General features: G+C 41.3%; 2 protein-coding genes and 1 long non-coding RNA gene across 5 annotated transcripts; all 3 read left to right on the plus strand.

Moving 5' to 3' along the window:
* Positions 1–14,805: 14,805 nt before the first annotated feature.
* On the plus strand, positions 14,806–18,653 carry LOC124145437. The gene is made up of 4 exons (XR_006862553.2): positions 14,806–15,059; positions 17,223–17,331; positions 17,917–18,097; positions 18,476–18,653. It is a non-coding gene; the product is annotated as an uncharacterized LOC124145437 (long non-coding RNA).
* A 14,600-nt stretch (positions 18,654–33,253) lies between these two features.
* LOC124145464 lies at positions 33,254–65,818 on the plus strand. Of its 3 annotated transcripts, none has more exons than XM_046515231.2 (23): positions 33,254–33,289; positions 38,257–38,466; positions 39,238–39,319; positions 40,059–40,218; positions 41,405–41,462; positions 42,527–42,632; positions 44,772–44,869; positions 46,527–46,644; positions 47,717–47,845; positions 49,296–49,405; positions 50,256–50,359; positions 51,079–51,203; positions 52,217–52,349; positions 53,461–53,600; positions 55,140–55,283; positions 55,716–55,895; positions 57,196–57,382; positions 58,277–58,398; positions 60,552–60,686; positions 61,404–61,541; positions 62,783–62,959; positions 64,120–64,306; positions 65,137–65,818. In XM_046515231.2, the coding sequence occupies exons 1-23, from the start codon at positions 33,269–33,271 to the stop codon at positions 65,453–65,455; spliced, it is 3,183 nt and encodes a 1,060-aa protein (XP_046371187.2). In that variant the 5' UTR covers positions 33,254–33,268; the 3' UTR covers positions 65,456–65,818. The 3 variants fall into 3 exon arrangements, with proteins under 3 accessions (XP_046371187.2, XP_046371188.2, XP_046371189.2); XM_046515232.2 differs by lacking the exon at positions 33,254–33,289 and adding an exon at positions 34,174–34,323; XM_046515233.2 differs by lacking the exon at positions 33,254–33,289 and adding an exon at positions 34,179–34,323 and having other exon boundaries at positions 38,245–38,466.
* A 10,857-nt stretch (positions 65,819–76,675) lies between these two features.
* Positions 76,676–108,238, plus strand: LOC124145463 (polypeptide N-acetylgalactosaminyltransferase 5-like). The gene is made up of 11 exons (XM_046515229.2): positions 76,676–76,995; positions 84,411–84,564; positions 86,983–87,152; positions 89,395–89,559; positions 91,924–92,134; positions 94,880–94,997; positions 96,380–96,571; positions 97,984–98,112; positions 99,797–99,904; positions 102,648–102,767; positions 107,510–108,238. Exons 1-11 carry the CDS (start codon positions 76,710–76,712, stop codon positions 107,681–107,683), a joined length of 1,827 nt encoding a protein of 608 aa, XP_046371185.2. The 5' UTR covers positions 76,676–76,709; the 3' UTR covers positions 107,684–108,238.
* Positions 108,239–144,179: the final 35,941 nt, after the last annotated feature.

Raw genomic sequence — 144,179 nt, forward strand, 5'->3', positions numbered from 1 at the left:
GTGTAACATAATGGCTCATTTTGAGTGATTAAAAAAAGATCATTTGAAATGTCAATAAACAACAGTGAAGGGGTAACAGTCTTGAAAATAGTGGGGTGGTGTAGGTGGTGGTGTGTGTGTGTGTGTGAGAGAGAGAGAGAGAGAGAGAGAGAGAGTGTGTGTGTGTGTGTGTGTGTGTGTGTGTGTGTGTTGTTAGTGTGTGAGTCTCTCTCTCTCTCTGTGTGTGTGTGTGTGTGTGTGTGTGTGTGTGTGTGTGTGTGTGTGTGTGTGTGTGTGTGTGTGTGTGTGTGTGTGTGTGTGCTGCATGTGTGTGGGTGGTGTTAGTTTGTGAGTCTGTGGTGCTTGTGTGCATGTGGTGTGAGTGTGTGTGATTGCATGTCGCCTTCCGTCCACTAATTATAATGCCATTCACTCTACGTATAGCACGGCTCTAGACGAATTATCTGACTTATATAATGAGTTGTGTGTGCAGGATGACACAATTATCCTAGGTAATCTCAACTCGGATATATGTAAGCGTCTAATGTTACCACGCGACAAACTTCTGTCTCACTTTGTCAGCACTCGTTATTTAGTGAATACTATTCAAGCCATCAGCTCATATGCTTTCAGGAGCAAAGATGACATAAACAAGTCTCTGATTGATTATATCCTGATTCCTACCCATTTGCAGAGTAACGTTACTTCAAGTGAAGTGCTATTCACTAGTTATGACATATCCGATCACTTCCCATGTGTAGCTACCATACAAGTAGATGTAAATGATAATGTAAAGCAAAAGGTTAAAGAAGCATGTTTTGTTAAACGGGACAAAGCTTCCAATATTGAGATCTCTTCGTACAAGGTCTGTTTTGATACACTGCTAAACAATGCAGAGTCTTGTTCATCAATAGATACACGTGATGATATTGAATCATTTAATACGGGGATCAGTAAATGTATGATTGATGCCAGTAGACAGTCTATAGCAGTAGGTAGTTTCAAGGCTCATCTGAAGCCTTACTGGAAACAGGATGGGCTACACCTAGACCATTATAACATGCGAGTTGCAAGGCGGAGATGGTTATCCGTGGATAAACCAAGGGAGGATAATTTCCATTCTTATACATCATACAAGCAAGCTAAGCGAGAATTCCGACGTCGTCACAGACAGTCAAAGCAGGCCTATTCAAAGAAATTTTGTTTGGAATTAGAAAAAAACTTGTGATACTGATGTGAATACGTTTTATAAATCTGTGAGAAAACTACATAAGCAGAAGATCGGAGTTGAAAAACTTACATGATGACCGTAATGTAACAACCCCCACTGACATATGCCAGCTTTGGGGTAGGTACTATGCGGATTTAGCAAAACCATGACTCCGACCAGTTCGATCAAGACTTTAAAGATCATATTGACAATGAAATTGAGAAATAAGCCTCCAGTAATGAATCTAATTCATGTGTTGATAATGAATTATGTGCTGAAATATCGGTTCAGGAAGTGACTAGATATGTACAGACACTGAGGAGGAACAAATCACCTGGCCCTGACAATATTAATAATGAACATGTGATGTTTGGTGATGAGCTGTTAGTAGGGAAGTTAGCACTTTTATTTAATGCTATTCTTAAATTTCAGTACACACCTGCTGCCTATAGACACGGGGTAATTATACCAATTTATAAGGGTAAAAAAGATAAATCAAACCCTGTCAATTACAGAGGTATTACGCTAACATCTTGCCTTAGTAAGCTTTTTGAGAAAGTTCTCCTAGAAAGATTAGAAACGTGGACATCCCGAAATGCCTGTAATTTCCCCGATATGTTGCAGTTTGGCTTTAGGAAGGAGCACGGTGCTGTCTATCGCTATTTACCCTCATCGAATGTGTACAAAGTTATGGTAACAGGGGATCATGTATCTACACAGCATTTCTAGATAACGAGAAAGCTTTTGATCGAATATGACACTCGGGTCTCTTTGTAAAACTCTATCATCTTGCTATTAGAGGTAAAATGTGGTCTCTGTTACATCACTGTTATACTTCCATGTATGCGTGTGTTCAGTATAAGGGCGAACAATCTGATGTTTTTGCTGTTAGACAAGGTATAGGTCAGGGTAGAGTTATCTCAGCTTGGCTTTTTCTTATGTACATAAATGACCTCATAACTGAGCTTCGGCAGTTAGATACAGGAATATGTATATATAATGTTAGTTTACCATGCGTGTTACTTGCTGATGATACTACTCTTATCAGTTACAGCCCTAAAGGTCTGCAAACAGCCTCAGATACAGTTGTTGATTACGCATCCAAATGGCGATTAACTTATAATGCATCGAAAAGTCAAATTGTTGTGTTTCATAAAAAGAAACAATTATTGTATACGCATGCTTATCACTTTGGGGACTATGACATACCTATGTTTGATAATGTAAAATATGCGGGTGTTGTTCTACAAAGTAATCTTTCTTTCAAATTATATATTGAAGAGAGCTGCATTAAAGCAAGGCGTACTATTAATTCTCTCCTCTCTGTTGGTCTAAATAGTAGTGACTTACATCAGCGTGCAAGTATTGAGATATGGAAAAGAATGATTTTAACAACAAGTTTTTATGGATGTGAATTACTACCTCCTCTGCATGGTAAAGATCTTGAATTAGCTGAAAGCCCCCAGCGTTAATTTGCAAGGTTTTGACAAACGTTCCCCCACTGATGCCACTATTGCTAATCTAGGACTTTGGAGCATGGTTGGCTATATAGATAAATGTAGACTACAGCTGCTGGGGCGTCTCCGCAACAACTCATGTGTCTCAATTTATAAAACTGTTTTCTAGGCATCAACTTCACTCTATTTCTTTCATAACAATAATTTACACAGTTTATGTGGAGTGTTGCTTTCAACAGCCAAGAAATATAACATACTTCATCATGTATTTCACTACGTTCGCACAGGGGAATTCCCCGCGAAGACTAAGTGGAAGTGATTGTGTTAAATGAAATATCTACCCACGAGGAAGAAGTATTGAAATATAAACTATCATGTAGAGCTGACCTATCTCGATATTCTAATATTCACACAACACTTACTCCTCATGTGTAATACAGCATTGTAATGTTATATCCAGAATTGAGAGAAGAAATACAGTATGTAATAAGGATTGGTTCCAGAAGCAAAATAATTAAAAGAATGTACAAAATGTAATACTTTTGCACATTATTTTTATCACCATGTCATCTTAAGCTGTGAATGTCTACTTTCAGAGAGAGATTTATTCTTTTCAACTCTTGATGTTGAAATGTATGTTAAAATAGAGATGATGGAAGACCACGATATGTTAGCATTCTTTCTTGGCGCAGACAACAATGACATTGATGAAATAACGTGGCATTTCACAATTATTGAATTCTCAAAGCATTTATATCAAATTAAACATATCCTAAACAACGTGTGGTAACCTTACCAATATTTCTCACTGTATATAGCCTGTAAATATGCGGGACATTGATATGTATATATGTGAGTATATATGTTTGATTATTGTGTTATTTGATTATTTAATTACATAATCTTGATGTTTTGAGAATCTTCGGATTTATCTGGAGGAAATAAAGACATTCATTCATTCAAAGCTGCGCTGTGTGTGTGTGTGTGTGTGTGTGTGTGTGTGTGTGTGTGTGTGTGTGTGTGTGTGTGTGTGTGTTAATGCATTAAATTTAATCATTTCTGTCGAACGTCAATAATTACCTATGCAGTTTATTACCTAATGATCCGTCATTCAGTGAACCCATACCTGGCATCACGGGTCGTATACTCCTCGGGGAGCTGGGCATGAATATGAATGCGCACTTCTCTGTTAAACAGGGTAAACTATTGTATCACAGTAATTGGGAATTAGTGTGTTACTCGCATGTAATAATGGATTATCAACCCACAATATAACTTAACACGTCCCATTTTAATTCTGGAAACCCAAAAGTCCAGAAACTCTACGGTCTTTGCCCAGTCTCGGTTAAAGGTATTTACAAAATTAAACATGCCGTTTTCATGGGAACATACCAAGGAAGAAAAAATGAAAAAGAAATTGTTTAAAAACTCAATATTTAGACTATGTCGCCCATGGGCCTGCCCATGGGCGAAGTGTGGCCCATGGGCCTGCCCATGGGCGAAGTCTGGCCCATGGGTAGGCCCATGGGCAGGCCCATGGGCGAGAATATGTTCCTCTACTTAAAACTCATGATTTTGTTTCGCAAATACATTAAATGTATTCATTGAAGTATCATGAAACAAAATTAAACTCATTTTAACTTAATTCAACGATTTTATAGCGATATTGAAATATTTCGCCCATGGGCGAGAAAAAAGTTTGGCCCATGGGCGAGAATATGTTCCTTTACTTAAAACTCATGATTTTGTTTCGCAAATACATTAAATGTATTTATTGAAGTATCATGACACAAAATTTACCTCATTTTAACTTAATTCAACGATTTTATAGCGATATTGAAATATTTCGCCCATGGGCGAGAAAAAGGTTTGGCCCATGGGTAGGCCCATGGGTAGGCCCATGGGCGAGAATATGTTCCTTTACTTAAAACTCATGTTTTTGTTTCGCAAATACATTTAATGTATTCATTCAAGTATCATGACACAAAATTTAACTCATTTTAACTTAATTCAACGATTTTATAGCGATATTGAAATATTTCGCCCATGGGCGAGAAAAAGGTTTGGCCCATGGGTAGGCCCATGGGCAGGCCCATCGGCGAGTATATGTTCCTTTACTTAAAACTCATGTTTTTGTTTCGCAAATACATTTAATGTATTCATTCAAGTATCATGACACAAAATTTAACTCATTTTAACTTAATTCAACGATTTTATATGGATATTGTAATATTTCGCCCATGGGCGAGAAAAAGGTTTGGCCCATGGGCGAGTATATGTTCCTTTACTTAAAACTCATGATTTTGTTTCGCAAATACATTAAATGTATTCATTGAAGTATCATGAAACAAAATTTAACTCATTTTAACTTAATTCAACGATTTTATAGCGATATTGAAATATTTCGCCCATGGGCGAGAAAAAGGTTTGGCCCATGGGTAGGCCCATGGGCAGGCCCATGGGCGAGAATATGTTCCTTTACTTAAAACTCATGTTTTTGTATCGCAAATACATTTAATGTATTCATTCAAGTATCATGAAACAAAATTAAACTCATTTTAACTTAATTCAACGATTTTATAGCGATATTGAAATATTTCGCCCATGGGCGAGAAAAAGGTTTGGCCCATGGGCGCGTATATGTTCCTTTACTTAAAACTCATGATTTTGTTTCGCAAATACATTAAATGTATTCATTGAAGTATCATGAAACAAAATTAAACTCATTTTAACTTAATTCAACGATTTTATATGGATATTGAAATATTTCGCCCATGGGCGAGAAAAAGGTTTGGCCCATGGGTAGGCCCATGGGTAGGCCCATGGGCAGGCCCATGGGCGAGAATATGTTCCTTTACTTAAAACTCATGTTTTTGTTTCGCAAATACATTTAATGCATTCATTCAAGTATCATGACACAAAATTTAACTCATTTTAACTTAATTCAACGATTTTATAGCGATATTGAAATATCTCGCCCATGGGCGAGAAAAAGGTTTGGCCCATGGGCGAGTATATGTTCCTTTACTCAAAACTCATGTTTTGTTTCGCAAATACATTAAATGTATTTATTCAAGTATCATGACACAAAATTTAACTAATTTTTACTTAATTCAACTATTTTACGGCATTATTAAAATATTTCGCCCATGTTTTCGTCAGTCCCTTTCAAGCATCAACTAACTGTTTGCAAAGTATATTGTATCATGTGAAATATACTTTATATTATATCATTACATTACTATTTAAGAAGGGCATTTGTTGGATGTTTCCTTTAGTTCTACAAATTTCACCTGTTTTACATATTGTGGCGATCTTTAATGAACCCGGCCTTACCTCTCAAAACGTTTTGACAGTTTATCATACGAATTCATGTGCGTGTACTCCAATTCATTGGAGTTATTTTCCACAACATTAAATTTTAGTTAGTTTCTATTTCATTTCCCATTTAATGTCCCGTTGATACATCACACTGGGCAATTACGTGACACTAGGTATGCAATATACAGGTACGCGTGCGCGTATTTTAATGAAAAAAACTATTCGTCTTTTATTGCATAACGTTTGGCTGAATATCTTACATTCTAACGAAATCTCGAAATAATTATTTAATTACATGCGGTTTCGAACTGACCAGTGGGAATTATGTTTCAATGCGATTGAGGAAAATGTGAGTGAATATTGTGACACTAAAGCAACTTTTAACTGCATTGTCACTTTTGGTATGAAAATGGTAACAGTTCAGAAAAAACAACAGCCTTCTTATGATAATTCTCATTAGTACGTTGTATCTAATTACAGTGTCGGCCTTATTTACAGGTGATTCTACAATACCTGCTCTCGGTCAATTACGATCTACCACACCACGCGTGAATAAACAGTTATGCAGGTGTTGCTGTGGGCAAATACCTAGCCTGAAAATGTTTATTTTTTTTAGGATACATGTTTTACAAATGTTCGTTGATATGTGGATATATTAAGCACAAAGACAAAAAAATGTTTATGAAAGATGAATTAGTGCCTTGATATATTCATCGAGATGTGTATCATCGTTTAATGGGGTCATTCAATAAACGTATGTTTGGAGGAGATATCAAAGGAGCCTCCCAATATACACAGTGTCGTCCGGTGAACTACCACCCCACCCTGTCCATTAGAGTTATGTAATCGGTACACAAATATATTTGATGCGGTGTCAGTGCGGAAGGAGTTTGAATTACGTCCGCCAGTTGCCACAGAAATCCTCAAAGTATAGAAACAATAAACAAGGTCAATCCGTACTAATTACCTAGTGACGCACGTAACAACGACTGTCAATAGGGAAAATGGTGAAAACAAATTGAAATAGATTTTAATAAAACATTATTGTACTACATAACTCGCAAAAGCGGTGCCTAAAATTGTTTGACCGTGTTATGTGTGTTGTAAACTGACGAATAGCAAGTAATTGTCATGCTGTACGCATGGTTCCATATACAAATTCAGTTATACAACCGGTATGAAACTGAGAACTGAGATACCAAGTACAACCTGCATTCACACACGGAAGCAATATACTTGTGTGTATGCCCTCTCCTCTAAAAAATGTATCACTAAAGTATTTGCATTGTAATAAATATAGTAATGATAAAACTTGGTAATTTGGTAGGTCTCCGACAGATATGATTTTCATTTTTTTTACACCTTTGATTGATACGGATTACGTACCTGTAGTCTAGTCACTGTCTCTAATGTATCTGCTTGTTAGAAATTTCAAATGTCTTGTTATAGCACTGTTCCTAAAATACGGCTGTTTCTTTTATCGGGTATAAATAGTTGATTCGTCTTGTCACGCAGTCATTTTTTACTTGATCGAATGATTTCCACAAAAAATTACGGCAGAGAGTTTTGTATTGTATTATATTTTTAGAAGATTTTAGAAGATGCTTACATCACTGTATCTCAGAACGTAAAACTGATAACATTCAAACATGTAATTAGTACACAGTTAATTGTTACATATAATTTCCTGCATATTCCTTTTTGAACAAAAAGCCTTCATGTATACTGATATCGGTGTCCACTGTTAAAAGGGTATTAGTGCAGTCAGCCATGGTAAATGGAGAGACAATAATAAGGTGATTAATTATAGTCTGTAGCAGAATATGCGGTATAAGTGTAGTCATTGATACATATACACATTACACATATACAGATGAAATACACGATATGATGCAGTGCAAGAACAAATTAAGATACGGTTTCTATTTAAAATAATTATACGATTTTGGATTTAATTAGCATGTTTAAATTTTCAGGCCAACACGGCTGAGATACAGCATCGGCATACTCAACTGGAGTTGTTTTCTGCCGGTCGTAAGTTCATTGTTTGACTGAGCACACTCGTGTCGGGGTTGCGATATTTTCTTCTCTTTGTTGGCAGCCTGCCGCCGGTCTGAATTTTGAGAAAGGTCTCAGCATGGGACTGTTAATTACTTCTTAATGATGTCTACAAGCTTACAAACTTGTAGATGTTGGGTGCGGTTAGGACCAAACTTTTTCAGCTCAGAGTGTTAGTGGTCCTGGAACCCATAGTGTCAAACAGGTTCTGCACAATACGTCAGTCAGATTCTACTGTTCAACAGCATTGTCACTGAATTTCAGAACTCTGGCATGATATAATAATCATGGGCGAAATATTTCAATAAATCTGTAAAATAGCTGAATTGAGTAAAATTGAGTTACATTATGTGCCATGAAAATAGTAAGAACACCTGCATGTATTTGCGAAACAAAAACATAAGTTTTAAGTAAAGGAAAATATTCTCGCCCATGGGCCAAACCCTTTTCTCGCCCATGGGCGAAATATTTCAAAATCGCTATAAAATCGTTGAATTAAGTTAAAATGAGTTAAATTGTGTGTCATGATTCTTAAATAAACACATTTAATGTATTCGCGAAACAAAAACATGAGTTTTGAGTAAAGGAACATATTCTCGCCCATGGGCCTACCCATGGGCCTACCCATGGGCCAGACTTCGCCCATGGGCAGGCCCATGGGCCACACTTCACCCATCAATATCGCTATAAAATCGTTGAATTAAGTTAAAATGAGTTAAATTTTGTGTCATGATACTTCAATAAATACATTTAATGTATTTGCGAAACAATGAGTTTTAAGTAAAGGAACATATTCTCGCCCATGGGCCAAACCTTTTTCTCGCCCATGGGCGAAATATTTCAATATCGCTATAAAATCGTTGAATTAAGTTAAAATGAGTTAAATTTTGTGTCATGATACTTGAATGAATACATTTAATGTATTTGCGAAACAAAATCATGAGTTTTAAGTACAGGAACATATTCTCGCCCATGGGCCAAACCTTTTTCTCGCCCATGGGCGAAATATTTCAATATCGCTATAAAATCGTTGAATTAAGTTAAAATGAGGTAAATTTTGTGTCATGATACTTGAATGAATACATTTAATGTATTTGCGAAACAAAATCATGAGTTTTAAGTAAAGGAACATATTCTCGCCCATGGGCCTGCCCATGGGCCTACCCATGGGCCAGACTTCGCCCATGGGCAGGCCCATGGGCCACACTTCACCCATGGGCAGGCCCATGGGCGACATAGTCTAAATATTGAGTTTTTAAACAATTTTTTTTTCCATTTTTTCTTCCTTGGTATGTTCCCATGAAAACGGCATGTTTAATTTTGTAAATACCTTTAACAGAGACTGGGCAAAGACCGTAGAGTTTCTGGACTTTTGGGTTTCCAGAATTAAAATGGGACGTGTTACTTCGATAATGGGACCGTTGATCAGGATTAACGGTATATCGCTTGAAATACCCGAAAAACGTATTTAGTTTCAACCAAGTCAATGTTTACGTCAGATATTGAATGGCTTCGTTCGGGCAATGGTACGGATGCTAGGTTTCCGCTGCTAATGCGTATCATATGTTTACAATGTTTCATTGCTCTGGTCATGTTTCAGTCATTTTGTAAACAACAATCGACTGGAACGCCAACATTGGGAAGAATGTATACCCTCACTATAGAGGGTTTACATCCGAGCAAAGTAAATATATTATAAATCTTCCAAACACAAAACATTACCTACCTGTCAGTCCCACAGCCCACAAGAAGCCTTGACAACCTAGCTGAAAAGTACGTCACAAAACATATGGCACACCGAACCGGTCATCTTGAAACTTCGCAAACCCAAACAGTGAAAAAAAGGAAAACGCAAAGCCAGATTTGTGTGAAGTAGGAAAATACATTTATACGAGGAACCGCACAAGTTATTGAGCCAAAATGTTGTGGAGAGAACACTTGGTGATTGTAGTCATCTCAGTTATCGGTACATAGGAAAAGTCCAAGGTGAAGGTCAGCTACCATCAATAACGCGTATGTCCCCCCGTTGGAACGATAGCGGCCTGACATCTCCTGCCCATGGAAGAGACGAGCGTGGAATGGTAGCCTACTCGGCCTGCAACGCAAAAGCCAACTGCTGCAACGTCTGGGGTTGTGGTTGACGTCGGCGTAGCCGTCTATTCAATAAATTCCATAGGTGCTCTATCGGGTTCAAATCCGGGAATCTGGAGGGCCAGGGGATAACATCAACGTTGTTGTTGTGTAGACAGGCTCCTGTGATCCGTGCGGTCGAGCGTTGTCCCGATTGAAATAACTCTTTGCCGTTGGGAGGACGTGTGGTAGGAGAATTTCGTTGATGTATCGTTGAGCCGTAAGATTGCCCTGGATATGGACCAAACCTGTCCTGCCATGATGAGAGATAGTCGGCTACATCATAACGCTGCCCCCACATACCTGTCCAATTCCTGTACGCAGTTTCCACCGTAACGTTCTCCCCGACGTCTGGAGACCCGTGCTCTTCCATCCTCTCAACGGAGGAGAAATCCTGATTCGTCGCTGAACCAGACATCTCTCCATCGCTGTTGAGTCCATAGCCTGTGTTGACAACAACAATGCAGTCGTTGTTGACGATGTTGTCGACTCAATATCACGCGTCGAACAGGACCTCTTGCTCGAAGACCTGCTGCTCTTAAACAATTCCGTACGTCTGGTCAGAGATTCTGCGCAGTCCGGGTATTTGGGATGCGGTTGGGTTGGCTGTGGTCGTCCTTTCACGTAGGTGGCGCAGTCGGATGTAGCGATCTTGGGCGGGGGGTGGTTGCTCTTGGTTGTCCCGACCTTGGCCGATCACATGTTGACCCATGCTGTTGAAACCGATCTCATAGCCTTGTGATGGTGCTGGGCGCTACATTGGAAAACCCCACCACCATCTGATCGGGATTCCCCTGCCTGCAAGCGGCCTTTGACGTTGTTTCTTTGCACTTCTGTTAATCTTGGCATGTTGTTGAACTGTCACTGTTCGATTGACGCAGATGCAATCAAAAACCCTGGGGCGGTATTCATAAAAGAACTTAATTTAAAAAAAAAACTTAAGTCTTGAAAAAGACTAAGTTTTTTTCACCTTTTCTGACTTAAGTTTTAAGAATTGACTTTAGTCATACTCATGGAGCGACTTAGGCTTAAGTTTGACCAATTTCTGACTTAAATCTTAAGACTGGGTAGGGGTAGGCTTAACTACAAGACTTAAGTCAGTAAACAAAATGGCTGCCGTACAGCTAGGTCGTCGTTCGTTTCATCAAAGAAGACAAAGTCTTGTTGAATACAGCGATGAGGAGTTGATACGGCGATACCGTTTAGATGGAATGGTATTAGGTACGTAGCTAATTTAATAGCAGCTGTTATGGAGCCTGCAACCAACCGTAACCACGCACTTGACGAGATACAAAAGACGCTGATCACATTAAGGTACTTTGCAACCGTAACCACGCACTTGACGAGATACAAAAGACGCTGATCACATTAAGGTACTTTGCAACCGTAACCACGCACTTGACGAGATACAAAAGACGCTGATCACATTAAGGTACTTTGCAACCGTAACCACGCACTTGACGAGATACAAAAGACGCTGATCACATTAAGGTACTTTGCAACCGTAACCACGCACTTGACGAGATACAAAAGACGCTGATCACATTAAGGTACTTTGCAACCGTAACCACGCACTTGTCGAGATACAAAAGACGCTGATCACATTAAGGTACTTTGCAACGGGAAAGTTTCAGTTGTGTAATGCAGATGATCAAGGTGTCACCCAGCCCACCATTTCCAGAGTTGTAAATCAGTGCATCACAAGTTTGTCATCTGATTGAATTGTAAAACAGTTTGTCCGCTTCCCCCTGCAACTCGGGGACATTAGGCGTCACAAAACCAACTTTTATCACATTGCGAACTTTCCCGGATTTGTCGGGGTGATCGATGGAACCCACGTACAAATCCAGGCACCAACAGTAAACGAAAATGAATACGTAAACCGACATCATTATCACAATATAAATACGCAGATCGCTTTTGACAGCGATGACAGAGTCATTGACCTTGTTGCTCGGTGGCCAGGATCGACATACGATTCCCGCATGTTGACAAACAGCGGGCTCTACCACCTATTCGAGCGCAATGTTGTCCCCACCGGATGTCACCTTCTCGGTGACAGTGGTTATCCCTGCAAGAAGTGGCTACTGACCCCTTTCCTAAGACCATTGCCGGGATCACAAACAAACTACAACAGGTATGTAAAGCTTCGTGTTACTTTGCCGTCGTAATCAACAACTTAGAGTGATGTCCCTTGTATTTACCTCAGAACAGAACAGAACAGAACTTTATTACGCTCAGGCCGAGATCCTCGGCATATGAGGTACAAAATGACAGCAAAATACACATTATAATAGCGTATATGTGGTTAGCCGGAAGATTTTACAATTTGCATTACATATTTACAGAATTTACTAAGGTTTTTTAATACAGATATCTCTTTACAAGTGAAAAGTCTTTGAAATTTAATCATATTAGGTCTTTTAGAATATGTAGGTGGGATATACAAAATTCTTTCTTTAGTAAAATATGGACATTTAAAAATAAAGTGAAATTCATCTCCAATATCATCATTAAAACACAGATTAAATTTTCTTTCACAAATAGGTATCCCATTCCATCTTCCTTTTTCAATTGGTAAGTGGTGGCATGAAGTACGAAATAAAAGTAGAGGGATAGCTTTATTTAGGGGTAGGGACGCCAGATAATTTTCTAATTCAAATTGTGGTTTCAAGAGAGAATAGACTACACTTTTTTTTTAATTTTCCACCTCAGAGCTCAAAGGTTTGTTTTGTATGATCAGTTAAAATAGAGTGAGCTGTTGCTTTGAGCCAGGAAGAAGAAACAGGAGACTGTGACAACCATACATAACTTAAACCAATATTGTTTAGATCATTTTGAATACATGAAATCCAGTCATATTTGTAAACACCTGTATTATGGATGTTATATACAATGGAGTAAATGATTGAAAGTATTTTGCTGGATTTATCTGTAAGTAATTTCGACCAAAATCTTAATGTCCCCGAGTTGCAGGGGGAAGAGGACAAACTGTTTCACAATCCTGTCAGATGACAAACTGGTGATGCACTGATTTACAACTCTGGAAATGGTGGGCTGGGTGACACCTTGATCATCTGCATTACACAACTGAAACTTTCCCGTTGCAAAGTACCTTAATGTGATCAGCGTCTTTTGTATCTCGTCAAGTGCGTGGTTACGGTTGCAAAGTACCTTAATGTGATCAGCGTCTTTTGTATCTCGTCAAGTGCGTGGTTACGGTTGGTTGCAGGCTCCATAACAGCTGCTATTAAATTAGCTACGTACCTAATACCATTCCATCTAAACGGTATCGCCGTATCAACTCCTCATCGCTGTATTCAACAAGACTTTGTCTTCTTTGATGAAACGAACGACGACCTAGCTGTACGGCAGCCATTTTGTTTACTGACTTAAGTCTTGTAGTTAAGCCTACCCCTACCCAGTCTTAAGATTTAAGTCAGAAATTGGTCAAACTTAAGCCTAAGTCGCTCCATGAATATGACTTAAGTCAAACTTAAAACTTAAGTCAGAAAAGGTGAAAAAAACTTAGTTTTTTTCAAGACTTAAGGTTTTTTTCAGACTTAAGTTCTTTTATGAATACCGCCCCAGGGTTTTTGATTGCCTTGCATCTGCGTCAATCGAACAGTGACAGTTCAACAACATGCCAAGATTAACAGAAGTGCAAAGAAACAACGTCAAAGGCCGCTTGCAGGCAGGGGAATCCCGATCAGATGGTGGTGGGGTTTTCCAATGTAGCGCCCAGCACCATCACAAGGCTATGAGATCGGTTTCAACAGCATGGGTCAACATGTGATCGGCCAAGGTCGGGACAACCAAGAGCAACCACCCCCCGCCCAAGATCGCTACATCGGAATGCGCCACCTACGTGAAAGGACGACTACAGCCAACCCAACCGCATCCCAAATACCCGGATTGCGCAGATTCTCTGACCAGATCGTACGAAACTGTTTAAGAGCAGCAGGTCTACGAGCAAGACGTCCTGTTCGACGCGTCATATTGAGTCGACAACATCGTCAACAACGACTGCATTGGTGTCGTCAACACAGGCTATGGACTCAACAGCGATTGAGAGATGTCTGGTTCAGAAACGAATCAGGTTTTGTCCTCCGTTGAGAGGATGGAAAAGCACGGGTCTCCAGACGTCGGGGAGAACGTTACAGCGGAAACTGCGTACAGGAAGGTTTGATGGGGGCTTTCTCTCATCATGGCAGGACAGGTTTAGTCCATATTCAGGGCAATCTTACGGCTCAACCATACATCAACGAAATTCTCCTACCACACGTCCTCCCAATTGCAGCCAACGGCAAAGGGTTATTTCAATCCGGACAACGCTCGACAGCACGGATCACAAGAGCCTGTCTACACAACAACAACGTTGATGTTTTCCCCTGGCCCTCCAGATCTCCGGATTTGAACCCTGGGGAATGAATTGGATAGAAGGATACGCCGACGTCAACCACAACCCAGCAGTTAGCTTTTGCGTTGCAGGCCGAGTGGGCTACCATTCCACAGGATGTGATTCGCACGCTTGTCTCTTCCATGGGCAGGAGATGTCAGGCCGCTATCGATTCCAACGGGGGGGGGGGACATACGCGTTATTGATGGTAGCTGACCATCACCTTGGACTTGTCCTGTGTACCGATAAATGAGATGACTACAATCACCAAGTGTTCTCCCCACAACATTTTGACTCAATACCTTGTACGGTTCCTCGTATAAATGTATTTTCCTACTTCACACAAATCTGGCTTTGCGTTTCCCTTTTTGAAGGGTATATTTTAATTATGACTAACGGTTTGGGTTTGCGAAGTTTCAAGATGACCGGTTCGGTGTGCCATATGTTTTGTGACGGACTTTTCAGCTAGGTTGTCAAGGCTTCTTGTGGGCTGTGGGACTGACAGGTAGGTCATGTTTTGTGTTTGGAAGATTTATATATATATTTACTTTGCTCGGATGTAAACCCTCTATAGTGAGGGTATACATTCTTCCCAATGTTGGCGTTCCAGTCGATTGTTTGTTTACAAAATGACTGAAACCTGACCGTAGCGATAAAAAATGTTGTAAACATATGATACGCATTAGCATCGGAAACCTAGCATCTGTACCGTTGCCCGAACGAAGTCATTCAATAGTTGACGTAAACATTGGATTTAACTAAATACGTTTTTCGGGTATTTCAAGTGATATACCGTTAATCCTGATCAACGGTAACCTTATCGAAGTTATATTGACTGTTGATAATCCATCATTACACAGGAGTGCGCATTCATATTCATGCCCAGCTCCCCGGGGAGTATACAACCCATGATGTCAGGTGGTATCTTACCCATCACGTCGCCATGCATCCCATACTAACGGGTACCCAGTGTATGCAATTTAAACGAATTCATTCGTTCAAAGAGACTTTTATTTTGAACATGTGGGTGGCTAGATGACTCATCGACTATGGCGGTGGGGTAGCCTAGTGGTGAATGCTTTCGGTCTTCATGCCGAAGACCCGGGTTCTATTCCTCACATGAGTACAATGTGTGAAGCCCATTTCTGGTGTCTCCCGCCTTGATATCGCTGGACTATTGATAAAACCATATTCACTCACTCACCCACTCCATGATACCCAATATAAGTTAATACAATGTCGGGATCTTGGATGTCAGGAGTTTAGGGTGTTCGGGTGTTCATGAATTGGGGTGTTCCTAGAGACACCGAGTGTATTAGTCTCCTTGGTCTGTTCTCACCGATCCATGCGCTACTTTAAACCCATCTCATCCATTCACTGAATCACGGATCATCCGGTAATAAACTGCATACTTTTTAGGTAATTATTGACGTTCGACAGAAATGAATTAATGAAGAAGAATGTTAGGGTATTCATGTTTGTACAACTTCCTTGACTTCCCTAGTCAGAGGTTTGTCTGTCAGAATTGTACCTGGCTTTCTTCTCTGGTCTGTTGTGGGTAGGGGTGAGGGATGAGGGGGGCTCTCTGTCAGAGTGCAGGGCGGGGAAGTCCACATTAGGGTCTATGTCAGGGGTTGAGTCAGGGTAGATTCTCTTCCCATCAATGTACAGTCTATCTCTGATAAATGAAGTTTTGTGGCCATTACTCTTAGCTTGTTTATATCTGTGCCACAGCTGTTTTCTCCTTTGTTGTATTTCATAAGGGAAATGTTTATTTATCCCCACTGATGAGCCCTTAAGTTTGTGACCTTGACTTTTAACAATGTCCCTGTCCCTCTTGGATGTAAAGGCAACTAGAATAGGTCTAGGTTTAGTTTGATCACTCCTCTTCTTTCCAAACCTGTGTACTTTTTCCAATTCAATGGACTTTGCTATTATCAAATTGTTTTCTATCACATTTTGTGCTTTCACTTCTATATTCTCCTCCTCTGTCTCATCAATCCCAGTGAAAATAAGATTATGTTCCAGACTTTTACACTGAACTGTAAGTAACTGTTCCTTCAGCTCATAATTCTGGTCTCTGACCTGATGCAGTCTACTATATAGATAGTCTAGCTCATCATGACATTCATCTAGTTTACCCTCTAGTCTGTCTATTACACAGGCATTCTCTTCTCCTTGTTGTTATTCTGAGTGAAGTTGTTGCTGTAGCTGTCGGTGGTGTTGCTGTAGATATTGTAGATCAGGCTGATAGTCGCGATTACATATTTGCCCATCTTTCTTTCATAGAGCACAAACGCAATATTTGGTCTGGATAATCGAAGCAATTACAAAAACATTCTTAATAAAATACGGAATATTATTATTATCAGTTTTTTATTTTAACATCTATTATTAAGTCTATGTTAGTTGTTCTAAATGTACAAGTAATCATGTGCTGTTTTGGTAAACATGCTTAATATTTGTGGTAATTAGGAATATTGTTTTTAAACATTACCAGTATGAATTTCCTAAATAATCTAAAGTGTAAATTATTGTTTTCACATGATCAAAATTATTTCTTAAACAAGTGACATTTATCAATAAAAAGATAAATATATTATATTTCTTAAACCCTGTTGAAGATTAATGTTACAGATTACACTCTGACATGTTATGTTATTTTCAGGTCACACAAAAAAACCAGGAGCATAGTAGAAAGGGCCCTCGGTCAACTCAAACGCAGGTTTCCTGTTCTCCATGGGGAAATCAGGTTAAAACCTGAGAAGGCTTGTAAGGTAAAAATTATGATCAACAAATGTTAATTTGTGTGCACTTTTTATTTGCCACACAAATGAGTTCAACAGAACAAAAATGTAACCAAGCTAAATGACAATAAATATATAAAATAACAATTCCTAGAGAGGAAAGCAACGATAGAAAAAAGCAACAAGATTTTATTGAGTTACATAATTATTTCAAACATGGTTGTTTGAATTTATGTTAACAAATGCCATTGAGAATATGAAAAGAACAATGCAGTGGCTCATCATCTATTGAAGTTTCTACATGGACATGAACTTGTTCAGATTGACTTGTATCTAAATCAAGTGAATATAATGACTATTTATATACAGTTATATTTTTAAGGCAATAACAGGGCAGTTGTAGATTGGTAATGACTAGGAGCAGATAAGGGAAAATTCATAAATATTTGTAGTATAAAATTGTTAAGGTGCATGTGGAGATGGTCAGGAAAAGATGGGGTTGTATGAACTTATTCGTTATTTACAGTAATATTTGTATGTTCAATTGAAGCCGGGTAAAAGCCTAAATGTTAAGTGTAATGATGTTAATTAATCATTAATGATTTCATATTTTAGGTGATAATAGCATGTGCTGTCCTACACAATATTTGCAAGGACAGAAATATCCCAGTTCCACCCACTGATGGGCATGATGGACTTGGCAGGCTTGCTGGACAGAATGGACCTCAAGCAGTGACTGCTCCACCAGTAGCTGCACTCAGATACAGGGAGCACTTTGCCAATACCAACTTTCCATGTAAGATTATTTGATTTTAATTTTCAACATTTCCTCATAATAAATCCAATTTGTATCAGCAGTACATTCTTTGCTAAGTATCTTTTGTTTTTAATCATCTTAATTATCCCTCACCCTCTTAAATATGCAATATTCTAAATGCAATGTACTATTTCTCAAAAATGTTCCACAATAGTCTTTCTACCAGAATCTGTTGTATCATAACATTGGGCTTAGTATGTATTGTGACATTTAATTTTCAAATATATAAATAATTCTGTAATCCCCAAACAACATGTATGATACCTTTAGCTAATTCAGTTTCATGATTTTCAATTTAAGGTATTCCTTTTTCAAGGTGAGGCATTCAATTTCAAGCTTTAATTTTTGCTTCAACAGAGTTTCCACGGTTGGTGAAGTGAGGGACCCTGTGACATCTGGCTCCTTGGAATACATGTTGGCTCCTTCTGGTTGAGGATGTGGATCTGACATGGCGGTGTCATAAATCTCTCTGCAACAGAAAATATGAAAGTTTTAATTGTAATTTTCACATAAATGTTCTTTTCAATTTCAACAAGCCTGTTGTTTTGTGTTATTATGATGAGAACATTTACATTTATAATCATATCACAATTTTTTAAACAGCAATTGACTTAATTTGTGCACAATTGAGGTGTTGATATTATAAAAGAAATATACATGTATACTAAGTTTTCAAATAATAATTAGATCCACAGCAAGTGGTTTTATAACTTATTTATGATGTAACATTTATACAAAATTGCATATGATTATAGAACAGCAAGTTATACATATTAGGATCCAGGGAAAATGCAAATACAATATATTAGTAGTTTCAGTTATAGCTTTTTAGATAGATGCTAGCCTAGCTAAGGTCACATGAACCCATCTCCCAGACATACTATTCAACAAGACAAACGTTATGTATACATACTTTTATAGATTCAAATCTTTTAGATAAAAACTAGCCTAAGGTAACAAAATCCCATCTCCCAGACATAATATCCAATAAGACAAAAAATGTATCCACATAGTGTTATAGATTGCCTTGAACTATTTTATTTAAGCAAATCTGTCATCACCTATACTAGAATAACATTCAGAAAATACTTCAATTTAGACTTATTAAGGATTAGCCATATACAAGCTCGTCTATAGTGATACCATATTCTCTTTCCAAGCACCCAGGATTTATGTCAGAACAGAACCATGATAATTTTCTAACCCAAAAGGTATCTCATATCATTGATGTACCTGACAGTAGGTGGCATCAGATCCAGCACCTGCAGCATTGTCGTGTCAATTGAACCTGGCACGCCAGTTAGCGTCACGTTGTCCTGGCCTAAGATATCAATGACTGCATTGGTCACTGGGCTGATTGGTGCTGGTGCTGGTCCACCTCCTGTATAAACATTGAATTACAAACTGTAATTTTTAATATCGTTTACCTCCCCTGCACTTTAATACCGTTCAGTGCTGCTGCACGTACAGTGCGTGCAGCTCCATGGCCCTTTTGTTAATACACTTGGTGTGTTTCCCTACTAATGGTTTGCATGTCCTTGTTGTGATCATTTTGATCCGGTAAATTCTGTCACCGGCACTACAACACATTAAACCTCTTCATTTTGCAACTCTTGGTCCTCTAATTTTGCTTTTATGGCCAAAAATATCCGTATTGCGTTTCTTCTTTTGAAGAGTATATGATCAAATTAACCAAAACTTGCAAATATGTCCGTAATACTAAAATGTACGTGTACATCCTTGTGGGACCCCCATAACCCAATGAAGGTAATGTGAGAACCATTTGCGTCACTGGCACCACATGTCCCGCTATGGTTCCGGGTTAGAATTGGTCTTCAGCAACCTGTGTTTGTCGTAAGAGGCGACTAACGGGATCGGGTGGTCAGGCTCGCTGACTTTGTAGATGCATACAGACATTGCGTTGATCGATGTTCATGATGTCAATCACTGGATTGTCTGGTCCAGATTCGAGTACTTACAGACCGCCGTCATATAGCTTTGAAAATTGCCCAGTGCGGCGTTAAACAAACCAATTAACTAACATTGACACCACACAATGATCAATGGTTTAAAGACCAGTCGTGGTACCCTTTGCGCGTAGGATTAATCGTCATTTGAATTCCAAGAGGATAACGGCCGCAAATACACGTTTGTGGGTCAAAGGATTGTTGAGGAGTGGGAACATGCCTTTACCCGCTACCGCCTAAGTATTGAGAACCAGTCGTGGTATTTTGGCCGGATTGGTGTGCCATACTCGACGTAGCTGTAGATATGGACTAGATAACTCCAGTCAGAGTGTACCCTAGCGTTTATTTGATCAATTTATACCCACGACCAGTAAGGAGGTCGGGTAAGATGGATTACTCTGATACGAAGGACACAGATTGATAAACAACAATGACTTGTTTTAGTTCTGGATGTAGATCTTCATATAAACAGAATGGCGGATCCAGCATTTCTAAAATACTACCAACAACATAATGCATGTGGTTTTCCAAAGGGTGTGTTTTCGGGGGCGTGGACCCGCTGTACTACCATTTGCACGCTTGATTTATTCATGAATTTATTCAATATCTTTTGCTGCGATGTTGATAACAAATAGCCAATGACAGGGGTTAATTCACGACAGCTCACTGATATCAATGGGCACAAATCACATCCGCAATTCTGACTCGATGCATGTTATTCCACGTGTTAGTCAGTAATATCTCATCCGTAATACGGTGGCCGGTACATACTCGAGTTCGGACAAGGCAAACCAGTGGTTGATGACATGAGCACCGTTCTCTGACGTCGATGATGACACACAATCAGTGGTCTCTTACCACAAGAAAGGACCGGGGTATTGGGGGCAGATTCCCCTCCATAATTACAACTAATGGCTCTAATTGGATGAACATAACTATTCTCAGTGCTCTTTACGAATAATTAATTTTGCTGAATATACACCACGAATTTTCAAAAGTTTCTCGACACAGTACATATAAACGCAAATCAAGTGCTCTCGTTGAGTGAGTTGGATTTTATACCGCTTAAACTAATTTCCTTTCCTTATCACGACTGTGACACCACACAATATCTTCACTCATGTTGTAACGCATTCGTCCCCACTCGCCCCTTTCCGTAACCTGCAAGAAGACTCGTCCCCCTATCGATGAATGTTCTGTGCGAAATACGGCAAACCAATCAGAATGCGCGTATGACTTCAATTACTTCGGTCAAAGAATCCCTTAAGAACAATGTTTGATTTTACATATGTCTTGCATTTAAAAATATATCCATGATGCATTTAAAGGTGTTTAACCATACTGTATAATAATAACAATAACAATAACAATAATAAGTCCCAATGTGTTTACCCCGAATAGCATCTGGAATATATATGATATATGGGGGAAATATACATGAATCATTACGCAACGAGTTGACAATTCCTTTAGCTATGCCAGTTTGCGCTTAGACGGAACCCAGTCGCAAAGATGGCCACGAGAGAGGCACGAGTCGCTATTCTGCTTGTCCCGGAATAACACGGGTTGGTCACGAATGGTTGTCACGTGAGGAATAGAGGCCAAGGATTAAACACCAGACCACCCATGACTCTCAATGGCTATGGATGTTGTACTGTGGGGCGGTGGGTTAGCCAAGTGGTTAAAGTGTCAACTCATCAAGAGGAAGATAAAGGTTCGACTCTCTCAAAACGAACAATGGGTAAACGACCATGTGTTCTTTAGGGCATGATTGGAATAATGGTAAGGGTGGCCTAAAACATGTCTGCCTTTCAGGCGTCCATTACTCTCCGATTTATAAATAAACTAGTGTGACCTATGCGTCAGAAACACGTCTCTGAGTGTTCTACAGATTTCAGGGCGCTGTGCCCCGATATACACGGACGGTAAGCCATTGGGTAGATAACGGTGCTAAGCATCCCGGCAACGACCAGGGCCTTCCACACGTCTAATGGTCAAGGTTAAAAGGTTATCTTGAGGTATTCGGGTACATTTGTCAGGCAATAAATCAATCATGTTACATCTTTTTTAAGGGTTAGTAATAGGTATGAACAGAAATATATTTGTGTGACTATATCGCTTGATGTGGTTATTGACTGGCTATAAAACTGCCTAATCCACCAAGTGACACGACTGAAACACCGAAACATCAATACATGGTAATTGTCCATGGTCCGATGGCAAAAATACATCAGTCACGAAGAAAGACAAGTTCTATGGATGAACAACTTCTTTATTACAATCAGTGCGACGTTTCGGTGTAGATCCTAACACCTTTATCAAGCAAGTGATGGATAGTGCTTACTTACTTACTTTGGAGATTTAACGTGCGCTTTCCGACTGATGCGTATTTCGCACACGGGCCCGGCCAGGCCATTTAATGTGTTTCCGAAAGGGGCGAAAGTGGTGTGTGCAACCCAAGAGGGGGCTTTAGGGGTTGCTTATATAGAATTTGGGAATTTTGAGATTTGGAATAGATGCCAATGGGGTAGGGGAGGAGAACTAAGGGAGCTGGGTATGGTGGATTTTTGTGTGTTTATGTAATTTTGATTTGGTGGATTATATGGATAGTGCTGAACGACATAGGTATATATACTTATTAACATCAATGTTTCTACAGTAGATTGATTGATGGACACAGAGAGCTGATTAAGATAATTGGAAGCCAGTGAATGACTAATGGGACAGGGTAAACAACCACGGAAGCTGATTGGGATGATTGGAAGCCAGTGAATTAGAAGCCAGTGAATGTCAAATGGACACAGAGTCAGCAAGCAGTAATAAAGAAGTTGTTCATCCATAGAACTTGTCTTTATTCATCACACCAACTTCTAAATGCCACTGAAAGAAGTTATACATCAGTCACGCTAAAATAGACGCACACATTTTATTCTCTGTCTGGCTGTTTTTGAGTCAATCAATCAGTTTATTGGGTAATAAGGCCTCAGGCGTACAGATAATATACAATAATAAAATATTATTTAGTTTCACATCAAGTGCTACATGAAATAATATTTACAGGTAAGAAGAGCGAAGACAGATAGCATCATAATTGGCTAAGTTCTCAAGACAGTTTACATCAGAAGAATTTAACATTCTAACTAATATGTCTTTACGATTATTACCAGTAATACAGTCTAAATATGGGAAATATTTTGAGCGAATATCTTCATACATTGGGCATACAAGAATGAAATGATTTTCATTTTCAGCTGTCCTTAACTTGCACAATGGACACAACCGGAGTGTCTCATCGATGCCATCCCTCCTTCCTGTGTTATGCATAATTGCCTGTTCTTAAATACTTAATAGGATAGGGGGGCACGGGTGACCCAGTCGTCTAAGGCGCTGCGATTCGCTGTGCAGAGTTGCGTCCCTTGGGCACGCCAGAAACCTATGATTGTGGGTTCGAATGCCGGTTCGCCCCAATTATGTTTCTAGGTTTGTCAGCACCATGGGTGCTCGTGGGTTTCACCGAAGTGGTAAACGTCTGAGACCTGCATCACTTCGGGCTTTCCTCCCACATTAAGCTGACACGCCTTGATATAACTGGAATACTGTTAAAAGCGGCGTTAAACCCAACTCACTCACTCACTTAAAAGGGTGAGCACACGTCGCTTTTCTTTTGATAATACATTGAATAGATGCGGTTCAAGTGATAATGATATCTTAAATAATGAATACAGTTCTAATTTCGAGCATCCAGACTATTCAGAATACCATGTTTGTGCATGACAGTCCTTAACCCTCATTATAAACTCACTTATAAAATATTCAGGATCGCCAGCACCTTGAAATTCCCACACGTCCGAGGCCATGAGAATATAATATATTCTTAATAGCAGAAACACATGTATTTCTACCAACGACACCAAACCTTACTAACACGTGAAGACGGATAAACATGGAACCAATGTTTAAGAAACAAATTTTGCTCTATTTCCATTGTATCTAAGTATAGTCCTGCCCTGGACTATACTCTTCCAAAAAAGTAGGGGACCATGAAATGTCTCGTGTAATATTTTCAGATGTGTCCAAATTCACCCTGAACTTTCTGGATAGGTGGGGACGTGCCTGAAGGCCCCCTAACGAACGTCATGCGAAAGTCATCGTAAGGCAGCATGTCAGAGTTGAAGTCGGGTATGCCAGAACGCCACAACATACTGTCCGCCCCGTAAGGATCCGGGGTAGAAAAGGTCTTCACGACCAATTATTGCCGTGAAAGGCGACTATGCTTGTCGTAAGAGGCGACTAACGGGATCTGGTGGTCAGGCTCGCGGACGTGGTTGATGCATGTCATCGTATTTCAATTGCGGGGATCGATCCTCATGATATCAATCTCTGGATTGTCTGGTCCAGACTCGATTATTTACAGACTGCCGTCATATAGCTGGAATAGCGGGGACTTTTTTGTTTGCATGTCATCGAATTCCAATTGCCTGCGTTGGTGCTCATGATATCAATCACTCGATTGCTCAGTCCAGATAGATCATTTCAAACCGCCTTCATATACATGTAGCTGGAATACTGCTCAGTGTGGCGTAAAGGAAGATGAACAAAGAAATAACGAAATGAAAAGAAAGAGTCCCGACGTCTTATCACGAAAGAAGATCAGACACATCCTTCGAAGTACCTTTATTCATGCCACAGTTATAAACGTAGTATTTATGTTATTTTAATTGATGGTTAAAATCCGTATCATCGCCAGCAGTTAAAGCAATGGTGTAAATCCTGCTGGGGAACCGTGCAGGTAGCAGAAGTATCGTAAGTCCCCACGGTCCCTAGTATGGTGGCCTAACTTTGGTTGCTTGTGATTTATAGCCCATTTTTATATTGTATTGTTGAATGATATTGTATTCTTTTAACTATTGTAAACTAGTTTTAAAATCGAAACTGTGATACTCTTGTTATCTTACTGTCCATCGTTGACAGCTTTTTATTCAATCTCGATATAATTATTATAACTGTTTCGTCACGATATGGCTGAAATACTGCCGATGTGACGTTATTTTACTCACTCACTCACTCACTCTAGCTCAATGGGTGGATAACATCCCCTGAATAATTTTCATACAAACTGAAAGATACACAGTTCAAACTTCAAGTATTACGAAGGTGACGATAATATTGCGTCTTCAAGATCAACAACAAACTTTACCCCTGATAAAGCCCTGTCAGGCAACAATACCTTACAGTGCGACTTGCAAATATCTGACCTGTTAAACACCGGGTCATTTGAAAATCGTATTGTTTTCCTGGAAGCCGGAAATATAAATGAGACGTTTGGTTCATTTGCGATTCATGTCAACGTCTTCAGCCAAGCATCCTGTAACAGATATGTCAGGTATCTAAATACCGACAACAGACTGTCTTGTTGATGTCGAAACTGCTATATATTACTGGAAATTGGAATTAATTTGAAGTCAAAGTTTAATATAGCACGTTTTGAATGTATTGAATTTATTTCTGAGCGGATGCATGTGGCTTGTTTGTTTGTTGTTTAACGCCGCATTCAGCAATATTCCAGCTATATGACGGCGGTCTGTGATCGAGTCTGGACCAGACAATCCAGTAATTGATATCATAAGCATCGATCCATGCAATTGAGATACGATGGCATGCATCAACCAAGTCAAATGACATGTATCAGCCAAGACCCAAAATCAAAGGTTGTAAATTATAAATTGTTGTAAATTGTAAATACTCTACCCTGCTGACATGAAACTTAAATATACACTGGCCAAAAAAAGAAACGCATAACAAAATAATCAGTGTTTCATTACATGTTTAATGAAATAGGATTACACAATAAATAATGAAGATAGAACAACCAAATTTTACACAGGATGAGGCACATGTTTCTTACACTACAAACAGTCTTTTAATGTTCAAAGGGACGTCTGTTTCTGTGACGGCACTGTGCCAAAGTCAGTACCGGGTGTTACCACCACGAGCATCGATCACAGCTCTGCACCGCCTGGGCATGGACTGTATGAGTCGTCGAATCTGGCGTTGTGGAATCCTTCTCTACTCATCCTGCAATGCATGGTTCAGCTGTTGAAGCGTCTGTGGTTGAGGCTGTCGGCGTCACACACGTCTGTCTACCAGATCCCACAAAGATCAGGCGATTTGGAGGGCCATGGCAGCACAGTAACATTGTTGTGGGCAAGATAATCCATGGTAACACGTGCAGTATGCGGTCTTGCGTTGTCTTGCTGGAAAATCTCTCTTCTGACGTCAGTGGCGGGAATAAGGTGACGTTGAAGGATTTCATCACGGTAGCGTACAGCAGTTAAATGTCCCTGCACGTGCACCAGATCTGTCCTACCATTCACGGATATACCTGCCCACATCATAACACTTCCACCGCCGTATCGGTCGACTTTATGAATACAGTGTAAACACGCATCCTACCATCATGGCGATTAGCATGAACCGCGACTCATCACTGAACCATATCCTTCTCCAGTGCACTAGGGTCCATGGTCGAACATTTCTGCTCCATTGCAGACGTGCACGACGATGATGTTGCCGCAGAACGGGCGCTGTATATGGTCTCATTGGCTGTATCCCATGCTGTCTTAGACGATTTCTGATGGTTTGCGCCGAGACTCTACGAAGACCAGAACATTGTTAGCTGTGTTTGCTGCACTGATTGTCCGGTTGCGAAGATGCAACACCCGGATGAAGCGGTCCTGCGCCGCAGTTGTGACCCTGGGTCTTCCACTTCTCGGTCGATCTCTTGTAGAGTTGTGGTGTCTGTAGCCACAGACGAGAAATGGTACTCTGCCTCACGTTCAAGTGCCTGGCTACTGATGTCTGACTTTCCCCAGCTTCCAGACGTCCAATGGCTCTGTTTCTAAGTCTTCATTCAGTCTTGGCATCATGAGAGTCACGTATACAGAACATCGGAGAGTGATTCGCAGCAGGACTGTCAATTTTTTATACCCATCGGTATAAAGGTTAAGTAGCCGTATTTGCACGTGCAGCATGCTTACAGCTTTTTCTCCATGCAATTTCTCCCAGTTCGGTTTCAAGATGCTGTATTTCGGCAACAAGTCACCAAATCTTGTGTTCGGGTGCAATAAATTAGTGTAAGGTCAATATTCACAGTTAGCAATGACATTTATATTGAGTTCAAGCCTTCATCTTTAATAACACTCAAGTTTGAAAAATAGATTTCAGCTATGCTTTTCTTTTTTTGGCCAGTATATTTATGTATGATCTAACACGTCCCATTTTAATTCTGGAAACCCAAAAGTCCAGAAACTCTACGGTCTTTGCCCAGTCTCGGTTAAAGGTATTTACAAAATTAAACATGCCGTTTTCATGGGAACATACCAAGGAAGAAAAAATGAAAAAAAAAATGTTTAAAAACTCAATATTTAGACTATGTCGCCCATGGGCCTGCCCATGGGCGAAGTCTGGCCCATGGGCGAGAATATGTTCCTTTACTTATAACTCATGATTTTGTTTCGCAAATACATTTAATGTATTCATTCAAGTATCATGACACAAAATTTAACTCATTTTAACTTAATTCAACTATTTTATAGCGATATTGAAATATTTCGCCCATGGGCGAGAAAAAGGTTTGGCCCATGGGCGAGAACATGTTCCTTTACTTAAAACTCATGATTTTGTTTCGCAAATACATTAAATGTATTTATTGAAGTATCATGACACAAAATTTAACTCATTTTAACTTAATTCAACTATTTTATAGCGATATTGAAATATTTCGCCCATGGGCGAGAAAAAGGTTTGGCCCATGGGTAGGCCCATGGGCAGGCCCATGGGCGAGAATATGTTCCTTTACTTAAAACTCATGTTTTTGTTTCGCAAATACATTTAATGTATTCATTCAAGTATCATGACACAAAGTTTAAGTCATTTTAACTTAATTCAACGATTTTATAGCGATATTGAAATATTTCGCCCATGGGCGAGAAAAAGTGTTCCTTTACTCAAAACTCATGTTTTTGTTTCGCAAATACATCTTCATATGCCACTGTCTGTGGCCATGAAAGCAAATAAAGTTTTGACATTTAAATTCTCATACATTCCGAAGTGAAGACGAAATATTGTCATTTTCCTGTATTTGAGGCAGTCTTGGAGGCCATTTCTCAAGCTCAAACATGTAAGATACTGAAACGATTCATGTGTTCAAATAAAACAATTTGGTGTAAAAGAATGTTAGTGTTGTCATAGTAAAATTTTAATTATGTAATTATATATTTGTTATTTTTTTAACATGAGCATTCTAATATGCAAATTGACTTGACTCATTTAGTTGATTAACTTAAAATTAACACATAAATGTGCATTTTATCACCAAAATAAAATTTACATGTCTGCCACCAAAAGAAATCACCACAACTAGAATTTTTTAATGCATAAATGACATATTGTGATAGTCAAAGTCCATCTTCATACGCAGGGCATTAGGTATATATATATTTAATGTTGAAATGTTCTTTAACGTTTGTAGAAGAAACAAATTCTCCTGAAAAAAATATTAAGTATTAAGAAACCTGACACACAGTTATGATGTTCAATCCGTAACTTGTAGGTTTGTTGACTTAGCATCGATCGGTATTGCACTGCATCTCTAATCTGTTCCATTTTACCAAACTGCAGTAAGACATCCTACACATCAATGACCACATCTAAATTAATAATCCAACCGTTGATGAGAGAAGAGAATAAGCCAAATCTGAACCACTGATTGATTGGCAAGTTGTATATATTGGCTAATACACCGATGACGACAACCACGGGTGATAGGGTGTGGGATAATGATGACATAAAGTTGTTACATAAGTACTTGTTGCATAATATGTAATTTGGATCCATGAAACAAAAGCGTAATTTCTGTTTTGACCATATGAAGACTTATTTCTGTGTCAGGCTGTGTACATTGCTTTTGCGTCAACAGAACTTTAGACGAAGTCCCTACTAAGGATACCACTGTCATGTTCACTTAATAGCCGCGTACGTATGCATATATTCGTCAATTAATCAGTCTCTTTATATTCAATACGGGCCAGTTTGTAATGAAAATATTACAGACAACCCTTGCACCTCTCTGGTTACCGATAATTTCTGTGGTAACGTGTTACTTGTCCTAAAAAGGGGCTCTTGTCACCAAAGGCCCCGAGTGGCGGAGAGGCTAATCTAAAGTAACACCTGCTCGAGCGTCGGGTAGGCCATCACATACACACCCATCCACTGGTTATAGTCGGGGTAACGATTTTCTGTGCTGTAGGATAAAAGTACCTTTGTATATACAACACATACACGTGTGTCTAAACTATCTTCCTACTCTACTTACAGATCTGTTTTAAATGTCGAACTTTATCTTACACATATCAATTTACGGACTTACAGACAAGCACTATCAAGATTTAGATGCGGATGCCATAATTTAATGATTGAACTTGGACGAAGAATTGGATTGGATGAAGAAATCAGATTATGTTCATACTGTAGCCGTTATGGAATAGATGTAACTGAAAACGAATATCATTTTTTACTTGTCTGCAAAGCCTTCTCTCAACTCCGGGAATCTTATATTCAACCTATTTATTATAAACATCCTTCTGTTACAACATTTGTAAAGCTAATTAATTCCAAATGCCCTCAAACACTGTTAGATTTAAGTAAAAAAATATTTTTCGCTTTTAAACTGTATCCTACACTTCATCAATAATTGCTTATTGTTATGTACATATATTGTTTTACTCCTCTCGTGTATATTGTAACTAACTATTTTGTTTTAATATTGACAATGTATGTCCTGTGGGCCAGTGGCCTTTTTGACTTGAATAAAAACACACATACACGTGTTAAGCTGATGCGTCATTCCGTTATCAGTACGATGTTTACTATGATGACGATAGGGATAAATAAACGCAGGTCGGGTTGGTATTATGTCCTTGGTTACAGTTAATTGTTAATAATAAGTTGACATTTTCTAAACTGTGTTTTTATAAGATGAAAGAAATATTGGTGCAGAAACAGACTAGCAATTAACACTATAACCGTTATGCCATCGCGTTACTCAATACAACCCAAAAAGAACAGACCCGTGAAGATCCGGGGTAGAATAGGTCCTCATCAACCCATGTTTGCCATAAAAGGCGACTATGCTTGTCGTAAAAGGCGACTAACGGGATCGGGTGGTCAGGCTCGCTGACTTGGTTGATGCATGTCATCGTATCCCAATTACGTGGATCGATGCTCATGATATCAATCACTGGATTGTGTGGTCCAGACTCGATTATTTATAGACCGCCGTCATATAGCTGGAATATTGCTGAGTGCGGCGTTAACCAACCAACAAAAAAAACATGCTTTACATGAGACGTTTTATGTTTATATGTCACCATAGAATACAATTATTAAGTTTAACACAACTGACAAATTCTCTTAATGCAGGCGTCCAAGGGGAATGAACTTCAAGGCAGAAGTGTATGTCTGGACCTCAGTCTCCTTACAAGGTTTATTTAAGAGGAATGACGGTAAAAACCTTGACATTTGTAACTGGGACGCAAGTAGGAATTGCGTCATAGACATTCCAATTTATTGGACCGCGTCACTTTAACAAAATATTTGTCTTAACCTTTGTGACATCTTTCTGAAATTGTTTATCATTCTCATATTAAAATACGAGCCGGAGAGGAAGGATAGCGTGATGTCTCAAAGGAGACCGTTCTTCTTCTCTGACATGCTTGGGATACTAAGCCCTTGTTTATAACATTTACTTACACCGTGACCTCACGTCAACAGGGGTGTATCTCAATGAGAGTGATAATGTATGCATGTATTCCACGTGTCGTCGTTGCTATGACGCAGGAACATTATGTTTACTTCCAGGTACTAGACAGCAGAAAAAAAATGTGACATGGCTTGTTGATTTTAATGTCTCCTGACGTAGAAACATATACCGGACGAACGTCCACACATCACGTGTGCATTGTATATCTGCCACAAACAACACTGACATACTTCTTTATCCGGGGAGTATCTTCACTACACGGTGCTGACGCCATGTTATCAACCAGAACACGCTGACAGCGAGATTTTCTGGACCGCCTACGGGGTCTAGTGGATACCGCGTCTGCCCGGAGAGCGAAGGTCGGTGGTTCGATCCCTGGCCACGTCATACCAAGATTCGATAACACATGGTACTCGCTGTAACCCGTCTTGCGCTGGGAATTAAGGGGATAAAACAAAGTCTGTCGTCTCGGAGTAGGTATACTGTGTCTGAGTGTGCGAAAACTGTGTCTACCATTTCTCAGGATATTCATCTAATGTTTGAACTGGTGGTTCGTCACGCATTGTAGGCCGGTTCTCTCCGAGGGCGGTCGGGTAGCCTAGTGGTTAAAGCGTTCGCTCGTCACGCCGAAGACCCGGGTTCGATTCCCGACATGGGTACAATGTGTGAAGCCCATTTCTGGTGTCCCCCGCCGTGATATTGCTGGAATATTGCTGCAAGCGGCGTAAAACCATACTCACTCACTCACTTGATCGACGAACTACTTGTTAGATGCTACTCTGCGTTGAGTTATGTTAAATATTTTAACAGTTACATGATTAAAGTCACGCCACAAAATGTATTCCTATGCAAGGGCTGTCAATATACGCCATCACATTCAGTCGGTTCAATGATACAGCGGTGACACGAATGACCTTAAACTCAAGCATAATTTTAACAGGATCAAGTCTTTGAAAGGCATTTAGAAATGACACATGAGGAAGAGAATTTAAGGATGTCAACTTCTTTATTATGAGGAGTGAGTGAGTTGGGTTTAACGCCGCTTTTAACAGTATTCCAGTTATATCATGACGTGTCAGCTTAATGTGGGAGGAAAGCCGGAAGTGATGCAGGTCTCAGACGTTTACCACTTTGGTGAAACCCACGAGCACGGGTATGGTGCTGACAAACCTAGAAACATAATCGGGGCGAACAGGGACTCGAACCCACAATCATAGGTTTCTGGCGTGCCCAAGGGACGTAACTCTGCACAGCAAATCGCGGCGCCTTAGATGACTGGGCCACCCGTGCCCCCTTACCATGAGGAACACAATGTTTCGGAGTATATGCTTCGGTGAATGAATGGTAGGATGCAGAGAGCATATATATGTACCTGTAAGAACAACAAAAGTAATAAGATTACAAAGGTGGAAACTTAACAACGGAGCCAACAGATAATTGGCGCCGATTGGTGATTCGCAATAGACAATGGAACACGATTTTAACCACAATTTTTAAATCAAATAAAATATATACTGATGGAGAGAGATCTCAAAGGAGAAGGGGCGGTCGGGTAGCCCAGTGGTTAAAGCGTTCGCTCGTCACGCCGAACTTCATCAAATGCGTATTGGTAGCTGTTATACCTGTGTCGTGTGCAAAAATAAATCCCCTTGTGACGTATGTATGTCACGTGTTGTTTTATTACCTCCAGCCTTCGGATATAGCTTGATGACTGCCTTTAATTTGATCAAACTGTGTCCCCTTTAAAATTGTGAAACATCGAATGGAGAAATATCAAAACTCAAAAATTTCCAAACTATTAATGAAAGATACAAACGCATGCGGAGAATAAAGCCAAGGTCATGGTCAATGACATTCTGAATTATTTGAAATAACCGGCACTTTACCAAGGATTTACGGTACCCCAAACCAGCTGTCAAACCATTGTCTTTAATCTGATGTTTCCCTTATTTGTGTCTAATTGATTCACACTATGTCACCATTTAGAAACAATCATAGTTTATATAATTTCGATAATATATCCAATAATCAATTAATGATACTTATATGTCAGAGGTCAGAGGTTAATTCCATGATTGATGAGATGCATCAACCCCTACTCTCTAAACTCATATATTTTACTTTATTATTCACACAGTAACAATTAAAGCAGCGCCACCAACAATGACGTCAAATGAATGCATGTTAAGGGCCATCCAGACATGCAGAATGGCCCTTACTCTGGTTATGCATAATTTAAAGGAGAAACTGTATAATTGTCGTCAGGAGGGTGAGAGAGTACATGCACTTGATGATATATAACAGAGAGCCACAGTTACATCCGGGCGCTACTCTTGTCACATCCTTTAGCAAGTATGTGACTAAATGTGTCTACAAAAGTCCAAGGTCAGAAGGGGCTGGGGTTGTTAGAGGTCCGCATGATTTGATGCATTTTTTAATATAACCACCTTTTACATCTATGTGGGTCATGATTATGTCAACATTGTACATTTTTATAGGTGGTTCAAAATATCACTTACAATTGCAGTTTAATGACATAGTGATGTTATCTGTTCCAATAACAAACATAACAACTTCAGAGGTAATAGAATAATGGGGAATCCGGGGACATATTAGAAACCAAAACTCAAAATTATAAAACGTTTTATATCTATTTCAGTTTTAATATACATACGCAGACAGACACACACGTACACACACACACACAAGACACACACATCTTTATTTTACCTATTCCGTGGATTATATGGCTTTCAATGAAAATCTTGTTCACATATAATTTTAAATAAGAAGAGGATGTAACATATTGTTGAAACAGTCCACTAAGTGCTGGAGTTAGTTTAACATGGGAGTCTTTATAACATTGCTTAAAGACTCTCTCGTTTAACAGTTTTCAAAATCTCTAATCATCTAAAACCTCGTTAATCCAGTGAAGTTGTCCGGTTTAACAGGTTTCCCGGATAATTGAATCATGAGCTTAGTGACTGATTATTGTTTTATGCCGCATCAGTCATTTGAACATGTTAATTACGTTAATGACATGGACGGCCCCAACCGTAAGCGTCCGGAATACGGAGTTTTCGGTTTGACAAGGTTCCCGACTAACGGGGTTTTACTTCGTCTTGCCGTACGTCCACCCCCTACTCCCAGCGTATGCTACCCGCCATGCCGCTGCAGCTGTGGATGGAGGTATGTTTGTCCACGAGGCAAGGACGTGGAGAAATGGGGAATGTATGTTTCGATGTCCCGTTTCACTGCGTTATAGTTTAACTGTCCTCGATTTGGGCTCGTTAGATTTTCGTTTATGACCTAATTGAGGATGTGGTAAGTGCAACATCACCACTTTGCATGTCTCTTATTCTCTGAGCTGGCGTGGAGAGCATTGTGCAACAAATATCTGGGGTTTTCAAATTTCAAAGGTGAGTTGAAACGTCTTGCTTAAACGGACCTTGCTCATGAAACATGAAACACTATGGTTTGAAGTAATAATGATAATGATAATAAGTCAAAATCGGTGTGGTTGGGTAGCCTTGAGGTTAAATTCTTGGCTCGTCTTGCCAAAAGGGCCGGTTCTATTCTCCACATAGGTACAATGCCAACTGCGTAGATCGATGCTCATGATATCAATCACTGGATTGTCTGGCCCTGTAGAAGAAGAAGAAGTAGTAGTGGCAACAGCAGCAGCAGTAGTAGTAGTAGTAGTAGTAGTAGTAGCAATAGTAGTAGTAGTAGTAGTTGCAGCAGTAGTCGCAGCAGTAGTAATAGTAGTAGTTGAAATAGTAGTAGTAATAGTAGCAATCACAGATGCAGCAGCAGGAACAGTAGTAGTAGTAGTGGTGGTGATGGTAGTAGTAGAAGTAGTAGTAGTAGTAGTAGTAGTAGTAAAAGTAGAAGTAGTAGTAGTAGTAGAAGTAGTAGTAGTAGCATCAGTAGTAGCAGTAGTAGAAGTTGCATTAGTAGTAGTAGCATCAGCAGTAGTAGTAGTAGCAGTAGTTGTAGTAGAAGCATCAGTAGTAGCAGCAGCAGTAGTAGTAGTTGAAATAGTAGTAGTAATAGTAGCAGTCACAGATGCAGCAGCAGGAACAGTTGTAGTAGTAGTGGTGGTGATGTTAGTAGTAGTAGTAGTAGTAGTAGTAGTAATAAAAGTAGTAGTAGTAGTAGCATCAGTAATAGCAGTAGTAGTAGTTGCAGTAGTAGTAGTAGTAGTAGTAGTAGTAGTAGTAGTAGTAGTAGTTGAAATAATAGTAGTAATAGTAGCAGTCACAGATGCAGCAGCAGGAACAGTAGTAGTAGTGGTGGTGATGGTAGTAGTAGTAGTAGTAGTAGTAGTAGTTGTAGTAGTAGAAATGGCGGTAGTAGTACTAGTAGTGGTAGTAGTAGTAGCAGCAGTAGTAGTATTAGCTGCTGCAATTGTAGAATTAGTAGTAGCATCAGTAGTAGAAGTAGTAATAGTAGTAGTAGCATCAGTAGCATCAGTAGTAGCAGTAGTAGTAGTAGTAGTATCAGTAGTAGTAGTAGTAGAAGTAGTAGTAGTAGTAGTAGTAGTAGTAGTAGCAGTAGTCTGTCTTACAGACCCTGATACAAATATATATCAAATACAGCCCATGCAAGTCTATAATGTTTGGCAAGTCTAGATCACTGCAGTATCTGAAAATGAAGGGAGTCACTGGGCTCCTTTTTATTATATTTTTATTAAGATAACTAAACAACTGTTTTTTTATGTACGATATGTTCATTTCAGAGACTAGATTTTAGTCTATAGTAGCAGTAGTAGTAGTATAAGCTGCTGCAGTTGTAGAAGTAGTGGTAGCATCAGTAGTAGAAGCATCAGTAGAAGTAGTAGTAGTAGAAGCAGTAGTAGTAGTAGTAGTAGTAGTAGTAGTAGGAGCAGTAGTAGTAGTAGCAGTAGTAGTAGTAGAAGTAGTTGTAGCAACAGTAGTAGTAGTAGTAGTTATAGTTGTAGTAGCAGTAGTATTAGTAGCAGCAGTAGCAGTAGTAGTAGCAGTAGTAGTAGTAGTAGTAGCAGTAGTAGCAGTAGTAGTTGTAGTAGCAGTAGTAGTAGTAGTAGGTGTAGTAGCAGTAATATTAGTAGCAGCCGTTGCAGTAGCAGTAGCAGTAGTAGTAGTAGCAGTAGAAGTAGTAGTAGTAGTAGTTGTAGTAGCAGTAGTAGTAGCAGTAGTAGTAGTAGTAGTAGTAGTAGTAGTAGTAGCAGTAGTAGTAGTAGTAGTAGTAGTAGTAGAAGTAGTAGTAGTAGTAGTAGCAGTAGTAGTAGCAGTAGTAGTAGTAGTAGTAGTAGTAGTAGCAGCAGTAGTAGTAGTAGTAGTAGTAGTAGTAGAAGTAGTAGTAGTAGTAGTTGTAGTAGCAGTAGTAGTAGCAGTAGTAGTAGTAGTAGTAGTAGTAGTAGTAGAAGTAGAAGTAGTAGTAGTAGTAGTTGTAGTAGTAGTAGCAGTAGTAGTAGCAGTAGTAGTAGTAGTAGCAGTAGTAGTAGTAGTAGTAGTAGTAGTAGTAGTAGCAGTAGTAGTAGCAGTAGTAGTAGTAGTAGCAGTAGTAGTAGTAGTAGTAGTAGTAGTATTAATAGTAGTAGTAGTAGTAGTAGTAGTAGCAGTAGTAGTAGTTGTAGTAGTATTAATAGTAGTAGTAGTAGTAGTAGTAGTAGTATTAATAGTAGTAGTAGTAGCAGTAGTAGTAGTAGTAGTAGTAGTAGCAGTAGTAGTAGTAGTAGTATTAATAGTAGTAGTAGTAGTAGTAGTAGTAGCAGTAGTAGTAGTAGTAGTAGTAGTATTAATAGTAGTAGTAGTAGCAGTAGTAGTAGTAGTAGTAGTAGTAGTAGTAGTAGTAGTGGTAGTAGTAGTAGTAGTAGTAGTGGTAGTAGTAGTAGTATGTTGGTAGTATTGTTGTTGTTTGACGCTACGTGGAAGTTACTAGTCCCTGCGTGTATATCATGATCTCCATATCATGACTTTTGAACATATCTGAAGTTAGTGTCCAAACAGGACATCCTTTAATATAACAAATATGATTCAGTTAAGTGAATAATTTCCTTCTTCCGATTGGGAAGGACAATGAAGACACATCATGACATATTCATGCTGGGCAAAACAAAATGATGATAAAGATTTGGTTATTTCGGGTAGACTTGGCTACGTGTGTTTGGCAGCGGGATGTGGCTTAGCCTTGTGGTTAGGGTGTCCGCTCGTCACGTGGAACACCCAGGTTCGAACCACACGCGGGTTCAACGTGTGAAGCCCATTTCATGCGTACATGCAGTACTATACAGTCGAACCTCGCTAATCCGGCGGCTGTCCGGTATAACGGTATTTTGCACTGTTGGTAATTGTAATTCCGGCCCGTAAACGAAATGTCCGGATAAATGAGGCGTTTTGTGTAGTATATATCTTGTTTCACGTAAACATGGTCCGGTAGGCGAGATTTCGGGATACGCGGGGCCCCACTGTAGCTGAAATATTGCTTTTAAAATTGCGTAAAAGATCACTCGCTGTTTGGCAATTAATTGTTCCCAGTCTCAAGGAATTGTTTCCCGTCTGTCATGAATATGTTATGTGCAAACCACATAAAGCGTCGTAAAATATCCCTCCTTGTATCTGCCGTACCGTGGCCACATTCATATTTATGAAACACATGCCATTAAGTTATGACAAGGGAGGTAACTCTGTCACCCGTTGTAATTTACATTTCATTTCTAAATTTCATCCCTTGCACAGCAAAACCTTTAGAACGGTTTCGTGTAACGCGCATGAGGGAGTGAGTGAGTATGGTTTTATGCCGCTTTCAGCAACATACTAGCAATATTTCGGCGGGGGACACCAGAATTCACACATTGAACCCATGTCGGGAATCGAACCCGGGTCTTCGGCGTGACGAGCGAACGCTTCAACCACTAGTGTACCCGACCGTCCCATAACGTGCATTAGGTTAACGTGGCAAACAGAATTGTAAAAAAATGTATACTGAAGAGATTAACATAGTCTAATTAAATCTAATTTTATTTAAAAACATTTAAAAATTTAAAAATATTTTTGCATAACACACAATTGCTGACGGGTATCTTAGACATATTATCTTTGAAAATGAAAATTTTCGGCACCACATTTCAAACAGGGTAATGGTCATGTGGTTGCAAATTCATTTCTTACTGCAGTGTTAATTGAACCAGTATACACAGACTTACCCAGACACAAATTACTACAGGAAAGAGTGATGGTTTAACAGACATTATCAAATTTAACAAAAGTTATTTCAATTACATAAAAAATAAACTCGATCGGTATACTTTCTTTTGCCCCTCAGTTCTACAATATTTACTTTGAGGACAATTATAGTTATATTTTCAGAGGATGTCCCCATTATCACTGCTACTGTTAGCGGTGACGTTATCGTATTCTATCCTTGCCCGAAGTCCAGAAGAACGGGAATTCCTGCACATAAACACAGCTAGACGTGCTGCCGGCGACGCAAAACGCCCACAGGACACGCGATGGAAGCAGAACCGTGCAGATACAGAACTGTTTCATAGAGTCCTGGTGGTGAGCCAGGTCAATGAGGTAATCCCCGGCTTTACATATACTACTCAAAAGAAGTTAAGGATCATCCGATGTTTTCACATCACCATAGTTAATCTGTCTTACCAGTGTAGCCTGTCATACTATGACAGATTAACTGTAGTGATATGAAAGTATTGGGTGGTCTTTAACTTATTTCGATCAGTATATTAAAAGACGTTATTGGTCAGATCAAAGATTTAGAATCCCATGAATTTGCTTGTTTGTATCAGTGTTGTTTTACGCCGCGTCCTACAATATTCCAGATACACCGTGGCGATCGATTGTTGTAAGAGCCGACGGGGATTGGGTGGTTTTGCTTTTTTGTTTGTTTGTTTGTTTGTTGTTTAAAGCCGAAATCAGCTTTATTCCAGCTATATGACGGCGGTCTGTAAATACTCGAGTATGGACCAGACAATCCAGTGATTGACATCATGAGCATCGATCCACGCAATTGGGAACGATGACATGCATCAACCAAGTCAGCGAGCCTGACCACCCGATCCCGTTAGTCGCCCTTTACGACAAGCATAGTCGCCTTTTACGGCAAGCATGGGTTGCTGAAGACCTACAGTAATAGGGGAATATGTGAAAGTAGGAATGGTGGTTTGGACACTTTGTAATGTGAACGCGACGATGATAAAAACAACAAAAAACAACAACACCAACAGCCCCTGGCTGTATCGACTGAAAAGAGCTCGAGTTGATAAGACTTCGCTGTCAATGTCCCTTTGTAAGGTGTTAATCGCTTTGACGCTGCTGTTTGTATTTCAGAGGTCCAGGCACAGGCGGGCTGTCAAGAGAAACAGCCAGTGGGTTGACAAGGTTGTGCCTTACGTTTTCTCAGAAGAAGTCAGTAAGTCAACATGTGCTGTCAAGTATTTGTATCACCAGGAACGCCTCAGATATCAGAGTCTGTCAAAGTAACGCATGTGATATCATATTCATTTCTGGAACACAAGTGGACAAGAGGTCCAAGGCGGGCAGTTCCCTGTGCAGACTTGCGACCCCTAACCGTGCCAAGATCTGCTATTCAAATCACTTTTCGCAGTTGCTTCATTGGCGTGATCGGGGATTCGAATTCCAAATTCACCCGTGTTTGTCAGCACCGTATCTGTGCTCGTGGGTATTACCAAAGTTGTAATAGTCTAAAACCTACATCTCTTACTCCTCCACAACAAGCTGAAACTGAAATACTGTTCAAAGCGGCGTTAAACTACACTCACTCACTCACTACCCTACGACTTCCTCATGTCTTAGGTTCACTATTAGTGAGTGACTGAGTTGGGTTTAATGCCGCTTTTAACAGTATTCCAGTCATATCACGGCGTGTCAGCTTAATGTGGGAGGCAAGCCCGAAGTGATGCAGGTCTCAGACGTTTACCACTTCGGTGAAACCCACGAACATGGGTATGGTGCTGACAAGCCTAAAACCATAATCGGGGCGACCCGGATTCGAACCCATAATCATAGGTTTCTGGCGTGCCCAAGGGACGCAACTCTGTACAGCGAATCGCGGCGCTTTAGACGACTTGGCCACCCGTGCCCCCTGGTTCACTATTAATGGGGACAATGAAGACATAACTTATTTCCAGGTGATGTGCTGAGAAAGATGTTTCGGGAATTCATGGATTATGCGGAGAAGAATACCTGTATCAGATTTTGGGACAAGGGGAATGCTTCAACATCTCATGCCACAAGTCCCTATGGGCCACTGAATACCACGTCCTTCGTGACCATTGTTACCCGACCAGCGTACGTATCCTAGACCGTCTATACATACTAGACGGCATAAACCGAGCGGACTGCCTCCGTGGCCTAGTGGCTAAAGTGTCTGCTCGGACATCTGACCTGGTTCGATCCCCGGCCACGTCTTACTGAAAGACGTTAAAAGATGGTACTTGTTTTTACTGTCCTTGGAGTCCGGTGTTAAGGGGTCCGGTGGTCATCTTCCCGAGGCAGTGGAGTTAACTGACTGTGAACGTCCAGTTTCCACCCTTGCCGAACTATGCTGGAATTTCCTGACACGATCGTAGCGCCACCAGTGGCTGTCCCTTCTGTGTTCCTCCCTTTTGACCAATCAGATTCCACCTCTCTTATCACGTGTTTTTGCCCCAAACAAGAAGGCGACGACCAGTCAAGACGATGATCGATAATCAAGATCGATATTGTAACAAAACGGGTCTTACCCCTCGCAGTGCCTCAAATCACGTGAGAACCTTAATTAAAAACGTGAAAATATTTGCAAAATATCTGTCGACGCCCAGTTGACGGTACACATGCTTTGCAAATCCTGCATTCGACCGAAATCTGCCCGTTGAAATTCATGTTTGTTTACGAACCGGGTGTCTAGTTCTTTACGCGATTTTGATTGGACTATGCATAGACTCGTTAGTCCAGCCAAAATATAACTTTGTAATTGCAGCCCATTTCGGCAAGGGTAGAAACTCTACTTATATAGTCCGTTACCTCCCTCGCCTCGGGAAGATGGGGACTGGTCGGCTCGGAGTCAGTATGCGGTGTCTCAGTGGGGTATTCATGTTAAACTGCGGCATGGTATCTCAGTTGGTTAGTACAATAAAGTAGCATAGACCGGACTAGTACAAGCCACACAACCATGCACGTCGTTATGTTTGATTGATTGATTGATGGATTGATGGATGGATGGATGGATGGATGGATGGATGGATGGATGGATTGATGGATGGATGGATGGATGGATGGATGGATGGATGGATGGATGGATTGATTGATTGAGTTCTTCATTAGTGATATGAATTAAAGGGTTGTACTGTACACGTATTGTGTTCTGTTCTATAATATGATGCGGATTAAAGAGAATTCACAATATACAAAACACGTACTCTGTACTGCAGGTGTATTCTACAATAATGCGGGTTATGGAGGTTGTGCTATATACAGTGTTTGTTCTGTCCTACAGGTGTTATTCTATCGTGGGAGGTTCCGGCTCTGGCACCATGTCGCCATGTCCAAGAAGGGTGAGATACTATTGATACTTGTATGCTCCAATCACTAAATAGTATGTAGTGGATAGCTTAGTGGGTAAAGCTTTGGAAGCCGGGTTCAGTTCCCTCTACACTGGTGTCATCATGATCAAGGTAGGGTTTCTCTGGTACCCGTGTTGGGCCTCAGTAATCCATCCTTGTAAGAGGCGATATAATGGAGTGATGGATAATGGAGAACCATGAAAAAGTGATGAAGACACTAATCCAGCAATATCACGGCGGGGGACACCAGAAATGGGCTTCATACATTGTACCCATGTGGGGAATCGAACCCGGATCTTCGGCGTGACGAGCGAACGCTTTAACCACTAGACTACCCGACCGCCCCCGATATAATGGATAGAATGGTCAGTGACTTGGTTGATTGCTCGTCATCTTGCCTAAAGGGCGGGAGTGTTGTTCATCCCGAAAGTCACTGGATTGTCGGGTCCTGACTTGATTAAAAACAGGCTGCCGCTGGACTATTGTTGAGTTTGGCGTTAAACCACAAACAACCAAAAAACTGAAAATCATCATTGTGTTTTCTATTCATGTTCACCCGTCTGGCGTAGATTATAAAAGGATCCGCGAAGATCCGGGGTAGAATAGGTCTTCAGCAACCCATGCTTGCTGTAAAAGGCGATTCTGCTTGTCGTAAGAGGCGAGTAAGGGATCGGGTGGTCAGGCTCGCAGACTTAGTTGATGCATATCATCGTATCCCAATTGTGTGGATCGACGTGCACGACGTCAATCATTGGATTGTCTGGTCCAGACTCGCTTATTTACAGACCGTCGTCATACGGCTGGAATATTGCTGAGTGCGGCGTTAAACAACAAACAAAGATTATAAAAGGGCTCAGTGTAGCCTAATAGTTAAGACGTTCGCTCGGCATACCGAAGATCAGGGTTCGATTCCCCACATAGGTACAATTAGTGATGCCTATTCCTGCTGTCCCCACCGTCATACGGCTTGAATTGTAGTAATGGTCAAATGAAGCGTAAAACCACGCTTAGGATGGTTCCAGAGTAGGGTATTTACGGTATTCCTGCTATTCCAGCTGGACTATACCCACGAGTTCGGACATCTGTTGGGGAAGATTCATGATCTGGCTCTTCCTGAAAGGATCAACTTCATTGACCCGAACATAGAAAACGCTGGACCGTGTAAGTACCGACACTGCAGACACCGGCTACACAGCGATGTCGTACGTGATTGTGTAACCGTTTTGTCTTTGGTGCTACCAAAGGAAATTCTGAAAATGATTCAGGTAAACACAAATTGCATAGCATGGACCCGTGAAGATCCGGGGTAGAATAGGTCTTCAGCAACCCATGCTTGCCGTAAAAGGCGACTATGCTTGTCGTAAAAGGCGACTAACGGGATCGGGTGGTCAGGTTCGCTGACTTGGTTGATGCATGTCATCGATCCCAATTGCGTGGATCGATGCTGATGATTTCAATCACTGGATTGTCTGGTCCAGACTCGATTATTTACAGACCGCCGTCATACAGCTGGAATATTGCTGAGTGCGTCGTTAAACAGCAAACCAAAAAACAAACAAAGCATAGCATGATTTTCAATAAGTAGAAATAACATGTTCAAGGAATACAGAATATTGAAATTATATCGATCATTTTGGTAATGTGTCGGACACAGAGAAGAGTAAATAATAAATCTTTCTCTTCATTCCTCGCAAAGAGTGATGATCCGTGGTGATATTAGAAGTGAGATTCTTTTTCTTTACTAGGCAGTGGGGAAATATTAGTTTTGATACACTGATAGAAATATTGTGTTTATTTTTTATTTCTGCAAAATATTGGTAACTAGGTAACAAGGACAATGATTTTTACTGTTTCTCCGGTATATCTAAAATATTTCAAAATAATGTTTTTTTGTTTGGGCATAATTAACCCAACTATTTGTTACGTTTAGATGTTTCTTGTTAAATCACTAAAAGTTGGAATTTTCAAGTTTTGTTTTTGTTTATCCAACAGGACCAAAAGGGGTACAGTTTTGATAATGACCCATTAACTGACATCAACGATTTCGTTTAATAATGGTCACGATTCCAAACGTAATTTTGCTAAATATAGAAAACAAATAAACAAATTTAAAAAATAACAATGCGATACTTGTAACGTTTTTGCGAACAGTAAATTAAATTGTATGTCGCCTGAAACAGGATACGTGCCTTGCTGCATGAAGTAATGGACGTTCCCGTGATGCTTACTCCTTGATGATCAGTTAGACTGTCACAACTAGGAATGTGCTGAAACAGTATCCATCAAGTTTTTAGGTTTTGTTATGTTGAACACATGTAAAACATTAGCAGGATTTATGCCTGTGCTTATAACAACTGTTCTGACAATCTTGTCTTATTATTTTACCTCCAGTTAGGATAGCAAAAATGTCTTCTTTCTGACTGGTGTGTCACTGTCTCCCTTTGTTTACCACCCTCTGTCTTCTCTCCCCTTCTTTTGCCATGATGAGAACAGCCATTGGCATGCCTCCATGTCAGAATGACGAGATCTGATTGGTCCACGTGATTTTCGTGAACAAACGTGAATAAATTTCTGAGGGAGAATACATCCGTTATCCCCCGCCACGAAGAAAACAGGCTGCACGTGGATTTCTCAGCGGGAGAATAAACCCCTTACACCCAGCTTCGAAGTAAAAGCCACAGTCAATAAAACTTGCGTGACATAGCACAAGTTGACATCAGCTCAATCGAACAGCTGTTGAAAAATTAGTTTTAATCCTTTCACAATAGCAGTTTAAAAACTGTCGGTAAGATGAATTCTTTTGAGCATTATCACCCAGGCTACATGTTTGTTTGTTTTTTGCGTCCCTCATTAGGTTTTATACCACGAGCCCCCTCGCCTCCTGCTCCGTGGTATAAAATCTAACGCGGGGCCCATTAACCCCCATGTACCCCTTGTGATCCTGCCACAACCTATAGCATGGCTCCCTAACGTACCTAATTAGTTTGATGCATGTCATCGTATCCCAATTGCATGGATCGATGCTCATGATATCAATCACTGGATTGACTGGTCCAGACTGGATAATATACAGACCGCCTTCATATAGCTGAAATACTACTAAGTGCGGCGTTAAACAACAAACCAACCAACCAACGCTGTGTGTAGCAAAAATGTACCGTAATCTTGCTGCGAGTTAAACGTGCGCGGAATAATGCAAAAGACGAATCGTAGCAAAAGTTGGCATCGCTCGAACGAAACGAAGTCAAAAACATTTTGTTATAAAATTAACGTAACGGTTACTTTTTTCTGTTGTAACAGATTACTGGAACACCCAGGAACAGATGCCGCTAGGTGACATGGACAACATCATGTCATGTGGCTTCTCGAGCCAGTCAATCATGCTGTATAATCAATATGTAAGTATCGATCACTATCAGTAATCAGTACTCGATCGTTATCAGTAAATACACGGGTACGGTTGGTCAAGTGGTCAGTTCGCAGTTGCACAGCTGCCAGAGTTCGAATCCCAAATTCCACGCGATTATGATCCTTTGTCAGGAGGTGGTTTTGTGTGCTTGTGATTTACCGCCTCATTCAGCAATAGAACAGCTATATGGTTGCGGCCTGTAAATAATCAACGCTGACCAGACATTCCAGTGATCGATATTTTGAACAACGACCCACGCCGTAAGGGTACGATGACTTGCAATGACCACACGATCCGTTATGATCGCGTCTTACGACAAGCAGAGGTTGCTGGGGACCTATTCTAGCCCGTGGCCTATTCTAATGCTGGAGGGGACACGGGTGGCCCAGTCGTCTAAGGCGCTGCGATTCGCTGTGCAGAGTTGCGTCCCTTGGGCACGCCAGAAACCTATGATTGTGGGTTCGAATCCCGGTTCGCCCCGACTATGTTTCTAGATTTGTCAGCACCATACCCGTGCTCGTGGGTTTCACCGAAGTGGAAAACGTCTGAGACCTGCATCACTTCGGGCTTTCCTCCCACATTAAGCTGACACGCCGTGATATAACTGGAATACTGTTAAAAGCGGCGTTAAACCAAACTCACTCACTCACTCTAATGCTGGAGTTCAATGTAGGTAGCGGAGGTACCGTAAAACCAATGGTCCTTTGTATGGTGGCCTAATCTTGGTTGCTGGTGATCTCTAGCCCGTTTTTTTATAATGTATAGTTACATAGTCATATACTTTGTAAGGTAACTGGGGCGATCGGGTAGCCTAGCGGTTTAAGCATTCGCTCGTCACGACGAAGACCCGGGTTCGAATCCTGACATGGGTACAATGCGTGAAGCCCATTTCTGGTGTCCTCCGCCGTGATATTGCTGGAATATTGCCAAAACCAATCTCACTCAATTGTAAGGTAACTAGTTTTAAAAACAAATGTGTGATAATTTGGTTGTTTTACTTTCCATTGACGACAGGTTTTATTTAGTCTAACTGTGTTTATTAATACTATTTTTTATTATTATGTATAATTTTTTTCAGTCACTATATGGGTGGGAGGCACTAGGGGGCAGAGTCGCATTCAGCTGTGCCCACTTGTGTCCCTTGAGCATGTCAGAAACCTATGATACTGGGTTCGAATCCCATTTCGTTCTAAATATGTTTTTAGGTTTAAATGTGTCGGCACCATACCTGTACTTGTGTGGGTTTCACCAAAGTGGTAAATGTCAAAGACCTGCATCACTTCGGGCTTTCCTACCACAATAAGCTGACACGCCATGATATAACTGGGATATTGTTCAAATCTGCGTTGAACTCTCCTCACTCATTTACTATATGGGTGGGTGCGGTCGGGTAGCCTAGTGGTTAAATCGTTCGCTCGTCACGCCGAAGACCCGGGTTCGATTCCCGACATGGGTACAATGTGTGAAGCCCATTTAATGTGTCCCCCGCCATGATATTGCTGGAATATTGCTAAAAGCGGCGTAAAACCATACTTACTCACTCACTCACTCACTATATGGGTGAAATATTGACAATGTGACTGTTAATTTTAACTCACTCACTAACGGTGCAGGAGGTTTTGAAGTTGGATATATTAAACTTTCAGCTCGTGACTAAATATGGTTGGCCCACCTACACTTTCTTGTACGACGACTTGGGTGGACCGACTCTCGACAGTATTTTCATGTATTTCAAGGAAATCAACATCATCCAACGCTGCTGTGGTGAGATATCAGTGAACTTTGTTATGAAAACAGTTTTTTGTTTGTTGGTTGGTTAACGCCGCATCTGACAATACTCCAGCTACATCACAGCGGACTGTAAGTAATCGAGTCTGAACCAGACAGTCCAGTGACCGATATTGCAACTATTTCGCAGTCGGGGTACTATGACACGTTTGTTTGTTTTTTTGTTGTTTAACGCCGCACTCAGCAAAATTCCAGGTGTATGACGGCGGTCTGTAAATAATTGAGTCTAGGACCAGACAATCCAGTGGTTGACATCACGAGCTGCGATCGACGCAACTGGGATACGATGACATGCATCAACCAATTTAGCGAGTCTGACCATCCGATCCCGTTTGTCGCCTCTTACGACAATCATATTCGCCTTTTACGGCAAGCATGAGTTGCTGAAGACCTCATCTCATCCATCTGATGGGTGCACGTGATGTTGCGAGTACCCTCTGAACATCAATCGAAAAACCTTTACGTCGGAAATTTCTTTATGAAAAAAGATTTGAACGATGCTACCATCAGCCAATTGTTACAGCGTTCGATCGGTTCGCTAGTGACCTAGGTTCTGTTCCCACATCGATTGCTCCTATGAAACTCAGCATTGCGGTCTTTCTGCAAATAACAGTAAACTCTAGTACTACCAATAATCTCTGTAGTAACTCTATAACTATACTGTCCGCCTCCGTGGTCTAGTGGTAGAGCTTCCGCCCGGAGAGCGGTAGGTCCGGGATTCGATCCCCGGACGCGTCATACCAAAAGATGGTACTTGTCCTTACCCTCAGGCTGTCTGGCGCTCGGCATTAAGGGGCTAAAACAAGGACTGGTCGGGTCTGAGTGAGTATACTGTGTCTGAGTGGGGTATTCATGTTAAACTGCAGCATGGTATCTCAGTGAGCTAGCACTATAAATCGGCATCAGTCCGGCTAGTACAAGCAGCCACACACACACACGTGCATGCACGTCGCTATATAAGTGCAATAATCTTTGACGCGACGTTAAACCTAATTTCACCTCACCAATAACTATACTGAACTCAACCCACTTACTCACTCTCTACCAGGTGACACAGATTGTGTGAGTCGGGTCTGCGCCAATGAAGGGTACCAAGGAATGGTTGACGGGAAGTGTCAGTGCGTATGCCCAATCGGGTTTGACCCCGCTACCAACTGCACCACCGTCCTCTCAAAAGGTAAAGAAACATTATTAGGATTTGCTTTTTATATGACTCATGAATGATAGCAAGACCAAATCGGTTAGTTTTCTCTTTGAATCTTCCCCAACTGTTTACAAAAATCTCTCTATTTCACGAGTAAGGAAGGCATAAAATTATTATTATTAAAATATGAGCTGGAAGCCTTCTAGGTCCTGAAATATCTATTCGTGGTTGGCCCACTCCTGGACACAGGAAGAATGTTTGTTTGTTTGTTTGTTTGTTTGTTTGTTGTTTAACGCCGCACTCAGCAATATTCCAGCTATATGACGGCGGTCTGTAAATAATCGAGTTTGGACCAGACAATCCAGTGATTGACATCATGAGCATCGATCCGCGCCATTTGGATCGTTGACATGCATCAACCAAGTCAGCGAGCCTGACCACCCGATCCTGTTAGTCGCCTTTTACGGCAAGCATGGGTTGCTGAAGACCTATTCTACCCCTGAATCACAGGGAGAATGACTGTATACATGTACATCCAAGGGTAGAAACTATATAAGAGTCCCATATATACTCACCGACAAAAGAAACGCTAACACCACACATTTTGGTTAATATGTGAAGAATTGCTTATATTCCAGAAATAGGTTCGGGGTACAGGCAAACATACACATGTGACGTTATAGATCTATGACTCGAGATACACGATTAGTCTCGTGCAGGATTAGCGTGTAAAGTTTGGAAATCACGTGCAGCATATCGTGATAAGAATAAAGACACTGACGTAACACTTGACTGATTGTTAGTTTTGTCATTAAGGGGTACTCATTTGAAACATCTCTTCTTAACGTACATACTTCTCTATGTGCTTCTATGGTTCTGTGTAGTTTTCTGCAAGTAATACCTAAACTTTCACGTCTTTAAGAGCAGTCATGTCAGTTATGGAAAAGAATAATTAATCATATTTTAGTTCATAACATATAAACAATTAAACTGTAAGTGTAAATTAGGGTTGTGACTGTAGGTGTATGTTTGTTGTGTTATTGTCAAAGGTGTTGCTTTGTCGCATTCAAATATTTTTGTTTTGTGAAAATAATTGTTAATAAAATTTTCTTGTGTTAATATTGTCGTCATGGATTTATAATCGAAGGTGTGGTTTTGTCGCATTCAAATAATAATGTTCTTTTGTTGTGCAATACTTGTACATGAGCTTTAATTGTGTTATTATTTTGGTTTTATAATCAAAGGTGTGGTTTTGTTGCATTCAAATAATAATGTTCTTTTGTTGTGCAATACTTGTAGATGAGCTTTAATTGTGTTATTATTGTGGTTTTATAATCAAAGGTGTGGTTTTGTATTTTAGAATTAAAGTTACAGTATTGTCTTAGGATTTAGAACACTCGTTACTATCGACAGAACCAAAGCGGCTAAAAAGCAACGAATCATTGAAGGTCATGTGTTTCCGCATCTTGTCGTTTGTCCCCAGGTTGTGGGGGCGTGTACGAACTGAGCCCCGCCCTGACGAGTGTGACAGTAACCTCCCCTGGCTACCCTGGGAAATATGGCGTCAACGCTCAGTGTGACTGGGCCTTCAAGGTTCGTCTGGCGTTTAGCTTTTGATTGCTGTTTGTTGTTTAACAACGCACTCAGCAATATTCCAGCTATATGACGGCGGTCTGTACATAATCGAGTCTGAACCAGACAGTCCAGTGATTGACATCATGACCATCGATCCACACAATTGGGATTCGATGACATGCATCAACCAAGTCAGCGAGCCTGACCACCCAATCCCGTTAGTCGCCTTTTACGACAAGCATAGTCACCTTTTACTTTAAGTTACGCCTTTTTTGGCTATAGTAATTGCAGTATTAGTAGCAGCAGTATTGTTTGTTGTTTAACGCCGCAGCAATATTCCAGCTAACGGCAGACAATCCAGAGATTGATACCATCAATATCAATGTATCACCATTCCCAACTGCGAAATTCGTTATATACGGGGTTGACTGTTGGGTTGACTGCTGTGTTGATTGACAAGTCGACAGTTAAGTTGACTATCGGCAATAGTGCATGAGGCGGGACACAGGTGGCCCAGTGTAGTGTTGCGGAACTTGGGCACGCCAGAAACCTATGATTGTTGGTTCGAATCCCGGTTCGCACCGTTTATGTTTCTAGGTTTGTCAGCACCATACCCGTGATACTGCAACACTTCCGGCTTTCCTCCAACATTAAGCTAACATTGCTGTGATTGTTGTAACTGGAATAATGTTCAAACCCGATTCACTCACTCACTCACTCGTACATGGTTCAGCAACGGTACGACCAGGGGTGTAACATTAACAAAATCGTAATCATCACTTTATCATCATCATCAGCAGCAGCAGCAGTTACAACCGCGGTGGCAGCATAATGGCACCAGAGTATAATGTATTCCTGGTATTTGCAGGCGGCCGAGGGCTCGCAGATTGTACTGACGTTCAGTAACGTTGACATCGGCTGTGGTGCAACGCTCAGTCTCGGAAGATACATGTTCTCTGATCCCCCGATACGGTATGTACCTCATTAAGTGAAACACGAACTGACCATGTGCATCCTAGTCCTACGGGCAATAGTCTTGATAGATGGCAAAACACGAAGACGTGGAAGCTTCTTACTTCAACAAAGACTCAATTGATCAAGCAACCACGTTCATGATTATATCTTTAACTTCTAAAAAAGTTGTTCATTGTTTTAGTCGAGTGTTTATTGCTCAACACAGGTGTGACGATTATTCGAACTATCGATTGTTCATTGGCCGTTGAATTATCGATAGATGACAACGAGAACACGTTAGACTATCGATAGCTTCGAGAGACGGAATACTGCGAACAGAAATATGTAGTTATTATCACCACCTCTAGTAAATACTAAACCCTTAGATAATACATACCCAGGAAGATCCGGGTTAGAATTGATCTTCAGCAACCCATGCTTGTGGTAGGAGGCGACTAACGGGTAGGGGATCAGGCTCGCTGGCTTGGTTGATGCATGTCATCCTATCCCAGTTGCGTTGACCGATGCTCATGATGTCAGTCACAGGATGGTCCGGCCCAGACTGTCCGCTGTTATATCGTTGGAATATAGCCGAGTGCTTGACGTGTGTAACAACTACTGTAATGGTATGACGATCCTGATTAATTTATTTTGAACTATCGTAGTTACACAAAATATTGTCATCGTTAAAAATACCCCAACGGTCACCAATATATATCAAACATTATTTTTTTCAGGATTACCAAAACTGGCAAGGTGAAGCCGTACCTGAGCATAAACAACAAGGCATTGGTCAAGTTTTCATCCGGGAACACCTCTTGCAACTGGAACGGTTTCAAACTCACTGCCAAACTTGCACCTGGTAAATCAACATTGTTAAGTTCACCGACCGCCGTCATATAGCTGGAATATTGCTGAGTGCGGCGTAAAACAACAAAACAACCAACCAACCCTATTACTGCTTGGGAGCCTTTTGGAGCTTATAATATTCAAAAAAGAATATTCAATTTGTCTGAAACATCTTGAATGTGAAGGAAGAACACATCCGAGAGTTTCTTTATTAAAATATAAAACCTGCATCATCAAACCATACCCCTGATTTTTTTCTCGAGAAAACAGTTTTAAAAATTCCGTTGGAGTGTTGTTTCTGTGGTTTCAGCGCTTTAAATTAAAAACTTGTATGCATATTAATATTTCATAAACGCAAATCAATCGCCAGAATACTAATATGTGTATGTATAGTGTCTTGACTCTTGTGTCATTTAAACTCACCCCAAACAACGAAAATTCACGCGATGGGTAAGGTTTGGTTTGGTTTGGTTTGGTTTGGTTTGTTTGTTGTTTAACAACGCACTCAGCAATATTCCAGCTATATGACGGCGGTCTGTAAATAATTGAGTCTGGACCAGACAATCCAGTGATTGACATCATGAGCATCGATCCACGCAATTGGGATCGATGACATGCATCAACCAAGTCAGCGAGCCTGACCACCCGATCCCGTTAGTCGCCTTTTACGACAAGCATAGTCGCATTTTACGGCAACCATGGGTTGCTGAAGACCTATTCTATCCCGGATCTTCACGGGTCGCGATGGGTAAGGATTCGAATTTCAAAAAAAGGATTTATTTCCAGAACAGTTAATGCTGAGAGTAGTTTAAAATCCCAAAGATCTGACACAATGTCCTAAGGGATTTTCACGTATGACTTAACTGACAATAAAGGCATGACGAAACTTGAGGTTTACAAGTCCTCGTCGAAAATAAATGATGGCGACATATAATATCACGAAAAAAGGTAGGAGTTCCACACAAGTATGAATTTATGCCATATTTCATATCTTTTTTATTTTGATATTTATATTATATTTTTCAGCGGATGATTTGCCATATGATCTCGCGAGTAAAGGCGAGAGCTACCACGGGAGGATGAACTACGCGCTGGGGTTTGAGAAGTGTCTGCCGTGGAGCCAGGGATATGGCCTGGCCAACAACTTGTATAACATCGTGTAGGTAACTTTCATTTTTTATTTCTTTTCAAAACAAAATGTTTTAACCTCAACACAATATTCAGCAATATTCCAGCTATATGACGACGGTCTTTAAATAATCGAGTCTGAACCAGACAATCCAGTGATTGACATCATAAGAGTCGGTCCACGCAGTTGGGATACGATGACATGCATCAACCAAGTCAGCGAGCCTGACAACCCGATCCCGTTAGTCGTCTCTTACGACAAGCATAGTCACCTTTTACGGCAAGCATGGGTTGCTGAAGACCTATTCTACCCCGGATCAATAAGAAGTAAGAAGACAAGTTGAGTAAGGAAATTAGGTCTTACAGGGTTGGTAATAATTCTTGTGCCAGCACATCGTTACCTGGAAAAAACAATTATGGATAGAAGTCGACTTAACGAGGTTTCACTAAATATTCTGTTCGGTGAATCACAAACATACAGTAAACTACGTTTATAACGAACACGCTTATAACGAACTGACCGATATAACGAACGTATTTTTTTAGTCCCGGCCATTTGTTGTATTTATGCAGTATATATGCTTATAACGAACTACGGTTATTACGAACTAACATTAGTGGTCCCTCCGAGTTCGTTACAGCCGTAGTTTACTGTATATCGAATACACCGGATGAAGAGATATACATCATGCATGTTTTATTAACACAACGAACAACCATTGATTTTTTTTATTCCAGAATATGGAATTACAGTTACAGTAAACTACGGTTATAACGAACTCAAAGGGACCACTAATTTCAGTTCGTAATAACCGTAGTTCGTTCTAAGCATATATACGACAAATGGCCGGAACTAAAAAATACGTTTGTTATATCGGTCAGTTCGTTAAATATATGCGTGTTCGTTGTAAACGTAGTTTACTGTAGATAAATGTACAAATGTGTCGGTTGGGTAGCCTAGTGGGTAAAATGTTGGCTTGTCACGAGAAATACCTGTAGTTGCATTATGGAAAACTGTGTTGCCCCATCGTCATGGTTTGAATATTGATCAAGCGGCGTGAGACTATTCTCACTCACTGATACAGAACTCTCACTGATACAGAATTAATGATGCTTGGTGACATCAGCTAGTTGTGTTTTAGGCACTCAACAAGTTTAGACTACTGTGACTTTGAAGGAGATTTCTGTCGCAACTGTGGACAGAAGCGATCCAAGCCTTATTGCATGACGGCCATCTTTGAACGTAACGTCACTTTCAAGTATTGCGACGTTGCTCAATCAGGTGAGTGTTGCGTTCAAGGGCCAGCAAAGCTACAGACAGGATTAGAAACTGACAACTTCACAAACAAAAGTGTAGAATGGTACAACTTGCTGCCTAGGATGTTTGTTTGTTTGTTGTTTAACGCCGCACTCAGCAATATTCCAGCTATATGGCGGCGGTCTGTAAATAATCGAGTCTGGACCAGACAATCCAGTGATTAATGTCATGAGCATCGATCCACGCATTTGGGATCGATGACATGCATCAACAAAGTCAGCGAGTCTGACCACCAAATCCCGTTAGTCGCCTCTTACGACAAGCATAGTCGCCTTTTACGGCAATCATGGGTTGCTGAAGACCTATTCTACCCCGGAATCTTCACGGGTGCTGCCTAGGGTGGATTCCCATGAATAATCTTTCATGACTTTGTTTTTCGTTGCATGTGATTGTCTTCCTTTATTGACCACCATATTTAAAATACCGCACAATGAAGGTAAAACAAAACTATTTGTTCTTCGGGTATTTGAACAATTGTGTTTGAAAGATGCAAATGTTTATTTTCTGTCTTAGATATAGCCATAACGAGTGTGAAATAAATGATTATCCGATCTTGCAATTTTCTCTTCGTAGACCTTCTATTGTGTTATGAGGGATCAATTGAGTCAGATGTGACGCCGCTTCGAACAACATTTAAGTTATCATGGCGTGTCAGTTTATAGTGGATGGAAAGCCAGAAGTGATGAATGCCATTTTGGTGAAACCACCAGCACGTGCACGATCCTGCCAAACCAAGAAGTTTAATCGTGAACGGATGCTACTTGTATATTTTGTGTCCATTTTCCGATCGCCTGACACTACGAATTGTCAGCATGCCGTTTGTGGCAAGGGACTGAATCAAGTGGTTAAAGTTTCATCACATGCAAACAGTTAGACATTTGAATTTGACAATTTCATTCAGAGGTGAAGTACAGAAACTTATAGATGTCAAATGCCGCGTCCCCATCACGATAGTCAGGACGGCACATGCACAAGAACAAAAAAAGTTATTGCACCGTTTTTTTGTGAAACAAAAAACTCTTTGTAACCTAACAAAGGCTCTTGTTGCCACATTTAACTCCATATGTGACAGCCTCCGTCCAAAATACACACTACAGAAGTATTTAGATAGGTCAACCAAATCACTCACCACCGTCATATAGCTGGAATATTGCTGAGTGCGGCGTTAACAACAGACAACAACACCCAGACACTAACTATGAGGAATCCTTGATCCCCGATAAACAGAACATAACAATTTCAATCAAAGAAATCGCAACCAGGTATTGTGAAGGAATGAAACCACACGAGCAAATAGCCTTCTTCTCTACAAGAAGCCACCTTAGCCCAGTCGTCTAAGAGTTGTGTCCCTTAGGCGTGTCCGGAACCTATGATCGTGGGTTCGAATCGCAGTTCTCTAGGATCTGCATCACTTCAGGCGTTCCTCCCACATTAAGCTGGCACACAGTGATATAACTGAAAGACTCTTAAGCCAACCCCCTTATCCCCAATCTCTCCATGCAGTCCCTCCCTACGACCTCCTCGATGATTGTTCCTCATCCCTCCATCTGGACCCCGGATGTCAGGATTATGAGACGCGGCGGGTTTGCTTCAAGTCGTGCATGGATCGGGGAAAGATACAGGACTACCCTGAAAAGGAAACGCCAGGTTCGAACACAAAGGTCGTTTGTACACAGCAGGAATTAGAAAATTAAACGTCACTGATGACACTCTTCTAAAAGTGATAACGTTTTTAAATGTAACCACAAAATAACTCGTTAAAAAAACAATTGCTGTCGGCAAAATAATCGCGGAATGTGGCCTTTTGGTCCCAGTGGTAATCCGTAATTACTGTTTAATTGCTTCCAATAAAGGCCCTATGGTTAACGTGTTTGCCTGTCACGCCCAAAACAGGTTCAATTCCATTGAATGAGACCTCTGTTAAAACGCAATCTTGGGGTCGTCTGCCATGACATTTCTATATACCTTCAAATAGTAGAATCGCTTGTTAACCCAGTGTTTACATATATCAGACACCCAATAATAATTTTAATAATAATGATAATAAATCGAACTAACCCTTAACTTCTGTATTCGCAGCTATTCACGTTTCATGTGGCGAGCCAGTCATTTTAAATGACGTCATCAAGGCGTCCACCGACAGCGCCCCCTACCGAGTGGGACAGAAGATAACGCTTAAATGCAAAATTGGGAATCTGCAGAGGAAGATAATGTGTCGGTCAGACGGCACGTGGTCAACCTTGACCAATTTTTGTTCCGGTAGGTCATTGAACTACATTGTTGTATCTGTGTCATGTACATATTGTTGGTAAGAACCGCCTCCGTGGTCTAATGGTGGAGCGTCCGCCCGGAGAGCGGAAGGTCCGGGGTTCGATCCCAAACCGCGTCATACCAAAAGACGTTAAAAGGTGGTACTTGTTGTTACCCTGTCTGGCGCTCGGCATTAAGGGACTAAAACAAGGACTGGTCGACTCGGAGTCAGTAGTCTGTGTCTGAGTAGGGTATTCATGTTAAACTGCGGCATGGTATCTCAGTGAGCTAGCACTATAAATCGGCATCAGTCCGAACTAGTACAAGCAGCCACACACATACATACACGTGCATGCACGTCGCTTTGTAAGTGCAATAATCTTGGACGCGACGTTAAACCCCATTTCACCACACCTATTGTTAGTGAAAACAATTCAAATAACTGGTTCGATTCCTCTTTCCGCAAAGTGTGTGATTTCTTGGTCCAGCAAGACGTCACTGTCAGATTTTGTATCTATCTGTAATATTTGATGGGCTTTTGTAAGATTAAAACGAAAGGATTCCCATCTAGAGTGAGTGAGTGAGTTTAACGCTGCTTTTAACAGTATTCCAGTTATATCACGGCGTGTCAGCTTCATGTGGGAGGAAACCCGAAGTGTTGCAGGACGTTTACCACTTCGGTGAAACCCACGAGCACGGGTATGGTGCTGACAAACCTAGAAACATAATCGGTGCGAACCGGGATTCGAACCCACAATCATAAGTTTCTGGCGTGCCCAAGGGACGCAACTCTGCACAGCGAATTGCGGTGCCTTAGACGACTGGGCCATCCGCTACCACTATCGTTAGTTTATGTAAGTAAAAGGGACGCTGGGGCCGTTAATGTATGGCGCCACATCTCGTTGTGCAGAGTTGCGCCCCTTACTTGTCAGGATCCACTGATTACAAATAAGATTTCGAGATTCGAACATAAAACGATTACAGATCAACGTTACAGTTTCGTTCGACAGGTAAGGGTGTAGCTAACGCGCAAAAGCAACGTCGATCCAGGCGTTAGATTAGGCTTGACGTTAACATGCTCCTTGATACTACTGTATGGCGCCACATCTCGCTGTGCAGAGTTGCGCCCCTTACTTGTCAGGATCCACTAATTACAAATAAGATTTCGAAATTCGAACATGAAACGATTACAGATCAACTTTACAGGTTCGTTCGACAGGTAAGGGTGTATATAACGCACATAAGCAACGTCGATCCAAGCGTTAGATTAGGCTTGACGTCGAGGTCCTGATGTCCCGGGTGTTTCCAGGTTGTCCGGGTGGATTCGTCAAGGTGAAGGACCACTGCTACAGTTGGTTGCCAAGCGCAATAAAGGGGCAGGACGCCTTCTCTCACTGTAACGCTCTGGTCCCAGGGTTCAGCGCGCCAGTGTGGATAGAGACGTGGGATGAGTTTGAGAACGTCATCCTCCCCCTGAGGAACAACAACTCCAAAATGTAAGGGTCAAGTAGTGCTAGTCGAACTGTATAACATAAACGTCTTTCAGTGGAAACATGTGGAAGGATGTTTTATTATGTCTGGTAAACCTATTGGACTCTACAGCATTGTATATTTCGTTTTGACTATGATTTCGGAGTTTGAGGTGCAACGTAACATCACATCTGAATGCTAAGGCTTTGGTAGTGTGTTGTTTAACGTCGCACTCAGCAATAAACCAGCAATATGACAGCTGTCTGCGACCCGTGAAGATCCGGGGTAGAATAGGTCTTCAGCAACCCACCCTTGCCGTAAAAGGCGACTATGCTTGTCGTAAATGGCGACTAACGGGATCGGGTGGTCAGGCTCGCTGACTTGGTTGATGCATGTCATCGTATCCCAATTGCGTGGGTCGATGCTCATGATATCAATCACTGGATTGTCTGGTACAGGCTCGATTATTTACAGACCGCCAAGGCTCGCTAAATACAATGTTTATTCCTAATGCAGGATATTTACCATCCCCAAACACACTCGCGTGATAACCTCTATTTTTTTGGTTTCTTGATATGCCCATGTGTCTACCCGTTTCTATATTTTGACGACGTGAGCCACATCTTAAGCTTGCCACATAGTCTAACATCAAGTCTCTTAAATGAACACATTTTACAGAAAAAAAACAGATGTAAACGTATAGTTATGACATATAATAAAAAGGAGCCTAGAAACTTATTTCATTTTCAGATACTGCAGTAGTCTAGACTTGCCAAACATTATAGACTTGCAAGGGCTGTTTTAGATATATTTGTTTCAGGGTCTGTATGACAGACTAAAAGCCACACAAAACTTGTTTATAGGTTTATGGGTTTATGGGTTTAAACCATTCACCCACCCACTAATATTTGTCCATGTAGACCGGTGTCCGGCAAGGTGTGGATCGGCATGAAATATACCCAGAATACCTGGGTTTGGGAGTACAACGGTCAGCGGGTGTCCACGTCATCATTTGCCGCCGAGATGTGGAAGAACAGAAATGGTACATAGTTCATGATGTGTGCATCGTTAATGTATGAATAGTGCATGAATAGTGCTCGAATAGTTCTCTAAAAGTGCAGGAACAGGTATGTAGAAGATTCTTTTTTATTCGGATTACGGTCGTCTATGTGGTCTAGTGCATATAGCGCCAGGGGAGCGGAAGGTCCGGGGTTTGATCCCCGACCGCGTCATACCAAAATACTTTAAAAGATGGTACTTGTTGTTACCCTGCCTGGCGCTCGGCATTAGGGGCGAAAACAAGGACTGGTAGGCTCGGAGTATATCTTGTCTGAGTTGGGTATCCATGTTAAACTGAGAGAGAGAGAGAGAGAGAGAGAGAGAGAGAGAGAGAGAGAGAGAGAGAGAGAGAGAGGTTCACACGGAAGGACAAGCACACACTACTGAACATTGCGTTTGGAAAGTAGGTGTAATATTTCATCAAGCATTTAGAGGTCACTGACGAGCCACTTGTGATTTTTCATTCATATGTGTGATTATAAGGCGTTAATTAAGAAAGCTTTAAGCTTTGCATTTATTACCGTATTAACCGTTTAAAGCACCCTGTGCCAATAAATGCCCTCTGACCAACCTTTAGACTAATCTGTGAGTACTCTTCCTAAGTGTCCTCTACTAAGACCGATCTTTAAACGGCAGTCCACATTGTCTGGTGTTTTACAGAAAACTGCAGCTGAAAGGGGTCAGATATACTGCACATTTCTTCTCCCGTTTGACACAGACTTTAAAAGATATGTACATGTACATTCAAAAATGGCATGGTTCTTTGTCCAGTTCTAGAAAAGCAAATTACTACACTACATTTAAGACTACTATTATACTAGAACCTTATCTATTAAGTGTAAATTTACATAAGTTTAGAACAGCTCTTTCCAGATTCCGTTGTGGCTCACATGATCTATTTATTGAAACAGGCAGATATGAAGGTATTGGAAGAGAACACAGAACACTGATTGTATTATGATTATCACTTTTTATGTGTATGTCCAGTGTATGAAGATTTAAGAGCAAAATATCTAAATAACTATTTCTACCGCAACCCAAACGGGAACAAGTTTTGTAAATTAATGACTTGTGATTTTACAGCAACTATTAGAAATTTATCAATGTTTATTTATCATGCCATGAAACTAAGAAAATGTATGAATTTGTAACGCCCCACACAATGTACTATAGGCCTTTGGCCTCATCAGTACCATGAATAAAGATTGATTAACTGCACAGTAACTATTATGGAATCATTGACGCTCGAACTATAACTAACCTTGTTCATTACCCTTCGATCTCTGAATACAAATTTTTAACTCACTGTGTCATAATGATTGGTTTTAATATGCCCCACGCCAATTTACTAAGCTTATTACGGCGAATACGGTATCCCTAGAATTAACTCCTTCCTTATGTGATGCCATGGTCTGATTTACCATCATGTAGGAAATGGGGCGGTCGGGTAGCCTAGTGGTTAAAGCGTTCGCTCGTCACGCCGAAGACCCGGGTTCGATTCCCGACATGGGTACAATGTGTGAAGCCCATTTGTGGTGTCACCCGCCGTGATATTGCTGGAATATTGCTAAAAGCGGCGTAAAACCATACTCACTCACTCACTCACTCATGTAGGAAATATCATCTGACAATCAGCTGCATCAGACTGAACTAAGAGCTTTCCCTTCTGACGCAAACACCACCATTTAAAGGTAATAATCAATCGATCATCCCAAGCGCTAATTATGCCACAACAAGGTTTATTTTATCCGGCTACATTTCAGCGTGAATGTTGTTTTTGTCTACTGTTAGTCCTGGGTGGTAGTTTTAACACTGGTGTGGTGTGCAAAAAACGAGATCTACAGTAAACTACGTTTATAACGAACTCAAAGGGACTACTAATTTTAGTTCGTTATAAGCATATATACAGCATAAATACAGCAAATAGTCGGGACCAAAAAGTAAGTTCGTTATATCCGTCAGTTCGTTATAAGCGTGTTCGTTATAACCGTAGTTTACTGTATTCTGACGTTTAGGTCACGTGTTACTTTAGGTCTTCCAGCCTTCGGGTATCGTTCGATGGAGTCCTTTAACATACATGTTGTGTCTTTGACCTCCTTGTTGTAGCTCAATCACTATGAACATTTCCAACTTCAGCTAACGGCATCCCAGGAACAAACGACGTCGATGTGGCGGTACTCCTGCCTGAAAACAACAATAACAAAAACAGACTGGCCAGAGCGCGTAAAGACAACTTCAGTGCCTGGGCCCTATGTAAAGTAGACTTCAGAAGTAGGTATCTCCACCCACGCACAACGTACAATGTGACAGTAGTTCTTGAAGCTGTTAGGTACCATTGTGAACTCATGTAACTTCATTAAACTGGAACCTCATTATAGACAAACCTTATTATTCCGGGGTCTTAACGACGCGATGTCCTCAGTCTATCCGGAAACTCTCTCGTGCTGGCCCCCAAGCCACCCCTCCTCCCCACCCCACCCCACCCCACCTCCACCACGTTGACTCTCATGGGGTTGAGTGGGAGGACTGCTGTGTTCCGGGAACGAATTGGTATTCAGTACGTTAGTATGTGGTGGTCAGGTTCTGTGACGTGGCTGATCACCGCCCATCGTGGACAGCTGTGCATTGTGGCCTGTCTAGTCTAGTGACCCGTGAAGACCCGGGGAGAATAGGTCTTCAGCAACCTATGCTTGCCGTAAGAGGCGACTAACGGGCTCGGGTGATGCATGCGTGGATCGATGCACATGATATCAATCACTGGATTGTCTTGTCCAGACTCGATTATTTACAGACCGCCGTCATGTAGCTGCAATATTGCGGAGTACGGCGTTAAAAAACAAACAAACAAACCAACCAAAAAGGTTAGTTACATTCCGTAGTGATGTAGATGGAATACCTTCTCACTGCCGTATAAAACAACATTGATCCACTTCACTCATTTCGTTCTTTCGATTCGCCAAAACATTACCGGTCATTTTGTCTGTGCAGAAATGAATGGCTCCGATTCCTGCGGTGACCGGAAGAACAACTGTCAAGAGAGCCTTGCGCTGAATCCCCGGTTTGCGCAGGAACGGAAGCACTATGCGGAGATATACTGTCCCTACACCGCGGGCTTGTGCAACACCAGTAAGTCGTGAAGATGAGGATGGGGATGAATATTGTGACGGTACGAATGAGTTTATGGCGAGTTACTCGTAGTTATGTAAATGTAATAAATACTCGTGGTGAATCCGGAGTAGAATTATAGATCTTCAGCAACCCATGCTTGCCGTAAAAGGCGACTATGCTTGTCATAAGAGGCGACTAACGGGATCGGGTGGTCAGGCTCGCTGACTTGGTTGATGCATGTCATCGTATCCCAATAGCGTGGATCGATGCTCATGATGTTAATCACTGGATTGTCACGTCCAGGCTGGATTATTTACAGATTGCCATCACATAGCTGGAATATTACTGAGTGTGGCGTTAAACAATTAACAAACAAACAAAAGGTAATATCAAAATAGAATCCTTCAGGTTTAAGGCAGCAATGTAGTGGTGATAATGATGACAATTGTGGTGACAACAGCAATGATGAAACCGATGAATATGTGTGGAGCGTACAGGTATCGTCGTGTCTAAGATCTTGATGATGATGTTGATGATGATTATGACGGCGATGCAAGAGAAAATAATATTGATGATAGTAAATATAAAACCTTTCATTCAAGGTATTTAGAATGTGAATACTAATTAACCTACTAATGTACAAACATCTCCAAAACATGAGATGTCTAAAGCGCCGAATTGTTATTTGCAGAGTTGTGTCCCTTGTAATCACAGGATCTGCTGATCGTGGGTTGGAATCCCAGAATAGCTCCGATTCATTCATTCATTTTATTTCCAATACATATAGGCCACAGGCCTTTGAGTACAAATGTTGAGTACAGACAGGTTTTAAGCTTTCAGTTTCGCATTTCTTACTTCATTTGCATAATATAGATATTTTGCTAGATTTGTAATAATATATGTATCTGGTGATGACAGAAGCATATTAAATTTATGGACGTTAGGATGACAATAGAACTTTGCTTTGAGATATAGTTGCCGTAACTTGACATACGATGGACAAATAAGCAGGAAGTGGTACTCGGTTTCAACATAGCTCCGATTATGACAATCAGTTTGTCAGCAACTTGATGGTGGGTTTCCGCTGGTAGTTGATTTTACAAGATTGTAAACATCTATAAAAATTGTCCTTCCTTGTTTACAATTATGTGGACTTTTTACATCGCGTGTCATGTCTGTGTATGTTTGGCCCAGCGGCTTTATAGGACTATATTATATTTTGTTAACGAGCTATGTTCAGATCACATATATGTTTCCAGGTTATTGCTGCGTCCCGAAACCGTGCTGTTCCAATACAACTATAGATAGAATCCTATTAAAAACCGGCGAGTTTGTAACTTACAGCTGTAACAATGGCAGCCTGCGTGTTTCTGGAAACCAGTACAGGGCGTGTCGCCCAAACGGAACGCTGACTGGGACTGAGCTGGTTTGTGCACGTGAGTGTAGATTGCTTGTTTTGTTTGTTTATTGTTTAATGCCGCACTCTGCAATATTCGAGCTACATGACGGCGGTCTGTAAATAATCGAGTCTGAACAGGACAATCCTGTGATTGACATTATGAGCATCGATCCACGCAATTGGGATACGATGACATGCATCAACCAAGTCAGCGAGCCTGACCACCCGATCCCGTTAGTCGCCATTTACGACAAGCGTAATCGCCTTTTACGGCAAGCATGGGTTGCTGAAGATCTATTCTACCACGGAATCTTCACGGGCCGTGAGTGTAGTAAATGAATCCTTCTCATTTTCATATTTCGTCTTTTTATAGATCGTTTCGACATTTTTTAATTTATTTCTAAAATATGATGGTGAACAACAATTTGAGACTACATCGGACTGATGTGCAACCTGTTTTGGGGTATGTACGTGATTGTAAGGGGAGATAATCCGCTGTGCAGCCTTGCGTCGCTTAAAGCTACGACGATCTCTGGGATAGTTGGTTCTAATCGCAGAACCGCCCGATAATATTGTTTTTAGACTGGCATCAAAATATCGTGGCTATCACAAAAAAATGTAATAATTGATAATATAATAATAAATTGTCTCTGACCTGCGTCACTTTGGCCTTTACTCGTATATTATAAAAGCGGTTCAACGCAGCGTCAAAAAACGACTCACTCACTCCGTGCTCCTTTGACCCATCTTAACTTGAAACACTTAGCAGATATAACTAGTTATCAGCTATACGACTACGGGTGTTAATAAGAGTTACTGAAACGACAAGATTGTATCCAAGAAATACTACACTGTCTTTCACCTGAGGCATTATCTGTTTTTCGTGATGTACAGTAACGTAACTTCGTAAATGCTACACCATTTAACAGAAAAATAAATGAATTTCAAATCTTTAAAAAAAATAATATGGAACTGTATATTATTATACATTACACATCTCAAGTAAAGAGCAGGTTCGGGGCGGTGGTGTAGTGGTTAAGTGTTCGCTCGTTACGCCGAAGACCCGTGTTCGATTCCAACATGGGTACAATGAGTGAAGCCCATTTCTGGTGTACCCCGCCGTGATATTGCTGGAATATTGCTAAAAGCGGCGTAAAACCACACTCGCTCACTTGGAATATGTTCGTATATTTTCAGCCATACAAAGCGTTGACACCTACCTGAATAACTTCCACGTGACCGACACCCGATCCGCCACCCCCGGGGCGACGTCACTGGCCGGCCCCTCCCCCTACTTCTCCGCGGACCGGTCAGCCAAGCTGCAGTCCTGCCGGGCCTACTGCAGGAAGGATGGGGATATCTTTATACAGTTCTGGAGACGAGTGTAAGGGAGACAACTCTCATCTTACCGGAAGTACTGAATGAGAGCGTGGTGGTTTACCCATGCAGGTCCAGTCGGTTATTGCGTTATTTCCATCGGACAGCCATGGTGTATCGATATGGCATGATTTCACTTTGAAGCGTATAACGACCGTTCCCTCCACATATATAGTTCGTATAATATCACGGATCATTTTGAGAACGGCCATTCCTTATGGTTAATGCAACTTCGATAGAGTTATAGTCATGTAAGCGAGTTTGTTTGTTGTTTAACGCCGCACTCAGCAATAATCCAGCTATATGACGGCGGTCTCTAAATGATTAAGGTGAGGTGAAATTAGGTTTAACGTCGCGTCCAAGATTATTGCACTTATATGGCGACGTGCATGCACGTGTGTGTGCGCGTGTGTGTGTGTGTGTGTGTGTGGCTGCTTGTACTAGTCCGGACTGATGCCGATTTATAGTGCTAGCCCACTGAGATACCATGCCGCAATTTAACATGAATACCCCACTCAGACACAGTATACTGACTCCGAGTCGACCAGACCTTGTTTGATCCCCTTAATGCCGAGCGCCAGACTGTGATTAACAGCATGGGCATCGATCTACGCAGTTGAGATACGATGACATCCATCTACCAAGTAAGCGAGCCTGACCACCCGATCCCCTTTGTCGCCTCATGGTCAGGCTCGCTGACTTGGTTGATTGATGTCATCAATCGGGTTTAATCCGTGAAAAGACTCTGGTCCGTGTACAATATAACACCGCAAATGTCCATACAAGACCGCGGCAGTAATCTGTTTATCACAAAAACGTCCACATTTGATTTTCCAGAAACAGCGGCGCACCCCGCGACTTCACCCTCGTCGGTAGCAACGTCGTGACGTGCATCGGGGGCCGTGCTGTTACGTGGACATTCGACTCCTATCACAGGTTCGATCTTCAGAGGGGGGACTTTCTGGGCCTGCTGGACCGTCGAGGTGGGACGGTGGCGATGCAGACGTGCAAGGGGACAAAGACGTTGGCGGTGAACCTCGTGATGAGGTCGTACAGCTTCATCAACAGTTTGCCAATACCCGGAAGCACGTATACGTTTAGCGCCAGTGTGGACTGCTGGAACTATATGGTCGACTGTGTCATAGGGCCTAATTGAGTGTCGACTACGTCAGGATTGGCGCCACTATGCACGCCACCTGGTGGTGGGTGACACGCAACAAAGGACCAATGTTGGAGCTTCACGTGCATCATTGAAATATACAGTAAACTACGGTTATAACGAACTCAAAGGGACTACTAATTTTAGTTCGTTATAACCGTAGTTCGTTATAAGCATATATACAGCATAAATACAGCAAATAGTCGGGACCAAAAAGTAAGTTCGTTATATCCGTCAGTTCGTTATAAGCGTGTTCGTTATAACCGTAGTTTACTGTATTTGAAAAATATGAAGAAAGAAACATCAGAGGCGCTTCCATGTGATTGGTGTTCCGAATGAATAAACGTTTTAAATAAGTGATTTTCATTTTATCTTCTTTGTTGAGGTTGGTTCTTTGTTTATTGGGGCGCTGGGGAAGCCTAGTGGTAAAAGGTCTTCGGCATCTCATGCTGACTTGGTTGATGCATGTCATTGTATCCCAATTGCGTGGATCGATGCTCATGATGTCAGTCATGGATTGTCTGGTCCAGACTCTATTATGTACTGACCGCCGTCACATACCTAGAATATTGCTGAGTGCGGCGTTAAACAACAAACCAACAAAAAATAGTTGTGTAAATGTAATAAATGCTCGTGGTGATTTTGTTTATAAAGATTGTGGTGTCGACACCATGAATATAAAAATCACCCGTAAAGACCCGGGGTAGAATAATTCTACGACCCGTGAAGATAGAATAGGTCTTCAGCAACCCATGCTTGTCGTAAAGGCGACTATGCTTGTCGTAAATGGCGACTAACGCGATTGGTTGGTCAGGCTCGCTTACTTGGTTGATGCATGTCATCGTATCCCCATGATGTCAATCACAGGATTGTCTGTTCCACGCTGGATTATTTACAGATTGCCATCATATAGCTGGAATATTACTGAGTGTGGCTTTAAACAATAAATAAACAAACAAACAAAAAATAAAATAAAAATAGAATGAGGTTTAAGGCAGCAATGTAGTGGTAATAATGATGACAATTGTGGTGACAACAGCAATGATGAAATCGCTGAATATGTATGGAACAAAAAAACATAGATATTTAACTTCTTTGCCATTTGTCATGGGAGGAGAAATTTAACACACACACACCCCACCACCTCCACCTCCACCTCCACCTCCCCCCACCCGGTAATCCTTAACAAATATATATATATAAATAATTTGCCATTTGGTTATTTTTAAATTTTAGATTTTAGATTTACACATAAAAATGATAAATTAAACAACTATCATCTAAAAAAAACAAATGGCAAATTATTTTTATGAGGCTATTAGGATCAGCGTCTTTATCCCCCAGAGGTTTGCAATCGGACCGATTATGTTGTCTCCGCCCTACGGAAGGTGTCGAGGTAAACAGATTGTGTAATCTGAGTGAAACATCTGTCAACCGCCTCTCCACGTGACAATCGGAACCACTCGAGACGCAAAGACGTCAACTCGGACCTTGACAGAACACGTATTAAGGAGTTAATGGATGGCCGTGTTTCCAACAGGGAAATGTCGTGTGCTTATTATATTGAGTTTTATGGGGTCAGGAAATTGCTGCGATTGAGTGGAGTTTGAGTGAGTTGTCATACACGTGTCGGTTGCTTGCACAGAACATGAGTCGGTTGTTATTAGATTTAAAAACAGTTTGATTTCTTTTGAATATTTTTATGTCAAAAGCGAAGTTTTTATTTTATTTTATTTATTTATTCTTATTTGGGGTATATTATTTGTGTGATAGTGTTCTTGTCGAAAATACACTTGATTAATATTTATTACTAAAATATGGATCCTATTAATGTTATAAAAAATAAATGTAGACAGGTTTAGATATTTTTTATATTTTCAATAAATTGTTTCAACAGAATGTGTGTCTCGAGACATATACACTGAATGAGGTTTTCCAGCTTTTAGCAATATTTCTACAATATCTACCATTTTGGAAACAAAACACGGGCCTTTCAACCCTAAGGGTTGAAAGAGTAAGAAATTATCCGCGTCGGCTGAGTAAAAATGCTCTTGTGTTATATACCGACACTTACATGCCGGGCAAAAGAAAGAATATACATGTACTGAAAACTGGATTTGACCAAAACATTACAACCGTTATCAATACGTTACGAAGATCCGGGATAGAATAGGTCCTCAGCAACCCATGCGTGCCGTAAAAGGCGACTATGCTTGTCGTAAGAGGCCACTAACGGGTTCGGGTGGTCAGGCTGGCTGACTTCGTTGAAGCATGTCATCTATCCCAATTGCGTGGATCGATGCTCATGATATCAATCACTGGATTGGTTGGTCCAGACTCGATTATTTGCAAACCGCCGTAATATAGGTGGAATATTGCTGGGTGCGGCGTAAAACAACAAACAAACAAACAAGCAAACAAACAACACGCTACGAAGCTGAAATTGCCAAAACACTGAAGACGTCAGGTCAAAAATACCCGCATATAATACCTCACCATCGAATAACCATGTATTGTTTGCTTTATTTTAGCCTCCAACAAACATGGGTGTATACTTTTTTGCCCTGCAATTAATGAATGTTTTTACAGGCATTACTTAGAAGTTGACGGATGACAAGGTAGACACAATTTTATGGATATTTTTTTATTTACAGTATTAAAAAAGGTGTTATCCATAAAATTGTGTCTACCTTGCCGGCAGTTAATGTCTTATGCATGAACGCTCGTATTAAAATGAAAACCAAATATACAGTAAATACAAACGACTTTCCACGTAGGCTACATATTTTTGTGGAATAAAATGAATAAAATAAAATGTATATTATGTGGTGTTTTAGATGGGGGTGAGTGGGCATGGTTTTACGCCGCTTTTAGCAATATTCCATCAATAGCATGGCGGGTGACACCAAAAATGGGCTTCACACATTGTACCCATGTGGGGAATCGAACCCAGATCTACGGCGTGACGAGCGAACGCTTTAACAACTAGGCTACCCCTCCCCCCCGTAGTTCGGAAGAATATGGTGCAGCCGTCTTAAAACTTTAGACTATTCACGTAATTATGTTGATGAGAATCGATAAACCACATATACAATGCATATACTCACATTTCATAAACCTATCACTTTTAATTAAAAGAAGAGTTTCCGGTATTCCAATGCTAAAACATTAAAAAGCAGCTGTAAAGACAGTAAACTTGTTCAAAAATATTTTGTTTAGAAAATTGTTTTAAAATATCTTAAATCTTAATCATATTCCGAAAACAGAAAAATGAGACAGAATTGTGTCATCAATCAGATAATTTTCATTGCATTGTTAATATCCTGTTTCTAACTTCCCGCCTGGGCTGTGAGGAACACTGCACTCCAGGACTGTCAAATAGATTCAGCCAGTTTTACTCAAACGTAAAATAAATCGATTTCAAACAATGGGAATTATCCGCATTAATACCGCTGCAAGCCGTGCGATTTACTCAGCAGGGCTTGTAGACAGCTGTGCAATGCACGAGTCTCGTGCAAGGCACGTGTCTCGAGCTCCCGTTTGAACAGACAGACAGGTAGATAAATAACAGTAAATGTGCACGGCTATCGTATTTGGAGTACGACTATACGCCCTGTATAAAGCTAATGGTTAAATTGAGATTAAGGATATCGTATCTCAAAATTAAACTGTTGTTAGAACGATGTCTTGTTATTTTCGCTATAATAGTGCGGTTAAAATGAGTCTCCGTTTTCTCTGTCAAATATACAAAACGGTTGTCAGAGATATGAAATTGTGTTTTAAAGGAGATTTTAGTTATTACATGACCTCGAATGAAACCACACACATGTACAACATATATATTGGATCTTTCATAGAGACTCTGTAATTGGTCCTTTTTTAAAAGAATAAAACGAATAGTGTAATTGGAAATGTTTAATGTTTCAACGGAATAATTTCATTCAAATAAAAATTTGCGTGTATGGGGATATTTTTCAGGCAGCAGACATTTTTTTTCAAATTCAGAAAAAATGAGCGTTTTTTTAAAAAACATGTTCATGTACATAGCACATGTGAACAGAAAGAATAATAATCATTCACTGTTTCGAAAACAGATTTTCAATGACACATTAAAAGTTTCGCACGAATATTTGTAAATGTATATATGTGGTTTTGTATTCGGTACTTTATCTCATGAACGCTGGGGGGGGGTGGGGGGGGGGGGGGGGGGGGACACGGGTGGCCCAGTCGTCTAAGGCGCCGTCCCTTGGGCACGCCAAAAACCTATGATTGTGGGTTCGAATCCCGGTTCGCCCTGATTATGTTTCTAGGTTTGTCAGCACCATACCCGTGCTCGTGGGTTTCACCGAAGTGGTAAACGTCTGAGACCTGCATCACTTCGGGCTTTCCTCCCACATTAAGCTGACGCGCCGCGATATAACTGGAATACTGTTAAAACGGCGCCAAACACAACTCACTCACTCATCAACGCTGAGTGGAATCAAAGTAATAATCCGACGTAAGGAAGCATGCGACTGAAAAAATGAGCGAGTTGGGTTTAACGCCACTTTGACCAATATATAAATTATTTCACGGGATGTCAGCTTACTGGTGAGAGGAAAGCCCAAAGTGTCCCACATCCAAGACGTTTACCACATAAGCCTGGTTTACATGCACACATTTACCCAAGGGGGTAACTGACATCCGGGAGTAAAATATACCCTGAGGGGTCAATTCCGTCATGTAAACATGTTATTAAAATGTACCCAAGGGAGTTAACTACCCCAACTCCATAGGTGGAGTAAATTTCGTAAATTAAAGTAGTGCATGTCATATAGGCTTAAGGCTCAATCGACCAGCACGGTATAGTGTGCACAAGTTAAGGATAATCATAAGGTCGAAACTAGGATTCAATTCCCCGAGCATCGGATCCTGACACGCCAGGGGGAGGCAACTCTGTACATCAACTTATGGTGCTTGGGGGTTGACAGCATTGGGATATAACTGAACCATTGTGCTTTAATGAATACATGTTTCAGCTATTATTGTCAAGGCATACGTACATATTTTCACTATTACAATTAATCTAAAAAAAGTGTATTTTTAACTTCAGTATCTCTAAAGATATCAGCGCTAAAGTAGTCAGGTAACTCAAGTTTATATTTATTTAATCACCATAAGGGTAAACTACTTCCTTGTATAATCTACCTATGACACATTAAGTCTGGCCAGCTGGCCTACGTGTCTTAATGAAGCGGAGGATATCATGGGGGCGGGGACAAAATGGGCTTCACACATTGTACCCAAGTGGAGAATCGAACCCGGGTCTTCGGCGTGACGAGCGAACACGTTAACCAAGAGGCTACCCCACCGCCCTTCGATATGAAGAAGACAACAAACATTCGGACTCTCTGTCCGGTGGGTGTTTGTTTGTTTGCTTGTCTGTTTGTTTGTTTTGAAGGGAGGGGGCGCACATAGGATGTCACTGCATGTTTTCCTTCATATGTATTCCCTAATATATTTCATTAAATATATTTCTTCAGAAAGTTGTCTTCTGTAATGAAATCTCTTATCTGTCCCCCAGAGGGTCGCAATCAATCACCACGAACCCAATAAGCCAGGTTATGTTCAGGCCGTCACAAACAAGATATGAGAACGTTCAACGGTTTAATTGAAGTAACAACTTAAACGTTGCATGTGTAAGCTTGTCAAACGGATTAGAAACCACCCGAGGAGAGAGTACATCGCCGTTTTAACAACGTTTTACTGAAAGAGAGAGAGAGAGAGAGAGAGAGAGAGAGAGAGAGAGAGAGAGAGAGATATGTTTATTTTTGTGTCTCATGCACAAGCCGTCATGGTAAAAACGGTTGACATAAAAGTTCAAAACAAAAGCTTGTACATCCAGACTTATTAGGCTTATGAGACACATTTAAGTACATGTGTATTCATTATGAAATAAAAAAATTAGAATGAATAAATAATAAATAAATTTAAATTATTTTTTTTTAAATAAAATAATAAAAAGACATATATATATAACCTTACATATAAATATACAATACTTATACAAATTAAAGTGATGTTTTTCTTTTTAAAATAACAATAATAAAATTAATAATAATGATCATTAACTTTTATAGTTTTATCTTCTTTTAAACATATAATATAGACATTTAGCTATAATGAGTTGCAGTGATTCCTCTAGCATAATGAAAATCAATTTATCTTAGCTACCTAAATTAAAAAATATATATATTAATAGCAAAAGCTTCTTGTAAAAGATCAGAACGTAAATTTTACTCGATGATGTCACGTTGTGGTAGAAGTGTAAAAAAGTAACAATAGTAGTAGTAATAGTAATAAAGTAATGCCAAAAGAAGAGAGGCGAGTTTTGTGGCCTGCAGGGAGTTGGCCTAGTGATTGAGAGACCCAGCAGCCTGTCCTCTGTAAGGATCTCTGGGGAACACGCCGTGGCTCGGTAGTGAAGACATGACAATATATATAAAGTAGATACAACTCAATGTGAGATTGAAGTGGGAGCCAGTGAATGAATGGTTACAATGCGGGATTTAAAAGTGAGTGCTCGATTACAATGTGAGATTTAAAAGTGAATGCGGCTATAATAGCCAGTGAATGTACAGTTATAATGTGAGATTGAACAGGAAGCCAGTGAATGAATGGCTACAATGCGGGATTTAAAAGTGAGTGCACGATTACAATGCGGGATTTAAAAGTGAATGCGGCTACAATAGCCAGTGAATGTACAGTTATAATGTGAGATTGATGTGGGAGCCAGTGAATGAATGGCTACAATGCGGGATTTAAAAGTGAATGCGGTTACAAATAGTGAATGTACGGTTAAAATGTGAGATTGAACTGTAAGCCAGTGAATGAATTGTTACAATGCGGGATTTAACAGTGAGTGCTCGATTACAATGCGGGATTTAAAAGTGAATGCGGTTACAAATAGTGAATGTACGGTTAAAATGTAAGATTGAACTGAAAGCTAGTGAAGGAATGGTTACAATGCGGGATTTAACAGTGAGTGCACGATTACAATGCGGGATTTAAAAATGAATGCGGTCACAATAGCCAGTGAATATACAGTTATAATATGAGATTGAACACGAAGCCAGTGAATGAATGGCTACAATGGGGGATTTAATAGTGTGTGCACGAGTACAATGCGGGATGTAACTGCAGGCCATTGAGTGTACGGTTAATGCGGGATTTGACTGGAAGCCAGTGAATGCACGGTTACAATGTTGAATGACTAAGGATCCTAATCGACGCAAGTTTGGAATACGAACATAACCAACAACCTTGGGGGACGCACCTCTGCGCATCAGCCTTCCACTGACCTAAGCTATCTCTGATATTTCAGAATCATAATCTCCCTGAAATTAGTAATTTTTGAACACTACACATATAAACAGAGAAGCAAAAGAAACTGATGTTTGATTCAATTGAAAATATCTTCAGTTAGCTGTATTGTATCAAAAAAATAAACTGTACCGGCGTTCGGCGTTCAGCACTCAATGAATACTTTGACATGGTTTTATTGTTTTAAATATAATTTGATTTTAGAAATTGAAACAAAATTCACATAATACAAGACTACGGGTGATTATCTTTGACATCTTATATCTTTGAAAATCAATAAATTTGCTTTTTTCGACACAAAATTACATTTAAAACACGGTAAGGTCATGTAGGTGCAAATCCACTTCTTACTCCAGTTTTCATTGAACCAGTTTATTTTTACAAACAATCAAACTGTCAAAATTGACAACGGTTCTTTTAATTTTCAAATACATAAAAAACAAACTCGGTATACTTCCTTTTGCCCCAGTTTGGGCACTCAGTTATTTCACTGGAGTATGTATGAGTGCATGTCGGACAAACTGTTGAACTTTGGTTAATTAAAAACAGGAGAGAAAAAATGAAATCGGGACAAAAAAATCGCAAACCTTGTCAGGGTCTTGCCTGTTTAACTAAATTTAAAGTTACCGTAATAAATAATTCTGTACAAATGCCCCTCCGTCAAGACATGTATTTTCTAGATAAAACAGGTCTTGCTTTCAGTCGTACACGAACGCCAAACATGTTTGATACAGACAAATATATGTTTGATTCATCATTGAAACAAGCATGCCGAATGGGAAGTTTTAGTTGATTTATGGACAGATTGGATGCCACCTACCCTACATATGTCAACGGCGGCACGTATGTACATATCAAATCAGTGTAGGGTCTTTGTGTGTTAAGGTTTCGATAAAGTGGGAAAAAGGTTAGTTCGTTTATCGTCATATGATTAATCAAGGTTCTATTCTCTACGTGGTGTCTTCGTTGTTATTCCGATGCGAAACAGGCCCAATGTTTGTCGTTAGAGTGAGTGAGTGAGTTGAGATACTGGTCAAAGTGAACAGGCGACGTGAAGGTTTCAGTGTGAATTGATAATGTTTTGTCCTTTCAATTCTCCTCAGCGTTGATGAGTGAGTGAGTGAGTTGGGTTTAGCGCCGCTTTAACTGTATTCCAGTTATATTACGGTATGTCAGCTTGATGTGGGAGGAAAGCCCGAAGTGATGCAGGCGTTTATATTACCACTTCGATGAAACCCGGGCACGGGTATGGTGCTGACAAACGAACTGTCATTCGGAACCATTTGTCTTATGAACGGACATCATTGTGTATCGGGTGGACATATCATGTGACCTCGATATTGTGCATACCCCGACAGTAAGCTGAAGGCGAGAAATATAAACTGCTCAAATCAGCGTTTAATCTAACTGACTCACTCACCTATGGTGATCCAAGGACAAAATGTTTCTGAAAATTATCAGGAATATAATGATAGTTGAAATATTGCAATTAAAAAAGATAGTTTTGCAAAATGTGAACAAATGGCAAAGACGCAAAGTCGCAGAGCCTCTGGTTGTTCACATGAATACATTGTGCATGCGTTTGTCGCAAGAGGCGACTAACGGGATCGGGTGGTCAGGCTAGCTGACTTTGTTGATGCATGACATCATATCCCAATTGCGTGATCGATGTTCATGATATCAATTACTGGATTTTCTTGTCGAGACTCGATTATTTACAGACCGCCGTCCTATAGCTGGAATGTTGTGCGGCGTTAAACAACAAACAAACAAACAAACAAACACACACACACATACGCGTATGCCTATTGCAATGGATTAAACAAAACTCACTCACTCACTCCTTCAATTGCGTGATCGATGTTCATGATGTCAATTACTGGATTTTCTTGTCGAGACTCGATTATTTACAGACCGCCGTCCTATAGCTGGAATGTTGTGCGGCGTTAAACAACAAACAAACAAACAAACACACACACACATACGCGTATGCCTATTGCAATGGATTAAACAAAACTCACTCACTCACTCACTCAATTGCGTGATCGATGTTCATGATGTCAATTACTGGATTTTCTTGTCGAGACTCGATTATTTACAGACCGCCGTCCTATAGCTGGAATGTTTTGCGGCGTTAAACAACAAACAAACAAACAAACACACACACATACGCGTATGCCTATTGCAATGAATTAAACAAAACTCACTCACTCACTCACTCACTCACTCACTCACTCACTCAGTGTCTGAGGGGGCGGCCGGGTTGCCTAGAGGTTAAAGCGTTCGCTCGTCACGCCAAAGACCCGGGTTCTCGTGTCCCACGCCGTGATATTGCTGGAATATTGCTAAAAGCGGCGTAAAACCATACTCACTTACTCACTGTCCTGACCGATGATCTCTGTGTGATGTACGACAATAAACGGTAAAACACGGGCACTGAACGTTGGCAGTAAATGTTAAGCTTAATTCAGAGGATCTGTATCTTCACATAGAGGATTACCACTTTCATTGGCACAAGTACGTTTAGATGTCTAACTCAGACAGAATGTACACAGCACATCTTGTTTTAGAAACTGTAAAGTCTAGAGGATTATGTTTGTAACAGCTCAGATAGATAAGGATAAACCACATACAGGCACCCCATTAATCTGGGGTATGTTAGTCCGCAAACCCAGTTAATCCGGAAATCCCCATATTCCACAAGCATCGTTTGTCCGAAAACCCGTTTATCCGAAAACCTCGTAAGTCTGAAAATTCGGCCCCTCGAACGGTTACTGTTGGGAAAGTATATTTTAATATAATATATTATGAAAGAGACATGTCTACGAACGCTTAAGTTTGTTTATCCGGAAATCGTTAATCCGGACGATGTCACTGTACGGTGTCACTGTACAACATTACGGTCCGCATTACCGAGGTTTCTCTGTATATGACCAGAAAAAAATGAAAATTTCTGATTTCAGTCTGATTGTAAAATACGTATTATACATACGTATAAATTAGCTGAGTGAGTAAGTTGGTAGTTAGACCGTTGTTGGCACCATTTCAGCTACGTCACGACAAGCGACACCAAGAATGGGCTTAACACACATTACCTGAGTCTATGGCGTGACGAGTTAACAAAACGTTGTGTATAGGCTTGTGGTGAGAAGCGACTAACGGAGTAAGGTGGTCAGAACAATACACCCCCACCTCCCATATAACGAATCCCGACCACAGATATACAGCTGAACTGTATCAATAAACCACACAATTAATGAATAATTGAAAGGAGGCCTTTTGAAAAGTTTCTCATGACTTTCTTCTTTAAGAGACATTTAGAAGTCGGAGTACTAAGTAAGGGTCACTTGCTTGATAACGGTGTTCGAACCTATCAAAAGTTTCTCATGACTTTCTTCTTTAAGAGACATTTAGAAGTCGGAGTACTAAGTAAGGGTCACTTGCTTGATAACGGTGTTAGAACCTACACCGAAACGTCTCTGCTAATTGTGATAAAGAAGTTGTTCATCCATAAATCTCACCCTTACTTACTTACTCATGACTTAATCGTTCTCGTTCAACGTCATTTTGGAGAAAGATTTGACCAGCCGCCTCACCGCTTCATCACCATCACACATGCTCGGACGTTTCGCTGTCACAATTTATACTCAGTAATGTCCCCGAGTTAACCAACAACTTTCAAACAAACATTTATTTCAAAGCAAGTTAATCCACCGCCACCGGAATCCAACCTGGCAAGGAGTTGTATAAACTCAACACGGGCGGCATCAACGTGGCGCCCTGGCGAACACCTCGTTCATGTACGGTCCGTCAGAGAAATCAATATCGAGTTAAGAGCTGGGCTTAGCGTTCGCCAAACGTCCCACTGAGTTTTCGTTATTCATTCGCGATGAGGTTGCATACGTTCGTGCGCTACATTCTGTTGGTGTGTTGTTTTTGGCTTGCTGTTGTCTTTGTGACGTTTATTAACACATTAGGTAGATATGAGGAAGCGCAAGGGACCAAGCATGACCAGATTCGTTTGGAGGAAACGATGGCGCAACTTTTAACCAAAAATAGGACTTTGTTAATGCGAGCGGTTGAGTTAGCTGGACTTGGGGAATTTCATGATGATCGTGGTTTTCAGCATCATAATCATCCCCCGAATGACCCGTGGAATGACCCAAATTCAAGAGGTAAGTGTTGCTGAGTGAATCATATTGTACGGCCCTCTTAATGTTACTGCAGTGGAACCCCGTTAATCTGTTCATTACCGTTCCAAGAGAAAATGTTTGGATTAACAACTGCCTGGATTAACAAATCATTGAGTTATGACCTTCGTATACATGTAGACGCTCTTAACAGTATTCGTCCGCATAGGGGTGTTTCCGTACCAACGAGGTTCACACTAACGCAGATTCATTGTTTATCTCAGCCTTATGTGCACAATCAAGTTTGAGCTTGACAAACGCGAGAATATGCAATATTAGGATTGAATAAACATTTAAATAGCATTGTTAATTTTCTGTGTGAATTGTATCAGTATAAAGTAGATACCAGTATGTATTCATTTATCTCAGCCTTATGTGCACAATCAAGTTTGAGCTTGACAAACGCGAGAATATGCAATATTAGGATTGAATAAACATTTAAATAGCATTGTTAATTTTCTGTGTGAATTGTATCAGTATAAAGTAGATACCAGTATGTATTCATTAGTTTATTGACATTTTAATTACTTTACAACATAATGTTGAGTACTGTTCCCATTCATATCTGACAGTCAAATTTGTAAAAGAAGTCCCTGTTATAAACAATAGTCCGAGATATAAAAGTAGTCCCAGTCATATCTGATAGTCCCAGATATAAAAGTAGTCCCGGTCATATCTGATAGTACAATTTGTAAAAGTACAGTAAACTACGTTTATAACGAACACGCTTATAACGAACTGACGGATATAGCGAACTTACTATTTGCTGTAGTTATGCTGTATATGTGCTTATAACGAACTACGGTTAAAATGAACTAAAATTAGTGGTCCCTTTGAGTTCGTTTTATCCGTAGTTTACTGTAGTCCTGGTCATATCTGATAGTCACAGATATTAAAGAAGACCCAGTCTTATCCGACAGTCCCACGTGTAAAAGTAGTCCCAGACATATCTGATAGTCAAATTTGTAAAAGAAGTCCCAGTTATACATAACAGTCCTTGATGTAAAAGTAATCCAAGTTATATATAACAGTCCTTGATGTAAAAGAAGACCCAGACATATGTGACAGTCCCACATGTAAAAGTAGTCCCGGTCATATCTGACAATCCCACATGTAAAAGTAGTCCCAGTCATATCTGATAGTCCCAGAAGTAAAAGTAGTCCCGGTCATATCTGACCATCCCACATGTAAAAGTAGTCTCAGACATATCTGATAGTCCCAGAAGTAAAAGTAGTCCCAGTCATATCTGACAGTCCCAGATGTAAAAGTAGTCCCGGTCATATCTGACCATCCCACATGTAAAAGTAGTCCCAGTCATATCTGATAGTCCCAGATGTAAAAGTAGTCCCGGTTATATCTGATAGTCCCACATGTAAATGTAGTCTCAGACATATCTGATAGTCCCACATGTAAAAGTAGTCCCAGACATATCTGATAGTTAAATTTGTAAAAGAAGTCCCAGTTATATATAACAGTCCTTTATGTAAAAGTTATCCAAGTTATATATGACAATCCAGATGTAAAATTATTCCCAGTCATATCTGACAGTCAAATTTGTAAAAAAAGTAGTCCGAGTTATATCTGACAGTCCAAGATGTAAAAGTAGTCCCGGCTATATCTGACAGTCCCAGTTGTACAAAAAGTAGTCCCAGTTATATACAACAAGATACAATAAACATCATGTAAATGACAGTGTCGTGATATTTGTTTTCCATACTATTGTAAACAACACACAGTTTTATCGAAATATAAACCAAGTTAGCAAACAGACAATCGGAAGACTGGGGTGTTGTGGGGAGTGTTGGTTGTGGGCGGGGAATGGGGGGGGGGGGGGGATTAAGGGTGAGGGGGCTGTGGAGCTGATGTTTGTGAGCGTACAATCTTATTATCACACTATAATAAATCATGTTGAAACGTTGAATTCAGTCGGTCCCGTCCTTTAATAACATTGGATTTAATAAATGGGAGTTTTCTTTTATCTAAGAACTCAGCAAGCTTAGACCAATATAAGTTCTCAAACGCAAACACCGAGGGTGAAAAGCCTTATAAAGCCCTTTCGCCAGAACCCTTTATGTTCCGTAGGTGGGTGTGTCCATAAGCACATGTGCAAAGCTCTCCATTCTAATGACACGCGGAGAATAATCCCAGCGCAAGAATGTCATAAATAATTGTCAGGGAAACAATACTAAGGAGACTGTGCACCCTGCTGTTTCATTGAATGCTGTGCGTGTATACTAGTAGACCGTGGTAAAGTCGACAGGTCGAGGTGTTCCTGAAGGCTGTTCATTAGTACAGTAAACTACGTTTATAACGAACACGCTTATAACGAACTGACGGATATAACGAACTGTCTTTTTTTGGTCACACCAATCACATGGAAGCGCCTCTGATGTTTCTTTCTTCATATTTTTCAAATACAGTAAACAACGGCTATAACGAACACGCTTATAACGAACTGATGGATATAACGAACTTATTTTTAGTCCCGACCATTTGTTTATATATGCTGTATGTATGCATATAACGAACTACGGTTATTACGAATTAAAATTAGTGGTCCCTCAAGTTCGTTATAACCGTAGTCTACTGTATAGTGGAACACAGTTCGCCTTTAATCGCGTCTACATGTAGAGAGCACAGCAAATTGTATTGACAGGTCAAGTGTATACAGAGCTACTCAGATTCACACAGTTTGCACATCGGATTTCCTACCTCAATAAACCGAATAAATAAACAGTCAATACTTAATTAAAATTAAAAAAATACCACACTCGTTCTCGCCAAATACCATATATTTACGAAACGAGTTGACATACGCTTTCGCTCGGTCAGATAAGATATGTAAAATTTAGTTAATATAAATACACGTAAGGATAAAAAAAGAAAAAAACCAACGTTTTTCTTATTTTATTCTTACGTGTATATATTGGATTGCATATCCAGGAAACGAACCGGAAACACTGATATAAGTTAACAATACGCGCTGTCCCCCCTGGTGCACTAAGCACTGGGTTCAGTGAGTGAGTGAGTGAGTTGGGTTCAACGCCGCTTTTGACAGTATTCCAGTAATATCACGGCGTGTCAGCTTAATGTGGGATGAAAGCCCGAAGTGATGCAGGTCTCAGACGTTTACCACTTCGGTTAAACTCACGAGCACGGGTATGGTGCTGTATAGAGAGCACAGTACATTGTATTGACAGTCCACATGTATACAGGGCTAGTCAGATACACACAGTTTGCACATCGGATTTTCTACCTCAATAAACCGAATAAATACAGTCAATCCTTAATTAAAATGCGGGAATAAATATAATACAACACTCGTTCTCGCCAGATACCATATATTTACGAAACGAGTTGACATTCGCTTTCCCTCGGTCAGATTACATAATTATGTAAAATTTACGAGTTAATTCGTATACACGTAAAAGTGGTTAAAATTGTGCACTTTGGGAAAAAAGCACCAAACTTGGCACACTTATACATTGAACCATTCTAAACATTTTTGGATATGGATCCACCTCAGCAGAGCCCTCTGGTGGTAGAAAATTCAAGATGGCCGCCAACATGGCCGAAATCTCTAATGATATCAATATATACTCAATATATCATACTTATCTGATCCATTTATACATATATCCATAGGAATGCATGCGGCACGAGTTGCAGCAGAGCTGTTTATAGTTCAAATATAGTTTGCAGCGCCTCCTGGTGGTAGAAAATCCAAGATGGCCGCCTGCACGGCTGAAATCTCTATTGATATCAATCTATACTCAATATATCATAGTTATCTGGCCAATTTATACAAATTATCATTGTAATGTATTTAGGAGTTATCACAAGAATCCTGTTTATAATTCAAATCTAGTATGCAGCACCCTCTGGTGGTTATAAAAGTCCAAGATGGCCGCCAACATGGTTGAAATCTCTAATGACTTTAATCTTTTCTCATTATATCATAATTTTCTGGTCAATTCATACAATTTATCAAAGTATCTTTTTCAGGATCAGTTGCTACCATGCTTTATATAATTCAAATCTGGTATGCAGCGCCCCCTGGTGATGCCGAAAATCCAAGATGGCCTTCAATATGTTTTTGTTTTAGGAAATTGTCTATTTCTACAGCAGATGTAGATATCATTTGATATCTTTGGACTTAGGATAAGTTGATAAGTTTTGAAATGATAAAACATATTTTAAATGAAATTGTATCAGTTTATATGTATTGTGCAGGATCTTTTCGTATAATGACTCGGCATATTATTTTATAAATGGTCTACTGAGAAATTTTCTACCTAGTTTTTTTTAATATGCCGTGTTCTGGAGAACAATTTAATGAATAATGTGAACTGTATCCATTGTATTAGAACAAAATCATTCATAATCATCTGGGAATAGATTCATATGTTTAAACATCCTTTAAATGTATGTTTAAGTATTATTGACATTATTGCCATGAACCTATGATATCAACTTACTTCCTACTTAAGTATGACCAGGAATATAGCTTCAATGTATGTGTTTACGGTTCTCTTATTCAGTTACAAAGAACACTTCCTTCAAAGTATCACATAGCACTGCACTCAAGACCGGTAGTGTAAAGTTTACAAAGGCTTGCAAGACTTCTTACAGGTGTAGTGTGAGTTTATAACACTTCTTTGTGCCTGACGAAGTGTTGTCCACTTGGGTATCTATATATTACTGCATGTCCTCTCCCAACCCCTGACTACAAGATTCTGTAGCGTGGGACGTTTGTCAAGCACCTGCCCCCATAATGTATTGGTGCTGTCTTAGAGCTGCCTCGTTGGGTTGAAATGTTGTCAAATGTCTGAGATCTTCATGAACAGAGATTTTGCCTTTCATTGACCTTTCAAATAAACCAGTGAGAACGACAAACCTCTCAAGAATCTGCATTGTGTTGTCAGAGATATCTGCTAATGATGGGAAAGCATTGGTGACTTCAGGAAATACTTTACACGTATTCCAAGCATATTAACCGGTGAAGGCATGACATAGTGATAATGTCTTTGTATTCCGTGGGCCTCTAGAAGAAAACTCTCGGTTGTTTCAGTCAATCCAACTGCACCTCCATCTACTTCATACGACCATTGAATTGTTCATGTGTCTGATCTTGTGCCACACCAGAGAATGTCCGTTTAGTCTTGTGTGTCATTAATCCAACGGAACAATATTCGTGGTACAGCGGTGCTCGTGCTCTACTGTAAGGGGAACATATCTGTGAAATGCAAGCCATTAATATAACAAGTGATGCTGCAAACTTAAGGAAATCTGCTTTTTGAATTGCACTCACCAGGCGCAATATGCAAAGTTCTTGTTCAGGAACAACGGGCAAGTAGTGAAACCGGGGCTGAGCACTTTAATATGGTGCACATCAATTTCTGAAAGGATCTTCTGTGTTTGCCTCTGTTCCTTACATTGAGCATATGCCTGATGTTGTAGCAAGGTGGGTACACATGAGGAAGGAATCAGGAAATCTGCCTGACCAATTCCAGCAGAACAGATTGCAGTTTTCCATCTACTTCCTTTGGGACAGTTTCTGAGAATCCTGAAAGCATCTTTTTCAATATGCAAATCTACCAAAAATGTTAAGGAACCTCATCATATAATTCAAGACAGTTCCACTTGATTGTTTTAGCAATTGTGTACAGTGGTTCTTCCAAGGCAAGCACATGCATCGGACCAGGATTCAAATGCTCAATACCCTTTTTGTACTTCATTAATTGAATGCTGTATCATGGCAAGAGACTGTGCACATTCTAGAACATTGGCATATTGGTAATTGTTGTTGGAGGATATGTATGTCTTGTTTTCCAAGTACTTCTTTCATGTGATGTGACTAGTTTTCCTCATGGTCAGGCATTGTGTTAACACTATCTACATCTTGGGTGAAATGTCCTTTTAAATGAGGCACATAATTACCCATCTTGCTAAAACAGGATGGGGGTACATAGGTATATACTATGGCCTGTTTGGAACAGGTTTTCCTTGTATGTGTGCTTTCTTCAGTAATAAATGGGGCGGTCGGGTAGCCTAGTGGTTAAAGCGTTCGCTCGTCACGCCGAAGACCCGGGTTCGATTCCCGACATGGGTACAATGTGTGAAGCCCATTTCTGGTGACCAACGCCGTAATATTGCTGGAATATTGCTAAAGGCGGCGTAAAACCATACTCACTCACTAAGTAATAAATGAACAACACCCACCCCAACCCACCCAGCCCCCCACCCCCCTTCAGCTGGTGGACGCTGCTGCAATAGTGAAATGCTGGTACCATGAAGTGGATATGTTGCTGTTGTAGAGCAGGGATTATGATAGATGTTATCTTTTGTGAATGTTGGTGGGCATATCACACCTTCGTCTTCATAAACACCACAAACTGTGCTATATCTGTTGAAATACACCAGACAGTCATACTAAATGCACAAACCCATATTGAGAAATGTGTCTACACATTTTCTTGTTTAATACCAAGTAACAGTATACTTGTAACAGTATTCCAGTTATATCACGACGTGTCAGCTTAATGTGGGAGGAAAGCCCGAAGTGATGCAGGTCTCGGACGTTTACCACTTCGGTGAAACCCACGAGCACGGTGCTGACAAACCTAGAAACATAATCGGGGCGAACTGGGATTCAAACCCACAATGATAGGTTTCAGAGGGACGCAACTCTACGTTGCATTGTATTTCAGTGATGTGAGGTGAAAGTCCGGACTGATGCCGATTTATAGTGAAAGCCCACTGAGATACCATGCCACAGTTTAACATGAATACCCCACTCAGACACAGTATACTGACTCTGAGCCGACCAGTCCTTGTTTTAGCCCCTTAATGCCGGTGCCAGGCAGGGTAACAACAAGTACCATCTTTTAACGTCTTTTGGTATGACGCGGCCGGGGATCGAACCCCGGGCCTTCCGCTCTCCGGGCGGACGCTCTACCACTAGACCACAGAGGCGGTCGTATTTCAGTGAAATCACCGACCGTTTGTTATTCTCGCGGGGGAGGGTGCAGCCTTTTATTTTGTATCGAGATTAGATACTTTTTGCAGCTAAAACTACAAAACCAGATATATTTTTTTATTTTAAACGATGAGCCTGATTTTTTTTAAAAGAAATGCATCTTGCAACAACGTATTTTTCAACATTCTGAAACATTCATATGTTTTTCAAGAATTTTCGGAACAATTTGTTTTTTTCGAGAAAACGCCACGCACGTAAGGGAGGTAACTCTGCATACCGGATTGCGGTACCTCATACGACTAAGCAACCTGCGTTCCCCATTAGGTTGAACAACTACATTTAAAAATTTCTTGAATATTATCTTTTGTTAAATTATATAAAAACATACATATGATTTCATAGAGATTTGTTTGTATTACAGGCTATGGTGGACAGGGTGTTATCATTGATCCACAGAATTTATCTCCCGTGGAAAAGGCCCTGTACGACAGGGGCTATCAGGATCACAACTTCAACGAGTTCGCCAGCGATCTCATCCCGCTCCGAAGGAGACTGATTAATATAACAGAGCCTGAGTAAGTCAGTTGAACACTTAATGTGGGGAAGTTGGGTTTAACGCTGCTTTGAACAGTATTCCGGGTATATCAGAGCGTGTCAGCTTGAAGTGGGCAGAAAGCCCAAACTGATGCAGGTCTTTGACGTTTACCACTTCGTTGAAACCCATCTTCCCGAGGCAAGGGAATTAACTGACTATAAAAGTCCAGTTTCCACCCTTGCCGAACTAGGCTGCAATAACGGAGTTATATTTTGACAGGACTAATGCATAATACAATTAAAATCACGTAACGAAAGTGCACTTTTCGGGCGAGTGCAAGATTTGCAGAGCACGTGTACCGTAAACTTGGCGTCGACAGATATTTTCCTAATCTGTTCATGTTTTAAATCAAGGGGCTCAAGTGATTTGATGCACTTCGCGAGGAAAGACCCGTTTCATTACAATATAGATCTTGATTATCGATCAGACTTGACGCAGCAATTTTGTTTAAAGCAAAAGCAAGTGATATGAGAGGTGGAAATCTGATTGGTCAATAAGAGGGACATAGAAGGGACATAACTTGTAATAGCCACCGGTGGCGCTATGGTCGAATCGATAAATTCCATCCTAGTTCGGCAAGGGTGGAAACTAGACTTTTACAGTCAGTTAACGCCCTTGCCTCGGGAAGATGGAGGAACCTGGTTTGGTTCTGACAAGTACCGAGCTCCGAAGTCCGAGATGCGAATACTTGATCATTGGTTTCCGGTACGCAAAAAGGACGCAACTCTAGATCTGCACAGCGAACTGCGGCGCCTTAGAAGACTGGGCTATCTGTGCCATCCCGTTTTCAGATTCGAACCGCTGACCCTCTGACTCCTTGCCCACAGGACCAAAAATGATATTGAAGAAGGACAACGCTTCACCATCTACTGCCTATATTCAATCTAGGTCTAAAACTGTGTCTAATGAAATTGTAACATTGTCTTATTAGGTATGTATGTACTGCGCGATTGATCTACGTTAGTACAGTGGTGGTTTAAAGACTTGAATTATATTTGCTAGGACTGCCAAATTGCCTCAACCATGTTCCCCTCATCTTCCCCAGGCAAGAGAGTTAACTGACTAAAAAAGTCCAGTTTCCATCCTTGCCGAACTAGGCTGGAATTCCTGGGCTCGATCGTAGCGCCACCAGTGGCTATTACGAGTAATGTCCTTTCTATGCCTCTCCTTTTGACCAATCAGATTCAACCTCTCGTATCACTTGCATTTGCTTCAAACAAAACGGTGGCGCCCAGTCAAGACGATCTGATCGATAATCAAGATCTATATTGTGATCAAACGAGTCTTACATCGCGAAGTGCATCAAATCACGTGAGCACCTTGATTAAAAACATGAAAAGATATAGAAAATATCTGTTGACAACGAGTTAGCGGTGCACATGCTTTGCAAATCCTGCAATCGACCGAAATCTGCATGACAGTTTACGAACCGGATTTCGATTTCGGTGCGCGATTTTGATTGGACTATGCATTATCTCGTTAGTCCAGCCAAAATGTAACTCCATAATACCAGCCTAGTTCGGCAAGGGTGGAAACTGGACTTTTATAGTCAGTTAACTCACTTGCCTCGGGTTGATGTGTTCCCCTTAAATTGAGTCCGTTGTTCGCTAAGCTTGAACCCCGCTCTTGGTGTAACATTTCTTGGTTCCGTTCCACAAAGCGATCTTTGCGCTCCGGGAACTGGGGGCACAAATATGTGACAAAGCGTTACGATTGTCGTTGGGCTAAGATTGCTTTGTGCAAGTGGGCACTCTGCCTCCATGTAAATCCACAAAGCGACCCTGGGGCTACCATTGTTGTCAAATCTGCGTTAAAAAAACAGAGTTACGATAGTCAGAGTGAGTGAGTATGGTTTTACACCGCCTTTAGCAATATTCCAGCAATATCACGGCGGGGGACACCAGAAATGGGCTTCACACATTGTACCCATGTCGGGAATCGAACCCGGGTGTTCGGCGTGACGAGCGAACGCTTTAACCACTAGGCTACCCGACCGCCCCGAAACACACCAGAAATAAGCTTCACTCACTGTACGTACCCGCATGGGAGTCGAACCCGGGGCTCCGGCGTGGCGAGCGGCCGCTTTAACCACATCGCTAACCCACCGCACCCACAGTCATTGTGTAAAGATGGCGAATACAGAATAGCGAAACATATTGTATCAAAAGAGCGACCATATCGCTAATGTCCGTATGTATTGGCGGATGATGAAGGAACTGTATAATTGCTGTAAAGTATTGACGATGAGTTTTTATTCAGACTTTCTCGGGTCTTCCCATTAAGGTTGTTCTTCAATCACACTTGCCAAGATTACCAATTTGTCCGTGCCAAATCCGTCTTTAAGTGAAATCCAGTATGTGTTTTGACGATTAAAGGCTTTGAATTATTGTTTTTGCAGGTGCCTGGCGAGACAATACGACTATAGGAAGCTCCCAACTGCTGGTGTTGTCGTCATATTCCATAACGAGGCTTGGAGTCCGCTCCTGCGCACTGTGCATAGTATTCTTGATAACACTGCACCGGAGCTCTTAACAGAGATTGTTTTAGTGGATGACGCATCAGATAAAGGTTTATTATCTCCCTTTGATCTATTTTTAAATGATGATGACAAACGCTCCGATTGGTTCTTCAAATCATATACAACCTTGTGGATCTTGAAAATGATTAGTTATCATATTATTTTAAAAACTGCTATTTCATATGTTTTCTATACTACTTACAAAACAATTTTATGGTCCCGACAAGGCATCATTGGGATGCGGCTAATTGTTTACTCTGCACGTGTCGAACTCCGGATAGATAGACGTACTTCGATAGCCCATATGACTACGTGTTTAAGAGGTCTTACTTTTTCAGTTATTACATCACTTCAGACCTAAATCAAATTACATAATTCTCAACACCGCCACGCGTCAATCTGGTATGAGTGAGTGAGTGAGTGAGTATGGTTTTACGCCGCTTTTAGCAATATTCCAGCAATATCACGCGGGTGTGTGTGTGTGGGGAGAGGGGGGGGGGGGGGGGGACACCTGAAATAGACTTCACACATTGTACCAAAGTCGGGAATCAAACCCGGGTCTTCGGAGCGAACGCTTTAACCACTAGGCTACCCGACCGCCCCTCATCTGGTATGAGTATGGCTTTCACAAATTTCACAAATGATTAAATTACCAGCCCGGTGCGTAGATTAAAGGGGGGGCGACTCTTGATACACTGCTGGCCCTACAGCAAATTTGATTGAAGTTTTTAAAACCCACTTTTGTTATGGCTCAAGGTTTATGTTATTTATCAATCTAGCAGAATCCAATCTAAGCTGGAAAGGTCCGTGGAGTATAGTCCCTTCCTCTGTAATATGAATCATGCAGGAGCAGATCGACATGAGAAGGGAAGCAACTCTTCGACTTGTCATTGACGGGTCATCCCAAGAATTCCACTTCTTTCATTTATTTCTATTTCACTGTTCAGAAAATTAAAAATAATCGAGCCAACAAAAATATTGTTTGATTGGTAAATACGTTATATATATATATATATATATATATATATATATATATATATATATATACGTTATAATTGGTAAATATCCGTACTCCGGGAAATGAAATTGAAAGCATAAACGTTACAATATACAACAAATATCTATACATGTACATGTAGCCGGGCTACTAAGACTTAAGGTAAACGAAGGTAGATGGGCTGATATTGATTTACGTTTACGACTCTGCCCCGTATGTGAACCAAGTATAGAGAATGAATATCATTTTACTTTAGAATGTGAATATTACAACGATATTAGACAACTGTATTTACCAACAACTTTTTGCCATAATCCAAATATGCATACATTTAAAACGCTCCTGTCATATTCATGTAAACAATTACTTAGAACTATGTCAATACCTGTATTACAGCTATGAAAGAAGACGTAATTATGAAAAGCCTGTAAATTTGTAAATTTGTACCTGACCATACCTTTTTTTCATGTACCACACTATATCAAATGTATGTATTGTATATGGGCCAGTGGCCTTAGTACAAATAAAGACTTCTTCTTCTACTTGTACCCGTGAAGATCCGGGGTAGAATAGGTCTTCAGCAACCCATGCTTGCCGTAAAAGGCGACTATGTTTATCGTAAGAGGCTACTAACGGGGTCGGGTGGTCAGGCTCGCTGACTATGTTGATGCATGGCATTGTATCCCAATTGCGTGGATCGATGCTCATGATATCAATCACTGGATTGCCTGGTCCAGACTCGATTATTTACAGATCGCCGTCATATAGCTAGACTATTGCTGAGTGCGGCGTTAAACAACAAATAAACAGAAAACACGTTCATGCGGAATGCGTCAATGTCGTCATGACTGATCCCTTACCAAGTATTGTCTTTTGTCAGGACTGACAATTTGACATTCAGCTGTATTTGCTTTTGAAAAATAGTATTTGTTCCGGGAAACTGGCTCTACCTTTCAGAGAAAAACAACTTGTCTTGAACTAGTCAGACAGATCCCAGATAGTATGACAAATCGTAACACACCTATTTGGTGCTATGTGATTGCAACACTCCGATGCACCAATCATAACACTCCTACCTGATGCTATGCGATGCACCAATCATAACACTCCTACCTGATGCTATGGGGTGCACCAATCATAACACTCCTACCTGATGTTATGGGATGCACCAATCATAACACTCCTACCTGATGCTATGGGATGCACCAATCATAACACTCCTACTTCATGCTATGTGATTGCAATACTCCGATGCACCAATCATAACACTCCTACCATATACTTCCCTGTTCCAGTCCATCTCGGCCACCCTCTGTCAGACTATATCCAGCGACTGGACAAGGTAAAGCTGGTCAGGTACACAGAGCGGGTTGGACTTATGACGGCTCGCAACGCTGGCTGTGACGAGGTGACTGGAGAGGTGTGCGCCTTCCTCGACGCTCACTGTGAAGTACCGGAGAGTAAGTAATACAAGCTATCCTAATTGTGAAATCAGAAAATAACAGCACAAGATCGCCCCAAGGTAGACGCAAATCAGGGCGTAGGGGCCGTGAATCGCCATCGTCTTGCTCGAAAACAATTACAGTCAGCCTTCTAGAAACCCTTAACAGAATCGAACAAGGTAATTTGTCCCGGAAGTGAGATTGGGAGGTAACTCTAATTTCTGGTTGTCGCATACCACAAAATAATCAAGCCACGTCAGCTCCATCTTCCCGAGGCAAGAGAGTTAACTGACTATAAAAGTCCAGTTTCCACCCTTGCCGAACTAGGCTGGTATTATGGAGTTACATTTTGGCTGGACTAACGAGTCTATGCATAGTCCAATCAAAATTGCACACCGAAATCGAAATCCGGTTCGTAAACTGTCGTGCAGATTCCGGTCGATTGCAGGATTTGCAAAGCATGTGCACCGCTAACTCGTTGTCAGCAGATATTTTTCAAATCTTTTCATGTTTTTAATCAAGGTGCTCACGTGATTTGATGCATTTCGCGATGTAAAACCCGTTTGATCACAATATAGATCTTGATTATCGATCAAATGGTCTTGACCGGGCGCCACCATTTTGAGTCAAGCAAACGCAAGTGATACGAGAGGTGAAATCTGATTGGTCCAAAGGAGAGGCTTAGAAGAGACACAACTGGTAACAGCCACTGGTGGCGCTACGATAGAGCCCAGTAATTCCAACCTAGGTCGGCAAGGGTGGAAACTGGACTTTTTTAGTCAGTTAACTCTCTGGCCTCGTGAAGAAGAGCACAAGAGCCCGCAAGGTAGACGCAAATCAGGGCGTAGGGGCCGTGAATCGCCATCGTCTTACTCGAAACCAATTACAGCCAGCCTTCTAGAAACACTTAACAGGTTCGAAAAAGGGAATTTGTCCCGGAAGTGAGATGGGGAGGTAACTCTAATTTCTGGTTATCGCATACCACAAAATAATCAAACCACGTCAGCTCTGGACACTGTACGAGCGCTTCACATTATTGCTGGTACTAACAATCATCAGAAATAAACTTACAATGCAAATATATACTGTCGCATAACAATACACACGAGTAGTATTCCGCGCAATAATTCTTTAATCTGGACTATCATTGGCAACAGTACCATGCGACATACCGAGGTTCGCTACACACAACCGAGCGAGTCTAACGATCTTTAACCTTTTAATATACGATAGATACGCGATAAATCGCAAAGATCAATGAAGAACGAAGCGTGGTTTATTTCACGATAAAACATTGTTCTATGATGACGTCATTTCTGAAGATTCGAACATGCGCTCGCAGCTCGTAAATTGGACGACGTTTTTATAGAGAGAAGTGTCTTGTGAGTTGTTCCTCATATACGTGGCTGGGCAGCGTAGATAAACCAATGGCCGAACGATCGCATCCTAAAGGGGGAGAGATATGACAATCGTAATTGGGAGAAAAGGTACAGATAAGGGACGTAAAACTTACGTATCCGGGAAATACCCAACATAATCACCCTGTTCAATAAATGGACTCGTCCGACATTGCCTTGGTCGGATTGTATTCAGAGAGTCAACATTATTAAAATACGATTAAATAATTTTAAAGCTTGTACATTTTACTAACATCCTTAAAGTGACAGTACATAATGTTGTTGTTTTCCGTACAATAAAATACTATGGGGAGAGTAAACCACCCCTGGTTTATTCTCCCTGCAGTGTTTAATTCTACGATAAAAAAATCTATCTCGTCGTTTATTTCTTAAATAGTCATAGTACCATTCACGATCAAGTGTATGTGTTTTTATGCCAACATTAAAAGGTGAGATGATTAAGATTTGTAGTCAGTTACGCATTGTTTGCTTGAAACGTGTGTCATCTTATCTCGTCACTGGTTTGTCTGGTCCAATCCATACTTGATTATTTACAGACCGCCATCATATAGCTGGAGGGGGCACGGGTGGCCCAGTCGTCTAAGGCGCCGCGATTCGCTGTGCAGAGTTGCGCCCCTAGGGCACGCCAGAAACCTATGGTCATGGGTTCGAATCCAGGTTTCCCCCGATTATGTTTCTAGGTTTGTCAGCACCATACCCTTGCTCGCGGGTTTCACCGAAGTGGTAAAGGTCCGAGACCTGCATCACCTGCATCACTTCGGCTTTCCTCCCACATTAAGCTGACACACCGTGATATACCTGGAATACTGTTAAAAGTGGCGTTAAACCCAACTCACTCACTCGCTCACTCATATAGCAGGAGTATTGCCGTGTGTGGCGTTAAACAAAATAAAATGGGTGTAATGAGACGTGAATAAACGAACATATTCACGAATTTTATTAAATTAACTGGTTGGTGTTGCAGTGTGGTTGGAGCCTCTGCTTGACCGGATCCGCCAGAACGACAAACTGTTGGCCATCCCCACCACCGACTCCATCAACGCGGACACGTTCGAGTACTGGAAGAGCGACCCGACGACGATGTTCAAGGGCGGAGTGGACTTGGACCTGTATTTCGCCTGGATACCACTCACAAAGGCAGAGGCGGAGAGGGGCAGCGTCTTCGACCCAGTCAAGTAAGTGAACGGCACCCCAAAACATCTTTTGTAGGCCCCTTTTGGAGTAAGATTGACTTTGATTGAATGGGGTGGATTCCATTTTCATCACGGCGTGAGTTTCCTGTGCGATGAAGCCACAACGTAAAGTTTATCGTAGACATTTTCCACCTGAAGCCTCCACGACCGGCAGAAACACCGACAGCTAAGGGAAGCAACTCTTCACAAATCTAGGCCTTGGATCCAAGCTGTATCTAAATTATTTCACTACTAATGCTACTACTACTACTGCTGCTACTACTTCTGCTTCTGCTATTATTTCTACTTCTACCACTGCTACTACTACTGCCACTACTACTACTGACCCATGAAGATCCGGGGTAGAATAGGTCTTCAGCAACCCATGCCTGTCGAAAGAAGCGACTATGCTTGCCGTAAGAGGCGACTAACGGGATCGGGTGGTCAGGCTCGCTGACTTGGTTGATGCATGTCATCGTATCCCTATTGCGTGGATCGCTGCTCATGATATTACTCACTGGATTGTCTGGTCCAGACTCGATTATTTACAGACCGCCGTCATATAGCTGGAATATTGCTGAGTGCGGCGTTAAACAAGAAATAAAAATATAACAACAAAAAACTACTAGTAGTTGTCTGGTAGTGGTACTACTACTACTACTACTACTACTACTACTACTTCTACTACTACTACTACTACTACTACTACTACTGCTGCTGCTGGAATTTGATAGTAGTAGTAGTAGCAGTAGTAGAAATATGAACTTTTGATTCTGAAGGGAAGATCTGAAAGTGAATCTAGTTATCTCCCTTTGCACACAAAACTACACAATATCTATCGTAGCGATCAGTTAAGAATACGTCATTTTTTTATGAAGAATAAATTGCAACAGATTAATGCTACAAAATAAGTATTCAAAAGTAATAAAACAGAAGCCATTTGGAGAGCACAATATTATACATCGTCACTCCTTCTAGCAAGCTGTATGAATTATCTCCCTTACACTGCCGTGTTCACACTGTTGAGAAACATACTAAAACACAAATGTAATAAATTAAATTTAATGTTAGGAAATAAATAGGACGCTCGTAAATTATTAATGTCACGAGTTCAATAAATGTTCGTACCTTGAGGTGATATTGAAAAATATAATTACCATATCTGATAAGATCGAATAAATGATTTTCATAGTGATCAGTCATGGGTTATGACAAGTGAACGAGTATATAATTACAAATGAATTTGATCTCACTGCTCTTACGGAGAACGACATATGGCTGGGGTGCCGCCTGTAGGATGGCCCCGGGGTAAGGTATTTTGAACCATGAATCAATTTTGAATTTGTTTGGAAATAATAATACCATATATAAAAATAATCATACAGGAATACTTGTCTATGAACAGACCATAGGATCGACACAGCCTTGAGCAATCAGGGAACAAGGCTGTCCCTTCATCAACCCTTAGATCGGGATTTACGATTACGTCGAAGTATTGCACTGCATGTTGGGTATTCGAGGTTCCTGATCAGAACATTTAGGGAAAACGTGAAATTATTTTGTTCTCTCAGTTCTCAGTGACGAGGGGAGGGTTTTTTTGAAATTGGAGAAAAATATTTTTCAGATCAATGTTTTGTTTCCTAGATCAAAGTTTTACTTCTTAGATCAACATTTTGTTTCGTTATCAAAGTTTTGTTTCCTAATCAATGTTTGTTTGGACCAAAATTGTGTTTCTTAGATGAAGGTATTATTATTTTTATCAGTGTTTTATCTCGTCTGTTCTACAACACCTGCACTGAGAGCAAAACCTTGAACATTATTTGTGAACTTTGTTTATATCCTCTGACACGAGTATGTGTGTGTGCGTGCGTGCGTGCGTGCGTGCTTGCGTGCGTGCGTGCGTGCGTGTACTACATAAGTGTTTATCTTCCTGACCGGACTTAATGTATTTGTTTTATCAATATATTGCCGGACAAAAGAAAGTATACACCCTGAAAGATGGTGACTAAAAAATGGAAAAAACGAACACTGGTTATCCAAAGGTGATGTATTTGAATTGGGTATCATCGTTGTGTTTTAGGCGTAAAGTTTGCGGTGTTTCCAGGACAGTTGTCGGCCTAGTAACGTTTTGATACCGTTTGTAAGATTTGGTCAAATACAATTTTCAATTGTATGCTTTCATTTACCCGGCAGTTTATGAATAGTTACTGTAGTAGTAATAGTGAGGTGAGGTGAAACTGGGTTTAACGTCGCGTCCAAGATTATTGCACTTATATATAGAGACGTGCATGCACGTGTATGTGTGGCTGCTTGTACTAGTCCGGACTGATGCCGATTTATAGTGCTAGCTCTCCGAGATACCATGCCGCAGTTTAACATGAATACCCCACTAAGACACAGTATACTGACTCCGAGCCGACCACTCCTTGTTTTAGCCCCTTAATGCCGAGCGTCAGACAGGGTAACAACAAGTACGTCCATCTTTTAACGTCTTTTGGTATGACGCGGCCGGGGATCGAACCCCGGACCTTCCGCTCTCATAACTTGATAACCTTATTTTCAACCATATTGGCGGTCCTCTCGAAATCGGGGCCATCTTGGGAAACATGATTGAGCTAATATCCAAAAATACCATATAAATCAATATCTTTCGCCATACCAAGTTTCATGATTTTTTTACAAAATGCATATTAATAAATCCAGTTTTTGTCAGAGACGACAGGACTATTATTGTGTATCTACTTTCAGATCCCCGACGCATTTAGGATGTTGTTTTGCTATGTCCAAGGCAAATTTTAATCGTCTCGGAAAATATGACCCAGGGCTCAGAATATGGGGTTGTGAAAATCAAGAGTTGTCATTTAAAGTAAGTACAGTAATATACGTTTACAGCGAACACGCTTATAACGAACTGACAGATATAACGAACTTATTTTTTGGTCCCGGCCATTTGCTGTATACTTGTTTTATATATGCATATAACGAACTACGGTTATAACGAACTATAATTAGCGGTCCCTTTGAGTTCGTTATAACCGTAGTTTACTGTATATTGTTACGTGTCGATTCCAAAATTACAACAATATGTTAATCCAGAAATCTGTACGTAAAAGAATTTAGTTTGAAACCAACAAACAAACATCAAATGGTATACAATCAACAACTGAATTACAAAATTAACTAGTTATAGGAATCAATACAATTTACTGCAAAGCAATTACAATGGCAGTACACAATAGAGTGGTTGTGCAATACTCAATGGCAGTATAAAATGTGAGAGCAGTGGAAATGAGAATGACAAGAATATTAATCACCCCGCCTCTATAGTGGTCAGGCTTCCGAGATGTCTAGGCTGAACACCAGGGTGAAAAGTGATCTTCATATAAAAGCTGGTCTTGATGTAATGTCAGATAAAATGTGAGATGAGACAGGCACGGGCCAGCAGTTTCCACACAGTGCTACACCAGTTCAGTGTCACTAGAACAGCACAGAATATTCAACATGTTTCTCTTACGCTTGACATCCATCCATGCTATTCCGGAAGTGTACAGACAATTCTAGCATATAAACATAATAGCTTTCTCACCACTGCTTACATTAAATAGTACTACATACCTGACAACTAATCATTGTCCAAATGCAATGCAATGAACTTTAGCTGAATCACATCAGAAGCAATGTAATACGTTACAATCATTATTTAACAATTAATTACACTGCCATATAACAATATGTTTCTGCATCCACTGTGAACCTAGCGATTAAAACGTTAACTCGTCAAGCCTAAGGTCTAGGTTCGATTCCCTACATGGGTATAATGTGTGAAACACTCACTCACTCACTCAACCGCCGTGATATTGCTTTAATATTGCTAAAAGCGACGTGAAACACTCACTCACTCACTCAGCCGCCGTGATATTGCTGTAATATTGCTAAAAGCGACGTGAAACACTCACTCACTCACTCAGCCGCCGTGATATTGCTGTAATATTGCTAAAAGCGACGTGAAACACTCACCCGCCGTGACATTGCTTTATATTTCTAGAAGCGACGTAAAACACTCATTTACTCACTCACTCACTCACTCACTCAACCGCCGTGATATTGCTGTAATATTGGTAAAAGCGGCGTAAAACCCCACTCACTCCCCCGCGGTGATATTGCTGTAATATTCCTTAAAGCGGCGTAAAACCCCACTCACTCAACCACCCAACCACCCTCACTCACTCACTCAATGTTATATTCCAGACGTGGATGTGTGGGGGCGAGATGGAGATTATCCCCTGTTCTCACGTGGGTCACATGTTCCGCAACATGCCCCCCTGGTCCTGGGGGAAAGGGGGGGACGCTGACCGTCTCCACAAGAACTGTCTCCGTGTCTCCGAGGTGTGGATGGACGAATACAAGACCCTGCATCACGAACGCATCTACAACAGACAGGTACTGCACCATGTGTGCATCTACAACAGACAGGTACTGCACCACGTGTGCATCTACAACAGACAGGTACTGCACCACGTGTGCATCTACAACAGACAGGTACTGCACCACGTGTGCATCTACAACAGACAGGTACTGCACCATGTGTGCATCTACAACAGACAGGTACTGCACCACGCGTGCATCTACAACAGACAGGTACATAGGTGCTGCACCACGTGTGCATCTACAACAGACAGGTACATAGGTATTGCACCACGTGTGCATCTACAACAGACAGGTACTGCACCACGTGTGCATCTACAACAGACAGGTACATAGGCACTGCACCACGTGTGCATCTACAACAGACAGGTACATAGGTACTGCACCACGTGTGCATCTGCAACAGACAGGTACATAGTTACTGCACCACGTGTGCATCTACAACAGACAGGTACATAGGTACTGCACCACGTGTGCATCTACAACAGACAGGTACATAGGTACTGCACCACGTGTGTATCTACAACAGACAGGTACATAGGTAGTGCACCACGTGTGCATCTACAACAGACAGGTACTGCACCACGTGTGCATCTACAACAGACAGGTACATAGGTACTGCACCACGAGTACATCTACAACAGACAGGTACATAGGTACTGCACCACGTGTGCGTCTACAACAGACATGTACATAGGAACTGCACCACGTGTGCATCTACAACAGACAGGTACATAGGTACTGCACCACGTGTGCATCTGCAACAGACAGGTACTGCACCACGTGTGCATCTACAACAGACAGGTACATAGGTACTGCACCACGTGTGCATCTACAACAGACAGGTACATAGGTACTGCACCACGTGTGCATCTACAACAGACAGGTACATAGGTACTGCACCACGTGTGCATCTACAACAGACAGGTACATAGGTACTGCACCACGTGTGCATCTACAACAGACAGGTACATAGGTACTGCACCACGAGTACATCTACAACAGACAGGTACATAGGTACTGCACCACGAGTGTATCTTCAACAGACAGGTACTGCACCACGTGTGTATCTACAATAGATTGCGTTAGTTGTTTTACGCCGCACTCAGCAAAATTCCAGCTTTTTGACAGATGTTTAAATAATCGATTCTGGCAGTCAAACCTGGGATTGATATTGTGAGCTACGGACCACGCCGTCGACCTAAGATCACATGGAAGTCAGCGAGCTTTACCACCCGATCCACTTAGTCGCCTCTTACGACAAGCGTAGATTCCAGAGGACCTATTCTAGCCCTTAGGGCTCAGTCACACATTCAGGATTTTTACTGCCGTCCTTGATAGGACCATCCCCGATTAAAATTTGTCAAAAGTCTGATCAAGATCCTGAGATAAAATGAGCTTGGTATCAAATATGTATTCTATTTCAGATAGACTTTGGCGATGTGTCCGAACGGAAAGCCCTGAGGAAGAACCTGAAGTGTCGATCCTTCGACTGGTACGTGAAGAACGTCTACCCAGAGTTGTACATCTTCACCGGGGGATCCGCTATCGGCAGGGTGAGATTCTCCCTGAGTGAGTGAGTGAGTGAGTGAGTGAGTGAGTGAGTTCCCTCATCGATCAATGTTAATGATGAAAATACGACAAACCACTACGAATGAATGTATTGGTGCCTATTGTAAAGTATTGTTTAACCATATAAGGCTGTCACGATCAATAACTTCTAAACTTTATCCAAAAGCAAGTGTGTATGAATCATAGTCAATGAGTGATGATGTGTGTTTGCGAGTAGATGATCGTTTCCTGCTCACCGTTGGCACCGTCCTAGACACATGCAAAGGCAAGTCAAGTATTCACCTAAACAAGCCGAGGAACATATGCTTCAAGTCTAAAGCATAATTATCTTCATGATGACATGCTGAATGTGATCACAGATATTTTCAAGCAGGTGACATTTGTTGCAGAACAGGGGTTGGTGTCACTCACTCAGTGTTAAGCTTCCTTTACACGGAAAGGAAACTGTCTAACATAGCCATAGTGTTTTGTACCTCATAAAGTCTACTGGAAAACATTTGGCTGTGTATAAATGTTATATGCACTAAACCTGTAGGTATAAAAGGGAGACAACTCAGTTTCTCCTGACACCTAACCCGTTTCTATGTCCAGTGTGTTTCGGCTTAATGACTACATTTCAGTATTTGCAGCTGACTTTATTCCAATTCTACAAGCTTTAAGGTGGGTAAATGAATATAACCACGAGGCAGTACACTTTACTGATTCAGTGGTAGCTGTTAGAGCAACAGAAGCTGGTTTCGGTGCGTCAAGACGCGACATTCGTTGATTCCGGAAGTAGAATTCTCCATTACAGAAATGAGTTCCGCTATTGATGGGAAAGGTTACGCAATGGAGAAATGATTCCGGAAGTAGAATTCTCCATTACAGAAATGAGTTCCGCCTTTGATGGGAAAGGTTACGCAATGGAGAAATGATTCCGGAAGTAGAATTCTCCATTACAGAAATGAGTTCCGCCATTGATTGGAAAGGTTACGCAATGGAGATATGATTCCGGAAGTAGAATTCTCCATTACAGAAATGAGTTCCGCCATTGATGGGAAAGGTTACGCAATGGAGAAATGATTCCGGAAGTAGAATTCTCCATTACAGAAATGAGTTCCGCCATTGATGGGAAAGGTTACGCAATGGAGAAATGATTCCGGAAGTAGAATTCTCCATTACAGAAATGAGTTCCGCCATTGATAGGAAAGGTTACGCAATGGAGAAATGACTCCAATCTGTTGATTCCGGAAGCAGAAGTTCTAATTCTCATTCAAACCATTCTTATTCCGGAAGCAACAGGTTCGCGTCATTTCTCCAACTAAAAGCATGACATTGTTATGTTTGACAATTTCTATATAATGTTGCATAATGGCCTATAGCTGTGTTTTACTCGTGAAAATGCTAAGAATTGCCAGTGAATTGCCAGCTCAGAATCAACTGCAACAACAATAGCCTGGGGTCATTTTTATGGTTTATCAAAAACAAAACTGTATTAATTTATCGATTAAAAAGATTTGAATTATTGTCTCCAGGATTTGTGTCCATGGATCTATTTCCGGAAAAACTCATGGTTAAGCTATGGATGCTACTTAATAGCACAGAGATATCGGAAGAACAACTACGTATACCCGATGTGTTCCGATTGATGATGCTGAATGCTCATTTGCTGTCGGGTTGACTTTTCAGATTTCAAATGTGGCAGTTCCGGAGCGGTGTGTTCAGACCCCGATACACCACATGGACTTCGGCAGGCACGTCGCAACGGATGTCTGCACCCACTACAGCCTCATACAGGTACATGTACGGGGGCTTGGGGTGGGGAGTTTGCTGAGAGTGAGGGAGTTGTGGGTAAACGGTATTTCGTGTCTCTTACACATCATTGTGTATCGGCTCAGTGTGAGATGAAAGCACATCACTCATGGTTGAATTTCTGGAGGCAGCATTAAAGAATCGATAGTGTTGCAGTCATGTCATTGAACAGATGTGAGTTTGGTTTAACGCCACTTTTTTGTGGAACACACGAAAGCGTTCGCTCGTCACGCCGAAGACCCGGGTTCGATTCCCGACATGGGTGCAATGTGTGAAGCCCATTTCTGGTGTCCCCCGATGTGATGTTGCTGGAATAACGCTAAAAGCGGCGTAAAACTTTACTCACTCACTGGAACAGATGAGCACAGCTATGGTGCTGACAAACCTAGAAACATAATCGGGAGAACCGGGATTCGAACCCACGATCATAGGTTTCTGTTACGCCTAAGGGACGCAACTCTGCGCAGCGAATCTCTGAGGCTTAGACGAATGGGACTGCCGTGCCCGCCTAGGGGACGGTGAGGACGATGGTGAGGGCGCTTCTTGCCCACTGCAACTGCATTATTGAAGAAAGCCTCTCTCGTTTAAGTTAATCAACTCGTGTTTAAAAATTGCATGTGAAGTCGCCGTTTAAAGTTAAAAACTCCTAACTCATTTACGACATTTTAAGTCACGCTTTGTCAGCCGCGGCACACATCGTTGTACTTTAAAGTCCCGAGACAGCTTAATACGTGCACAAAGCATCAAACAAACTGGAAATGGATATTATGAGACCCACAAAAACAATTTTTCTACAAAACACCATATGATTGTATTGTTATATTTAACTTCACTTTAATACGTTCGCACCCTGTGATCATGGCTGAGAAGAAAATGCATACGTCATGGTAAATCATTATGTTGAGAACACATAAACTATGCACTTTACTTATAATGACTTTGAAACCGGTCCTGCCAGCACAGGTGACTTCTTTGAACAGATTTGTGAGGTGAGGTGAGGTGAAATGGGGTTTAACGTGGCTGCTTGTACTAGTCCGGACTGATGCCGATTTATAGAGCAAGCACACTGAGATACCATGCCACATTTAACACGAATACCCCACTCAGACACAGTATACTGACTCTGAGCCGACCAGTCCTTGTTTAAGCCCCTTAATGCCGAGCGCCAGACAGGGTAACAACAAGTACCATCGTTTAAACTCCTTTGGTATGACGCGGTTTGGGATCGAACCCCGGACCTTCCGCTCTCCGGGCGGACGCTCTACCACTAGACCACGGAGGCGGTCGAACAGATTTTGTGAGGATCGATGACTTGGTTGTATGCGTGTCATCGTGACCCGACGGCGTGGAGTTTAGGTCATAATATAAACTACTGACTTATCTGTCCCAGCGACCGCCTCCGTGGTCTAGTGGTAGAGCGTCCGCCCGGAGAGCTGGTAGAGCGAAAACCAGCGCTTTTCCCCAAGGGACAGAACATGTCCCCATGAGACCTTGATTGTAGAGGGAACTGAATGGAATATACTTCAACGATAGCAGTGTTAGTTGTTTGTGTCACTGTAACCCGCAGTGTGTATGATTGCTCATGCTATCACCCACGCGTTTGTCAGACCCATACACATTGCCAAACAGGCAGCCTTGGTGTAGCTTTAAAAAATGTCGTTTACCGAAAAAATCAACCTATACTCATTCACCGGAAATTCCGGTTTATGACCCACATAATTCTTGTTTGGGTCATTGTGAAGGCTATGTGAATACATGATCGACTTAATATTTATTTTTTTACATCGATATCATGTTCACCAAAGCCATATATTGCTTCGCTTTTGTCGTCCTAGACTGTGAGTGAGTTGGGTTTAACGCCATTTTGAAAGTTTCCCAGTTATATCGCGGCGTGTCAGCTTATTGTGGGAGGAAAGCTGGATGTGATGCAGGTCTCAGACGTTTACCACTTCGGTGAAACCCACGAGCAATAGTTGATAGACCTTGAAACAAAAATGGGTCGAGCGGGAATCGAACCTACAATCATAAGTTTTAAAAACAAGGGACGCAACTCTGCGCTTTAGACGACTGGGCCACCCGTTATCGCGAGTGCTGGACCAGAAACAACTAAACATCACCTGGTCTCCCCTCCTCTTCGATCAACAAGTATGTTATAGTAATATCAGTATAACAGAATCGAGACATAGTGCCCTGGAAAATCGAGGATGGTCTGTCGTTAGCCTCAGAATAATGACAGTGGCTAACATTATTCTCCTCAAGTCTTCCTCAGTTGAGGTCAAAGACAGTGGACTTGTAACAGTACTGTGCACGCGGTCGATCAGTTGACACCAGTTGCTTTGTTTTAATTTGTTTGTTGTTTGTTGTTTAACGCCGCAGCCTTGTGGTTAAAGCGTTCGCTCGTCACGCCGAAGACCCGGGTTCGATTCCCGACATGGGTACAATGTGTGAAGCCCATTTCTGGTGTCCCCCGCCGTGATATTGCTGGAATATTGCTAAAAGCGGCGTAAAACCTCACTCACTCACTCACTCACTAAATCGGATATGATAACATGCATCGACCCAGATCAGCGACCCAGATACCCAATTCCGTTAGTCGCCTCTTACGACAAGAATTGTCACGTTTCACCACATACATGGGTTGCTGAAGACCCATTCCAGTCTGGATAAGTTAAGAAGGGTAGGATTGAAGCGTTTACCATTAATATATTATATTTTTATTCTTTTTCAGCATTTCACGCTAACCAAAGAATCAACAATACGACGGGATGACGGTTGCCTTGACTTCGACAGTATGCAAAGCCTCGTTGTGACATCCTGCGCAGACGCACAAGGATGGAAATACACGGCGGTAGGTCAAGGTCGTTGTCTCCGGAATGCGCAAATCTTCGCTGAATGTATTTCGATCTTGCGTGCTTAAACCCAGAGCCCACACCAGCGATTTAGTATTACATGACCATTCCCAGACCCATGAAGCAGATTTAAGTTGGTTAAGCGCAGGACGGGGGTGTAATATGGACGAGATACTTAAAGCTCACTGGATAAGTTCAGAAAAAACAAACATTTTTGAAATTGTGTGTGAGTGATCATGAGTTGGGTTTAACGTTATTTTAGTTCTATCACGACGTGTCAGCTTGATGTTGGAGGAAAGCCCGAATTGATGCAGGTCTCAAACCTTTGCCAATTTAATAACGATACCACCACAGGGGCATGCGCAAAGCGCACTTTGGTGATACCATGATGATATAATATATATGAATGGATCAATGAAAATCAATGATGACACCAGGTGTTCGCGGAAAGAGTAACTATTTTAATAACTTATTTAGTGCTCTAAAAAGGAGCGCCCGGTTCACCCCGATTATGTTTTAAGGTTTGTCAGCACCATACCCGTGCTCGTGGGTTTCACCGAAGTGGTAAAAGTCTGAGACCTGCATCGCTTCGGGCTTTCCTCCCACATTAAGCTGACACGCCGCGATATAACTGGAATATTGTAAAAGCGGCGTTAAACCCAACTCACTCACTCACACACTTAAAAGGACCAGGCCGCCTTTGCGGTCTACTAGATAAAACATCTGGTCGGTGAGCGGAGGGTCTGGGGTTCGATCCGCGGCCGCGTCACACCAAATACGTTAAAAGACGGTTGGTTGTTTTGTTTTTTGTTTCCCTGCATGGCGCTCGGCATTAAGGGAGTAAAACAAGGATTGGTCGGCTAGGAGTCAAAATAGATAAACACAGAAAAAAATTGGTCAAGCAAATTTGGAAATGTCCTCCACACGTCTACTATAAGCTGCTTGAAATCTTTTGAATGTTGTTTAACGCCGCAGCAATATGTCTCCGCTTGAATCACAGCGGCCGGTAAATAATCGAATCTGGACCAGGAATATCGTTGTTGAAAAAAATATCTACGAGTCCCACTATATCGTAAGCATACGTTAATGAACCACAATCAAATAACGATGACACCAGGCGTTCACGAAGAGGTGAGACAACCAAAATCATATTCATATTCAAAAGATGTTTCATGTCGTTCTAAAAATGTCATAAACGTACAATTCATGTTCGTTCCTTATCTAAGAAGTCAACAGTTGATAAGAAGCGGAGAACTTTCCCGTCATGCCATGGATATGAATGTATGCAAGCCGTTCTTGTCATTTTAATAATTCCCCAAAATGCGAGGTATATAACCCTATTTTAGTCGTTTCAAAGATGTTCGAGAAATCAACCCACGGTGAACATATTTTAGGCATAACAAAAACAAAATATAACCTGCGACTATCCTTGTAAGATGCCATTAACGGGATCGGGTGGTCAGGTTCGCTGACTTGGTTGATGCATGTCGTCGTATCCCAATTGCGTAGATCGATGTTCAAGATGTCAATCACTGCATTGTCTGGTCAAGAATCGATTATTTCATATCGCCGTCGTATAGCTGGAATATTGCTGAGTGCGGCGTTAAACAACAAACAAACAATATATAACCTGAAAGACACGGTCACGTCATGCTAAGAGTGTTAGGTTATTTCCACTTGACCCATTACAACTCGACCCGTGAAGATTCCGGGGTAAAATAGGTCTTCAGCAACCCATGCTTGCCGTAAAAGACGACTATGCTTGTCGTAAGAGGTGACTAACCGGATCAGGTGGTCAGGCACGCTGACTTGGTTGATGCATGTCATCGATCCCAATTGCGTGGATCGATACTCATGATGTCAATCACTGGATTGGCTGGTCCAGACTCGATTATTTAAAGACCGCCATCATATAGCTGGAATATTGCTGGGTGCGGCGTAAAACAACAAACCAACCAACCATTACAACTCGAGTTTGGGCGATTGCAAGTTGATTAAAAGTACTGTCAATTTTACAGGAAGTAGTGATAAATCTCCAGATAATTGACGTGTTGTTGACATATTTATATGTAGGGCATTACGGAAATATCAAGACACATAGCCCTTGGGTACATTTTTACTCGCTGGAGTTTTGTGGTGATCCTCGGAGGCCAGTTTGACATGATAGGTCAACAGCGGCCACTATATCACTTTATCAATTACGTTTAATAATAACACGAGACTGCGGGAGGTGTGTGGGGCTTGTGTGGCCCGGGGTTCATGGGTGAAGCTTGTTCAACTTTAACTTGTACTTTACGATCAGGAATCGGTTGAAAAAGGTAAAATATTACAAAGTTGTATTGGGGTGAATCTGAGAAAGAGTAATTGAATTGTGAAATGGGTCACCTGATCCGCCAAATAAGTTAGGTCTCATTTCCAATTAACTTTGTGATGATTTTGGGTTTTTTGTTTCGTTGTTGTTCAACACCGCACTCTGCAATATTCTGGCCAAATGACGCGTCCTGTAAAAAGTCCAGTTCAGTGATTTATTTTGTGAACAACGATCCTCGCCGTAGGGGTACGATCACACGGTATGAACAACATCATTGAGTCTGACGACCCAATCTATTTGGTCGCCAATGATGATCAGCATTGATTGTTGGGGACATATTCTAACCCGGAATCCCCATGGGAGAAAACACTTTGTAATATCATATCATTGATTTAGATGTTGATATACTTTGAACTGGTTTTTCTTCAACATTTCTTTCGACCCGTGAAGATCCGGGGTAGAATAGGTCTTCAGCAACCCGTGCTTGCCGTAAAAGGCGACTCATCTTCCCGAGGCAAGAGAGTTAACTGACTTTAAAAGTCCAGTTTCCACCCTTGCCGAACTAGGCTGGAATTCCTGGGCTCGATCGTAGCGCCACCAGTGGCTATTACGAGTTATGCCCCTTCTATGCCTCTCCTATGGACCAATCAGATTCCACCTCTCGTATCATTTAACATTGCTTCTAACAAAATGGCGGCGCCTAGTCAAGACGATCTGATCGACAGTCAAGATCTGTATTGTGAGAAAACGAGTCTTACATCGCGAAGTGCATCAAATCATGTGAACACCTGGATTAAAAACATGAACAGAATTGAAAAATATCTGTTGACAACGAGTTGGTGGTGCACATGCTTTGCAAATCCTGCAATCGACCGAAATCTGCATGAAAGTTTACGAACCGGATTTCGATTTCATTGCCCCTTTTGACTGGACTATGGATAGACTCGTTAGTCCAGCCAAATTGTAACTCCATAACTTTTATAGTCAGTTAACTCACTTGCCTCGGGAAGATGGATGCTCGCTGACTTGGTTGATCCATGTCATCGATCCCAATTGCAGACCACCGTCATGTAGCTGGAATATTGCTGAGTGCGTCGTTAAACAACAAACCAACCAACTAACTTTAACATTTTCAGTCCTAAGGGCTGTTTAACTGTCATGGCCACAATTTTAATGATACATACGTTATCTCGCGTCGCCTAATCATTTAAGAATAAATCTCATGTCGTAAGAGGCGACTAACGGAATCTGGTGGTCAGGCTCGCTGACTTGGTCGATGCATGTCATCAATCCCAATTGCGTGGATCGATGCTCATGATTCTAATCACAGGATTGCCTGGTCCACACTCGTTTTTTTACAGACTGCGGCTTTAAACGACAAACAAACAAATCACACATTGAACTTTAAGACCAAATAGACCTGTTTATGATACTGATGGACGGCCTCCGTGGTCTAGTGGTAGAGCGTCCGCCCGAAAAGTGGAAGGTCCGGGGTTCGCGTCATACCAAAATACGTTATAAGATGGTACTTGTCGTTACCCTGTCTGGCGCTCGGCATTAAGGGGCTTAAACAAGGACTGGTCGGCTCGGAGTCAGCATACTGTGTCTGAGTGGGGTATTCATGTTAAACTGCGGCAAGGTATCTCAGTGTGCTTGCACTTTAAATCGACATCAGTCTGGACTAGTACAAGCAGCCACATATACACGTGCATGCACGTCGCTATATAAATGCAATAATCTTGGGCGCGACGTTAAACCCCATTTCACCTCACCTTTACCTTCACCTTCATCTTCACCTCACCTTCACCTCACCTTCACCTTTATCTCACCTTCACCTCACCTTCACCTTTATCTCACCTTCACCTCACCTTCACTTCACCTTCACCTTCATCTTACCTTCACCTTCATCTTCACCTCACCTTCACCTCACCTTCACCTTTTTCTTCATCTTCACCTCATCTTCACCTGCACCTTCACCTCACCTTCATCTTCACCTTCATCTCACCTTTGATGCGTTTTTTAATCATTAAAATCCGAGAAACAATTTGACAAAATATCCCAAAATGACTGTTTACCCCAAAAAACGACCTCATATTTAGAACTTACTTATGTATTAATGTAGATAGAGGGCCTGTCCGGAGAGCCGAACGTCGGTTGTTCGAACCCCGGCCGCGTCATACCAAAAGACTAAAAGATAGTACTTGTTGTTACCCTGCCTGGCGATTGGCACACGAGTATGCACGTCGCAATATAAGTGCAATAATCTTAAACGCAACGTTAAACCCGATTTTTCTCACCTTTCGACGTCATATCCCCTATAATATAACGATTGATTAAAAACCACTGTAATCCTCCGTACATCGTGCATCGGTTAAAATATCTGTTACATCAGCTCACACATAAACGCGCATTGCTTATTCCTACTTTCAGGAAGACACACTGGTTCATGGGAAATCTGGTCGCTGTCTGGAGCTTGCAGCTGATGACATGACACTGCTTGTATCAATTTGTTCTGGAAGCTCCCGGCAGCGTTGGTCTTGGGAGAGGCGAGCAGCGGAGCTTGGACCCCTTGAGGACGAGATGCCTGAACGTGACGAACAGTAGTGCCTGAACGTGACGAACAGTAGTGCCTGAACGTGACGAACAGTAGTGCCTGAACGTGACGAACAGTAGTGCATGGAACGTGTGTCTGATGTGAGCGAGTGACGTGTCTTCGTGAGTTAGGAGAGATATGACGCCGCTTTGAACAGTATAACCGTTGTATCACGGCGTGTCTGCTTGATGTGAGAGTAAGTCCATAGTGGCCCCATGTGAAAGTTTGCAGACAATACGAGGCTGCCAGGATCATTCTGCACTTGTTGAAAGTTTTTACAGAAGAAAATCAAGAAAGGATTTTCCGTGAATAACGGCGGGCCTTAGGTATGATGCAATGGGTATGAACGGGCAATGTAGCTAATTTATTCGTCACTTTCGGATGCAATAGGCCCTCGCTATAACGCGGACGGGTGTTATATGATTGAGTAAGTGAGAGAATTGGGTCGCTTTTTAACAGTATTCCAGTTTCATGAATCCCGGTTCGCCCCGATTATGATTCTAGTTTTGTTAGTGAGTGAGTTGGGTTTAACGCCGCTTTTAACAGTATTCCAGTAATATCACGGCGTGTCAGCTTAATGTGGGAGGAAAGCCGAAGTGATGCAGGTCTCAGACGTTTACCACTTCGGTGAAACCAACGAGCACGGGAATGGTGCTGACAAACCCAGACATAATCGGGCCGAACCGGGATTCGAACCCACATTCATAGTTTTCTGGCGTACCCAAGGGGCGCAACTCTGCACAGCAAATTGCAGCCCTATAGACAAAACCAACGCGTGACACCTTCTATCGCTGCCACCGGTGCGCAAACGGCCATTTCAAGAATCTGGAAACTAATCCTAATCCCACATAAAGTGTCACTAATAGTTTTGTGTATGCCTTTGGGAATACCATTATAATGTATTTAGAAAAGGTTGACGACTGATCTATTATTTCTCAGAAGAATCTACGTCTATTTCTTTAATCAGGTTGGTTCGAAATTGTAAACAAACAGAAAGGCACCCAGCTCCACTCTTTCATTCTCACTTTACCAATTACATGAGAGATGATATGAAATAATTTAGCAGCGGAAAGAGTATTCGGCGACACGGCAGAAATCACGTGTTTGTAAACATGACACTCAGTCGGTTGCGAGTTCAACTCCATGCATGGTTGGTGTGGGCTATCGCTGTAAGGAGCCTGGCAAATTCCAACTGGGAAGTATTGCAATGTGACTGACCTTTGACTATTTGTGAGTGCTTTTATTTGTTCCAACAGCAGATAGATGCATGCGACTGACGAATGTTATACTACGATGTAACAAGGATAAGTCTACATCCGTACTTATGAGAAAATAATTATGCTAATTAAAGAAATATCTTGATTTGCAGCTGAAAAAATCTAGAAAAAATAGACTCCAAACGAAATCCCAGGTCTCTCTCTCTCTGGTAGGGATGGTACACGCGTGTGCAACGAGTGACCCACGCATGTGCAACGAGTGACCCACGCGTGTGCAACGGCTTGCACACGCGCTGCACACCCGTTGCACACCCGTTTCCAACGGGTGCTCAACCCGTGTGCAACCCGTTGAGCACCCGTGACACATGCGTGTTACACGCGTTATCAACGCGTGTTAGGGGAATGAACTTCTAGGCAGTAGTGTATATGGATTCCCTGCTTAAGGATGGGAGTATTGATTTAAACTTTCTGTTCTGACGAATATTGGCAATAATTCCATTGTTTATGCAAATGATCGCCGTCCACAGCTTGCCATTGACAGAATACTCTGTATAATTTTGCCATTTATTGTCTAAATTGCTTATGATACTCTTAATTCAAATCGTATCGTGTACAACTTGAAGCGTTTGTCAGTAACGGTATATGAACAGCTGCATAATAGGTTATTATTCCAGTCAATGGTACGTGTGTTATGTATATGATCATAGTGTTGAACGTAGACTTGATTGACGTGTGTCGAAATTGACAATGGATGTTTGAATATTTGAATAAACACAATAATTCCTCTTTGTTGACGTGTGTTTTGTTTGTTTGTTTGTTGTTCAGCGCCGCACTCAGCAATATTCCAGCTATATGACGGCGGTCTATAAATAATCGAGTCTGGACCAGACAATCCAGTGGTTGACATCATGAGCATTGATCCACGCAATTGGGACCGATGACATGCATCAACCAAGTCAGCGAGCCTGACCACCCGTTAGTCGCCTCTTACGACAAGCATAGTCTCCTTTTACGGCAAGCATGGGTTGATGAAGACCTATTCTACCCCGGATCTTCACGGCTCGTTGACAGTGAGTGAAAGTTATTTGTTTTATATGCATTTTCTTTTGAAAAAATTGAAATATTTTTAGAAATACGAATGATGATTCCTAATTACAACAATGGAAAACCCAAACTTTTAACCCGGTACATCGTGTATTTTCCCTGTGAAAGAAATCAACAAATACATACATGTATTTCGTGATTAACAAATATTATTTAATCAGAAGATATTCTGTTCCTTTAGCCTTTATCCAACATTAACAGAACAACAAAATCCTTTAATTGACAGACCTTGGGGATTCCAGGTACAGACAAGGTTCCCAGCAACCTATGCTGGTCGCAATACAGTTGGAGTGGTCAGGAACGGTGACTTGGCCCAACAGCGAGGATCGTTATCGTTGCTCATAATATCAATCACTGGAAACCTGGTCCATTCTCCATATAATGCGCCTTCACGTGAAAGGAATGTTGCCGAGTGTGACGCTAAACAACAAACAAAGTCTGTCGACCGTGGAAACAAGAAAGGAATGTTGCTTTCTCGGCAGTCAGCGATATTCAAGTTGTATCACGACCGCCTGTAATCAAACAACGGATTATCCACATTATGTAGTTGCGAGCCACCTCCAATTTCATATCGTAATCTCGCTAATCGGCGCAATCAGCTGGTAATAGAAAGCCAATGTTCATTGCCATTTTCTGAAAATAATTACCTAATACCCTTGTCCCAAAGGGTAATATACATGACTTGTATAACAAGGGAAGGAACAAGCCCTGTGTAACATCACCGTAGTGGACCTTATCTTGTTCTACATATGACCCCATGAAGATTTCAGGGTAGAATGGGTTTTCAGCAACCCATACTTGCCGTAAAAGGCGACTATGCTTGTCGTAAAAGGCGACTAACGGGATCGGGTGGTCAGGCTCACTCCTCTCTAGTGATGCTGTGGTTTCAGAAGTTACTTTGAAGTACGACTTGATACCAACATTGATGCTATACTTCAGTGTGAAAGACTGAGTTTTCCGAAGATATTTTCACTGCAGTGAACATAACACTTGATATCACAGTGCTGTGAACATAGCACTTTAACGGAACTATTGTCATACAAGAGTTACCTCCCCTCAAATTGCCTCCCTTTATCGTAAGTGACAAGCCCGAACACAATTTGTTGACGTCCTGTTTACGTAAGTTCCTCATTGACAAGACAAATTAATGACAGATTGTCATTTATGGAGTTAATATCGCTTCGTACCGTTTGTTAATCTCTTAAAAATGTTTCGTTATTAACTGTAAATTTCTCATTTAACTCAATAGAGACTGTTCGTTTGCAAAGCGCCATTTTTGATACTTGACCAGCGTGTATTCTTTCGCTTCCAACAGTTGTTTTCAAGAATATTTTTGGTTAAAGTTGATTTTGTATAAAATCATATCTATATGTATGATACAGAAGTTTCGTGACCCTAAATATGTTTTGTTACTTTTGTTTATATATTTTAAGAGTTTGCAAACACGAAACCACTTTTTTAGTGGCAAATACAAGGGGTGGTGAACCGTCCCTGTGGCAGGTAGGGAGAATTTACGGTTCAAGGTTTTACATTTATAAAGAAATAATTAATTTTCAGGTAGGTAGACAACTACACAAAGAGTATATAATAAATAGGATATGCCACATGACTTGTGAAATATCATGTTTCTCTCATCTCGTATGGGGAAAAAGGAGATATTGCGATAAAGTACACTTGGGGGGGGGGGGGGGGGGGGGGGGGTACATCGTAATGGGCTTACGTCATGATGCTGTTCAAATAACCTCCCTCGTTATCTAAGTATCCTTTGTAACATCGTTCTTTCCTAAATGTCAAACAAGGTAACCGGTAACCGGTGAAATAGTTTCTTTGAACTTTCGAATACTTGAACATTATCACCATGGAAGAAATATGGCTCGATGATGTCAACCATCTCATATTCCGCGGGGTTTTTCCAAACATATTCAAACCAATGTCTCCGTACCACTGGAGACACAAATTTTCCGAGGCGGCAATTTGTGCCCTACTGTCTCTGGACACAGGAATGAGCAATTCGTTAGCGTTTCATAAACACGTATACACCAGTTGATCAGTGCATTACATTTAACAACATGCAGATAAACAAAAGGACCACTGTTTTTTTTCTTTCCCCAGAGGGCACGGGTGGCCCAGTCGTCTAAGGCGCCGCGATTCGCTGTGCAGAGTTGCGTCCCCTGGGCACGCCAGAAACCTATGATTGTGGGTTCGAATCCCGGTTCTAGTGGTGGCCCAGTCGTCTCAGGGTAACAGTATTCCAGTTATATCAAGGCGTGTCAGCTTCATGTGGGAGGAAAGCCCGAAGAGATGCAGGTCTCAGACGTTTACCACTTCGGTGAAACCCACGAGCACGGGTATGGTGCTGACAAACCTAGAAACATAATCAGGGCGAACCGGGATTCGAACCCACAATCATAGATTAATGGCGTGCCCAAGGGACGCAACTCTGCACAGCGAATCGCGGCCCCTTAGACGACTGGGCCACCGTGACCCCGATAGTGATTTATAAACACATGCGTGTAACATGTAGGTAATCGTGAAATAGGCTCTGCTTATAGTACAGACTTCTTAGGATTATGGAAAGGGTGTTGTCCTGTATAATGGACTCAGCGTTTAGGAGAGACTTCTTATATGATTATGGAAGGGTTTTACTTTTCGTTTTTTATTTGTTTACTAGTCTGCGTAATGTTAAGAAATAGCTGTGAAGTGGGTTGGAACCTTCGGACGTCCATAACAAAACTGATATCACTACCCAGAAGAATACCCAACCCGCTGTGCCACAAATCCAAGTAACGAGACATCGGGTCTGTGTGCCACATGGTGCCTGTTTTTTGTTAAATATGTCCTACACAGGGATGGTATATTGTTATACACAATGTGTATAGAACCATTGTGGAGATTACCTATCTCTCCCAGGTAGCAGAACATAGATCACGTTCTAATGTAACAGCATTTCCCAGAAGGGGCCTATGCCCTTTTCGCCCCAACAGAATGAAATGAGCAGTATGTTTATGAGTGAATGAGATTGGTTTGGCGCCGGTTTGATCTGTATTTCTGTCATATCACAGCGTGTCGGATTGATATGGGAGGAAAGGCCAACGTTTACAAAAGCCGAATTCTCGAGGTTTCAATGTAATGAGTTAGTTAGAATGTTTTTTACGTCGCTTTTACACATTGTACCCATGTGGGGAATCGAACGAGGGTCTTCGTCGTGACGAGCGAACGCTTTAACCACAAGGCTACCCGACCGCTCCTCAATGTCATGCAAAACTGATAACATGATAACAATAGTGAGTGAGTGAGTAAGTTGGGGTTAACCCCGCTTTTAACATTATTACAGTTATATCACGGCGTGTCAGCTTAATGTGGGAGGAAAGCCCGAATTCGAAGTGATGCAGGTCTCAGACGTTTACCACTTCGGTGAAACCCACGAGCACGGTTATGGTGCTGACAAACCTAGAAACATAATCAGGGCGAACCGGGATTCGAACCCATAATCATAGGTTTCTGGCGTTCCCAAGGGACGCAACTCTGCACAGCGAATCGCGGCGCCTTAGACGACTGGGCCACCCGTGCCCCCTCATGATAACATGGGCACAATGTGTGAAGCCCATTTCTGGTGTCCCCCGCCGTGATATTGCTGGAATATTGCTAAAAGCGGCGTAAAACCATATTCACTCACTCATGATAACAATAGGTATCACTTAATGTTTATCCGTGGGTTCGAATCCCAGACGGGATTCAACCCCAAAAAGTACGAGAATCTGTACTTTACTAAGAAAGTGTTATCCCAAATATAACATTTGTAACATTTATCCGTGTTTGTTTTAAAACCACTTACCTTGACGGGGGCACGGTTGGCCCAGTCGTCTAAGGCACTGCAATTCGCTGTGCAGAGTTGCGTCCCTTGGACACGCCAGAACCCTATGATTATGGGTTGGAATCCCGATTTGCCCCGATCATGTTTCTCCTTTGTCAGTGTGTCTTCGACCCAACTTACATCAGTGGATGTTTCTAGGTTTGTCAGCATCATACTCGTGCTCTTGGGTTTCCCCAAAGTCTGAGACCTGCATCACTTCGTGCTTTCCTCACACATTAAGCTGACACGCCGTGATGTAACTGGAATACTGTTCAAAGCGACGTTAAAACCAAACTCACTCACTCACTCAAATTTACAGACAAAATTCAAAAATACCGTAGACGTAACTTCGTAGCTTTCTTCCGTTAAATCAACCGATTTGAACAAGATATGGCAAAATCAATTCATCTCGCATCTTTAAATACATATCCACTTCAAATATATTAATAACTTCAAAACAACAGGTATTTATAATTGAAAACAGGACCTTAGAAAAGTGTGACTTGAAAGAGTACAAGGGCCGACATATAGCGATTTCATCAGAGGAGCCCTGGTCAATACTGCAGGTGGGTGTATTGGCGCTGATTTGTCCGCAGCAATAAGTGTCATTAATGTGCACAGTATAAGATTGGATAGATCTGATTGTGGAAAATCGAAAATAATATATTCACGATAATTGTCCTGCTTCGTAATGTCCAGGGTGGGCGTTTATGATTTTGTCAAATTATCTTTTGTTCCACACACAGAAATCGACAAAAGCAAATTGACGTACTTAATTCATTCCCGAGGCAGACAATGAATATATTAAAGTCATAGAATGTAGCCATCGTGCAAGATGGATCAGGACTAGCCATTTTAGGCCAAATTTATTTTGTGATTAATTACTAGGTCGAAATAAAACAAAATTATAGCCATATGTTTTGTAAAAAATAATATTTGGCACAAAATTGTTTACAATACAACTGTGACGTCACTCCATTGTTGATACGATCCATTATCTCTCAGGAATACATAATTGATTTTCAGTTAGATAAACTGACGTCCAAAAGAAACTTTACCAGAGTTTGAAATCACTCTTGCTAAAAAAAAAAAAAAACATACACGCATGAAGTAAAGTGTATTGAGAAGATCAATATATCAACATAATCAACACTGAAAATGACAATCATACCGCGACCGAGAATGACGTCAGAGCCCCCCAAAGTAGGGTGTGGTACAAAACACGAGCTTTCAGAATCATGAACAATAGGCAGAGTACATAAACAATCGCTCACGTTCAATAACAAGTCAGTAGTTGCGTGTGTGACCACCAAATGCCTCAATACACGCAAAAACTCTTCGACGCACAGAAAGAGTCAGTCGTCTGATGAGGTCACGATTTGACGCCATTCTTCTTGGAGGGCCAAGATCAGTTCTTGCCGGTTGGCTGGAGAGTGTGGTCGTTGTCGAACACGACGATCCATCAAGTCCCAAAGGTGTTTTATGGGGGACATGTCGGGTGAACGTGCAGGCCACGGCAGGGCGTTGACGTTGTTGGCTGCGAGGAAGTTAGTGACAATTCTGGCTGTATGGGCTCTAGCGTTGTCATGCTGATAAATGACACCACGTGGCTGTTGTTGGAGAAATGGTAGGACAACTGGACGAAGATTGTTATCCATGTAACGCTGAGCTGTCAAGTTTCCGTCAACGATGACCAGCGGTGTCCTCTCCTGCCCACAGATCCCTCCCCACGCCATGACACTCCCTCCACCATATGGTACGACCTCCTGCACGCAACACGCCGCCGTTCGTTCACCCCTTCGGCGGTAAACACGTTGTCTTCCATCAGCCCTAAACATACAGAATCGACTTTCGTCAGTGAAGACAACCCTCTGCCAGTCACGTCGTTGCCCATGCCCTACAGTCCGGCCCATCTCAATCGCAGACGACGATGTTGCGCTGTCAATAGCTGTCCTCTGTATGGTCTAATAGCCCTGATTCCATGAGCCCTGAGTCTCCTGGCCACTGTACGTCGACTAACCCTGTGACCTAAGGCATTTGTCGCCGATGACGTCACTGTCAGGAAGCGATTTCGGAGGTGCAAGGTACGCAAGTACCGGTTATCATGGGGCGTGGTCACCCTGGGTCTGCCTGTTCTTGGCCTGTCAGCGGTCCGCCCTGTCGGTCTGTAACGTTGCATCAAGTTGGTCACGGCAACACGGGAGCAACCGAAGGTTCGTGCAATATGGGCGTGGGTGGTTCCCATCTGTACCATACCCAAGGCTCGTTCACGTTGTTCGACTGTGAGTCGTGGTATTTCTTTTGTGTTTTTTTATCACTGTGGATGTCTGACTTGCTGTTGCAATCGTTTTATACCCTTACCCGCATGTGCATTTGCAGTTGTCCGTGGTGCACGTGTTTTTCACTTTTTCGCGTGTTATCTCGCAAATATGTTACAGACGATGAACATTTTCTGCATACACTATTGTTGTATTTAGGTTTTGTGTTTTAGATAGACTTCATCGAAAAAAAAATTATACTTTGTCTGGCCCAGTCATCTAAGGCGCCGCGATTCGCTGTGCAGAGTTGCGTCCCTTGGGCACGCCAGAAACCTATGATCATGGGTTCGAATCCAGGTTTCCCCCGATTATGTTTCTAGGTTTGTCAGCACCATACCCGTGCTCGTGGGTTTCACCGAAGTGGTAAACGTCTGAGACCTGCATCACTTCGGGCTTTCCTACCACATTGAGCTGACACGCCGCGATATAACTGGAATACTGTTAAAAGCGGCGTTAAACCCAATTCACTCACTCACTCACTCACTCACTCTAATTAATATTCACTGTTTTCTACAGTCATATGAATATATACTTCTCGGGCCATTCGCCGCCTTCGTGGTCTAGTGGTTGAGCGTCCACCCGGAGAGGGGAAGGTCTGGCGTTCGATTCCCGGCCGCGTCATACCAAAAGACGTTAAAAGATGGTACCTGTTGTTACCCTGTCTGGCGCTCAGTATTAAGGGACTAAAACAAAGACTGGTCGGCTCGGAGTCAGTATGCTGTGTTTATGTGGGGTATTTATGTGAAACTGCGGCATGGTATGTCAGTGGGCTAGCACTATCAAATCGGCATTCATCCGTACAAGCAGCCACACACACATGTACACAAACACCTGCATGCACGTCGCTATATAAGTGCAATAATTTTGAACGCGACGTTAAACCCCATTTCACCTTACCCTAGGACCATACATTTAACTGAAGATGACTATTTTTGTCCTTAATAGATGTTGTGTAGAAAACATGCTCTGCTATGGTATGCTATGCCATGCTATACTATGCTACAGCGTTTATCGTGTCTGGTCTCTTTGCTATGCTATAGTACAGCGTTTATCGTGTCTGGTCTAAAGGCTATGCTATGGTACAGCGTTTATCGTGTCTGGTCTCTTTGCTATGCCATGCTATACTATGCTACAGCGTTTATCGTGTCTGGTCTATATGCTATGCTATAGTACAGCGTTTATCGTGTCTGGTCTAAAGGCTATGCTATGGTACAGCGTTTATCGTGTCTGGTCTATATGCTATGCTATAGTACAGCGTTTGTCGTGTCTGGTGTATATGCTATGCTATGCTATACTATGCTACAGCGTTTATCGTGTCTGGTCTATATGCTATGCTATAGTACAGCGTTTATCGTGTCTGGTCTATATGCTATGCTATAGTACAGCGTTTATCGTGTCTGGTCTAAAGGCTATGCTATGGTACAGCGTTTATCGTGTCTGGTCTATATGCTATGCTATGGTACAGCGTTTATCGTGTCTGGTCTATATGCTATGCTATAGTACAGCGGTTTCGTGTCTGGTCTAAAGGCTATGCTATGGTACAGCGTTTATCGTGTCTGGTCTATATGCTATGCTATAGTACAGCGTTTATCGTGTCTGGTGTATATGCTATGCTATGCTATACTATGCTACAGCGTTTATCGTGTCTGGTCTATATGCTTTGCTATGCTATACTATGCTACAGCGTTTATCGTGTCTGGTCTAAAGGCTATGCTATAGTACAGCGTTTATCGTGTCTGGTCTATATGCTATGCTATAGTACAGCGTTTATCGTGTCTGGTCTAAAGGCTATGCTATGGTACAGCGTTTATCGTGTCTGGTCTAAAGGCTATGCTATGGTACAGCGTTTATCGTGTCTGGTTTATATGATATGTGATGGTACAGCGTTTATCGTGTCTGGTCTATATGCTATGCTATAGTACAGCGTTTATCTCATCTGGTTTATATGCTATGCTATGGTACAGCGGTTTGCGTGTCTGGTCTATTTGCTATGCTATAGTACAGCGTTTATCGTGTCAGGTCTATATGCTATGCTATAGTACAGCGTTTATCTCATCTGGTTTATATGCTATGCTATGGTACAGGGGTTTGCGTGTCTGGTCTATATGCTATGCTATAGTACAGCGTTTATCGTGTCTGGTCTATATGCTATGCTATGCTACAGCGTTTATCTCTCTTGTCTATATGCTATGCTATGGTACAGTGTTTATCGTGTCTGGTCTATATGCTATGCTATGCTACAGCGTTTATCGTGTCTGGTCTATATGCTATGCTATGGTACAGCGGTTTGCGTGTCTGGTCTGTATGCTATGCTATAGTACAACGTTTATCGTGTCTGGTCTATATGCTATGCTATGCTACAGCGTTTATCGTGTCTGGTCTATATGCTATGCTATGGTACAGCGGTTTGCGTGTCTGGTCTGTATGCTATGCTATAGTACAACGTTTATCGTGTCTGGTCTATATGCTATGCTATGCTACAGCGTTTATCGTGTCTGGTCTATATGCTATGCTATGCTACAGCGTTTATCGTGTCTGGTCTATATGCTATGCTATGGTACAGCGGTTTGCGTGTCTGGTCTGTATGCTATGCTATAGTACAACGTTTATCGTGTCTGGTCTATATGCTATGCTATGCTACAGCGTTTATCGTGTCTGGTCTATATGCTATGCTATGGTACAGCGGTTTGCGTGTCTGGTCTGTATGCTATGCTATAGTACAACGTTTATCGTGTCTGGTCTATATGCTATGCTATGCTACAGCGTTTATCGTGTCTGGTCTATATGCTATGCTATGGTACAGCGGTTTGCGTGTCTGGTCTGTATGCTATGCTATAGTACAACGTTTATCGTGTCTGGTCTATATGCTATGCTATGCTACAGCGTTTATCGTGTCTGGTCTATATGCTATGCTATGGTACAGCGGTTTGCGTGTCTGGTCTATATGCTATGCTATAGTACAGCGTTTATCGTGTCTGGTCTATATGCTATGCTATAGTACAGCGGTTTTGGTCTGGTTTATATGATATGCGATGGTACAGCGGTTTGCGTGTCTGGTCTATATGCTATGCTATGCTATGCTACAGCGTTTTTCGTGTCTTGTCTATATGCTATGCTATGCTATGCTATGCTATAGTACAGCGTTTATCGTGTCTGGTCTATATGCTATGCTATAGTACAACGGTTTCGTGTCTGGTTTATATGATATGCTATGCTACAGCGTTTATCGTGTCTGGTCTATATGCTATGCTATGCTATGCTATGCTATGATATGATATGCTATGCTATGCTACGCTACGCTATGTTATGCTATGCTATAGTACAGCGTTTACCGTGTCTGGTCTATATGCTATGCTATAGTACAGCGTTTACCGTGTCTGGTATATATGCTATGCTATGGTACAGCGGTTTGCGTGTCTGGTCTATATGCTATGCTATGGTACAGCGTTTACCCTGTCTGGTCTATATGCTATGCTATAGTACAGCGGTTTCGTGTCTGGTTTATATGATATGCTATGGTACAGCGGTTTGCGTGTCTGGTCTATATGCTATGCTATTGTACAGCGTTAATCGTGTCTGGTCTATATGCTATGCTATTGTACAGCGGTTTCGTGTCTGGTTTATATGATATGCTATGGTACAGCGGTTTGCGTGTCTGGTCTATATGCTATGCTATTGTACAGCGTTAATCGTGTCTGGTCTATATGCTATGCTATTGTACAGCGGTTTCGTGTCTGGTTTATATGATATGCTATGGTACAGCGGTTTGCGTGTCTGGTCTATATGCTATGCTATTGTACAGCGTTAATCGTGTCTGGTCTATATGCTATGCTATTGTACAGCGTTTATCGTGTCTGGTCTATATGCTATGCTATGCTATGCTATGTTATGCTATGCTATGCTATGCTATGCTATGCTATGCCATGCTATGGTACAGCGTTTACCGTGTCTGGTGTATATGCTATGCTATGGTACAGCGGTTTGCGTGTCTGGTCTATATGCTATGCTATAGTACAGCGTTTATCGTGTCTGGTCTATATGCCATGCTATAGTACAGCAGTTTGCGTTTCTGGTCTATATGCTATGCTATGGTACAGCGGTTTGCGTGTCTGTTCTATATGCTATGCTATAGTACAGCGTTTACCCTGTCTGGTCTATATGCTATGCTATAGTACAGCGTTTATGGTGTCTGGTCTATATGCTATGCTATAGTACAGCGTTTATCGTGTCTGGTCTATATGCTATGCTATTGTACAGCGTTTACCGTGTCTGGTCTATATGTTATGCTATAGTACAACGTTTACCGTGTCTGGTCTATATGCTATGCTATTGTACAGCGTTTATCGTGTCTGGTCTATATGCTATGCTATAGTACAGCGTTTATCGTGTCTGGTCTATATGCTATGCTATGCTATGCCATGCTATGCTACAGCGTTTATCGTGTCTGGTCTATATGCTATGCTATTGTACAGCGTTTACCGTGTCTGGTCTATATGCTATGCTATAGTACAACGTTTACCGTGTCTTGTCTATATGCTATGCTATAGTACAGCGTTTATCGTGTCTGGTCTAAAGGCTATTCTATGCTTAAGCGTTTATCGTGTTTGGTCTATATCCTATGCTATAGTACAGTGTGTATCGTGTCTGGTTTATATACTAGGCTAAAGTACAGCGTTTATCTCATCTGGTCGAAAGGCTATGCTATGGTACAGCGGTTTGCGTGTCTGGTCTATATGCTATGCTATAGTACAGCGTTTGTCCTGTCTGGTCTATATGCTATGCTATGGTACTGCGTTTATTTTGTCTAGTCTAAAGGCTATGCTATGGTTCAGCGGTTTGCGTGTCTGGTCTATATGCTATGCTATGGTGCAGCGTTTATCGTGTCTGGTCTATATGCTATGCTATGGTACAACGGTTCCGTGTCTGGTTTATATGCTATGCTATAGTACAGCGGTTTGCGTGTCTGGTATATATGCTATGCTATGGTACAGCGGTTTGCGTGTCTGGTCTATATGCTATGCTATGGTACAGCGTTTACCCTGTCTGGTCTATATGCTATGCTATAGTACAGCGGTTTCGTGTCTGGTTTATATGATATGCTATGGTACAGCGGTTTGCGTGTCTGGTCTATATGCTATGCTATTGTACAGCGTTAATCGTGTCTGGTCTATATGCTATGCTATTGTACAGCGGTTTCGTGTCTGGTTTATATGATATGCTATGGTACAGCGGTTTGCGTGTCTGGTCTATATGCTATGCTATTGTACAGCGTTAATCGTGTCTGGTCTATATGCTATGCTATTGTACAGCGGTTTCGTGTCTGGTTTATATGATATGCTATGGTACAGCGGTTTGCGTGTCTGGTCTATATGCTATGCTATTGTACAGCGTTAATCGTGTCTGGTCTATATGCTATGCTATTGTACAGCGTTTATCGTGTCTGGTCTATATGCTATGCTATGCTATGCTATGCTATGCTATGCTATGCTATGCTATGCTATGCTATGCCATGCTATGGTACAGCGTTTACCGTGTCTGGTGTATATGCTATGCTATGGTACAGCGGTTTGCGTGTCTGGTCTATATGCTATGCTATAGTACAGCGTTTATCGTGTCTGGTCTATATGCCATGCTATAGTACAGCAGTTTGCGTTTCTGGTCTATATGCTATGCTATGGTACAGCGGTTTGCGTGTCTGTTCTATATGCTATGCTATAGTACAGCGTTTACCCTGTCTGGTCTATATGCTATGCTATAGTACAGCGTTTATGGTGTCTGGTCTATATGCTATGCTATAGTACAGCGTTTATCGTGTCTGGTCTATATGCTATGCTATTGTACAGCGTTTACCGTGTCTGGTCTATATGTTATGCTATAGTACAACGTTTACCGTGTCTGGTCTATATGCTATGCTATTGTACAGCGTTTATCGTGTCTGGTCTATATGCTATGCTATAGTACAGCGTTTATCGTGTCTGGTCTATATGCTATGCTATGCTATGCCATGCTATGCTACAGCGTTTATCGTGTCTGGTCTATATGCTATGCTATTGTACAGCGTTTACCGTGTCTGGTCTATATGCTATGCTATAGTACAACGTTTACCGTGTCTGGTCTATATGCTATGCTATAGTACAGCGTTTATCGTGTCTGGTCTAAAGGCTATTCTATGCTTAAGCGTTTATCGTGTTTGGTCTATATCCTATGCTATAGTACAGTGTGTATCGTGTCTGGTTTATATACTAGGCTAAAGTACAGCGTTTATCTCATCTGGTCGAAAGGCTATGCTATGGTACAGCGGTTTGCGTGTCTGGTCTATATGCTATGCTATAGTACAGCGTTTGTCGTGTCTGGTCTATATGCTATGCTATGGTACTGCGTTTATTTTGTCTAGTCTAAAGGCTATGCTATGGTTCAGCGGTTTGCGTGTCTGGTCTATATGCTATGCTATGGTGCAGCGTTTATCGTGTCTGGTCTATATGCTATGCTATGGTACAACGGTTCCGTGTCTGGTTTATATGCTATGCTATAGTACAGCGGTTTGCGTGTCTGGTATATATGCTATGCTTTGGTACAGCGGTTTGCGTGTCTGGTCTATATGCTATGCTATGGTACAACGGTTTCGTGTCTGGTCTGTATGCTATGCTATGGTACAGCGTTTATCGTGTCTGAACTATATGCTATGCTATGGTACAGCGGTTTGCATGTCTGGTCTATATGCTATGCTATAGTACAGCGGTTTCGTGTCTGGTCTGTATGCTATGCTATGGTACAGTGTGTATCGTGTCTGGTCTATATGCTATGCTATAGTACAGTGTGTATCGTGTCTGGTCTATATGCTATGCTATAGTACAGCGGTTTCGTGTCTGGTTTATTTGCTATGGTATGGTACAGCGTTTATCGTGTCTGGTCTATATGCTATGCTATAGTACAGTGTGTATCGTGTCTGGTCTATATGCTATGCTATAGTACAGCGGTTTGCGTGTCTGGGTGCCGTTGTACAAAGCGATCTTAGCGCCGAGGTGCTCGTAACTCCCATACCTTAACATAGACTTACGACAGTCGTAGCGCTGAGGTTGTTTTGTACAACGGCACCCTGGTCTATATGCTGTGCAGTGCTATGCTACAGCGGCTGGCGTGTCTCGTCTAGCTTGAAGTATTGCATTATCAATATTGTTTCTGGCTGGCAGTCCTGTCTGCTCTGTCGGATGCTACTAGAAGTGGGCGTCAGACATACGTCACTAGGGAGACACAACAATGGAAAGTATAATGAGCGACATTTTATTGGTTAATGGGTGTATATTAATTGCAGTGTGTACCGAGTGGTGCTGGTTTATCGTTAATATCAACATAGACCTACAAGGACAAAATACTGCTTATCCACTTATTGTGGTTATTTTGTTGAAATAAACATTTTCTGACGGTTTTATGAACAATGGATGTCCTAATGTCCTGAAAACAATGGGTACAATGTAGGAAGCCCATTTGTGGTGTCCCCCGCTGTGATATTGCTGGAATATTGCTAAAGGCGGCGTAAAACCATACTCAATCAATCAATCAATCAATCCTGAAAACAAAACAGTTGTGGCTCCTTCTTCAAGCTTGTTGTTTGTTTATTTGTATTTTTAAGCATCACTATTTTCCAGCTATATTGTATTACGGCGACCTTTACATATTGAGCCTGGACAAAACAAAACAGTGATTGATATTATGAACAACGATCCATGCCGTGGGTTACCATGGCTCGCTATCAACCAGGGGCACGTTGCAATCCATGAATCGCTTTGAGTAAGCAAATCAATCGCTCACCCTGGGGTCTGCAACAGCTCGAAGCGCTTGCGCACTCTTCCAAAATGGCGGCGCAACTACCGCTTGGTTGCCTTGCCTTAATGAAGAAGGCAACAAAAGAGACCCGATGACTGGCCCATGCATTTATGACTACTTTGAAGATGTGGAGCAGACTGAGGATGGTGGGATGTTAGCTGCCTTTGCCAATTTCCCAATTGATCCAGTCAAGAATTTCTTGCTCCGCTGTCAAACTCAGCCGACATTTTGGTTTGAGAAGGAAGCGACCCCACCCAGTGATTGTTGCGCTTGCAAGCTGCTGAGAGTTCACCGAATTGCCATTTATGTAGCCACATACTGATACGTTATGTCGAATGATTTACACAAATTCTCTTTACGATCGAGAGTAAATCAAAGATTTATTTTCTAGCTCATAATTATTTTTAATCAGAAATATTCCTTTCGATTCCACGTTTTATACTTACAAAGTCGACATATTGTAAATATAAACAACAACAACGATCTCCATTATCATCATAAATCTCTGCAAAGAGCAGAGTTGATTACGATTTCGACTATATCATAAGCATGTGTTTATGAATTACTATCAAATAGTGACGATATCAGGTGTTCGCGAAAAGGTGAGCATATCCTGAGTATGTGTTTATGAATTACTATCAAATAGTGACGATATCAGGTGTTCGCGAAAAGGTGAGCATATCCTGAGTATGTGTTTATGAATTACTATCAAATAGTGACGATATCAGGTGTTCGCGAAAAGGTGAGCATATCCTGAGTATGTGTTTATGAATTACTATCAAATAGTGACGATATCAGGTGTTCGCGAAAAGGTGAGCATATCCTGAGTATGTGTTTATGAATTACTATCAAATAGTGACGATATCAGGTGTTCGCGAAAAGGTGAGCATATCCTGAGTATGTGTTTATGAATTACTATCAAATAGTGACGATATCAGGTGTTCGCGAAAAGGTGAGCATATCCTGAGTATGTGTTTATGAATTACTATCAAATAGTGACGATATCAGGTGTTCGCGAAAAGGTGAGCATATCCTGAGTATGTGTTTATGAATTGCTATCAAATAGTGACGATATCAGGTGTTCGCGAAAAGGTGAGCATATCCTGAGTATGTGTTTATGAATTGCTATCAAATAGTGACGATATCAGGACCTGGTGTTCGCGAAAAGGTGAGCATATCCTGAGTATGTGTTTATGAATTACTATCAAACAGTGACAATATCAGGTGTTCGCGAAAAGGTGAGCATATCCTGATTATGTGTTTATGAATTACTATCAAATAGTGACGATATCAGGTGTTCGCGAAAAGGTGAGCATATCCTGAGTATGTGTTTATGAATTACTATCAAATAGTGACGATATCAGGTGTTCGCGAAAAGGTGAGCATATCCTGTCCCAGTGGTGGCTCCGCTACAAACACATGCAAAGGCATGCAAAACTAGCTGTCAAAGACAACATCTCAATGTACAGACAAAATGGCGAATTGTGGGTACGATAGAAAGTGGGCGTCAATATTCCAAATTGCCCGAATGTTTGGCAAATCAAAAAGTGTAAATTCCTCGACTGTGGGACAATGTGACCTGGGGTCCGTCCCCACAAAGCTATCGTAGCGCTAAGGTTAGCGTAACTCCCCTAATTCAACATGGACTTACGACTGTCGTTGCGCTACGGTCGCCTTGTGGAACGGGTCCCTTGGCGCAGCAGTCCTGGAAAAAGGACACCCAGACAAATAAATTGCAGTACGCAATAGATTCAAATCAGGACCTGTTATCAATAGTTTATTCCTTACATTAACGGGAAGGCGAATTTCTACATCTACCTTTTAAAACCGACTCTGTGCAGCCCGCCTGAAAGCAAGGCGTCCTGTGAAAGGTGTGGCCCTAACAGCTTATCATACAGCTATTCCCCAATATAGCATGTGGGATATTGTCGGGCGAGGGTACGTCAGAGACCCAGCCCCAGCCAACGTGGCCCATCTTGGGGTGGCTCCTCAGGCGAAATGGCGGTTAATACAAAGAGCACACCTACGCAAGTTAATCAACGATATGCCGACAAGCTGTTGTGCCTGTGTCGGCCATCATGGCGGACAAACCAGATATTGATCTACACGCCCGGAATTAATTTCACACACAACTATCGTCATTACATCTTCAGTATCATTTCATCAATTCACTTAATTTTTGTGAGTGATATATATATATATATTGATGTTTACTTTGAAGTCAAGTACTTCTTCAAGTTTTCACTTACAAAGCATAAAACCACCATTACTATCTCTCTTTGAAGACTTGAAAAGTATAGTAAATGAATAACACTTTTTGGTACATGTATTGGCCATGCACTTTGTAATGGATAGGTAAGGTGAAATGGGGTTTAACGTCGCGTTGAAGATCATTGTGAAAATTCAAATGAGTATAGCTTATCAGTGAATATTGTATGTACAGTTTAAACACAAAAATTCAAGTAAATGGTACAAATGGAATTATTCAACAATATAAAAAACATAATTTTCAAACGCCGTGTGTTGCACCATTAGACATTTGAAAAGAACTTTCATCTCTCTGCATCATCGAATGAATAACATTTCAGAAACTATTTATTTTATGACAAGTGTTGCAATCAGATACAACAGTGAGAGTACAATCAATGGAACCACTTCACTTAAAATACCATGTTGACTTTTGAAAAATATTTATATAATTTTAGTGGACATTTTATAGATATTTTAACACCTTGTAATGGCTGGCTGATACCTCAAACAATGATGGCAAGGGGTTATTGGGGCACGTACTTCAGAGGCCTTCCACGATAACCTAACAAAAATCAAACGTCCGCTATCGTAACTTTTCTTGATGAACCTACTATTCAGATTGTCCAGGAATATGAAACCGCTTCTGTTTACGTCATTTCTGACACAAGCATGATTTAATTACGATGTCCCTCAAGTTCCCGCAAAATGGGTACAATGTGTGAAGCCCATTTCTGGTGTCCCCCGCCATGATATTGCTGGAATATTGCTAAACACGGCTTTCAACCCGCTCAGTCACTCACTCATTCACTCACTGTAGAAAGTTCAAAGAGCTATGCCTGCAGCAATGATTACTGACTCGTCTTGACTGGCACTGGGAGAATAATTGAATTCTTGAATATGAGTGGGTGAGTTGGGTTTAAGGCCACTTCGAACAGTAAGGTGAGGTGAGGTGAAAATTGGGTTTAACGTTGCGTCCAAGATTATTGCACGTACATAGCGACGTGCATGTACGTGTGTGTGTGGCTGCTTGTACTAGACCGGACTGATGCCGATTTATAGTGCTAGCACACTGAGATACCATGCCGCAGTTTAACATGAATACCCCACTCAGACACAGTATACTGACTCCGAGCCGACCAGTCCTTGTTTTAGACCCTAATGCCGAGCGCCAGACAGGGTAACAACAAGTACCATCTTTTAACGTCTTTTGGTACGACGCGGCCGGGAATCGAACCCCGGACCTTCCGCTCTCCGGTCGGACGCTCTACCACTAGACCACGGAGGCGGTACTTCGAACAGTATTTCAGTTATATCACGAGGTGTCAGCTTCATGTGTGGACATGGGCCAGATGTGACGCATGTGGTTGTTAACCCACGAACACGAATATGGTGCTGACAAACCGAGAAACATAACCAGGTAAAATCTGGTATGAGAACCCACAATCTTAGGATTGGGACATATCTAAGGGGCGCAACTCTGTACTTGTACGGATTTGCCCTCACTGCAATCTAAACTGAATATTTACGTCATTTAATTTTGATTTGCACTTTTGTCGAACACTACCGGATTACTATCTCTACAACACTGCGTCTGTGGCGAGGTGACCCTGTGGATAAAAACCCCATAGGTCAAAAGCCCATCCGGCCACAATCCCCATTGGATAAATGACCGACCATTTCAAGAATAATTAGGGGAGTTATCAGGGTTATATACAAACGCAAAGACGACCAGTGGTAAGATGGGAGGGTACAAGAAGAGGTGCGGTGACATTGGGTTTAACGTCGCGTTCAAGATTATTGCACTTATATAGCGACGTGTGTGTGTGTGTGTGTGTGTGTGTGTGGCTGCTTGTACTAGTCCGGACTGAGATACCGTGCCGCAGTATAACATGAATACCCCACTCAGACACAGTATACTGATTCCGAGCCGACCAGTCCTTGTTTTATCCCCTTAATGCCGAGCGCGAGACAGGGTAACAACAAGAACCATCTTTTAACGTCTTTTGGTATGACGCGGCCGGGGATCGAACCCCGGACCTTCCGCTCTCTGGGCGGACGCTCTACCACTAGACCACGGAGGCAGTTCGGTACCAGATGAAAAGCACTTAACTATCGTGGATATCTCAAAACGTCATTGGATGGATGTATATTTCTTAACTACATGACTCGTAAAGACCCGGGTTAAAATTAGTCTTCAGCAACCCACGCTTGCCGTAAAAGGCGACTATGCTTGTCGTAAGAGGCGACTAACGGGATCGGGTGGTCGGGCTTGCTGACTTGGTTGATGCATGTCATCGTATCCCAGTTACGTTCATCCACGTTCATGATGTCAATCACTGGATTACCGAGGTCATATAGCTGGAATACTGCGGCATTAAACAACAAACAAACAAACGAATAAATTTTAATTACATATGTGTTGAGGTTAAACTGTACTGGTTGTTATTCGCTCTCGCCATGCCAGCACGGATCCTGGCTTAGGCACTCCAGACAGAGAAGAGCTCGGGAGACTTGACAGCAGCTACACTTTGTTGGGTGGTTGGTTGGTTTGTTGTTTAACGCCGCACTCAGCAATATTCCAGCTATATGACGGCGGTCTGTAAATAATCGAGTCTGGACCAGACAATCCAGTGATTAATATCATGAGTATCGATCCACGCAATTGGGATCGATGACATGCATCAACCAAGTCAGCGAGCCTGACCACCCGATCCCGTTAGTCGCCTCTTACGACAAGCATAGTCGCCTTTTACGGCAAGCATGGGTTGCTGAAGACCTATTCTACCCCGGAATCTTCACGGGTCACTTTGTTGGTATGCTTGATGGCCTGGCACTCCTGACTCTTATCGAGATGCCTGTCGGGTTTGTGTATTTTCAGGATAACACACGACACGGCTTAGAAGACTTAACTTCCGGCTTCGACTCAACTTACATCAGTGGAGGTTTCTAGGTTTGTCAGCACCATACCCGTGCATGTGTTTCACCAAAGCGTTAAACGTCTTCAGGAGACCTGCATCACTTCGGTCTTTCCTCCCACATTAAGCTGACACGCCGTGATATTACTGGAATACGGTTCATAAAGACGTTAAAACCCAACTCACCTAAATTTACAGACAAAAATTAAAAAAATCCTGTAAGATCATGTTTCCAAATCGAAACTTCGTAGTTTTCTTCTGTAAAATCAACCGATTTGAATACGATATGGTGAGAATCAAGTCATCTGGTGCATGTAAATATCTTCCCATTATAATTGTGTTTATAACCATACATATAACTGAAAAGGCGGTATGGAAAACCACATAGAAACACGACAACAGGTATTTGTAATTGAAAGCAGGACCTTAGAAATGTGAGACTTGAATGTGTCCATTTCAAAGGCCCGACATGTAGCGATTTCATCAGAGGAGCCCTGGTCAATACTGCAGGTGGGTGTATTCGCGCTAATTTGTCCGCAGCAATAAGTGTCATTAATGTGCACAGTATAAGATTGGATAGGTTTTATTGTTGAAATCGAAAATAATATATTTACGATAATTGTCCTGCTTCGTAATGTCCAGGGTGCGGGCGTTTATGATTTTGTCAAAAGAACTTTTGTTCCACGCAGAGAAATCGACAAAAACAAACCCGACTCACTCACTCACATCATCACATCATCAGTAAAACCTTCAGATGGATCCGTCAGCCACCTGCCAGCCCTGACTGACCGCTGGCAGCCCTGACTGACCCCCGCCAGCCCTGACTGACCCCCGCCAGCCCTGACTGACCCCTGCCAGTCCTGACTGACCCCTGCCAGCCCTGACTGACCCCTGCCAGCCCTGACTGACCCCTGCTAGCCCTGACTGACCCCTGGCAGCACTGACTGACCCCTGCCAGACCTGACTGACCCCTGCCAGCCCTGACTGACCCCTGGCAGCCCTGACTGACCCCTGGCAGCACTGACTGACCCCTGCCAGCCCTGACTGACCCCTGGCAGCCCTGACTGACCCCTGCCACCGGTTAGGATGCGTCGGAAACCGGCTCTGTACTGCATGGACCTCACACCAAGCTGTCATCAACGGAGAAAGCAAGACAAACAGCGCATACAAATCCTGGAATGCTGCCTTCAAAGCGCTGATTGGTCACAAACACCCCCCAGGTTGGACACTTGTGCAAAGCTTTCAACAAGATGTCAGAGGTATAAGACCAACCATGAGATCAAGAAAGCAGGGAGAACTCATAAAGAAGAGACTGCAAAACCTGTGTGTTGGCCGCAGTAACAACAAACTCTCTGTGGAGAAATTTCCAACATTCGTTTGTGTTGATGATTGAATATTCATGAAACATTGTTTGTCAATTATTCTAGTTGTTGTTGTTGTTGTTGTTGAACAAATTACAACATATTTTAAGGGCATTTGACATATGGGGCTTTTATCCAGGTGGGGAGGGGGGGGGGGGGTTGTCTGCCATTAGGCTTTTTTTTCGAGAGGGGCTTTTGTCTGCCATGGGGCTGCTATTCAGAGGGGTTTTTATCTGTGAGTTGAGGTGAGGTAAAATGGGGTTTAACGTCGCGTCCAAGATTATTGCACTTATATAGCGACGTGCATGCACGTGTGTGTGTGTGGCCGCTTGTACTAGTCCGGACTGATGCTGATTTAGAGTGAGACACGTGCCGGAAGGACCTTGCTAAGGACTCACTGACCTCATTGTGAACAGAAAAAATGGATCTGGCTTTTATCTCAATAAGCTGTTGATTAAACCCCTTTGTCCTGTGAAGTAGGGTGATCAAGTCCCCATAATGTACAAGTTTCCGGTAATCAGGCCACCCTGGATAAATCCCATGTGTTAATGAAGACCATATGATTTACTTCTGTATATCAAATACCATTACAGATTATTAAAACAACTTAAGTTAACACAAAATTATACGTATACCAACCATTCTGTAAAGGATCGTATATGTCTCTGACAGTTCTGGCGGTTCCTTTGCAATCTTTAAAGGTTCTTCTCCAAAACACCACCTCTTCTGCCTTCCTCTTCCTGATTCTATACATACAACCACCAACACACGAATATCTGCCACCTCGGGACGTGGGAGGGGCCCGGGTGGCCCAGTCGTCTATGGCGCCGCGATTCGCTGTGCAGAGTTGCGTCCCTTGGGCACGCCAGGAACCTATGATTGTGGGTTCGATTCCCGGTTCGCCCCGATTATGTTTCTAGGTTTGTCAGCACCATACCCGTGCTCGTGGGTTTCACCGAAGTGGTAAACGTCTGAGACCTGAATCACTTCGGGCTTTCCTCCCACATTAAGCTGGCACGCCGCGATATAACTGGAATACTGTTAAAAACGGCGTAAAACCCAACTCACTCACTCACTAGTAACATGGGAAGGAATTCTAGTCTATAGCTGTGCGTTCGCCATCTCGAATATGATGCACATATCTTCAGCAAATTATATATATTTTTTCAGGGGTCAAGTGTTGGACACGGTGAACGCATTTTAAGGTGCCAATAATCGCCAACACTTGAAGGGATGGTGTAAATCCTGCTGGGGTTTATGTAGGTAACAATGGTACTGTAAGTCCCCATGGTCCCCCGTATGGCGATCTACCTGCAGTGGCTGGCAATCTATAGCCCGTTTTTATCAAGTTATTGTTATGCATAGTGCTATGCTTTTTTTATGATTCCATACTAGTTTTATATCTTTTTTATAGGTTTTTTTTAAGCTTCATTGTATTTACTATGTGTAACCCTTGATAGTCACGATATGGCTGAAATATTGCCCATGTGACTTACAATTTTAACTCATTCACTCAAAGCAGTGACGTGAAGGAAATTTGATGTATTATATAATTATCATTCATACTTGTTTTGGAGTCAGAAATGACACCAATATATTTTATCATCTTTTCATAATACAAGCCACTAAAGTGTTCATATCGAAATGCATCTGCTTTTGTTGCTAAATCAACAGGCAGGTAAAGATGAAATATCATATGTTTCAAAAGAATTTGATTGATGAATCGGCTGTTTCGATAAATGTGTCGCTCCAGTACATAAAGTTTCAGCTATACATGCACATACCCTGTTATCTCGAGATTCGTTATTTCCAATGTACCGATATCTCGAACCTATTCCCTATTCTCCGATCCCGACCGCCTCACTATATCAATTTGACCGTTTATCTCGCATTCGAGATGAAACTACTTAGCACTATATCTAACCCTGGACTCTGTCCCAACTTTGTCTTTACTATAGAATTGTGTACCTTTATTTCGAAGTTGGCATTTGCCACATTATCAGTTTTGAGAATCCCAAATAAGCATTTCATACAGCTGTGAGCAATCCTTCTGGTACAGCTAATGGAATCCAGGATGAAGTCAAAAACAGAGATCACTTGAAGTCAAAAACAGAGATCACTTGAAGTCAAAAACAGAGATCACTTGAAGTCAAAAACAGAGATCATCTAAAGTCAAAAACAGAGATCACTTGAAGTCAAAAACAGAGATCACTTGAAGTCAAGAACAGAGATCATCTGAAGTCAAAAACAGAGATCACTTGAAGTCAAAAACAGAGATCACTTGAAGTCAAGAACAGAGATCACTTGAAGTCAAGAACAGAGATCACTTGAAGTCAAGAACAGAGATCACTTGAAGTCAAGAACAGAGATCACTTGAAGTCAAAAACAGAGATCACTTGAAGTCAAAAACAGAGATCATCTGAAGTAAAAAACAGCGATGTCTAAATTTTCATCCACAAAAAGCCATGGGCATTAAGTGCAAACAAACACCTGTCACTGACTCTTTTTGAAAAAATAAAAGTCAGGCTAGTGTAAATAGCAAGACCACGTGCAACTCACACAACTGTTACCAATCCAACACGTAAAACACAAACGTTAAAGCAATAAAAAAAACTTATGTATTGCTCACTTCGTTCGAAATACATTTCAATCTGTCATCGCGTACACCTGTTGTAATTTTTAGCATCGCACGTGCAATTTTATTGATGTGGAACAAAATATTTATTGATTTTCTACTGAGGTGACAAATACCTTGTATTTCTATACCTTATGTTTTCACACACAAATGTTATACCAACAATAGTAATTGTAAAGACCCAAGGTAAATGTACCTATTATAGTGTTTTAAACCACACTTTCTTCATGTTCTTTATACAGTAAACTACGCTTATAACGAACACGCTTATATCGAACTGACGGATATAACAAACTTACATTTTTGGCCCCGACTATTTGCTGTAGTTATGCTGTATATATGCTTATAACGAACTACGGTTATAACGAACTAAAATTGGTAGTCCCTTTGAGTTCGTTATAACCGTAGTTTACTGTAAATGTTACAAGCGAATTAACAGTTTCACTAGACCTCCTCATGGACAAGACGGTTGATTTGCAGGACGTAACCAACTGATTTGTTCTTGAAATAGTCATGCAGGCGTCTTGCTTAACTTAGGGGGAGGTTGTCTCCAAAGCAAAGAGTAAAACATATAAATAATTCAGGATTCACCCAATTAGGTGCGTTATTACATTGTTGAGTATATACACATATGTTCATCACAATTTATTTTCAATATATTTATTACAATATCAATATAAAAATACACATTCAAATTGGCAAGGTGTACATATTAAGCTAGTCCGTCATAGGAGAGATTTTCTGAGGGAATATAAATGTCAAGACACATGCCTTTCTGCATGCTTGCAGTGTTAAGGGTTCTTCATGTGCGTTTTAAGTGTTTGGTGGATTATAGAAATAAAAGCCTCAAAGTCCTGTCCATATTCATAAGAATTATCTGCGTAAAACAGAGACCATTGTACGATTCCGACTGTACGATTCCGACTTACGATTCCGACTTACGATTCCCACTGTACGATTCCGACTAAAGATTCCCACTGTACGATTCCGACTTACGATTCCCACTGTACGATTCCGACTTACGATTTCCACTGTACGATTCCGACTTAAGATTCCCACTGTACAATTCCCACTGTACGATTCCGTCTGTACGATTCCCACTGTGTGATTCCGACTCACGATTCCCACTGTACGATTCCGACTTATGATTCCCACTGTACGATTCCGACTTACGATTCCGACTTACGATTCCCACTGTACGATTCCGACTCACGATTCCCACTGTACGATTCCGACTTATGATTCCCACTGTACGATTCCGACTTACGATTCCGACTTACGATTCCCACTGTACGATTCCGACTAAAGATTCCCACTGTACGATTCCCACTGTACGATTCCGTCTGTACGATTCCCACTGTACGATTCCGACTCACAATTCCCACTGTACGATTCCGACTTACGATTCCCACTGTACGGTTCCCACTGTACGATTCCGACTTACGATTTCCACTGTACGATTTCCACTGTACGATTCCCACTGTACGATTCCGACTTACGATTCCGACTTACGATTCCCACTGTACGATTCCGACTTACGATTCCCACTGTACGATTCCCACTGTACGATTCCGACTTACGATTCCCACTGTACGATTCCCACTGTACGATTCCGGCTTACGATTCCCACTGTACGATTCCCGCTGTACGATTCCTTGTGTACGATTCCCATTGTACGATTCCCACTGTACGATTCCCGCTGTACCCTGTCATTATAAGGTCATACCATGAGCATGTGTTTATGAATCACCATCAAACAGTGATGAAACCAGGTGTCCGCGAATAGGCGAGTGTAACCTACACCACCGATGTCACCCATCACAAACACATGCAAAGGCAAATCAAATATCAATGGAAAAAACATGGGACCATATGGTACAGGTCAAATTTTGGAAATGCATCGGACACAACAACAACTGTTGGAATATTACTCGACAGGAAGGGAAAGTTGAAATCGCCCCTCTTGCCATACAGCCATGTTGAGAGTTTGTTGAGGAAAACTATATAACTGAAGAGCTATTCACTAAGGACGAACCATTATTGAAAAGTTGGTTGGTCGGTTTGTTGTTTAACGCCGCACTCAGAAATATTCCAGCTATATGATGGAGGCCTGTAAATAATCGAGTCTGGACCAGACAATCCAGTGATTGATATCATGAGCATCGATCAACGTATTTGGGATACGATGACATGCATCAACCAAGTCAGCGAGCCTGACCACCCGATTCCGTTAGTCGCCTCTTCCGACAAGCATAGTCGCCTTTTAAGGCAAGCATGGGTCGCTGAAGACTTATTCTACCCCGGATCTTCTCGGGTCAACGTACTTGTAGCTGTTCATCTTCCGGATGTTCCAGAAAAAAATATCTTGTCAATGAAGCAGGTTGCAACTTGACTACCTTTGCGGTACGAGATAAACTGAGCATAATTTATCTCAGTGCAATGAACGAGGATAATCCTATCGTTGCTTGTCCAGTCATGAGAACTGCTACATGAGAATCATTTGCCAGGCATTGTAATTTACTACAAACAGAATACCAACGTAAATATTTTAGATAGTGAAGTTTTAGTGTCTTTTTTAACCGTAAAGTTGCTAAATGAAGTACAGACTCACAAACATTTAGGACTACAGTAAAGTACGGTTATAACGAACTACGGTTATAACGAACTCAAAGGGACTACTAATTTTAGTTCGTTATAACCGTAGTTCGTTATAAGCATATATACAGCATAATACAGCTAATTATCGGGACCAAAGAAGTAGTTCGTTATATCCGTCAGTTCGTTATAAGCCTGTTCGTTATAACCATAGTTTACTGTACTTCTTTGAGATGACAAAATTATATTGCAACAATGTTGTACCCGTGAGTAATTGTGGTAAGTAAGTGGTGGTTATATGGTGGTTATAAACAAACAAACAAACAATTATCTTAAATTGTAATAGCATATATTATTGTACAATGATGATTCTCTACTGATTACGACCCGTGAAGATCGGGAGTAGAATAGGTCTCCAGCAACCCATACTTGCCGTAAAAGGCGACTGTGCTTGTCCGAAGAGGCGACAAACTGGATCGGGTGGTCAGGCTCGCTATCTTGGTTGATGCATGTCGTATCTCACATGCGTGGATCGATGCTCATGATGTCAATCACTAAATTGTCTGGTCCAGACTCGATTTTTTATGGACCGCCATCATACAGCTGCAATATTGCTGAGTGCGGCGTTAAACAACAAAAAAGCAAGAAAACTTGATAGGAACCATTTTTGCCCACAATACAGCTTGATCACAAGACGTAAAAAATAACATATAACATAACCTACTCGTTACTTTGAATTATCAATTATCTGTCTTCTGTGAATGGATGCTCGTCGAAGGTTCTGGACTTTTGAAAGTCCATATCACCGCAGAGGGGGGTCCCTACGATTTAGGCCACGAACGCGAATGGCTTTACCAAGGTTACAGAAGGGCGAACTAAGCTTGCTCCCCTCTCGTCCGAATCGATTCGTCAAACATCGACATTTGGACCTATGGGTTCATTTCGAGGAATAACAGCCTGTCGATACAATGGATGTAAGGCACCCTCGTGATAAAAGCTATAATATAGCGACAATGAATAATCTAGAAGGAAATCAGTTCTCATTTGTAATTCAGGGAAATAATTTCTCCGCAACCGTGCATCTGCTGGTACATTACTGGTTAAAACAATGGTTCCCTGGACAGACCCGTCGCCATAAAAAAAACGTGCTCTGAACAGTACTGTGTGTTTTGGAGCGACACCATGCCATTACATTCATGACCAACTCGTGTTGTTCCGGGACAAGCCGAAAAGCAACGCGTGCCCCTCTCGTGGCCATTTTTTGCGACCGGGTTCCGTCTTAGCGCAAACGGGCATACCTAAAACAATTGTCAACTCGTTGCGTAATGGTTCACATATATTTCCCCCCTATATTATATATATTTCAGATGCAATTTAAAACACATCGGGACGTGCGAAATTATACGTCAGTATGATTTAACATTTAACAGTGTCATGGGTATATTTTTAGATGCAAGACATATGTAAAATCAAAAATTATTTCTGAGGGATCCTTTGACGAAGAACTTGAAATCATACGCGCATTCTGATTGGATTGTCGTATTTTCGCACATAAGATTCATCGATAGGGGGACGAGTCTTCTTGCAGGTTACGGAAAGGGGCGAGTGGTGACGAATGTTCGCACATAACATTCATCGATATGGGAACGAGTCTTCTTGTAGGTTACGGAAAGGGGCGAGTGGTGACGAATGCATGCCATTACTGACGTCCATTACCGTGCGGGTGAACTGTATAACCCAGAGATAATAACATCAGAAGTTGGTGGCACTATAGTGCGTTATGACGAATGTTGTATCAAATAAACTATTTGAAATGTATTTAATATGATAACCCCCGATGTTGATGAGACTGGAGTACGTTATGATGAATGACGTATCACATAAGCTGTTCTATAGCCTATTTACAGACCGTGCCTACTTAGACAATGTGTTTTTTTAATATTACATACATGCCTGATTGATTTAATAGTGTATTAATTCATCTTTTTTACATGATTGTGTTACAGTCATTGTTGCATTGTGTGTAAGTACAATCATAATATAGTTTGCAGTTTTTAAATGCAAAGACTTGTGAGCCTGTATTGTTTATGGGTCTGTTAATTTCATAAACACTACCTCATATGTAAGTGTCTATATCAGGGTTTTTTAGTCCTAGGGCTTAATTAATTGAATGTTCAATGTATTGGTGGCCATACAAGAAACGGTTTAATGAGAATTGTCGGTGTATGTTCGAATTGTGTAGAAAACGAACTATTTGACCTTGGCTTTGCGATTCTTTATTGTCAAGCCCTGGGTCACGATATGTCCTTGAGTCGCCAGTCTCAAGTTATTAACCAAAAATCACATCAAGAAAATCTAAAGTAATATATTGGTATTATAGTACAGGCCACGTTGGAAGGTAGGTGGGTAGATTAGTGCTTATAGGTCACTCATAGCGAGAATGAACGTGTGAGGGGATAGACATATGCATGACACGAGCGCTGAATATGCACATGCTCGATATACTGATCAACTTTCATGTTGTAATTAATTCATTTGCAATTATATAGGCATTTTTATTTTTGACATTCATGCAAAACAAAATTCTAAGAGCAGTTTTATTTTCTTACATGTCGCGTCTGTTACTAATTTCTGTCTTGATACAAACTGAACAATGAATTAGAAAGCGAAACTTTAATGTCGCCAAATCAATATATATGTATTTACAAATTGTATACATTCTTTTTATTCATAATGTAGTCCATTAGAGATCAAATGAATTATACGCTGACGCAAATGTAAACATTGGAATAATTTTGGCTCATCGGAAATGCATATTACATAAGAACTCAATATTATCTTTACATATCTGATAGCTTATCTGATCGAATAGCTCTGTTTTTGAAACTGTGTTGGTAATTAGTGCAATAGGCGAATTAAAGCAACAAAACCATTTCCATGATAAGAAATCTCTACTTAAAGCAGATTCCATTGTACCATTCCTACTTTATTATGAACATGCGTCACTATCGAACCAGGTGTTCGTAAAAAGGTCGGCGTATCCTGCCCACCGGTGGCACCCATCACAAACACATGCAAATGCAAGTCAATTGTACACCTGAGTAACACTGAAACATAATGGTATAAGTCAAAATAGCAATTACATCGGACGTCATTTTTGCAACTGATGTCTCAAATTTGGAAATGTCCTTCACATGTCAACTTTAAAACGTTCTGAAAACTTTACTGGGGTATTGAAGGCTGTATCCCTGATCAAACGATGAAAGATCATTTTATCATTTTGAAGTTTTAACATGTTCTGATTTGTCTGCCTTTATTTTCAATTGGCCATCATCAAATGACGAAAAAACAAACAAAGATGTGTCCAAAAAATAGAAAAAGGGAATTTGGGGGACATATATTCCTTTCCACGTGTTCCACATGCTCGTAACGTACCAAATTGTTTGTGTATACGGGCCCGATATATATTTCGGCTAATTGGTCTTTGAGTTGGCACATTTTGAAATAACTGCACATTTTTTTCATTTTGAATACATCCTATTTTCATTTTTCTTCTAAGTACAATGTTTGGCTCTATGAACATGATTTCCAAGAGCCGGATGCCCCAAATTAGGACGTAATTACGTTCACACAAGTTTCAGGCATTAGGCATTGTCTGTACGGACTTTTCGCCACGGTTATGTTATTTTATACGGAAGCCTTTTAGGGCTATTTGTCTTGTTATTTTTTTCTTGAAATTTCAACTTAGGATCTTAACATTTCAACTTAGTAGCTTGAAATTTTAACTAGGTATCTTGAAATTTCAAAAAGATTTTTTTTTATATATATGGTCCTAAAAGGCTTCCGTACTAAAATGCTTCCGTAATTGTATGTACTATCAATTCAAGTTGTTATGTTTTGACATATATTTGATGATAACATTGGAAGGCTTCCAGACCGTCGTCTACCTGCTGCATCATGACGTGCGGGCCTCCGGTGTATTTCAGGGGGCATGTATAAGTCCCAAATATGCTATGGTTGTCTTAATATCCGATTGATCGGTGATTTGTGATTGTGTGTCATCGCTTTATCGTAGCTCATGTTATCAATCACTGGTTTGTTTGGCCCCGACTCGAGGTTTTACAAAGCCGTTGTGATAAAGCGGGAATATTGGTGACTGCGGCGTTAAACAGCATTCTCTCACTCGTGCAGAGGCTTCGTTTTCTCGCCACCGATATTCAGTAAACTACGGTTATAACGAACACGCTTATAACGAACTGACGGATATAACGAACTAACTTTTTAGTCCCGACTATTTGCTGTAGTTATGCTGTATATATGCTTATAACGAATTACGGTTATAACGAACTAAAATTAGTAGTCCCTTTGAGTTCGTTATAACCGTAGTTTACTGTATCTTTACTTAAAATCGGTTAAGCTAGACTTGATATATGGGTTGCTGTGTTTAGATGTTAAGTATAGCGAAGTGAAACAACATGCTACTTTGTTCTCACATTGCAAGGTGCTTTAGATGCTGTGCAGAGTTGCGTCCCTTAGGCACGACCGAAACGTATAATGTTGAGTTCGAATCCCGGTTCTCCCCTATTATGTTTCCAGTTTGTTCCCACCATGCCCATTTACTCCGATCCTTCACCGGGGTAGAATAAGTCTTCAGCAACCCATGCCTGCCATAAAAGGCTTGTCGTAAGAGGCGACTTATGGGATCGATTGGTCAGGCTCGCTGACTTGGTTGATACACGTCATCGTATCCCAATTGCGTGGATCGATGCTCATGATGTCAATCACTGGACAGTCTGGCCCAAACTCGATTATTTATGGACCGCCATCACATAGTTGGAATATTGCTGAGTGCGGCGTTAAACAACAAACAAACAAACATTACGGAAATACATGGAGACCACAAACTGACCAACGGCCACGGAACAGTTAATAGAAAATGTCAATGCCAGAGAATAACCAGTCTCGATTATCCGCCGAAACAGATTCCATTGGGCGTGAAAGGCAAAATAGTTTGTTAAAATTATATGAATGGATAACCGAAAATCAGCGATGACACCAGGTGTTCGCGAAACGGTAGTACCGGTAGCACTCGCAACTCACACAATTGCATAAATATGTAAGTGTTTGTTTGTTTGTTTGTTTGTTTTCTAAAACCGCTACAGCAGGACTACCAGGGTAAATATGCAAGATGTACGCGAATAAACAACCGGGAAAACGAAAATAGACAGCCCTGTGTGATAGTGTCTAAATATAAAACAAACAACAAACAAGAAATGGCCTTTGACACCAAGTAGAACCTGTTTGGTGGGAGAATCAAGACGGGTTATTTGCCCTCGAAACAGGTTCTGTTTGGTGTAAAAGACAAAATAGTGGTTAAAATTATATGAATGGATAACCGAAAATCAATGATGACACCAGGTGTTCGCGAAAAGGTAGTACCGGTAGCACTCGCAACTCACACAATTTGCATAAATATGTAAGTGTTTGTTTGTTTTTCCCTTAGACCACAGCAGGGTAAATGTACAAGAGGCAGGTAAATAAACAGCCCTTTAAACGAAAGTAAACACCACTGTCTGATGAAACAAACAAGAAATGGTTTTTCGATTATGGTGTTTTAACCTTAAGTTTGTAGTGTTTCGGCTATTGTTTTCAGCCTAAAATGTTTTGAAAACGTTTGTGATCTCTTGGCCAACACCAATTTTTAAGTGTATACTTTTTTTGCATGGCAGTTTTCAATGGTTTTGTCAATGTCTAATTTGTATTTCTGTCTACATTATGAAGATATTTATCCGTCCATTTTATAAACAAACTTTGTAAAACCCTAAGCTCTTATGCCTCATATACTCCATAAAACGATATCAACAAAAAGGTTTCAAATTAATGCGCGTTGTTTTCAAGCATGAATGATTCAGCAGAGCTACTAAGCCATATAGTAAGACGCAGACCCTCAGTTATGAGGTGTCACGTGGTGATTTTCTTAAAAGTACAACGATGACAAGAAAAGGTATTGAATTACTGGGCGAAAATGTACCCATTAGTTCTAGCATGCTATCGCAATTGACATAGAATGTATGTATAATATTATACAATGGTTAGTGATATGTGTTTTCGTTCTTGGAGGTAGGTCTAGGGTAACCTTGCACCTCTTAACCTTGTCGTTCATAAACACCATCAAAGATGTACTGCTATAAACATGTTTACTATGATCGACCAGCTGTTACATTCCCATGAGAATGTTTATGTTTTTAACGATGAATCACGATTAAAACATGTGATTAGAAAAGCGAGCATGACTGTATTGTGTTTTTATTTAATGTTCTATGGTATCTGAAATTGACTTCTCTTCAAAACAGGTTTATGCGGAGACTGAGTCGTTTGATAACAGTAATTTACATACCATACCATGAAAATCGGTTTGTATTGGAGTTGCGTACATTTATTGTGGTAATAATAATGAAACTAGTTGATTTTTTAACACAATTTCTTTTGAACATTATTTGAATGTAATTTGAGTGTTTCACACGAAGTGACATGACGAGGCTGTTTTATTGTGTACAAAACAAAAATAAAGTCATAAATGCGAGACATTAAAACCATTAGACCCACAAACTACCACGTCATGCTTCATACAGTGGGAGACCCTCGAATTCGTTCAAGACAAACTGGGGGCACAGGTGGCCCAGTCGTCTAAGACGCCGCGATTCGCTGTGCAGAGTTGCGTCCCTTGGGCACACCAGAAACCTATGATTGTGGGTTCGAATCCCGGTTCGACCCGATTATGTTTCTAGGTTTGTCAGCACCATACCTGTGCTCGTGGGTTTCACCAAAGTTGTAAACGTCTGAGACCTGCATCACTTCGGGCTTTCCTTCCACATTAAGCTGACACGCCGTGATATAACTGGAATACTGTTAAAAGCGGCGTTAAACCCAACTCACTCACTCACTCACTCCAGGCAAAATGGTGAGTGAAAACGGGAGAAAGGATGACAGAACCGGACCACCATAACTCTTAATAGTGCGATATTCGGCTCAAAGACCACTGGATTAGATTTATAATGCAGCTGAGGTCCTTTGTCTTCAATGCAATCAAAGAGTTGTTCTACAGGGTAATATTGTTCCGATATCCGAAGTTTGCACGAGACGGCTTTATAAGAAAAAACCGCTTGATCTAAGAGAGGCTGTTTGGAGCGTCCCACGCCCTTGACCCTATAAGTTTACACAGGCCGTATTTATTACTAACGTAGTTTGTTTTTATTCCGCTACAGAGAACTTTACTGGGGGGGGGGGGGGGGGGGTGGGGGGTCGTTTTATTTCTCAATAGAAAACTACTATCATTCATTGAGTTAATGATATATGCTTTACGTCGCTTTTAGCAATATTCCTAAGAAAGCCTAATTGTGCCACATTCGTCGCATAGTATTATTTAGTTTAAACCGAAATTTCTTGTTTTTTCAATTATTTGTTTATTTTTTCGAAATGTCAATAAGTTTCTCGTTAATTCCATTTTATTTTAAATATTCGAAATTTTGAGTTTTTTCTCGTTACTGTGATTTTTTTAATCGTTACTTCGGTTATTTTCCCGTATTTTCAAGTTTATTCAAAAGCTCTTTATTTCGATTTTTTAAAATAATCTTTAAATAACTCGAAAATAATCGAAGTAACGAGTAAAAAAAATTACAGTACCGGAAACCGGAATTAGTCCGGAAAAGTACAAGCAGCCATATAGACACACGTGCATGCACGTCGCTATAGCCATAAACGTGCAATAATCTTGAACGCGGCGTTAAACACGATTTAAGCCCACATCCTCTCCTAATCATAGAGTATAATTTGGTATGTTGGGACACCTATGCCGAGACGAATATGTGTATAATGTGTATGATAAACATACACACACACACACACACACACACACACACACACACACACACACACACACACACATACTGACTGATGTGAAGAGTAATATCTGTATCATAATAGCAAGATATTGCCAAATTGAAAACCAACATTATTTTACACGTCTCTAAACTAAAGTTTTGCGTGCATTTGACATATGTTTATTAATAGCCTCCAGTTTAATCTGTATTATCTGTTAATTAAAATACCTTTGGAAGTTTTAACATTTAAACTCCATGTCATTGCGGTAACACCTGGATATAACGATATACAGCCATGTTGCCTTAACAAAAACACAGCATGTAAACACACTGTAATAGGCGTGTGGTGATTACAATGTGGACAACAATGATATCTGCATTAAGCCATTAGTGAGAGAGCCAGGCGTGAAAGAACAACTGCATTCTAGAAAACAACCCGTAGAGATCAAATCTCGTTTATGTTTTCCGGGGCCACTTTTCTGTTCACCGTGTTACCGGAACCATGGGGAGATAACTCCGAGGACACCATGTTTACATGCTTGTTGAAAAAAACAG

The sequence above is a fragment of the Haliotis rufescens genome, unplaced genomic scaffold (assembly GCF_023055435.1).
Source record: "Haliotis rufescens isolate VD_foot unplaced genomic scaffold, xgHalRufe1.0.p SCAF_10, whole genome shotgun sequence".
Taxonomy (NCBI): Eukaryota; Metazoa; Mollusca; class Gastropoda; order Lepetellida; family Haliotidae; genus Haliotis; species Haliotis rufescens.

Bases quoted from the DNA above. Each gene is read 5' to 3' on its own strand.
- LOC124145464 (XM_046515231.2), top strand. From the start codon at position 33,269: ATGTGTCTACAAAAGTCCAAG. The intron at 42,633-44,771 runs GTAAGTACCGAC...CTGTTGTAACAG, and splicing joins CATAGAAAACGCTGGACCGT to ATTACTGGAACACCCAGGAA. The intron at 64,307-65,136 runs GTAAGGGAGACA...TTGATTTTCCAG, and splicing joins ATACAGTTCTGGAGACGAGT to AAACAGCGGCGCACCCCGCG.
- LOC124145463 (XM_046515229.2), top strand. From the start codon at position 76,710: ATGAGGTTGCATACGTTCGTGCGCTACATTCTGTTGGTGTGTTGTTTT. The intron at 76,996-84,410 runs GTAAGTGTTGCT...TTTGTATTACAG, and splicing joins GAATGACCCAAATTCAAGAG to GCTATGGTGGACAGGGTGTT. The intron at 89,560-91,923 runs GTAAGTAATACA...TTGGTGTTGCAG, and splicing joins TCACTGTGAAGTACCGGAGA to TGTGGTTGGAGCCTCTGCTT.